Below are 144179 nucleotides of genomic sequence, written 5' to 3'. Positions count from 1 at the left end.
AAAAAAATCTTCTTCAGATCCCCTCTCAACCTCTTACCCCTAACCCTAAACCGGTCCCCTCTAGTTTTAGACACCTCCGTCAGGTAGAAAAGTTTCCAGCTGTCTGTCCTTTCAATACTCAGGAGGCTAAATTAATTCAACATGTCTCCTTTGACCCTCACCAATATTTTTCGATACATCATAGAAAGCATCCTATCCGAATGCACTATGGCTTGGTACGGCAACTGCTCTGCCTGTGACTGCAAGAAACTGCACTGCACTTTCTCTGTAACTGTAACACTTTATTCTGCATTCCAATCCCAGACGTTCTCTCTTCTGCCCCTTCTCATTGAGAAGAAGATACAAAAGCCTGAAAGAACGTACCACCAGGCTCAAGGACAGCTTCTATCCTGCTGTTATAAGACTATTGAACGGTTCCCTAGTACAATAAGATGGTCCCTTGACCTAACAATCTACCTCATTATGGCCTTGCACCTTATTGTCTGCCTGCACTGCACTTTCTCTGTAACTTTATTCTGCATTCTGTTATTGTTTTACCTTGTACTACCTCAATGCACTGATGTGATGAAATGATCTGATTGGATGGCATGCAAAACAAAGTTTTTCACTGTACCTCAGTACGTGTGACAATAATAAACCAATTCACCAATTTACTAAATGTTGTTATTGTACCTGCCTCAACCACTTGCTCTGGGAGCTTGTTCCATATACTCACCACACTATGTGTTGCCCCTCAAGTTCCTATTGAATCTCTTGCCTCTCACCTTCAACCTATGCCCTCTTGTTCTTGATTCCCCACCCCTGAGAAAAAGTCTGAGTGCATTCACCCTATCTATGCCCCTCATGATTTTATACACCTCAATAAGATCACCCTTCAGTCTCCTATGCTCCAGGGAAAAAAGCCCAAGCCTGTCCAACCTCATCCTGTAACTCAGGCCCTCGAGTCCTGCCAACATCGTTGTAGATCTTTTCTGGACTCTTTCCAGTTTAATAACATCTTTCCTATGGCAGGGTGGCCAAAACTGAACACAATGCCCCAAGTGCAGCCTCACCAGTGTCTTGTACAATTGCAACATATCCTTCCAACCTCTTCACTCAACCCCCTGACTGATGAAGGCCAACGTGCCAAAAGCCTTCTTCACCACCCTGTCTACCTGTGATCCGCTTTCAGTGAACCATGTACCTGAACTCGATGGCCCCTCTGTTTTACAGCACTCCCCAGGGCCCTAGTGTTCACTGTGTAAGTCCTAATATGATTTGACTTTCCATAATGCAACACCTCGCACTTCTCTGAATTAAACTCCATTTGCCATTCCTCAGCCCACTTTCCCTGCTGATCAAGGTCCCACTGTAATTCTTGATAACCTTGTTCACTCTCTACACTACCACCTATTTTAGTGTCCTCTGCAGCGGGACTGCATTTTTTGTAAAACCAACAAAAGCCCTGACTTGGAAATTAATTGGCTTTCCTTCATCAAAGTCAAGGTCGAGTTTATTGTCATGTGCACAAGTCCATGTGTGCACAGGTGCACTGAAAAACTTACTTGCAGCAGCATCACAGGAACATAGCATCAGATAAGCAGCATTCACAAGGAAAACATAAATTAAACATAAATTATGCACAATATTTACAAGAAAACACAATAAGAACAAAAATAGTCTATTTTAGTGCAAAGTGGTCAGCGTTGCTGTACTGAGGTAGGGGTGCGCCGGTTGGTTCAAGAACTGAATGGTTGAAAGGAAGTAGCTGTTCCTGAACCTGGTGGTGTGGGAGTTCAGGCTTCTGTACCCGCTGCCCGATGGGAGCTGTGAGACGATGGCATGGCCCGGATGGTGGGGGTCTTTGACAATAGATGAGGCAACATCATCGCTGGGTCTAAGTCCTGGAAATCTCACTGCAGGAGCCCCTTCACCAGAAGGACTGCAGCAGTTCGAGGTGGTAGCTCCCCCCCACCCCCCAGCTTCTCAATGGGAAATTTGATACGAGCAACATTAAAGCAAAGTGAGTGTTAAATCTTGGGAAGTAAAGCAATTAAACAGTTAAAACCCTCTTTTCCTCACTGCTCCTGTACAATAATTTCATCTTAGTCCAATTCACCGAGTGATAACGTTAATGGAGTTTGACCCACATCTGCGGTTTATATCTATTCATAATTTGACCCATGTCCAGAACATCTCGATGCAGAATTATCTTATATTAAAACTGTCAAACCAAAGGAGACCAGGCTTGTGAATCATGTGAAAGAAATCCTTGCCCAATGACAATGAGGAGCTGTCATCATAACAGAGCTTTTTTGGTTCGGTTGCCCAAGTTGCAACTGAATACAAATCCTTCAGGTTTGCTCGTCGACAAGTCATTTGCTCTTGAAACTTGGCTAGGCCAGGGACCAACGGGAAGTGTTCTCAATCAGCGGCTTTCAAGGACTTCCTGAACTTTTGAAGGCTGAGGTTGGTTTTCCTGATTGTAAGGACAGGTTAGTGTTTGAACTGTCAGCGCTGACTGACATAAAGTTGTTCAGGAACAATGGAAAAAATGCTGCAAATACTCAGAGCAGGCAGAATTCTGTGGAAGGAGAAACGTTGACCCTGTCACGACTGTGGTGACACAGGACGGTGAAGAAGGCATTTGGAACGCTTGCCTTCATCGGTCAGGGCATTGAGTACAAGAGTTAGGATGTCATGCTACAGTTGTATAAGGCAATAGTAAGAGCACACTTAGTGTGCAGTTCTGGTTGCCCAGCTATAGGAGGTCAGGAAGCTGGAAATGGTGCAAAAAAGATCTACAAGGATGGTGTATCTGTATAGAAGGCGTAAGGTGTGCTGGCCTTCATTAGAACATAGAAAATAGAACATTACAGCACAGTACAGGCCCATCAGCCCACCATGTTGTGCTGACATTTTATCCTGCTCTAAGATCTATCTAACCCTTCCCTCCCACATAGCCCTCCATTTCTCTATCATTCATGTGGCTTTCTAAGAGTCTCTTAAATGTCCCTAATGTAACTGCCCCCACAATCTCTGCCAGCAGTGCGTTCCACACACCCACCACTCTCTGTGTAAAAAACTTCCCTCTGACTTCCCCCTTATACCTTCCTCCAATCACCTTAAAATGATGTCCCCTCGTGTTAGCCATTGTCGCCCTGGGAAAAAGTCTCTGACTGTCCACTCGATCTATGCCTCTTATCATCTTGTACACCTCTATCAAGTCACTTCTCATCCTCCTCCTCTCCAAAGAGAAAAGCCCCAGCTCACTCAACCTATCCTCACAAGACATGCTCTCCAATCCAGGCAACATCCTGGTAAATCTCCTCTGCTCCCTCTCTAAAGCGTCCACATCCTTCCTATAATGAGGTGACCAGAACTGAACACAATACTCCAAGTGTGGTCTAACCAGAGTTCTATAGAGCTGCAACATTACCTCGTGGCTCTTGAACTCAATACCCTGACTAATGAAGGCCAACACACCATATGCCTTCTTAACAACCTCATCGACCTGCGTGTTAACCTTGGGGGATCTATGGACGTGGACCCCAAGATCTCTCTGTTCCTCCACACTGCTAAGAATCCTGTTATTAACCTTGTATTCTGCCTTCAAATTCAATCTTCCAAAGTGTATCACTTCAAACTTTTCTGGGTTGAACTCCATCTGTCGCTTCTCAGCCCAGCTCCGCGTCCTATCAATGTCCTGTTGTAATCTACAGCAAACTTCTACACTGTCCACAACACCACCAACCTTTGTATCATCAGCAAACTTACCAACCCACCCTTCCACATCCTCATCCAAGTCATTTCAGTTCAGGAGGATTCAGTTCAAGAACCGCGAGGTGAAGTTGTAGCACCATAAATGTTAGACCATACTTTGAGTACTGTGTTCAGTTCTGGTCGCCTCGCTATAGGAAGGATGTGGAAGCTGTAGAGAGGGTTCAGAGGAGATTTACCAGGATGCTGCCTGGATTAGAGAACATGTCCTATGAGGATAGGTTGAACGAGCTAGGGCTTTTCTCTTTAGAGCTACGCAGGATGAGAGGTGACTTGATAGAGGTGTGTAAGATTATGAGAGGCATAGATAGAGTGGACAGCCAGCACCTCTTTCCCAGGGCGGCAATGGCCAATATCAGAGGATATCGATTTAGGGTGAGTGGAGGAACATTTAGGGGGGATGTCAGAGGTAGGTTTTTTACATAGAGAGTGGTGGGTGCCTGGAACGCACTGCCGGGGGTGGTGGTGAGGATGATACAACAGGGACATTTAAAAGACTCTTAGATAGGCACATGGATGTAAGAAAAATGAAGGGTTATGGGCTGTGTAGGAGGGAAGGGTTAGATTGATCATGGAGTATATTTGTATAGGTTAACAAAACATTGTGGGCCGAGGGGCCTGTACTGAGCTGTACTGTTCTATGTTCTACGTTCTATGATGATTCTCAGACTGGAGGTCTTGAGCTATAAGGAGAGATTGGACAGGGCGAGGCTGAAGGGTGGCCTTATAGAGATTTATAAAATCATGAGGGGCATAGATAAGGTGGAGAGTCACAGTGGTTTTTCCAGGGTAGGGGAGTTTGAAACGAGAGGACATATGTTTAAGGTGAGAGGGGAAAGATTTAAAGGGGATCTGAGAGGCAAGTTTTTCACACAGAGGGTCGTGGGTATATGGAACGAGCTGCCAGAGGTGGGTACAATTACAGAGTTTAAAAGATACTTGGACACGTTCATAGATAGGAAAGGTTGAGAGGGATATGGGCCCAGCAGGGAAATGGGACTAGCTCAGGAAGGCACCTTGGTCAGCACAGACATGGAGGGCAGAAGGGCCTGTTTCTGTGCTGTGCATGTTCCTATGTTCTATGTTCGAATGGCTCATCCTCAAGGGGTGCCTCAGGGTTTTTTTTACATCTGCTTTGAAAGAGCAAAGAGAGTTTCAGTTGAAAGACGGCTGACCCGACACTGCAGCACTCCCTCATTACAGCCTGGATCTGGGTCCCTGGAGTGGGATTTGAAGCCATAGATTTTGCCTGAGGTTACAACCCTTTGTGCCCAGGATGAACCCATTCTGCAGCCTGCTTGATTGGCACCCAATCCAATAACCCAAATAACAAAAAGACAAAAACCACTGGAAACACTCAATAGGTCATGCAGCGTCCACAGAGAAATGGAGTTACTAAATCACATCCTTCCTGTAGTGTGGTGACCTGAACTGCTCACAGTGTGATCCAACCAGTGCTTTATAAAGTTGCAACATAACCTCCCAATTCCCAAATCCCACATAGACGCCATGACCAAGAAAGCTTCCCAGTACCTCTACTTCCTCAAGAGGCTAAAGAAATTCAGCATGTTACCTTGGAGACCCTCATCAACTTTTATCGATGCACCACAGAAAGCATCCTATCTGGATCCTTCACGGCTTGGAACGGCAACTACTCTGCCCGGGACCGCAAGAAGCTGCAGAGAGTTGTGGACACAGCTCAGCACGTCACGGAAACCAGCCTCCCCTCCATGGACTCTGTCTACACCTCTCAGTGCCTCGGGAAAGCAGCCAGCATAATCAAAGACCCAGACATTCTCTCTTTATCCCCCCCCCCCCATTCAAGAAGTAGATACAAAAGCCTGAAAGCACGTACCACCAGGCTCAAGGACAACTTCTATCCCACTGTTATAAGACTATTGAATGGTCCCCTAGTACGATAAGATGGACTCCTGACCTCACAATCTACCACGTTACGACCTTGTTCCTTATTGTCTGCCTGCACTGCACTTTCTCTGTAACTGTAACACTTTATTCTGCATTCTATTATTGTTTTCCCTTGTACTACCTCAATGTACTGATGTGATGAAATGATCTGCATGGATGACATGCAAAACAAGGATTTTCACTGTACCTCGGTACATGTGACAATAATAAACTAATTCACCAATTTACGTTCTATGACCAACCTATGAAAAGCTTGCCATGTACCTCCTTCACCACCCTGTTGCCACTTTCAGGGAACTATGTCCGTGAACTCCCAAGGTCTCTCAGTTCATTCTTTACTGCCCTTCCATTTACAAAATGCATCACCTCTCACGTGTTGGGATTAAAATTGCTCTGATGTTCATCCCCAGTGGTGGTGTGTGGACACCTTTACTGGAAGGACTGCAGTGATTTACGAAGGCAGCTCATTGCCATCCTCTCAAGGAGCAGTTAGGGATGGGCAATAAATTCTAGCCTTGCTGGCGATGTCTTTGGCCATCACCAATACCCCGTCCTGGTCTAACCATGTAGACGCCACAGCCAAGAAAGCTCACCAGCGCCTTTACTTCCTCAGGAGGCTAAAGAAATTCGGCATGTTCCCTTTGACACTCACCGACTTTTATCGATGCACCTATCTGGATGCATCACGGCTTGGTACGGCAACTGCTCTGCCCAGGGCCGCAAGAAACTGCAGAGAGTTGTGGACACAGCTCAGCACATCACAGAAACCAGCCTCCCCCCCTTGGACTCTGTCTATACCTCTGCTGCCTTGGTGAAGCAGCCAGCATAATCAAAGACCCCACCCACCCGGGTCATCCTCTCTTCTCTCCTCTCCCATCAGGCAGAAGATACAGGAGCCTGAGGGCATGTACCACCAGGCTCAAGGACAGCTTCTACCCCACGGTGATAAGACTATTGAACGGTTCCCTTATACGATGAAATGGACTCTTGACCTCACAATCTACCTTGTTGTGACCTTGCACCTTATTGTCTACCTGTACTGCGCTTCCCTGTAGCTGTGACACTTTACTCTGTACTCTGTTATTGTTTTTTTTTACCTGTACTACCTCAATGCACTCTGTACTAACTCAATGTAACTGCACTGTGTAATGAATTGACCTGTACGATTGGTATGCAAGGCACATTTTTCACTGTACCTCGGTACAAGTGTCAATAATAAACCAATACCAATGTGTGAAGCCTAACCTGTAAACAGGAAGGGAGACAACACTTGGAGTTGAACAGTTTATATTCAAGTAAGTAATGAGGCGGCACAGTAGTGTAGCGGTTAGTGCGTGGGTTTCCTCCGGGTGCTCTGGTTTCCTCCCACATTCCGAAGACGTACGGGTAGGTTAACTTGGGTTTAAAAAATGGGCGGCGTGGACTCATTGGGCTGGAAGGGCCTGTTACAACGCTGTAAATAAAACTTAAAAATTTTTAAAAATTAAAAAAAAATTAATTAAAAAATTTAAACACGGAAGGGAAAGGCAGTGTGCGTAATCATAACAAAGGAACTCCTGTATTGGTATTTTAAAACAAGCCCTCGGGTCTACTATCACCCTTCAGGGGATGACTTCTACTGTTCTCACTCAGTCTGGCCTGAATGTGACTCCAGACCTAACAGCATTGGTGCAGAAACTTACCCCGTTCGGGGGCAATTAGGGATGGGGAATAAATGCTGGCCTACCCACCGAGGAGCGTGTCCTGTGAGGATATAATCTTTCTACTCTCAGTCCTGATCCAGGGTCTTGACCCGAGACGTCGACAATTCCTTTCCCCCCACAGATGCTGCTCGACCTGCTGAGTTCCTCCAGCAGGTTGTGTGTTGCTCCAGATTCTGCTGTCTCTTGTGATGAGTAAAACCCATGTGCTGGCGTAAGGATAACCGAGGCCACATTGTAGAGAGTTAATCAGCCACAGGTCTCTTCGAAGCAACCCAGAGTCAGAATCAGAATCAGAATTATTATCACTGACTTGGATGACGTGAAATTTGTTGTCTTACGGCAGCAGTACAGTGCAAGGACATAAAATTACTATGAATTATAAAACAAATAAATAGTGCAAAAGAGGAATAACAAGGTAGGGTTCAGGGGTTCATGGACCGTTCAGAAATCTGATGGCGGAGGGGAAGAAGCTGTTCCTGAATCATTGAGTGTGGGTCTTCAGGCTCCTGTACCTCCTCCCCGATGGTAGTAGCGAGAAGCGGGCACGTCCCAGATGGTGAGGGTCCTTAATGATGGATGCCGGTTTTTTGAGGCACCACCTCTTGAAGATGTCCTCGATGGTGGGGAGGGTTGTGCCCGTGATGGAGCTGGCTGAGTCTGCAACCCTCTGCAGCCTCTTGCAATCCTGTGCATTGGAGCCTACATATGATGCAACCAGTCAGAATGCTCTCCACCGTACGTCTGTAGAAATTTGGAAGAGTCTTTGGTGACGGACCGAATCTCCTCAAACTCCTAATGACAGAACCCAGGCAGAAAGTGTAGGGAACTAAACTAAAATATGTGGTATCATAGACAGTGAAGAAGGTTAGCAAAAATTAGAGATTGATCTTGATCAGCCGGGTAAGTGGGCCGAGGAATGGCAAATGCAGTTGAATTCAGATAAGTGCGAGGTGTTGCATTTTGGTAGGTCAAACGGGTTGGAGTTATACAGTGAATAGTTGGTCCTGGAGAGTGTCCTTGAACAGAGGGACCTAGGAGTACGAGTACATAGTGGTGTCTAAAGTGATGTCACAGGTAGACAGGGTGGTGAAGAAGGCATTTGGCACGCTGCCCTTCATCAGTCAGGGCACTGAGTGTAGAAGTTCTACAAGACGTTGGTGAGTCCGCACTTGGAATATTGTGTACAGCTTTGGTCACCCTGTTATAGGAAAGGCATCATTAAGCTGGAAAGAGTGCAGAGGAGATTTATGAGGATGCTGCCAGGACTCGAGGGCCTGAGTTATAGGGAGAGGTTGGGCAGAGGACTTTACTCCTTGGAACATAGGAGATTGAGGGGTGACCTTGTAGAGGTGTATAAAATCATGAGGGGCATATATAGGGTGAACAGGATGGATGATACAGGGCACAGAGTCTTTTCCCCAGGCAGGGGGAACTAATAACTAGGGGGCATAGGTTTAAGGTGAGAGGGAAAAATTTAAAAGGGACCTGAGGGGCAACTTCTTCACATAGAGGGTGGTGGGTGTGTGGAATGAGCTGCCAGAGGAAGTGGTTGAGGCGGGTACAATAACATTTAAAAGGTACTTGGATAAGTACATGGATAGGAAAGGGTTAGAGCCAAACGTGGGCAAATAGGATAGCTTGGGATTAGAACCATGGTCAACATGGGCGGGTTGGGCCAAAGGGCCTGTTTCTGTGCTGTATGAATCTATAACTGGGCATCGTACCCTCCTGAGCAATGTACAATCAAAGCAATGCTGCTGTCTTAGACAATATGAAGCCAACTTGTTCAGAGCAAGTGCAGGCACATGGCAACAGTTTATCAGTATTACAGTTACTGTTCTATTGCTGCAAACACAGATGAAACACTTCCAGTTGAACAGTCTAACATGTGCGTCTGTTCGTGAAGCCAGTTAATTTTGTGCTGTGATCCTTCACTCGAGGGGTTGCTAACAATACAATCACAATGTCCCGCTGAGGAACCTTGTCTCTTAAAGGGACTGTCACTACCAGATGACCTGTCAGATGATCTGGGCCAAGGGAGAGTCAACTAATCGCTGACTTCAGAAAGGGGAAGCCGGGAGACCATGCGCCAGTTCTCGTTGGTGGGTCAGAGGTGGAGAGAGTCAGCAGCTTCAAATTCCTGGATGTTAACATATCAGATGACCTGTCCTGGACCCAGCACATAGATGCAATCACGAGGAAGGTGTGCCAGCGGCTTTAATTTCTTAGAAGCTTAAGGATGTTCGGCATGTTACCGAACATTGCAACAAACTTCTACAGATGCACTGTTGAAAGTATCCTGACCGGTTGCATCACGGCCTGGTACAGCAATTCCAATGCACAAGAACACAGGAGGCTGCAGAGAGTAGAGGACACAGACCGGTCCATCACAGGCACAGCCCTCCCCACCACTGACAGCATCTACAGGAGGCGCTGCCTCAAGAAGGCTGCATCTATCGTCAAGGATCCCCACCATCCGCGTCATGTCCTCTTCTCGCTGCTACCGTCAGGCAGGAGGTACAGAAGCCTGAAGTCCCACACCACCACGTTCAGGAACAGCAAGCAGACAAAAGATTTTCACTGTATCTCAGTACGTGTGACAATAATAAACCAATTACCAATTACCTGTGGTGATCTTTCACCTCCTTGCTTATTAAGAATCTGTCTACCTCTGCCTTAAGCTTATCCAAAGACTCTTTGAGGAAGAGCTCCGAGAGAAATAACTTCACCTCATCTCATTCTTCAATGGGCAACCTCTTATTTTTAAACAGCAAGTCTTAATTCTAGAATTTTACAGAGTTGTAGAGCTACACAGCACAGGAACAGGACCTTCACACCAACGTGACCATGCTGACCAAGTTGCCTACCTGAGCTAGTCCCACTTGCCTGCGTTTCGTCCATAACCCTTTCCTATCCATAAATTTCCTCTCCATATCCTTTCCACACTCATCCTGTCAAGACTCCTCAGGATCTTATATGATTCATATTCGTGGATTCATACAGCACAGAAACAGGCCCTTCAGCCCACCTTGTCGATTGCCAACCATCCTTACACTAATCCCAGTTTATTCTCCCCACCTGAAGTCCCACACCTCCAGGTTCAGGAACAGCTACTTCCCTTCAACCATTCGGTTCTTGAACCAACCGGCACAACCCTAATCACTACAGATTAGCAACGCTGTGACCACTTTCATCACTTTGCACTAAAGATCTCTTAAAATGGACTTCTTTTGTTCTATTTGTGTTCCTTCTTGTAAAAATTGTGTATAATTTATGTTTAATTTATGTTTTTATCTGGAATATTACTTATATTATGCCTGCAGTGCTGCTGTAAGTAGGTTTTTCACTGCACCTGTGCACACATGTGACAATAAACTCAACCTTGACTTTGAATTTCCCGTCAACCCCCAGATTCTACCCCTCACCCACACACTGGGGGCAACTTTCAGCAGCCAATTAACATACTGATCTGCACGTCGTTGGGATGTGGGAGGAAACGGGAGCACCAGGGGGAAACCCACGCGGTCACAGGGAGGACGTGCAAAGCCCACACAGAGTTTGAAACTCTCCTTCAGGGATCAAAACAAAACAGGCAGGAACTTGTTAAACCTGACCACAGCCATCCCCATCCCTGAAGGTGGTGTTTATATATAGGGAACGATAAAAACAAGCTGCTGAGCACTCACAGGTGCAATCTCTCTGTCAAAGCACAGAGAGCCAGGAGAGTGGCCTAAATTCTGTGGCATAAATTCTTCAACAGAAGTCACATAAACACATTGCCTGGTGGCTGTGGGATCTTTCTGTGTGGGCTGTCGGCACCATTTCCCACATTACAATAATCAGAAAGACGACATTTCATCAGCTGTAAGCCCCTTTGGGGAAAACAAAATCTTAGAAATTCAAATCAGTCAGACGTTGCTCCTATCTCCTTTCTAGCTCGACACACTGACTGTTCAGTCAGTGCCTCAGCTGTGTCCCTGATTTCACAGAGAACCCTCCAGTCTAACGAGATAACAGATGCTAATAGCATTAAAATAGCAGTGCAATCAATGGGACATTCAGTCAATACCACTGCAAATTGGCCACTTGTTGGGTCAGATCCATTTGCTGCCTCATTATCCCTGTAACTGCTCAAACTGGCAGCCAGTGCCTTGTTAACTCGGAAAGGAAATCGGGCCGCTGTTCATCTGGAAGAACGGCAGGAAGAGCAGAAGGTTTGTGCTCAATGCGAAGGGCCTTGTCTGAGTAATCCTGGGGAACTGAGAGTCCTGGATCACACGAGAAGGAGAGTTGTGTCGTATCAGGTGGAACAGATGAGGAAGAACCAAGGTTTAGCACCATTGTAAATGCACAAAGAGTGATGAATGAAGCTGGGCCCCACAAGGCTGCGTCCTCAGCCCTCTACTCTACTCCCTTATACACTCACGACTGCATGGCCAGATTCTGCTCTAACTCCATCTACAAGTTTGCAGATGACACCACCGTAGTGGGCCGTATCTCAAATAACGATGAGTCGGAGTACAGGAAGGAGAGAGAGAGCCTAGTGACATGGTGTCATGACAACAACCTTTCCCCCAATGTCAGAAAAACGAAAGAGCTGGTCATTGACTTCAGGAAGGGAGGAGATGTACATGCACCTGTCTACATCAATGGTGCTGAGGTCGAGAGAGTTGAGAGCTTCAAGTTCCTAGGAGTGAACATCCTGTCCTGTTCCAGCCATGTAGATGCCACTGCCAAGAAATCTCACCAGCGCCTCTACTTCCTCAGGAGGCTAAAGAAATTTGGCATGACCCCTTTGACCCTCACCAATTTCTGTCAAGGGACCATAGAAAGCATCCTCTCCAGATGAATCACAGCTTGGTACTGCAACTGCTCTGCTCAGGACCACAAGAAACTGCAGGGAGTTGTGGACACAGCTCAGCACATCATGGAAACCAGCCTCCCCTCCATGGACTCTGTCTACACTTCTCACTGCCTCAGTAACGTAGACAACATAATCAAGGACCCCACCCACCTAGAACATTCTCTCTTCTGCCCCCTCCCATCGGGCAGAAGATACAAAAGTCTGAAAGCACGTACCACCAGGCTCAAGGACAGCTTCTATCCCACTGTTATAAGACTATTGAATGGTTCCCTAGCACAATAAGATGGACTCTTGACCTCATAATCTACCTTATTATCTTATACCTTATTGTCTGCCTGCACTGCACTTTCTCTGTAACTGTAACACTTTATTCTGCATTCTGTTATTGTTTTTACCCTGTACTACCTCAATGCACCGTGTAATGCATTGATCTGTACGAATGGTGTACAAGACAAGTATTTCACTGTACATGTGATAATAACAAACCAATTTCAATTCCAATTCCAATTTTTATAATGTGTCTAAGTGCTTTGGATGTTGGAAATGGTAATACAGGGGCTCCCTGGGTTATGGATGAACTGAATTAAAATGAATTTTCAGAATCAGAATTATTATCACCGACATATGACATGAAATGTGTTGTTTTGCGGCAGCAGTACAGTGCAGGGCATAAAGTTACAGAAAATTACAAAATAAATAGTGCAAAAAAAAGGAATAACGAGGTGGTATTCATGGGTTCATGGACCATTCAGAAATCTGATGGCGGAGGGGAAGAAGCTGTTCCTGAATCGTTGAGTGTGGGTCTTCAGGCTCCTGTACCTCCTCCCTGATGGTAGTAATGAGAAGAGGGCATGTCCTGGGTGGTGAGGCTCCTCAGTGATGGATGCCGCCTCCTTGAGGTACTGCCTCTTGAAGATGTCCTCGATGGTGGGGAGCATCGTGTCCATGATGGAGCTGGCTGAGTCTACAACCCTCTGCAGCCTCTTGCAATCCTGTACATTGGAGCCTCCATACCAGGCGGTGATGCAACCAGTCAGAATGCTCTCCATCGTACATCTATAGAAATCTGCAAGTGTCTTTGGTGACATACCAAATCTCCTCAAACTGCTAATGTAGTAGAGCTAGTCATATTTAAAGCATTTTTCAAGATAGTAATATTAAGAATAAAATATTTATTTGTATTCATTAATGACTGGATAGAGTACACATTCCACTAGTTTAGTTATGAGTAGTGATAGGGTGAAGATTCGATGAAATGAAAGAACTATATCGTGTATGTGGAGCGATACAACAAGAGTTACTATAGAAAATGGTCATTTCTGACATGGAGAAATCAGCTTACGGACAGTTCTCAGGAATGGAACCCAAGGACTACCTGTGTGTCAAGGATTTCCACTGACAGCGAACAGTGAGGGTGACACCATTCAACTGCAGTGTGACACAGATGGGCAGACAATTGGCAGATGGAGTTTAATACAGAGAGGTGTGAGCTAATGTGCTTTGGCAGAAGGAAAGGGGAGGGAGGATATAGACTTCATGGGACAGATATGTATGCAGGAACCGTGTATATAAGCTGAGGGGGGGAAAGTTCAGAGGAGATGTGTGGGGCAGGTTTTTTTACAGAGAGTGGTGGGTGCCTGGAATGCGCTGCCAGGGGTGGTGGTGGAGGCAGATACGATAGAGGCATTTAAGAGGCTCTTAAGTAGGCAGATGAATGTGCAGAGAATGGAGGGACGTGGGCACTGTGTAGGCAGAAGGGATTAGTTTAGTTGGGCATTTGATTACTAGTTTAATTTGTTCAGCACAACCTTGTGGGCCGAAGGGTCTGTTCCTGTGCCTATGTTCTATGTAACAGAGGGACCGTGGGCATGGATCTTTGAAGGTGACATGACTTTTTGAGAGAGTAGTTGGGAAAGTACGTAGGATCTTGAAGCTTAGTAAAGAGAGGTATTGAGTACTAAAGCACAAGACACTGCAGATCTGGAATCTGGAGCAACACACAAACTGCTGGAGGAACTCAGCGGGTCAGGCAGCATCTGTGGGGGTAAACTGACAGTCAACATTTCGGGTTGACACCTTGCAGTCCAGATGAAAGATCTCAACCCAAAACATCGACTGTCCATTTCCTTCCACAGATGCTCCACCTGATGAGTCCCTCCAGCAGTTAGTTCGTTCCTAAAGCAGGCACTTGTGCTGAATACTTAGGACACTTGGGTCGGGCCACAGCTGGGAAGGATGTGAAGGTGCTGGAGAGGGCATTGAGGAGATTCACCAGGACAGTTCCAGGGATGGGTCATTTCTGCACCAGGGTTGGACTGGAGAATCTGGGGTTGTTCTCCTTGGAGCAGAGGGGAGGTGTGGTGGAGGTGGGCAAAATGACGACTGGTTGAGAGATGGTGGACAGAGAACAGCTGTTCCCACAGCTGGCTGTACGAGGGTCAGGATCACATACAGTCCTAAGGTTTAAGACAAACCATGCCGGGATGAAGCGTGCTTTTACACGGCAAGTGGTGGTGACTTGGAACTCACTGCCTGTGGGGGTGGTGGAGGGGTATACTTCCAATGACTTTGGTATTGGTATTGGTATTGGTTTATTATTGTCACTTGTACCGAGGTACAGTGAAAAACTTCTCTTGCAAACCGATCGTACAGATCAATTCATTACACAGTGCAGTTACATTGAGTTAGTACAGAGTGCATGTAGTACAGGTAAAAACAATAACAGTACAGAGTAAAGTGTCAGAGCTACAGAGAAAATGCAGTGCAATAAGGTGCAAGGTCACAACAAGGTAGATCGTGAGGTCAGAGTCCATCTCATTGTATAAGGGAACCGTTCAATAGTCTTATCACAGTGGGGTAGAAGCTGTCCTTGAGCCTGGTGGTACGTGCCCTCAGGCTCCTGTATCTTCTACAGGAGTTTGGATAGGCCACTTCAGGGAGGTAATTCCAGGGGTAGAGAAGCGACAAGCTGGATTGCTGTACCAAGACCCTGCATGGACTCAAGCAAAAAATAAACTGCTCGAAGAACTTAGCAGGTCAAGAGGCGTCTGCCGCCTGACCCGCTGTTTCTTGTTCCATCATCTGCAGTTGCTTGTGTCTCCAGTATAGGCTTGATGGGTCAAATAGTCTACTTCTATGGAGTAATGATCTAAGGCTCCATGAATTATTCAAGTTGTGGGCACCCTGGACAAGGTCACAGGAATAGGGGCTGAGTAGGTTAAGTGCAACTGTGGGTGACGAGATCCAGTGTGGGGTGGACCTGGGGACTCTGCAGGCAGGCGGAGAGGTGAGTGAGGTGATGTGGGAGAATTGGGCCTCAGTACCAATTGTGGCCCTGCATGTCCAGGCCAGCTGCAAGATGCTGGAGATGGCAGGTTAACCCTTCAACTGCGATGGCTGCAGCTGGTACCAGAATTGGTTTATTTTTGTCACATGTACCGAGATACAGTGAAAAGCTGCTGTACATGTGCCATCCAGACAGATCATTCTATACATAAATTCAACAAGGTAGTAAAAAGTAAAACAGAATGCAGAATAAAGTGTTACAGTTACAGAGAAAGTGCAGTGCAGGCAGACAATAAGGTGCAAGAGCCACGTCGAGGTAGATTGTGAGATCAAGAGTTCATTTAACCTCTTAGCCTATGAGAGGTCTGTTCAAGAGTCTGACAACAGCGGGATAGAAGCTGCCCTTGTGCATGGTGGTACGTACTTTCAAGCTTTTGTATCTTCTGCCTGATGGGAGAGGAGAAAAGAGAGAATGTCCGGGGTGGGTGGGGTCTTTGATTATGTTGGCTGCTTTCCCGAGGCAGCGAGAAGTGTAGACAGAGTCCATGGAGGGGAGGCTGGTGTCCGTGATGTGCTGAGCTGTGTCCACAACTCTCTGCAGTTTCTTGCGGTCCTGGGCAGAGCAGTTGCCGTACCAAGCCGTGATGTATCTGGATAGGATGCCTTCAATGATGAATCTGTAAAGATTGGTGTGGGTTATCAGAGATATTCAGTGTCGTTTTGATCTTTGAGTATTTTTATTTATTGGTTATTGAAACATTGGAGAGACAAAGTGAAAAGTCAAGGCTCATCCCAAGAGTTCCGAATGACGATTACAGCTGGGCAAGAGTGGGTCTGACCACGGGGTGGGTGGTTTTTGGAGAGGGGACACTGTGCGAATTAACCTCCCGGGATTTATGTCACCGGACTTCGGAAGTCAAGACTGGCGGCTCACTGATGGAGTGCAGTGGGTCTGTCGGGAGTGGCTGACACCTGAGTGTTGGAGCCAGAGCAGGGTCTGGGACAAGGAAGTTGACCAGGACAAAGACAAGAGGGTGTTGAAGTGTGAGCGCCGTGTTTGCATGGGACAAGGTGTAGAAGTACTATGTTTACGAGGCATTGAGACAGACACTTAACTAAACAGGGCATAGAAGGATACGGTCCTAATGCAGGCAAATGAGATTGGTGTAAATGGACAAAAAGGCCGGTATGGGCATGCTGGGCCGAAGGGTCTGTTTCTGTGCTGTGTGACTCTATGACTCCATGTATGGAATACACCCACATACGGGCACAATTGTAACACTCTCTGTTAAAACCGCAACACTCACTGGAGTCCCGTAAGAACTGACACACTGACGCACTCAGAGCATTGTGGGCACAGCTCAGCACATCACGGAAACCAGCCTCCCCTCCATGGACTCTGTCTACACTTCTTGCTGCCTTGGGAAAGCAGCCAACATAATCAACGACCCCTCCCACCCTGGACATTCTCTCTTCTCCCCCCTCCCATCAGGCAGAAGATACAAAAGCCTGAAAGCACGTACCACCAGGCTCAAGGACAGCTTCTATCTCGCTGTTATAAGACTATTCAGCCATTCCCTAGTACGATAAGGTGGACTCTTGACATCACAATCTACCTCATTGTGACCTTGCACCTTATTGTCTGCCTGCGCTGCACTTTCTCTGTAACTGTGACACTTTATTCTGCATTCTGTTATTGTTTTCCCTTGTACTACCTCAATGCACTGTGTAATGAATTGACCTGCACGATCGGTATGCAAGACAAGTTGTTCACTGTACCTTGGTACATGTGACAATAGTAAACCAATTCTAATTCCAATCTCCTTGCAAATGCTGCCACACTGCCAGCATGCCCAGTGAATAGTGTAACCCTCACAGGACTCTCAGTGAACACTGACACACTTACCACACTACAGGGAAACACAGATGAAGTTTCAGCACTCTAAGTACTATCACACCTGCCACACTTAATGCACAGGAACATAAGAAGCTGCAGAGAGCAGTGGACTCAGCCCAATACATCACGGGCACATCCCTCCCCACCATCGGGAGTATCTACAGGAGGCGCTGCCTCAAGGCGGCAACATCCATCATCAAAGATCCCCACCATCCGGGCCATGCCATCTTCTCGCAGCTACCAGCGGGCAGGAGGTACAGAAGCCTGAAGTCCCACACCACCAGGTTCAGGAACAGCTACTTCCCTTCAACCATTTGGTTCTTGAACCAACTGACACAACCCTAATCACTACCTCAGTACAGCAACACTGGGACCACTTTGACCACTTTGCACTAAGATGGACTTTTTTATGTTCTAGTTGTGTTCTTTCTTGTAAAAATTGTGTATAATTTATGTTTAGTTGATGTTTTTCTTGTGAATGCTGCTTATCTGATGCCATGTGCCTGTGATGCTGCTGCAAGTAAGTTTTTAATTGCATCTGTGCACACATGAACTTGTGCAGACGACAATAAACTCAACTTTGACTTTCTTTAAATAGTGACACATCCCCTGTAAATAATGGCACACCTACACACTCCCTGGGAGCACTAACGGCCTCACACTGTCCCTGCAAAGACTGACACAGCCAACACTACAGGAAAGTTGTGGTGGCACTGGTGAGGGTGCAGAGGAGGTTCACCGGGGTGTTGCCTGGGATGGAGCGCTTCAGTTCTGAGGAGAGATTGGACAGGCTGGGCTCGTTTTCCTGGAGCGAAGGAGGCTGAGGGGTGAAGGTACAGTATATAAGGTTACGAGAGGGAAAGATTGGGTGGAGAGCCAAAATCTTTCTCACAGGTATCAAAAACAAGAGGGCATAGGTTTGTGAGAGGAAGGGGTTTTAAAGGGGATGGGAGGGGTAAGTTTTCACACAGAGAGTAGTTGACATCTAGAATGTGCCTCCAGAGAAGGTGGTGAAATTAGATACAATCACTACGTATTATGAGGCATTGAGACAGACACTTAAATCCACAGGGCATAGAAGGATATGGACCTAATGTGGGCAAATGGGATTGGTGTAGATGGGCAGAAAGGTCAGTACGGATGTGATGGGCTGAAGCCCAACCTTTCCAATGTCTCCCCATGACTGAAGCCCCTCCAGTCCAGGCAACATGCTGGAGAATTTCCCCTGCATTTTCTCCAGCACAATGTTCCAACCCTGAACTCGTCTCCTGCCCAACCCCATACCAACCCCTACCCCTCTCACCCCAAACCCCCCTCCCCCTCTCACCCCAAACCAACCCCTTCCCCTCTTACCCCAAACTCCCCCTCCCCCACCCCACTCTCCCTCCCCCTCCCACCACAAACCAACCCTTCCCCCATCCCAAACTCCCCCTTCCCCTCCTACCCCAAACCAAGCCCTCCCCCACCCCAAACACCCCCTCTCACCCCAACCAACCTCTCCCCCTCTCACCCCAAACTCCCCCTCCCCCTCTCACCCTGCTCTCTCTCCCCCTCCCGTCACGAACCAACCCCTCCCCCACAAACTCCCCCACCCCCACCCCGAACTCCCCCTCCCCTTCTCACCCTACTCTCCCCCTCCCACCCCAAACCAACCCCTCCCCCCAACCCCGAACTCCCCCTCCCCCTCTCACCCCAAACTCCACCCCCACTAACCCTGAGCACCCCCTCCCCTCCCTCCCCCTCCCACTCCATTTCCCCTCCCCCTCCCACCCTCATCTCCACCCTCCCTCCCTCACCCTGAACTCTGCCCTCTAATCCCGAACCTCAGCCCCTCCCTTTATAGCCCCAAACTCCACTTCTCCTCCAGGACTCTACCCCTCTCCCACTCCCCATTGCTTCAAGCCCTTCCCTCCCCATCAACCCCCATGTCAACCCCTCTCTCTGTAGCCCCCGGGATTAACCCCACTGTGGGTCCCTGCGAGGTGACTTGGTGAAGCAGATTACTTACCTGTTGCGCCGACCTGTCACACATTCACTCCCTTCCAATCCACTCCACTGAGTCAGTATCCAGTGCAGACAGTTCCCGATGGAATCCCTGGGGCTGCTTCCTGTCACTTCCAGCCGAGTAGTGAACCACCGCCAATATGTCACTTTCAAAGAGATTTCTTGCCGTCACAACTGCAGTCGCTGTGGGCTAGGCAGGCAGCAGAGACATGGGCGAGATTTATTCCCACCACGCACTTCAAAGCCGACACGTCTTCTACCAGAATGAATATTAAACTCAAACCCAGCTTCAACAGGAACAGATTGCATTGCAATTGCTGTGTTGGGTTTAGATTACAAATTACCCTTATATTCAATTAGACGTCATAAAGAATGGAAGAAAGATTTTAAGTGGCAGTAGATAATTACCAGATTAAATATATAGCTGCATATTATTACATTAAGCATGCACTTAATGCAATCCATTACAAAACTCTTATATAAACCTTCATAAGCAATCAAAACGAAAGTGTGCCAGTGTCTTTACTTTCCTTGGAGGTTAAGGAGGTTTGGCTTGTCACCGACCACTCTAACATAAGATATCTTTATTAGTCACATGTATATTGAAACACACAGTGAAATGCATCTTTTTGTGTCAAGAGCTCCAGGGGCAGTCCGCAAGTGTCACCATGTTTCCAGTGCCGACATAGCATGTCCACAACTCCCTAACCCATATGTCTTTTGGAATGTGGGAGGAAACCGGAGCACCTGGAGGAAACCCACGCAGACACGGGGAGAACGTACAAACTCCTTACGGACAGTGGCCGGAACTGAACCTGGGTCGCTGGCACTGTAATAGCGTAACGCTAACCGCTGCACTACCGTGCCATGAAGTAACAAACTTCTACAGACATACTGTTGAAAGTATCCTGACTGGTTGCATCATGGTCTGGGATGGCAATTCGAATGCGCAGGAATGTAAGAAGCTGCAGAGAGTAGTGGACTCAGCCCAATACATCACGGGCACATCCCTCCCCACCATCGGGAGTATCTACAGGAGGCGCTGCCTCAAGAAGGCAACATCCATCATCAAAGATCCCCACCATCCGGGCCGTGCCATTTTCTCACAGCTCCCATCGGGCAGGAGGTACAGAAGCCTGAAGTCCCACACCACCAGGTTCAGGAACAGCTTCTTCCCTTCAACCATTCGGTTCTTGAACCAACCGACACAACCCTAATCACTACCTCAGTACAGCAACACTATGACCACTCTGATCACTTTGCACTAAAATGGACTTTTTTATGTTCTAGTTGTGTTTTTTCTTGTAAAAATTGTGTGTAATTTCTGTTTAATTTATGTTTTTCTTGTGAATGCTGCTTATCTGATGCTCTGTGCCTGTGATGCTGCAGGTAAGTTTTTCATTGCACCTGTGCACACATGGACTTATGTGTCTGACAATAAACTCGACTTTGACCTTAAACCTATTCCTTTGGAAAATTTCATTAAATTAGTCATGGAGTCATACAGCATGGAGACAGGCCCTTCGGCCCAACTCATCCATGCCAACCAAGATGCCCATCTAAGCTAGTCCTATTTCCCCATATTTGGCCAATATCCCTCTAAACCTCCCCTCTCCATGAGAGAGTCACAGAGCCATAGAGTGGGACAGTGGAAACAGGCCCTTCAGCCTACCATGTCCACGCACCCACCTGTTTTGATCCCATTTACCAGCACTTGATCTGTAGCCTTCTGGGCCTTGGTGATTCAAGTGCTTGTCTAGATGCTTCACAGATGTTGTGAGAGTCTCTGCCTCCATCACCCCCTCGGGCAGTGCGTTCCAGGTTCCAACCCCCCTCTGAGGAAAGAATTCCTCCTTAGATTCCTTCTGAACCTCTGACCTCTCACCTTATACCTCTGCTCTTTAGTCCTGGACATCCTCACTGTGGGAAAAAGATTCTTACTATCTCCCCTACCTATTCACAGTTTTGCATGCTGTACCTCCATGAGGTCTTCCTTTATCCTCCTTTGCTCCCGGGAAAATGAGCCCAGCCTATTCAGCCTCTCCCCATAAATAAAGTCCTCCAATCCAGGCAACGTCCTCTGCACTCTCTCCAGCACAACCACAGCCTTCTTACAGTGTGGTGACCAGAACTGCACACAATACTCACAGTATGGCCTAACCAATCTTTTAAGCTGTAACGTGATGCCCCAGTCTGATGAAAGCAAGCAACTCAGATGCCATTGCTGCAATGCTTGCTTGTGTCTCCATGAGATATGAGGGGAGTTTCAGTGTAGGGGTCACACCAATGCTCCTTGCCATGTTACTGAGCAAACCCAGCACGTTGTGGGTCTCTGGGATAAACCTGTTATAGGCAGCCATGCAGGGTGACGAGTAACTCATTTGATCATGGCCCTGATTGTGCGCGCAGATAGGGCCAGTCCCTCTCACCTCCCAAAAACTAGTGAGATCTTCCCCTTGAGGTCTCCATTGGAAGTGGTGAATGAGAATTCCACAAATCCAGTAATCCATGGGTTCCCACCAGGAGAATGACCATGAAAGTCGAGTTTTTAGCAATAGAAACATCTCCCTCCCTAAATACCTCATCAGAGAAGGAACAATGCCTTTCTCATAATAGAACATAGAACAGTACAGCACAGAACAGGCCCTTCGGCCCACAATGTTGTGCCGACATAGCTAATCCCTCCTACCTACATACCCATATCCCTCCATCTTCCCCTCATTCATGTGCCCATCCGAGACCCTCTTAAAAGCCACCAATGAATTTGCTTCCACCACACTATCAGGCAACACATTCCAGGCATCCACCACTTTCTCAGTAAAAAACGTGCCCCTGACATCTGCTCTGATCCTACCCCCCTCACAAGTGCATGCTCTCTGGTATTGGATTGCTCAATAATGGGAAAAAGATATTGCTTGTCCTCCCTATCTATGCCCCTCATAATTTTATACACCTCCAACAGATCACCCCTCAGCCTCCACCGCTCCAGAGAAAAGACCCCAAGTTTGTCCAGCCTCTCCTGACAGCACGTGCCCTCTAATCCAGGCAGCATCCTAGTAAACCTCCTCTGCACCCTCTCTAAAGCCTCGACATCCTTCCTGTAGTGAGGTGACCAGAATTGCACGCAATACTCTAATTGTACAATAATGCTTCATTCTGTTGTGGGGTGTACACATCGCTGATGAGCCCAGTGTTTGTGGTGCATTCCTGACTGCCCTCCAACATTTGGAAGTCAAACCAGGGTAGGATGGGATCCAGGGAGAGCTGGCTAACTGGGAACACAATTGGCTTGATGGTAGGATGCCGAGGGTGATGGTGGAAGGTTGTTGTTCGGACTGGAGGCCCGTGACTAGTGGTGATCCCCAGGGGTTGGTGCTAGACCCATTGCTATTTTTCATCTATATCAATTATTTGGCTGAGAATGTACAAGGCACGGTTAGTAGGTTTGCAGATGACAGTAAAATAGGTGGTGTCATTGACAGTGAAGCTGGTTCTCAGGATTTACAGAGGGATCTTGATCAGCTGGGTAAGTGGGCCAAGGAATGGCAAATGGAGTTTAATTCTGATAAGTATGAGGTATTGCATTTTGGGAAGACAAATATCACAAGATCACAAGACAAGGGAGCAGAAGCAGGCCATTCGGCCCATCGAGTCTGCTCCAAGGAAAAGGGAAAAAGAAATGGGGTGGGGAAAAAAAACTATTCTAATCCCATTTTCCAGACTTATCCCCATATCCCTCGATACCCTGACTATTTAGATATCTGTCTATCTCCTCCTTGAACACCCCCACTGATCTGGCCTCCACTGCTGTGCGTGGCAAGGAGTTCCACAATTTCACCACCCTCTGGGTAAAGAAATTTCTCCTCATCTCTGTTTTAAACCTGTACCCTCTAATTCTAAGATTGTGCCCTCTGGTCCTGGACTCACCCACCAAGGGAAACAGCTTGACCACATCTACTCTGTCCTTTCCTGTCAACATTTTAAATGTCGCTATGAGGTCCCCTCTCATTCTTCTGTACTCCACTGAGTACAGTCCAAGAGCCGACAAACGCTCATCATACTTAAGCCCTTTCATTCCCGGAATCATTCTCGTAAATCTCCTCTGACCCCTCTCCAACGTCAGCACATCCTTCCTAAGATGTGGGGCCCAAAACTGCGCACGGTATTCCAAATGAGGCCTCACTAGTGCCCCGTAGAGCCTCATCAACACTTCCTTACTTTTATACACTATACCTCTCGAGATGAATGCCAACATAGCATTCGCTTTCTTTACCACCGATCCAACCTGGTGGTTAACTTTTAAGGTATCTTGTACGAGTACCCCCAAGTCCCTTTGTACTACCGTACTTTCAATCTTCTCTCCTTCTAGATAATAATCTGCCCGTTTATTTCTGCTTCCAAAGTGTACAACTGCACATTTCTCAACATTGAATCTCATCTGCCATTTCCTTGCCCATTCTCCCAAACTGTCTAGGTCCCTCTGCATCCTTTCTATTTCCTCTATGCTCCCTACTCCTCCACTTATCTTGGTGTCATCCGCAAACTTAGCCACACAACCATTTATTCCATCATCCAAATCATTGATGTACAAGGTAAAAAGGAGCGGCCCCAACACCGACCCCTGCGGCACACCACTAGTAACCGGTAACCAACCAGAACGAGATCCTTTTATTTCCACCCTTTGCTTCCTGCCAACCAGCCAATGCTCCACCCATTCTGCTATCTTACCCGTAATTCCATGACCTCTCATCTTATTAATCAGTCTCTTGTGAGTCACCTTATCAAAGGCCTTTTGAAAGTCTAAATACACAATGTCTACCGCCTCTCCCTTATCCACCCTACCTGTGATTTCTTCAAAAAACTCCAATAGGTTGGTCAGACAGGACCTCCCCTTCACAAAACCATGTTGACTAGGTCCTATCTTGCCTTGCGCCTCTAGGTATTTGGTAACCTCCTCCTTGAGGATAGACTCCAATAATTTTCCCACCACTGACGTCAGACTAATAGGTCTGTAATTTCCTTTGTGCTGCCTCCCTCCTTTCTTATACAACGGAACTACATTCGCTACCCTCCAGTCCTCCGGAACCATGCCGGAATCTATCGATTCCTGGAAAATAATCGCCAATGCCTCCGCTATCTCTACAGCCACCTCCTTCAGAGCCCGGGGATGCACCTCATCCGGTCCAGGAGACTTATCAGTCTTAAGCCCCTTTAGTTTTCCTAGCACCTTCTCCCTAGTAATCTCAACTGAACTCAGTTCCAATTCGTGAGACTCCTGACTAACCGGCACATTGCTGATGTCCTCCACGGTGAAGACCGATGCAAAATATTCATTCAATTCCCTTGCCATCTCACTATCATCCATTATAATACCTCCTGCACCGTTATCAATTGGTCCTATGTCAACCCGTGTCTCTCTTTTATTCCTTATGTATTTAAAAAAGCTCTTAGAATCCTTCCGAATATTGTCCGCCAGCTTCCTTTCATAACTCATCTTTGCTTTCCTAATGACCTTCTTAGTTTCTCTCTGCAGATTTTTAAAAACTTTCCAATCTTCTGTTTTCCCACTAATTTTTGCTACTTTGTATGCTGCCCCTTTTGCTTTTATTTTATCCTTCACCTCCCTCGTTATCCACATCTGTGCCTTTTTTCCATTCAAAACCTTTTTTCTTGGAATATATCTGTCCTGCATTTTCCTTATTTCCTGTAGAAATTTCTTCCATTTCTCCTCCGCCGTCCCTCCAGCTAACTTACTCCTCCAATCAATTTGGGCCAACTCTTCTCTCATACCTTTGTAATTTCCCTTATTCCACTGAAATATCGATACACCAGTTATCAGCTTCTCCTTCTCAAACTTGAAACTAAACTCAATCATATTGTGATCACTTGTTCCCAGTGGTTCCTTTACCTTTAGTTCCCTAATCACCTCGGGTTCACTACACAGCACCCAATCCAAAACAGCCGATCCCCTGGTGGGCTCTTCAACAAGTTGCTCCAGAAAAACATCCCTTAGACATTCCACAAACTCACTCTCCTGAGTTCTACCGCCTTGCTGGATTTCCCAGTCCACCTTCATGTTAAAATCCCCCATAATTATCTTCACATTGTCACTCTGGCATGCTTTTTCTATCTCAATCTGCAACTTATGGTCCACTTGCTGACTGCTGTTAGGGGGCCTGTATATAACTGCTACTATTGTCCTTTTACCCTTGCTATTTCTTAGCTCCACCCATAAGGATTCCACCTCCTCTGACCCAATGTCCTTCCTTTCTATTGATTTTATATCGCTACTAACCATCATGGCCACACCTCCCCCTCTGCCTACCCGCCTATCCTTCCTATACACTGTGTACCCCTGGACATTCAGTTCCCAATCACATCCATCATAAAGCCACGACTCAGTGATTGCAACGATGTCAATATAGTGAATGGTAGGGCTCTGGGGCGTGTTGTAGAACAGAGGGACTAAGGAGTACAAGTACATAAGATAAGACAAGATTTCTTTATCAGTCACATGCACATCGAAACGCACAGTGAAATGCGTCTTTTGTGTAGAGTGTTCTGGGGGCAGCCCGCAAGTGTCGCCACGCTTCCGGCGCCAACATAGCACGCCCACAACTTCCTGACCCGTACGTCTTTGGAATGTGGGAGGAAACCGGAGCACCCGGAGGAAACCCACGCAGACGAGGGGAGGACGTACAAACTCCTTACAGACAGCGACCGGAATTGAACCTGGGTCACTGGCGCTGTAATAGCGTCACGCTAACCGCTACACTACTGTGCTTCCCAGTCTACACTCATCCTGTCAAGACCCCTCAGGACCTTATTCCTGAAAGTGGCATCACGGGTAGACAGGGTGGTGAAGAAGGCATTTGTCATGCTGGCCTTCATCGGTCAGGGCACTGAGTATAGATGTTGGGATGTTATGTTGTGGTAGTACAACACACTGGTGAGGCTGCACCTGGAGTATTGTGTACAGTTTCGGTCACCCTGCTAAAGGAACCATGTTATTAAGCTGGAAAGAGTGTAAAGAAAATTTACAACAATATTGCCAGAGCTCGAGGGACTGAGTCACAGGGAGAGGTTGGACAGGCTGGGACTTTATTCCTTGGAGCATAGGAGACTGAGGGGTGATCTTATTGAGGTGTATAAAACCATGAGGGGTATAGATAGGGTGAATGTACACGGTCTTTTTCCCAGGGAAAGGGAACCAAGAACTAGAGGGCATAGATTGAAGGTGAGAGGGTAGAGATTTAAAGGGAACCCGAGGGGCAACTTCTTCACGCAGAGGGTGGTGCATATATGGAATCAGCTGCCAGAGGAAGTGGTTGAGGCAGGTACAATAACAACATTTAAAAGACATATGGACAGGTACATGGATAGGAAAGGTTTAGAGGGATACGGGCCAAACGTGGGCAAATGGGACCAGCTTAGGTGGGCACCTTGGTTGGCACGGACCAGTTGGGCCGAAGGGCCTGTTTTCGTGTTGTATGACTCTGTGACTCTATCTGAGTGGCTCGTTGGGAAAGCAAGAGTGAAGCACATTGCCGTGGGTCCAGGGTCACCGATAGGCCACTGTGGCTGAAAATGGGAGTGTTACCCTGTCTGTCAGGGTCTGTGACCCTGGACCCTGCCCAACGGGCCATTCAGATAGAGTCATACAACATGACAGCTTCTACCCAGCTGTTATAAGGCTATTGAATGGTCCCCTACTACGATAAGATGGACTCTTGACCTCACAATCTACCTCGTCATGGCCTTGCACCTTATTGTCTGCCTGCACTGCACTTTCTCTGTAACTGTAACACTTTATTCTACATTCTGTTATTGTTTTCCCTTGCACTGTGTAATGAATTGATCTGTATGAATGGTATGCAAGACAAGTTTTTCGCTGTACCTCGGTACAATAATAAGCCAATTTACCAATTTAGTTACTTCTTTGAAAGTCACTTGTGGGTTTTATGACCATCCGCAGTATGAGTAATGGTTTTCATTTTGTTCACTAACTTTGCATATTAGATTTGATTAGGTTACAATTATATCCCAGCTGTCGTAGTGAGATTCACGCTGATGTCAATGACATATCATTCCTGTCTTTTGTCAACTTTTGTCTACTCCTTCTTTTGTCCTTCAAACCCACTCTCCCCGCGATCTTAGCAGGCCATAGAACATAGAACATGGAAGATAGAACAGTACAGCACAGAACTGGTACACACTTTGGCCCATCGAGTCCATGCCAACCATTGACACCAATCCTACCCTAACCCATTTTATTCTCTCCACTTTCCCATATACTCCCCCAAGATTCTACCCCTCACCTGCACACTAGCGACAATTTACAGCGGCCAGTTAACCCACTAAACTGCACGCCTTCAGGAAGTGGGAGGAAACCGGAGCACCCAGGGGAAACCCACGTGGTCACAGGGAGAACATGCAAACCCCACACAGACAGGGCCCGAGGTCAGGATCGAACCCAGGTCACTGGAGCTGTGAGACAGCGGCTCTACCCGCTGTGCCAGCTTGCCAGCCGAGATTGAGAATCATTGATGAAAGAGGGGAGTTGAGGAGAACGGTCTTCGCACCATGAGTTGTTGTGGGAAGGTCTCAACCTGAGTGCCGTGCAATCAGATTTCAAAAGGCAATGGGATGAGTAGCTGAAGAGGGCTAATTGACAGGGTTACGGGTTAAAAACTTGGGTGGCACTTTCAAAGTGCTGATGCAGGAACGACGTACCCTTGGTCAGAGTTAGTGAAAAGGTAGGGGGTGCACCTTCACTAAACATTGATGATCATACAGCACAGAAACAGGCCCTTTGGCCCATCTGGTCCATGCTGACCAAAGTGCCCATCCAAACTAATCTGATTAGACAGCGTTTGGCCCGTAACCCAAACCTTTCCAATCCATGTACCATTCCAAGTGTCTTCTAAATGTCGTTATCATACCTGCCTCAACCACTTCCTCTGGCAGCTGATCCCACATACATACCACCCTTTGTGTAAAAAAGTTGCCCCTCAATCTCCTATTAAATCTTTCCCCTCTCATCTTAAACCTGTGCCCTCTAGTTCTCCATTCCCAAACCCTGGGAAAAAGACACCCCTCATGATTTTATACACCTCTGTAAGATCACCTCTCAGTCTCCTACACTCCAAGGAAAAATGTCCTATCCTGTCCAACCTCTCTCAATAACTCAGTCCTTCAAGTCCTGGCAACATGCTTGTAAATTGATAACACCCTCCGGCTTTGAAGTGTCAGCCCAGCACACCCTGTATTCTGTTTGGGTTTGCTGGTTAATTTGGCATTGCTAAAGGGGACCCAGGTGATCCTTGAAATGTCCCCATTCCTTGGAATCTACAGTAGTGCAGTTGATATCAATGTAATATTAAAACTGCAGAACAATAATTATACTCCTCTCAAACTTCCCCATAACCCTGAGCATCTTTCACATTAACCATTATCCAAATTCCTGTCAAAGGTCATTATTGAGTCTGTTCCCAGCACAATAGATGGAACGTATTCTGCCTGGAGGTCGGTGACCAGTGGTGTTCCGCAGAACCCCTGCTCTTTGTGATTTTTATAAATGACTTGGATGAGGATGTGGAAGGGTGGGTTAGTAAGTTTGCTGATGACGTGAAGGTTGGTGGTGTTGTGGATAGTGTAGAAGTTTGTCAAGGGTTACAATGGGACATTGATAGGATGCAGAGCTGGGCTGAGAAGTGGCAGATGGAGTTCAACCCAGAAAAGTGTGAAGTGATACACTTTGGAAGATCGAATTCGAAGGCAGAATACAAGGTTAATGGCAGGACTCCTAGCAGTGTGGAGGAACAGAGGGAGCTTGGGGTCCACATCCATAGATCCCTCAAGGTTGCTATGCAGGTTTATAGGGTTGTTAAGAAAATGTATGGAGTGTTGACCTTCATTAGTTGGGGTATTGAGTTCAGGAGTCACAAGGTAATGTTGCAGCTCTTTCAAACTCTGGTTAGACCATACCTGATCGCCTCATTATAGGAAGGGTGTGGAGGCTTTAGAGAGGGTGCAGATGAAATTTACTAGGACGCTGCCTGGATTGGAGAGCATGTCTTATGAGGATAGGTTGAGTGAGCTGGGGCTTTTCTCTTTGGAGAGAAGGAGGAAGAGAGGGGACTTGATAGAGGTGTACAAGATGATAAGAGGCAGAGATCGAGTGGACGGTCAGAGACTTGTTCCCCAGGCAAAAATGGCTAACACGAGGGGGCATAATTTTAAGGTGATTGGAGGAAGGTATAAGGGGGGTGTCAGAGGTAAGTTTTTTACACGGAGAGTGGTGGGTGCGTGGAACGCACTGCCGGCAGAGGTGGTGAAGGCAGATACGTTAAGGACTTTTAAGAGACTCTTAGATAGACACATGAATGATAGAGAAATGGGGGGCTATGTGGGAGGGAAGGGTTAGATAGATCTTAGAGCAGGATAAAATGTCAGCACAACATTGTGGGCCAAAGGGCCTGTTCTATGCTGTAATGTTCTATGTCTATATAGTGTATTATAGATCATGATGCAGAGAAACAGATTGTAATACCTTGACTTCTTTGGACAATCACCTTTAATTTGACTCCCCCTTATTTATCAGCACCCTTCAGGATTTGAAACACTGCCATTAAATCTCTATCTTCTTTGTTCCAGGGAGGACAACTCCAGCTTCTCTCTCCGAACTGATGTCCCTCATCCCTGGGACCACTTGTGTAACTCTCTAGTAGGCTCTGAAGCTTTGAGTCCAAGTCTGGACCCAATACTAGACCCAGTAATCCTGTGCCAAATGTTTGAGGCATTGTTATTTTTGGACAAGCGCCTAATCTCAGACCTTCCTTTGGGTTTGACTTGAGGAGACACCCCAAGTTCTGCTGCATCGTTTGCATCAGCTGCAGATCCTTTCTGCCTCAGGAACCCTACCGCTCTTGACAGGAACATCCGCCAACATTCCCACCCCTGATCTCTGCCCAGTTGCTCCTCCTGAAAGGTCAGTGTCTGGTGGTGGTGTGGTAGTGAAGTTACTGGACGAGTAATCCTGAGATCTGAGTTCAAATCCACCAAGGCAGCTGAAAAATTTAAACTCAATTAATTATCTGGAATTTGTGCTACAATTAATCTTAGTCACAATGACCATAAAACTACCAGATTGTAAAAACCTGCCTGGTTCACTAATCCTTCTGCAGGATGAGATCTGCATCTTTATCCAACTATGAGGCATTGAGTATAAGAGTCAGGAAGTCATGTTGCAGCTGCATAAAACTGTGGTTAAGCCGCACTTGGGGTGTTGTGTGCAGTTCTGGTGGAGAAGGATGTGGAGATTTTGGAGAGGGTGCAGAAGAGGTTCACCAGGATGCTGCCTGGATTAGAAGGTACGAAGGGAGGTTGGACAAACTTGGGTTGTTTTCTCTGGAGCGTCGGAGGCTGAGGGGAAACCTGATAGAAGCTTTTAAAATTATGAGAGGCATAGATAGGGTCAACAGTCGGAATCTTTTTCCCAGGGTGGAAATGTCAAATATTAGAGGACATGCATTCAAGGTGAGGGAGGGAATGGTTGAGGTGTGGGGCAAGTTTTTTATATTGAGAACAGTGGGTGCCTGGAACCATAGAACCATAGAACCATACAGCACAAAACAGGCCCTTTGGCCCACCATGTTGTGCTGTCCATCAAACCACCCTCACAGGCTGCCAACGGGCTGCCAGGGGTGGCGGTGGAAGCAGATACAATAGAGGCTTGTAGACAGACACATGAATGTGCAGGGATTGGAGGGATATGGATCATGTGCAGGCAGAAGGGATTCAGTTTAATTTGGCAACATGGTTGGCACAGACCGAAGGGCCTGTTCCTGTGCTGTACTGTTCAATGTTCTATGTGTTACTTCAACCTACCCCACAAAGTTCTCTCTGAAGTGGTCCAACAAGCTGCCAAGACTATTATGTTCAAACAGAGCTGGGTGGTTTAGGAAGGTCGATCATCACCACCTTCCCAGGGCTCAATTAGGGATGAGCAATATATACTGACCTTGCCCAAGCCTTAAAAGTAAATTTAGAAAGCTCTTGTGGGTGATTAAAATTTAGGAGGTTTAATTAAAAACTTATAGGGAAATCTTAGTCAGCTGGGGAAGTGGGCCAGGGAATGGCAAATGAAGTTCAATCAAAGTAAGTGTGAAGTGTTGCATTTTGGAAAGTCAAATCAAGGCAGGACCTTCACAGTGAACGTTAGCACCCTGGGAAGTGTTATAGAACAGAGGGACCTGGGAGTTCAGGTACATAGTTCCCTGAAAGTGGTGTCACAGGCAGACAGGGTGGTGAAGAAGGCATTTGGCACGCTGCCCTTCATCAGTCAGCGTATTGAGTATAGAAGCTGGGATGTTATGTTGTAGTGGTACAAGATGTTGGTGAGGCCACACTTGGAGTATTGTGCTTAGTTCTGGTTGCCTTGTTATAGGAAGGCTGTTATTAAACTGGAACGAGAACAGAAAAGATTTACAAGGATGTTGCCAGGACTCGAGGGACTGTGTTACAGGAAAAGGTTGGACAGGTTCGGACTTTTTTCCTTGGAGCGTAGGAGACTGAGAGGTGATCTTATAGAGGTGTATGAAATCATGAGGGGCATAGATAGGGTGAATGCACTCAGACTTTTTCCCAGGGTTGGGAAATCAAGAACTAGATTCACACAGAGGGTGGTGGGTATATGGAACGGGCTGCCAGAGGAAGTGGCTGAGGCAGGTACATTAACAATGTTTAAAAGGCACTTGGACAGGTGCATGGATAGGGGAGGCTTAGGGGGATAAGGGCCAAACATGGGCATAAGAGACTTACTTGCTTGAATGGGCATCATTGTCCAGTTGGGCCGAAGGGCCTGTTTCTGTACTATGACTCTGTGATTGGCGTGGGCAGGGTTGGGTTCTAGGTTTCCCATGGAGAAGGGATGTTGCCCTCTGCAGACAAGGACTCCCTTGAACTTTGGAGGGAGGCAGGCAGGATCTCTGAAGGGACTGACATTCCCCCACTCACTGAAGCTGTTGTTGGTTTGAAGAACAAAATTTCGCTGCTGTTACTTTTGATCATGCTCCAACATCCTCCCTGAGGGCTTCGACTTCAAAGCCATCTCAAGTCAAGCATGATGTGAACTGATTGCTCCTAGCTAGCTTTTTCAACTTCAGTTCCACATTACACAGAGCGGAGACCCTTCCGTGCTCCCTGGCAGATTGGGAGAAGAGCCAGCAATGGATGGAGATACTCTCGGACATAAAATTGGACTCATGTCAATCACACAGGCTCACATCTGTCAACAAGGGAAGTCAATGATGACCAGCTGGGTCTTTTGTTTCTTCAGCACCTGTCATATTTCCTTGGTATATCCCAAAGGACTTTACTGGCGATGGGGTTCTGTCACAGACAGTGATTATTGGGAGGCTGGAAACACATAGAACAGAGAACAGTTAAGTACAGGGACAAAGCCTGTGCCGAACGTGATGCCAAATTAAACTGCACATCTGCCTGCACATGGTCCACATCCCTCCATCCCCTGCCTGTTCATTTGTCTGTCTAAATGCCTTATAAACATTGCTATTGTATCTGCCTCCACCACCAATCCTGGCAGCACATTACAGGCACCCACCGCTCTCTGTGCAAAAAACTTGCCCCGCACATCTCCCTTAAACTTTCTCCCTCTCACCATAAGCCATGCTGTCTTATATACAACATTTTTGAGATAAGATATCTTTATTATTCACATGTACATCGAAACACACAGTGAAATGCATCTTTGCGTAGAGTGTTCTGGGGGGCAGCCCGCAAGTGTCACCACGCTTCCAGCACCAACATAGCATGCCCACAACTTCCTAACCCGTACGTCTTTGGAATGTGGGAGGAAACCAGAGCACTCGGAGGAAACCCATGCAGTCACGGAGGGAACGTACAAACCCCTTACAGACAGTGGCTGGAATTAAACCCAGGTCGCTGGCACTGTAATAGCGTTACGCCACTGTGCCTGCCCCTACACTACCGTTACGCTAACTGCTAACCGCTACACTACCGTGCCTGCCCACATTTTTACCCTGCGAAAAAGATTCTGGCTGTCTGCCTTATCTCTGCTCTTATAATTTTATAAACCTCTATCAGGTCTCCCCACAGCCTCCGCCGCTCCAGAGGAAACAACCCAAGTTTGTCCAACCTCCCCTTATAGCTCATACCCTCTAATCAAGGCAACATCCTGATAAACCTCCTCTGTACCCTCTCCAAATCCTCCACATCCTTCCTGTACTGGGGCAACCAGAACTGCACACAGTACTCCAAGTATGGGCCCAACCAAAGTTTTATACAGCTGCCACACAGGCATCAATTTCTACATAGTAAGATCCCATGAAGATTAATGTGATGAGGACCAGTAGTCAGAAGAACTTAAGAAATAGGAGCAAAACTGAATTGTTCCAAAATGTATTCAATATTTGATTCTAATCGGGCTTGACATGGTAGATACAAATGATGCCTCCCCCAGCTGGGGTGTCTGGAGCCAGTCTCAGATAAAGGGTTGGACATTCAACACTGAGACCGGAAGACATTTCTACATCCAGAGGGTGGTGAACCTTTGGAATTCTCAACCCCAGAGGCTGATGGCTGGACTCGAGGGCCTGAGTTATAGGGAGAGTTTGGGAAGGCTAGGACTTTGCATTGACCCAGTGGTCTTTAATGCCCAACTAATCCCATGTCCTCTGATTCCATTAATATCTAAAAAGATGGTCTCTGTCTTGACCTACTCCCAGCAACTCAACGTCCATCGAGTCATAGAGTCATACAGAACTGAAACAGGCCCTTCGGCCCAACTGGTCCATGCCGACCAAGGTGCCCACTTAAGCTGGTGCCATTTGCCTGCATTTGGCCCATATCCCTCTAAACCTTTCCTATCCATAGAACCATAGAACACTACAGCACAGAAAACAGGCCATTCAGCCCTTCTAGTCTGTGCTGAGACAGTATTCCACTAGTCCCATTTACCTGCACCCAGTCCATAACCCTCCAGGCCTCTCCCATCCATGTATCTATCCAATTTATTCTTAAAACTCAAGAGTGAGCCCACTTTTACTACATCAGATGGCAGCCCGTTCCACACTCCCACCACTCTCTGAGTGAAGAAGTTCCCCCTAAACCTTTTCTATCCATGTATCTGTCCAAACGTCTTTTAAATGTTGTTATTGTACCTGCCTCAACCACTTCCTCTGGCAGCTCGTTCCATGTACTGACCACCCTCTGGGTGAAGAAGTTGCCCCTTGGGTCCCTTTTAAATCTCTCCCCTCCCACCTTAAACCTATGTCCTTTTGTTTTGGATACATGGGAGAAAGATTTGACTATCCACTCTATCTCTGCCTCACTTAATCTGTATGGATGGTATGCAAGACCTCGGTACATGTGACAATATTAAACCAATTCCAATTTCAATTCCATCCATACAGATCATTTCACCACATCAGTGTATTGAGGTAGTACAAGGGAAAACAATAACAGAATGCAGAATAAGGTGTTACAGTTACAGAGAAAGTGCAGTGCAGGCAGACAATAAGGTGCAAGGTCATAACAAGGTAGATTGTGAGGTCAAGAGTTCATCTTTTTCATACAAGGGGTCCGCTCAAGAGTCTTATAACAGTGGGATAGAAGCCGTCCTTGAGCCTGGTGAAAGTCTGTTAGAACGTGCAACCTCCACACACAGGCAGCACCGGAGGTTGGGATTGAACCCGGGTCTCTGGAGCTGTGAGGCAGTGGTTCCACCCACTGTACCAGCCACAGGGTGCCATCTGGGAGTAACCTAGATCGCTCTTTAATGGCTGGCATGGCCATGAAGGGATGAATGGCCTTCTCTTGGCCATATGTTCCTTTGTATGTCTGAGAGCAGCAGGAGTCTGCAGTCAGTCAGGTGTTCATCTTTATCATACAAGAGGTCCGCTCAAGGTCCTGGGGAGGTTGTTTCCAGTATGGTGGTTGGAATGGGCTGTGTGTTTTTTTCCCTGAGATTTTCAGAACAATCCCATTGCTTTCTGCCTGGCTGCCTGGGTTTAACCTCCCTCTCGCGAACAAACAGATCCTCCATACAACTAGTGAGTAATCTTTCCCCACGTTGCAAGATCCGGCAGTCTGTCCAATTACACAGTTTAAAGGTTAATCCATTGATGTTGCAGCTTCTCTAGGTAAACATACAACATAGAACATAGAACAGTACAGCACACGAACAGGACCTTCAGACCACAATATCTGCACCGACCATGGTGCCACTAATCCCATCTGCCTGCACGTGATCCATATCCCTCTATTCCCTGCCTGTTCATGTGTCTGTCTAAATGCCTCTTAAACACCACTGTCGTATCTGCCTCCACTGTCACGCTTGGCAGCATATTCCAGGCACCCATCACTCGGTAAATAAACTTTCCCCCTCTCACTTTTAAAGCTATGCCCTCTACATTTCCACCCTGGGGAAAAGACTCCTGCTGTCTACCCTGTCTCTGCCTCTCATAAGTTTCTATCAGGTCTCTCCTCAGCCTCCGATGTTCCAGGGTAACAGTCAAAGGGTAGTAAATCTTTGGAACTCTCCGCTCCCGAGGGCGTTGGAGGCTGGATCATTGGATATATTTAAGTTGGAGATAGATAGATATTTGAAAGATCGAGGAATTGAGGGTTTTGGGGAACTGTCACAGAAGAGGAGTTGAGAGCAGCAAAGATCAGCTATGATCATATAGAATGGTGGGGTAGACTTGAGGGGCCGAGTGGCCCACTCTTGCCCCAGGCAGGCACGGCAGTGCAGTAGTTAGCGTCACACTATTACAGCGCCAGCGACCCGGGTTCAATTCCGGCCACTGTCTGTAAGGAGTTTGTACGTTCTCCCCATGTCTGCGTGGGTTTCCTCCGGGTGCTCCCGTTTCCTCCCACATTCCAAAGACGTACGGGTTAGGAACTGTGTACATGCTCTGTTGGCATGGGAAGAGTGGCAACATTTGCAGGCTGCCCCCAGCACATTCTCAGTAACATAAAAAGATGCATTTCACTGTGTGTTTCAATGTACATGTAACTAATAAATAAATATCTTATCTTAAATGCGGCCTCAGCAGCATCTTGTACAACTGTGAACAAAGGTGAACTCTTGGCCTCTCAATCTACCTCATTGTGGCCCTTACACTTTATTATCTGCCTGCATTGCACTTTCTTTGTAACTGTTACACTATATTCTGCATTCTGTTTTCCTTTCGTACTACCTCAATGTACTTATGTACGGAATGATCTGGCTGGATGGCAGGCAAACAGAAGCTTTTCACTTTATCTCGGTACATGTGACAATAGTAAACCAATTCCAATTAGGGGGATATGGGCCAAATGCAGGCAAATGGGACTAGCTCAGGTAGACAACTTGGTCGGCTTGGATGAGCTGGGCCAGAGGGCTTGTTTCTGTGCTGTAAAACTCTATGAAGGGCGGTTTGGAAGGTTAATTGCCCCAGTGTGTAGGTGAGTGTCTAAAACCACAAAGGGGAGGTAATGGACATGTGTGAGGGAGAATACGTTGTGGAGGTACAGGGGGATAGAGAGAGGGGGGAGCGAGACTGATGAGACTGTTCCCCTGTCCAACGAGTCCTGTCAACCCTCTTTTTCTCTGGGAACCAACATTGACCTGATGGACCAAACATTCAGAAGAATGAGAGAGGATCTTATAGAAACAAATAAAATTATGAAAGGGATAGGTAAGGTAGAGGCAGGAAGGTTGTTTCCACTGGTAGGTGAGACTAGAACGGGGAGACATAGCCTCGAGATTCGAGGGAGTAGATTTAGGACGGAGATGAGGAGGAACTGCTTTTTCCAGAGAGTAGTGAATCTGTGGAATTCTCTGCCCAGGGAAGCAGTAGAGGCGACCTCATCAAATATATTTAAGATACAGTTAGAGTTTTGCACAGTAGGGGAATTACGGATTATGGGGAAAAGGCAGGTAGGTGGAGTTGAGTCCACGGCCAGTCAGCCATGATTTTACTGAATGGTGGAGCAGGCTCTAGGGGCCAGATGGCCGACTCCTGCTCCTGTTTCTGATGTTCTTATAACATCCTCCTCCTGTGTCCTTGTAAAACCGACAAGGTCCAAAGCCACGTGACCCGAAGACCCCACCCCTCCTCCAGAGCTGTGGTAACTTGCTCCCTTGTAAACAGTATGGTTGACTGAGCAAGTTCCTCGGCAGATCTGATTAAGATGAGGATCACTGGCTGGGTTGACAGATGAGATGTGCCTGGTTACCTGTGAGAATTAAGCAAGCATGTTTCTGCTTTGGTCATCCACATAATTGTTTTATCAGAATTAGCAAGATGTTTGAGCACAGCTCTCTGGTGAGAGGACTGGGCTTCAATTTTTAATTAAACCAACTCCATCGTGGGGAATTCATCTGGAAGGGCTCCGGCTTACAGCAACAGTGAAAGGGGCATTCTCCCTTGCTCTCTATGTGGCTGGCAGTAATGTTCTGAATTGGGAAATCTGCCCCTTGCCAGGGAGATAGGTGTACAGTGAGAGAGACATTGGGTTCAAGTCCTTCTCTGTAACCCACACAGAAAAACCTGGCAGTAGGTACCTGACTCAATGCACCGGCGATTAAAAGTGACCTGGTGAGTTCCCCACAGCCCGTAGTGGGGAACTCGCCCCACTTAACGTGCAACCATTCTACACAGTTCTACCGTGAAGACACCAACCTGGCTAAATAAACTCCACACGCTTATGTGAGTAATCTTTACTTTGCTGAATATCAAATAATGTTGTGAATTGCACAGTTTAAACTTGGCCCTGACAGAATATCATAGAGTCATAGATTCAGACAGCACGGAAACAGGCCCTTCGGTCCAACTCGTCCATGCCGACTGTGTTGCCCAGCGAGCTAGTCCCAGCTGCCCACGTTTGGCCCATAGCCCTCTAAACCTCTCCTATCCATGTACTTATCTCGATGTTAAACGTTGCTAATGTGCCCGCCTCAACCACTGTTTCTGGCATCTCATTCCAAATATACAGGAGAGGTTGGGTAAACTTGGGTTGTTTTCTCTGGAGCATTGGAGGCTGAGGGGAGACCTGATAGATGTTTATAAAATTATGAGAGGCATAGATAGGGATAGGTATAGATAGGGATAGAGAGGCATAGTCAGCCTTTTTCTCAGGGTGGAAATGTCTAGAGGGCATGTATTTAAGGTGAGAGGGGGAGATATTAAAGGATAAACTAAGATATCTTTATTAGTCACAGGTACCGAAACACACAGTGAAACGCATCTTTTGTGTAGAGCGTTCTGGGGGCAGCCCACAAGTGTCGCCACGCTTCCGGCGCCAACATAGCATGTCCACAACTTCCTAACCCGTACGTCTTTGGAACGTGGGAGGAAACCGGAGCACCCGGAGGAAACCCACGCAGACACAGGGGGAGAACGTACAAACTCCTTACAGGCAGTGGCTGGATTTGAACCCGGGTCGCTGGTGCTGTAAAGTGTTACGCTAACCGCTACACTACCGTGCCTGCCCATGAGATGGATGGGGCAAGTTTTTTTACACACAGAGCGGTGGGTGCCTGGAACGGGCTGCTGGGGGAGGGGGTGGAAGCTTTAACATGTTTAAGAGGTATTTAGACAAACACGTGAACAGGCAGGGACTGGATGGACACAGACCACATGTAGGCAGATGTGCGGTTTAAGTTGGCTTCATGGTCAGCACAGACATGGTGGGCCGAAGGGCCTGATCCTGTGCTGTACTGTTCAATGTTCCAAAGGAATGTAAATGCTGTGAAATGCAGGGCTGCGGGATGTGCCCAATGGGTCAGGCTGTGCTGAAGGAGAGAGAGAAAAGCTGAGCTCGAGCACAGGTCTTTGTTGAAGGAAAAAGCAAGTTGAAGCTGTAAATCCTGTAAAGGCTGCAGCGTTGCCAGAGGGAAGACAATGTGTTGGTCCTCAAGCTGACTTTGGGCATTGTGGCAGCAGTGCAGGAGATCACAGACAGACAGGTCAGAGTGGGGGTGGGGTAGAGAATTAAAGTGGCCGGGGGCTGGATAAACATTTGGAAAACTGCAGGGGGTAGAACTGAATAAAAACATAAATGGTTTCAGACACTCAGCAACCAGGCAGCATCTGTGGAGAGAGAAACAAGTCAATGAGCTGAATGATTGGTATTCGGATGAAAGGTCATTAGCTTGAAGTGTTAACTCTGACCTGCTGTATATTTCCAGTGCCTTGTGTTTAACTCTATGTTGTTAAATATCGAATAACTCTTACTCTGCTGAATGAAAAAAAATATTTGAATTACGAAGTCCTTTACCCTTGCATTGTTGAATAAACATAGAACAGCACAGCACAATACAGGCCCTTTGCCCCACAATGTTGTGCCGACCTTTAAACCTCGCCTAAGACTATCTAACCCCTTCCTCCCACATATCCCTCTATTTTAAGGGAATCTCTTATCTAGTAATCTCTTGAATTTGACCAATGTACCTGCCTCCACCACTGCCCCAGGCAGTGCATTCCATGCCCCAACCACTCTCTGGGTGAAAAACCTCCCTCTGATATCTCCCTTGAACTTCCCACCCATTACTTCAGAGCCATGCCCCCTTGTATTGAGCATTGGTGCCCTGGGAAAGAGGCGCTGGCTGTCCACTCTATCTATTCTTCTTAATATTTTGTGCACCTCTATCACGTCTCCTCTCATCCTATGAGCAAGTATATCAGCAGTAATTCTATATATGAAAGAAACAAACCATTGGAGGAACTCAGCGGGTCGGCAGCATCTGTGGAGGGAAACGGACAGTCAACTTTTTGGGTCGAGACCCTTCATCTGGGCTGAAAGACAGAGGGGAGATAGACAGTATAAAGAGGTGAGGGGAAGTGGTGGGGCAAGACTGGCAAGCGATAGGTGCATCCAGCAGTTGAGATGAGTCCAGATGAAGGGTCTCGACCTGAAACGTTGACTGTCCATTTCCCTCCACAGATGCTGCCGACCCGCTAAGTTCCTCCAGCAGTTTGATTTTTGCTCCAGATTTCAGCCTCTGCAGTCTCTTGTGTCTCCGTAATTCTATACAGTTGCCCTTTCCCTAGAACTTGGTGCCACCTTCTCTCTCTCCACCACCAAGAAGAACTTCTCCCTTCACACCTTCTATAACACTCACCTTCTCTCTCTCCTTCAGCACAGCCTGAGCTACGGGCATGTCCTGCAGCCCTGCATTTCACAACATTTATGTTCTTTTGTTCTGGTGTGAAGTCATCAGCCTGAAGCACTGACTGCGTTCCTCTCTCCACAGATACTGCTGGACTTGCTGAGTATTTTCAGCAGAATCCGCTTTTATTCCCTAAAATCTACCACTTTGCCCTGAGCTCTTGACGACGTGTTCTTATTCAGTGAAGGGGTCTTGTTTGATGACGCTCGTGTGGGACATCTCGATGTGACCAAAATCGCACCAGTACTGAATGCTTCTGATGGCTAAACTTGATTAGTTAAACTCCTGTGAAGAAGGAGCGCCCACAATGGGGTGAGTAAACTGGAGAGAACTGCTGATAAAAATAGAGAAAACTGCAGATGCTGGAAACCTGAAACGAAAATAGAAAAGGCTGGAAACACTCAGCAGATCAGGCAGTGGAGAGAGAAACAGTTAATGTTTCAGGTTGAAGAGACTTCATCAGAACTAGTAAGAAGGGAAAGCAAGTTAGTTTTCAGGAGCAGAGAAGGTGGGGGAGGGACGAATAGGTAGAACAAAGGGGATATCTTTGATGTGGTGAGACCAAGTGACTTGATGTGGCATTTAAAATCAGATTAAGTTTCTTTGTCTGTTAATGTGTTGCCAATAGTCATAGAGTTACACAGCTCAACCCATCCATACTGACCAAGGTGTCTATGAGCTAGTTCCATTTCCCCATGCTTAGCCTATCTCTCTCTAAACCTTTCCTACCCGTGTACCTGTCCAAATGTCTTTTAAATGTTGTAATTGTACCCGCCTCTACCACTTCCTCTGGCAACTTCCCCTCAGGTCCCCCTTAAATCTTTCCCCATCACCTTAAACCTATGCCCTGCCCTACCCTGGGGAAAAGACTGTGACCCTTCACATTATCTATGTCCTGACTATTCCCTCATGATTTATTAACCTCGATGAGGTCCCCCCTCAGCTGCCTACGCTCCAGGGAAAACAGTCCCAGCCTATCCCGTCTCTCCTTATAACTCAAGCCCTCTAGTCCTGGTAACATCTGCATACATCTTTCCAGTTTAATGACATCCTCCCTATAGCAGGGTGACCAGAACTGTACGCAGTGCTCCAAATGTGGCCTTACCAATGTCTTGTACAGCTGCTTTTCTCTGTCCTTCCTCTCCCTGTCCCATGTTCGATTCTTTCACTCTCTTCCATTCCATGTCCTTCCCCAATCCCCATCCCGACCTATTCTGTTCCCATTCTCCCTCTCCTTCCCCTGAAGAACCAACGGGGCCATTATTAACCAGGCCACTTTGTCCTCGAGACGTTGGTCGTGGGAGGAATGAATAGGGCGGAGTGGACTGGTGCTAAACCCTGCTGCCCTCTCCCACAGGCTCTTGATGTCACTGCCCGACACTCCTGACCAACCTGCCGCTGTTACTGAATGGGAGAGGGAGTAAGAGGCACGGGGAGTGGACGATAGAGGCAGGAAGGGAGAGACAGCAGGAGGTCTGAGAGGGAGATGTCAGGAGCAGGAGAGAGGGAGTGCACAAGGCAAAAGGGGGGTAGAGAGGGAAGAGGGAGATAGAGAACAGTTGTAATGAGAGATTGGGGAGGAGGGGGATGGGGAGAGAGGGAGTGAGGGGAGGAGAGTGTTGGAGGGTGGGGTGGGACAGAGTTGGTGAGGGGGAGGGAGGGGGAGGTAAGCAGTAGGGAAGAGTGAGGAGATGGTGTTGGAGTGTGAGGTGGGAAAGACAGTGAGGGGATGCTCCATGTTCCTGCAGACTCTTCTGCCTCCATTTTATTTCCCTTTTGAAGGTTCCTGCTTCCACCTCCGTTGCAAGGAGTGCATTCAAGATCTCCTAGATTCAAGATCAAGGAGTGCACTCCAAGAAATGAATTCTCCTCATCCCCCTCTGGTTCTTTCGCTAATTCACCTTCACCCTTCCTCTCTCCAGCTCCACTCAGCACCTGACTTTGGAGAAACCTGCGTTGAAGATGGTCGTCACTGTGGCCGACGGAGGCAACCCATTGGACCAAGAGATGGAGCGCAGGGAGGAGACCATTCTGGCCATTTTGGGCATTGTTGGCACAATCCTTAACCTTATAGTTGTAATTTATGTGTACATTTACACAGCAGTGTAGTGAGGGCCATCCACAACATCTAATGGTGCCCCTCCCAGTGGGATATCTCTGTCTATGAAGGATGTCCATTCAAAGTGACTGAATTCTACAATTATTTTTGAAGACATTAAATGGACTCATCTCTTCCATCGAGAATACCAGCCACAGGTTAGAGCTGGGCTAGGGACCTTTCTCAAGTCAAGTCAAGTTTACTGTCATGTGCACAAGTACGGGGAGGTACAGGTACAATGCAGCAGCATCACAGGCCCGTAGGTACAGACAACACACACAACATAAATTAGACATAAACTGTGCAAGACAGTGTAGGTAAAGACGGTGCAAAACAAGACATTAGTGCAAAAAAAGACACAATCGGAGATAAGTCCATGGTGGTGCAAGAGGTGGTCCCTAGTGTCCCGTTGCTGAGGCAGGGTTAGGGGTGTGCAAGTCAGTTCATGAACCTGATGGTTGAAGGGAAGCAGCTGTTCCTGAACCTGGTGGTGTGGGACTTCAGGCTTCTGTACCTCCTGCCTGATGGTAGCATCGAAAAGAGGGCATGACCTGGATGGTGGGGATCCTTGATGATAGATGCCACCCTCTTGGGGCAGCGCCTCCTGTAGATGCTGTCAGTGGTGGGGAGGGTTGTGCCTGTGATGGACCAGGCTGTGTCCACTACTCTCTGCAGCCTCTTGTGTTCCTGTGCATTGGAACTGCTGTACCAGATCAGTGTGTTCTCATAAGTACAATCCTGGATAAAGGATAACCAGGTTTTGGTGGTATCAGGGTTGGAATGAGGGAGAATGGACACCCAGTGACTCTAAAACTGCCACAGGACACCCTGTTGCTGAGTCCCTGCACGAGGTGTGACAGGACAGACCAAGCAGCGAGGTCAGGTTTGCTCTTTTTTTTATATAAACGTTTATTAACTAAAAGCTCTATAGAAAGGACAACCAGTGTCAATACACTACATCTAGTACAGAAGAGAAGAAACAACTAAGCAACTACATAACTACAGTATAATAATGCGAACTAATACCCGTGAAATACACACGCAACACTACACCCGCTGACTTCAGGGTAAGAATCGCATTTGTACCGTCCACGACACATGTGATCCCCTGAAGGGCCCACCGAGCGCGGAACTCAACCAGGGTCCCTGCGGAGACCGCGTGCTCCCTCTCCAAGGGCACCCGTGCGTGTCAGGTTTGCTCTTCATCCACCGCACTTCACGAGCGAAATTGGAAAATAAAAATCTGCAGATGCGGGAAATCTGAAATAAATACAGAGAATGCTGGAAATGCTCAGTGAGTCAGGAAGTGTGTGTGGAAAGAGAAAAAGAGGTAATGTTTTGGATCGATGACCTTTTTCCTGGATGTTTCATTGCTACTCGGGTCATTTGATCATCAGAGTAGGATCTGTGTGGCCCAAAATTCCCTGTTGTATCCTGCAAGCTCCCCATAAATGTGTCGGTGACTCGGGCAAGGGGAGGGACTGAGGGCATGGAGGGGCTGGGTACAAGACAGTGTTGTGTGGATTTATTACAGGGTATGGGCACCACACTGAGGGACCACAGAGGGTTGGCACCTCCAGCAGCCTGGCACATTCGCTCCCCAAGTCACTGATTGAGGAGAGGTTAGTTGGCCTCAGTGCCAAGCCCTGAGTTCGCTGGCACTGGCTCGGTGGGACAGGTCTGATCTGGGCTGGCTCCTCATTCAGCATGTCTCCGATGACCCTCAACAATTTTTACAGATGTACCATAGAAAGCATCCTATCCGGATGATTCATGGCTTAGTACAGCAACTGCTCTGCCAGGGATCACAAGAAACTACAGAGAGTTGTGGACACAGCTCAGCACATCACGGAAACCAGCTTCCCCTCCATGGACTCTGTCCACACTTCCCCTTGCCTCAGTAAAGCAGCCAACATAATCAAAGACCCCACCCACCCTGGTCATTCTCTCTTCTCCCCTCTCGCACTGGGCAGAAGGTACAAAAACCTGAAAGCACGTACCACCAGGCTCAAGGACAGCTTCTATCCTGCTGTTATAAGACTCTTGAATGGATCTCTTGTACGATAAAGGTGAACTCTTGACCTCAAAACCTACCTCATCGTGGCCGTTGCAACTGGGCCAACACAGGCCCAGCACCAGGCAGCTGGATACCAAGCTTCACTTGCTCGTAGAAAGGTGTAGTTCCTGTCTTGGTCATGTGACAGAGCCAGGTCATGTGACAAAGCCTACCATGTGTGGACCTCCAGTCCCCAAACCAAATCAGGTCACATGACCAACAATGGCTGGGCCCTGTAGTCATGTGAGCTCTTTGCCCTAGTACCTACCACATGACTAAACACATGACCCATCTAATTGGTAAATTGGAAATTGGTTTATTATTGTCACATGTACCAAGATACAGTGAAAAATCTTGTTTTGCGTGCCATCCGTACAGATCATTCCATACATCATTATATCGAGGTAGTACAAAAGGAAAAACAATCACAGAATGTGGAATATAGAACTACAATTACATAGAAAGTACAATGCAAGTAGATAAATCAGGTGCAAGGCCCACAACGAGGTAGATTGAGAGATCAAGAGTCCATCTTCATCATACAAGAGGTCTGTTCAAGAGTCTTATAACAGTGGGATAGAAGCTGTCCCTGAGCCTGGTGGTCCGTGTTCTCGTGCTTTTGTATCTGGTCATGTGACTTGTATCCCACTTGAGGCAAGATGGAATGAAGCACATTTTATACCAACATTTCCACTTTTCCAGCCTTTGTTTATAGAATCCTACATTTACAAATGAGAGGATTTTGTAAAAACACAAGAAAGAGACATTTAGTTTTACTTGAGGCCTACTAGATTGATGAACCAATCCTCTGCTCGACATCTTCAGAGACATTTCAGCCTGTTCAAGGTGAGTGACTGTGCCTCTTTCTTCACTTCTAATCCAATGCTCGGCTCTCTCCTCTCTGTCTGAGAAGGCAGATGCTGGCCACGTGATCTAAACTCAGCGATAACCTTGTGGGATTCCATTCCTGGTGACTCCCTCGCTGTCTGACTCGTCAAGGTTCTTCCCAGAGGATCCTTGGATAAGCAAGAAAGTGTAGGAGATGACTGAAGTCCTGGTCAATGAAGCGTTGAGGATGTGAAGGGAGTGAGACAACAGGAGGTGTTCAGATTTATTAACTTAATAGAGATTACATTAGTTGTAACAGAACATTCAAATCCTCACAGAGTCAGACAGCACAGAAACAGGCCCTTTGGACTAACTGGTCCATGCTGACCAAGATTCCCATCTAAACTAATCCCATTTGCCCGCGTTTGGCCCATATCCCTCTAAACTTTCCTATCCATGTACCTGTTCAAGTGTCTTTTAAATGTTGTTACTGTACCTGCCTCAACCACTTCCTCTGGCAGCTCGTTCCATGTACTGACCATCCTCCGGGTGAAAAAGTTGCCCATCAGGTTCCTATTAAATCTCTCCCTTGTCAGCTTAAATCTATGCCCTCTAGTTCTTGATTCCCCAACCCTGGGAAAAAAGACTGTGTGCATTCACCCTATCTATGCCCTTCATGATTTTATGAGATCACTCCTCAGCCTTCTACGGTCCAATGAATAGCCTGCCCAACCTCTCCTTATAACTCAGTCCCCAGAGTCCCAGCCACATCCTCGTAAATCTCCTCTGCACTCTTTCCAGCTTGATGGCAGCCTTTCTTGAGCAGGGTGACCAAAACTGAACACAATATTCCAAGTCTAGCCCAACCAAAGTCTTGTACAATTGCAACATCATGTCCCAACTTCTATACTCAGTGCCCTGATTAATGAAGGCCAGCGTGCCAAGTGCCTTCTTAACCACTCTGTCTACCTGTGAAACCAGTTTCAGGGAAGTCTGAAACTGAGCTTCTGCTATTTTATACAGGCCAGAGTGTTCGGCTAGAGCTTTGTTGTCAGACTTCATCTGTAAAACAGAACCTCTGACAGTGCACACACCCTCAACAATAGATCCCATTGTGCCTTTGACACAGGAAAACATTGCACACCAGTTTACAGATGTTCCGATAGGTTTACAAAAGGTTAATTAAAGAGGTAGGTTTTAAGGAATACCTTAAAGACAGAGAAAGTTAGAAATGTTTCGGGAGGGAATTCCAGAGCTAAGGACCCTGACAGCGGAAGGTATGGCTGCTAATCGTGGGGTTCTGGGACAGAGGTGTGTGTATGGAGCGAGCTGCCGATGAAAGTTGTTGAGGCAGGTACAATAACAACAACGGCCTTGCACCTTATTGTCTGCCTGCACTGCACTTTCTCTGTAACTGTAACACTTTATTCTGCATTCTGTTGTTGTTTTCCCTTGTACTACCTCGATGTACTGATGTGATGAAATGATCTGTATGGATGACATGCAAAACAAAGTTTCTCACTATACCTCGGTACGTGTGACAATAATAAACTAACTTACCAACATTTAAAAGATACTTGGACAGGTACAAGGATAGGAAAAATTTAGTGGGATATAGGCCAAATGGGGGCAAATGGGACGAGCTTAGATGGGCATCTTGGTCGGCAGGGATGAATTGGGCTGAAGGGCCTGTTTCTGTGCTGTATAACTCTATGACTCTCAAGGAAGCTTCATGTGTGTTATTAACATAGAACATAGAACAGTACAGCACAATACAGGCCCTTCAGCCCATAATGTTGTGCCAACCTTTAAACCTCGCCTAAGACTATCTAACCCCTTCCTCCCACATATCCTTCTATTTTAAATTCCTCCATATGCTTATCTAGTAATCTCTTGAATTTGACCAACGTACCTGCCTCTACCACCGCCCCAGGCAGCGCATTCCATGCCCCAACCTCTCGCTGGGCAAAAAACCTTCCTCTGATATCTCCCTTGAACTTCCCACCCATTACTTTAAAGCCATGCCCTCTTGTACTGAGTATTGGTGCCCTGGGAAAGAGGTGCTGGTTGTCCACTCTATCTATTCCTCTCAATATTGTGTGCTTGTGTTCTGTTTATACCACTAAGAATTTACCACTACTGTTATTTAATTCACACACACACACACACACACACACACACACACACACACACACACACACACACACACACACACACACACACACACACACACACACACACACACACACACACACACCCCAGTTAAACTGCATGCTAAAAATTACACTGCAAACGAGTCGTTTTACATCCAATATGAGCATCACTAACACTGACAGGTGAACTGATTAAGGAACATTCCCTTTGGAAAATGATATGTCACCAGAAGAAATGAAATCTGTGCAGCAAAGACTTGGAGCACCTGAGATTTTACAGATTTTACATTCTGCACAAGAGAAAAATGAAAATAAAAGTTTGATGAAACGTGGCTTTGATTGGGTCCATGTTTCTCCACTCTTTCATAGAACACAGAACAGACAGCATAGAAACAGGCCCTTCGGCCCACTGTGCCTGTGCCGAACACAATGCTAAATTAAACTAAATCCCTTCTGCCTGCACGTGATCCATATCCCTCCATCCCCGCATATTTATGTGTCTAACAGGCTCTTGAACTCCACTATCGTATCTGCTTCCACCACCTCCCCTGGCAGCGCACTCCAGGCACCCACCACTCTCTGTGTAAAAAAAAAGTTGCCCTGCACATCTCCTTTAAACTTTCCACCTCTCACCTTAAATGTATGTACTCTAGTATTTGACATTTCTTCCCTGGGAAAAAGATTCTGAGTGTCTACCCTATCTATGCCTCTTATAATTTCACAAACTTCGCTCAGCCTCCGGTGCTCCAGAGGAAACATCCCAAGTGTGTCCAACCTCTCATAGCTCATACCCTCTAATCCAGGCAACATCCTCATAGACCTCCTCTGCACCCTCTCCAAAGCCTCCACACCCTTCCTGTAATGGGGGCAACCGGAATTGCACACAATACTCCAAGTGTGGCCTAACCAAAGATTTATACAGTTGTTATCTAGTTGCAACATCCTCCACTATTGACCTGCAGAAGACCCAGAATGGTATCCTGAATCCCAAGATATTGCCTAAGAAGAAAAAGGTTGTTTATCAACACAAATTCAGGGAGATGAAGTTAAAACTCCCAGCTGATCCTACTCAAAGGATAGTGTAGACAGGCAAAAAGGCTGCCATGGAAGTGGTAGGATGTACCACTACTCACTATGTAAAAAATTTGCCCCACACATCTCCTTTGAATTTACCCCTCCTCGCCTTAAATGCATGCCCTCTAGTATTAGACATTGCGACCCTGAGAAAAAGATACTGGCTGTCTACTCTATCTGTGCCTCTCATAATCTTATAAACTTCTATCAGGTCTTCCCTCAGCCTCCGCCGCTCCAGAGAAAACAACCCAAGTTTGTCCAACCTCTCCTCGAGGATGGGGTTACGGAATACCTAGAGGCGCAAGGCAAGATAGGTCCTAGCCAACATGGTTTTGTGAAGGGAAGATTCTGCCTGACCAACCTATTGGAGTTTTTTGAAGAAATCACAGGTAGGGTGGATAAGGGAGAGGCAGTAGATGTTGTGTATTTAGACTTTCAAAAGGCCTTCGATAAGGTGCCTCACAAGAGACTGATTAATAAGATGAGAGGTCATGGAATTACGGGTAGGATAACAGAATGGGTGGAGCATTGGCTGGTTGGCAGGAAGCAAAGAGTGGAAATAAAAGGATCTCGTTCTGGTTGGTTACCAGTTACTAGTGGTGTGCCGCAGGGGTCAGTGTTGGGACTGCTCCTTTTTACCTTGTACATCAACCATTTGGATAATGGAATAAATGGTTTTGTGGCTAAGTTTGCGGATGACACCAAGATAGGTGGAGGAGTAGGGAGTATTGAGGAGATAGGAAGGTTGCAGAGGGACCTAGACAGTTTGGGAGAATGGGCAAGGAAATGGCAGATGAGATTCAATGTTGAGAAATGTGCAGTTGTACACTTTGGAAGCAGAAATAAGCAGGCAGATTATTATCTAGAAGGAGAGAAAATTCAAAGTATGGAAGTACAAAGGGACTTGGGGGTACTCATGCAGGATACCTTAAAGGTTAACCACCAGGTCGGATCAGTGGTAAAGAAAGCGAATGCTATGTTGGCATTCATTTCGAGAGGTATAGTGTATAAAAGTAAGGAAGTGTTGATGAGGCTCTACGGGGCACTAGTGAGGCCTCATTTGGAATATTGTGTGCAGTTTTGGGCCCCACATCTTAGGAAGGATGTGCTGACGTTGGACACGGTTCAGAGGAGATTTACGAGGATGATTCCCAGAATGAAAGGGCTTACGTATGATGAGCGTTTGTCAGCTCTTGGACTGTACTCACTGGAGTACAGAAGAATGAGAGGGGACCTCATAGCGACATTTAAAATGTTGATAGGAAAGGACAGAGTAGATGTGGCTAGGCTGTTTCCCTTGGTGGGCGAGTCCAGGACCAGAGGGCACAATCTTAGAGGGTACAGTTTCAAAACAGAGATGAGGAGAAATTTCTTTAGCCAGAGGGTGGTGAATTTGTGGAACTCCTTAACACGTACAGCAGTGGAGGCCAGATCAGTGGGGGCATTCAAGGAAGAGATAGATAGATATCTAAATAGTCAGGGTATCGAGGGATATGGGGATAAGGCCGGAAATTGGGATTAGAATAGGGTTTTTTTTCTCTTTTCTCCCCATTCCCCATTTCTTTTTCCCTTTTCCTTGGAGCAGACTCGATGGGCCGAATGGCCTGCTTCTGCTCCCTTGTCTTGTGATCTTGTGATCAAAGCACATGCCCTCTAATCCAGGCACTATCCTGGTAAACTTCTTCTGCCATGAGGAGTTATGTTAGCACTTTCTCCACAGCAAGGACCTTGAGGGGCATCTTTTCTGCTTCTACCAAGAAGGGTTTGAATGGGTTTGACAATGAAGTAAGCATCACAGGTTCACAAGAGGCAGCCACCAAAGTGCAGGACTGACAAGATGGACACACACTTTAATGTCAGGAAATTTGGCATAACTTTACCCAAGGTCACTTGTGTTTGGGATTACAAAGGCAGGGTGATGTGCCAAGATGGACACACACTTTAATGTCAGGAAATTTGGCATAACTTTACCCAAGGTCACTTGTGTTTGGGATTACAAAGGCAGGGTGATGTGCCAAGATTCTTAATGACCTTAAGACAGAATGGAGCCAGTGAAACATGTCCCACCCAATGGTAAACAATTCTGAAAAACAAAGGAAATGGAATAAGTGTGTTAAACTTTGTTGATTAGTTCTCAACATGTCTCTTGAGCTGAATGACAACTTTGGAACTGATTCGTGAAGCTGAAATGGTCATGTGAAATGGATCACAAGATCACAAGATCACAAGATAAGGGAGCAGAAGCAGGCCATTCGGCCCATCGAGTCTGCTCCAAGGAAAAGGGAAAAAGAAATGGGGTGGGAAAAAAAGAGAGAGAAAAAAAAACTATTCTAATCCCATTTGCCAGCCTTATCCCCATATCCCTTGATACCCTGACTATTTAGATATCTGTCTATCTCCTCCTTGAACACCCCCACTGATCTGGCCTCCACTGCTGTGCGTGGCAAGGAGTTCCACAATTTCACCACCCTCTGGGTAAAGAAACTTCTCCTCATCTCTGTCTTGAAACTGTACCCTCTAATTCTAAGATTGTGCCCTCTGGTCCTGGACACGCCCACCAAGGGAAACAGCCTAGCCACATCTACTCTATCCTTACCTGTCAACATTTTAAATGTCGCTACGAGGTCCCCTCTCATCCTTCTGTACTCCAGCGAGTACAGTCCAAGAGCCGACAAACGCTCATCATACTTAAGCCCTTTCATTCCTGGAATCATTCTCGTAAATCTCCTCTGAACCCTCTCCAACGTCAGCACATCCTTCCTAAGATGCGGGGCCCAAAACTGCGCACAGTATTCCAAATGAGGCCTCACTAGCGCCCCGTAGAGCCTCATCAACACTTCCTTACTTTTATACACTATACCTCTCGAGATGAATGCCAACATAGCATTCGCTTTCTTAACCACCGATCCAACCTGGTGGTTAACTTTTAAGGTATCTTGTATAAGTACCCCCAAGTCCCTTTGTACTACCGCACTATCAATCTTCTCTCCTTCTAGATAATAATCTACCCGCTTATTTCTACTTCCAAAGTGTACAACTGCACATTTCTCAACATTGAATCTCATCTGCCATTTTCTTGCCCATTCTCCTAAACTGTCTAGGTCCCTCTGCATTCTTTCTATTTCCTCTATGCTCCCTACTCCTCCACTTATCTTGGTGTCATCCGCAAACTTAGCCACACAACCATTTATTCCATCATCCAAATCATTGATGTACAAGGTAAAAAGGAGAGGCCCCAACACCGACCCTTGCGGCACACCACTAGTAACCGGTAACCAACCAGAACGAGATCCTTTTATTTCCACCCTTTGCTTCCTGCCAACCAGCCAATTCTCCACCCATTTTGCTACCCTGCCCATAATTCCATGACCTCTCATCTTATTAATCAGTCTCTTGTGAGGCACCTTATCAAAGGCCTTTTGAAAGTCTAAATACACAACATCTACCGCCTCTCCCTTATCCACCCTACCTGTGATTTCTTCAAAAAACTCCAATAGGTTGGTCAGACAGGACTTCCCCTTCACAAAACCATGTTGACTAGGTCCTATCTTGCCTTGCGCCTCTAGGTATTCGGTAACCTCCTCCTTGAGGATAGACTCCAATAATTTTCCCACCACTGACGTCAGACTAATAGGTCTGTAATTGCCTTTGTGCTGCCTCCCACCTTTCTTATATAACGGAACTACATTCGCTACCCTCCAGTCCTCCGGAACCATGCCAGAATCTATCGATTCCTGAAAAATAATCGCCAACGCCTCCGCTATCTCCACAGCCACCTCCTTCAGAACCCGGGGATGCACCTCATCCGGTCCGGGAGACTTATCAGCCTTAAGCCCCTTTAGTTTTCCAAGCACCTTCTCCCTATTAATCTCAATTGAACTCAGCTCCAATTCGTGAGACTCCTGACTAATGGGCACATTGCTTATGTCCTCCACGGTGAAGACCGATGCAAAATATTCATTCAATTCCCTTGCCATCTCACTATCATCCATTATAATACCTCCTGCACCGTTATCAATTGGTCCTATGTCAACCCGTGTCTCTCTTTTATTCCTTATGTATTTAAAAAAACTCTTAGAATCCTTCCGAATGTTGTCCGCCAGCTTCCTTTCGTAACTCATCTTTGCTTTCCTAATGACCTTCTTAGTTTCTCTCTGCAGATTTTTAAAATCGTTCCAATCTTCTGTTTTCCCACTAATTTTTGCTACTTTGTACGCCGCCCCTTTTGCTTTTATTTTATCCTTCACCTCCCTCGTTATCCACATCTGTGCCTTTTTTCCATTCAAAACCTTCTTTTTTCTTGGAATATATCTGTCCTGCATTGTCCTTATTTCCTGTAGAAATTTCTTCCATTTTTCCTCTGCCGTCCCTCCAGCTAACTTACTCCTCCAATCAATTTGGGCCAACTCATCTCTCATACCTTTGTAATTTCCCTTATTCCACTGAAATATCGATACACCAGTTATCAGCTTCTCCTTCTCAAACTTGAAACTAAACTCAATCATATTGTGATCACTTGTTCCCAGTGGTTCCTTTACCTTTAGTTCCCTAATCACCTCGGGTTCACTACACAGCACCCAATCCAAAACAGCCGATCCCCTGGTGGGCTCCTCAATAAGTTGCTCCAGAAAAACATCCCTTAGACATTCCACAAACTCACTCTCCTGAGTACTACCGCCTTGCTGCATTTCCCAGTCCACCTTCATGTTAAAATCCCCCATAATTATCTTCACATTGTCACTCTGACATGCTTTTTCTATCTCAATCTGCAACTTATGGTCCACTTCCTGACTGCTGTTCGGGGGCCTATATATGACTGCTATTATTGTTCTTTTACCCTTGCTATTTCTCAGCTCCACCCATAAGGATTCCACCTCCTCTGACCCAATGTCCTTCCTTTCTATTGATTTTATATCGCTACTAACCATCATGGCCACACCTCCCCCTCTGCCTACCCTCCTATCCTTCCTATATACTGTATACCCCTTGACATTCAGTTCCCAATCACATCCATCATGAAGCCACGACTCAGTGATTGCAACGATGTCATATTTATTAACCTGTAGTTGTGCCACTAGGTCATCTACTTTATTCCTGATGCTACGTGCATTTAAATATAGTATGTTTAGACTGGTATCTGCTATTGATTTTATTGTACCTCTATTGATCAGCAGATTATCCTGACTTTCTACCTGTCCATCCTTCTTACTATCTTCGCTACCTACTATCTTAGACATGTTCGTGTAGACCTCATCCCCTATCCTAACATTCTGTATCCTAACATCCGGATTTGTTGTACTTCTATTATTCAGTAAATTATCCTGACTTATCACCTGCCTGTCATTCTTGCCATCCTCAATGGATTCGTTTCTATACACTTTCTCCCTCACCTTAGCATCTTGTAACCTAGCATCCTGGTTACCATCCCCTTGCCAGATCAGTTTAAACCCTCCCCTACAACTAAATTAAACATTCCCGCCAGGATATTGGACCCTTTGGAGTTTAGATGCAACCCATCCTTAGCAAATAGGTCTTGCCTCCCCCAAAAAAGGTCCCAGGTATCCAAGAATCTGAAGCCCTGCCCCTTGCACCAGTCACTCAGCCACGCATTTAACTGCCAGAGCTTTCTATTCTTCCTGTCATTGATACGCGACACGGGTAGTAGTCCTGAGATTACTACCCTTGAGGTCCTACTTTTCAACCTTCTCCCTAATGCCTTGTATTCCTCCTTCAGGACCTCTTCTCTTTTCCTACCTACATCATTGGTACCTACATGTACCAAGATTTCTGGAGATTATTCTGTGAACACTTGTGTTGCTTAACCTGGGGATGGAAGGGTGACAGGAAGGTTTGTGAAGTTAAGGAGAGTCCCATTGTGAGTGAGAAGATTGTGGGGCCAGAATCGTGGATATTCGAACATAGAACAGTACAGCAGAGGAACAGGCCCTTCGGCCCACAACGCTGTGCCAAACCAATTACATTAGTAATAAAATGCCTGACTAAACTAATCCATTCTGCCTGCACAATGTCCATATCCTACCATCTTCCTCACATTCACGTGCCTATCTAAGAGCTTCTTGAATGCTCCTATTGTATCTGTCTCCACCACCATTCCAGGCAGCACATTCCAGGCACCCACCGCTCTCTGTGTAAAAAACTTTCCCCCTCTCACCTTAAATGCATGCCCTCTAGTATTAGACATTTCAACCCTGGGGAAAAGATCCTGGCTGTCTACTCTATCTATGCCTCTCATAATCTTATAAACCTCGATCAGGTCTCCCCTCGCCCTCCACAGCTCCGCACCCTCTCCAAACCCTCGACATCCTTCCTATAATGCGGGCAACCAGAACTGAATTCAATACTCCAGATGCGGCCTAACTAAAGTTTTATAAAACTGCAGCATAACTTCCTGACTCTTGAACTCAGTGCCTCGACTAATGAAAGCAAGCATACCATATGCCTTCTTTACCACCCTATCAACCTGTGTAGCCACTTTCAAGGAGCTATGAACTTGGACCCCAAGATCCCGCTGCTCATCAACACTGTTAAGGGCCTATCCATTAACAGTGTACTGTCTCTTTACATTTGATCCCCCAAGGTGCAACACTTCACATTTGGCCGGGTTGAACTCCATCTGCCATTTCTCCACCCGTATCTGCAACTGATCTGTAACCTGCTGTATCCTTTGTCAGTTTTCTAAGCTATCCACTACACCACCAATCTTTGTATCATCTGCAAATTTAATAACCCACCCATGTACATTTTCCGAATGCTCATAAATCCTATCCCTAAGAATCCTCTCCAGTAACTTCCCTACCACTGGCGTGAGACTCAACAGTCTATATTGGTATTGGCATTCGTTTATTATTGTCAATTGTACTGAGGTACAGTGAAAAGCTTGTCTTACAAACCGATCGTACAGGTCAATTCATTACACGGTGCAGTTACATTGAGTTAGTACAGAGTGCATTGATGTAGTACAGGTAAGAACAATAACACTACAGAGTAAAGTGTCACAGCTACAGAGAAAGTGCAGTGCAATAAGGTGCAAGGTCACAACAAGGTAGATCGTGAGGTCATAGTCCATCTTTTTGCATGAGAGAACTGTTCAATAGTCATATCACAGTGGGGTAGAAGCTGTCCTTAAGTCTGGTGGTACATGCCCTCAGGCTCCTGTATCTTCTACCCGATGGAAGAGAAGAGAGAATGTCCGGGTGGGTGGGGTCTTTGATTATGCTGGCTGCTTCACCAAGACAGTGAGAGGTAAAGACAGAGTCCAAGGAGGGGAGGCTGGTGTCCGTGATGCGCTGGGCTGTGTCCACAACTCTCTGCAGTTTCTTGCGGTCCTGAGCAGAGCTGTTGCCGTACCAGCCGTGATACATCCAGATAGGATGCTTTCTATGGTGCATCTGTAAAAGTTGGTGAGAGTCAAAGGGGACAAACCAAATTTCTTTAGCCTCTTGAAGAAGTAGAGGTGCTGGTGAACTTTCTTGGCCGTGGCTTCTACGCGATTAGACCAGGACAGGCTCTGGTCCCAGGACCAGGACTTGAAGCTCTCAACACTCTCGACCTCAGCACCATTGACGTAGACAGGTGCATGTACACCGCCCCTTTTCCCGAAGTCAATGACCAGCTCTTTTGTTTTGTTGACATTGAGGGAAAGGTTGTTGTCATGACACCATTCCACTAAGCTCTCTATCTCCTTCCTGTACTCCGACTCATCGCTGTTTGAGATACGGCCTACAACGGTGGTATCATCTGCAAACTTGTAGATGGAGCTACAGCAGAATCTGACCACACAGTCATGAGCGTATCGGGAGTAGAGTAGAGGGCTGAGGACGCAGCCTTGTGGGGCACCAGTGTTGAGAATAATCGTGCCGGAGGTATTGCTGCCTATCCTCACTGATTGCGGTCTGCTTGTTAGAAAGTCAAGGATCCAGTTACAGAGGGAGGTGTTGAGTCCTAGGTCTCGGAGTTTGGTGACAAGCTTACTTGGGATTATTGTATTGAAGGCATAGTTGTAGTCAATGAACAATAGTCTAATGTAACAATTGTCTATAGTTACCAAGATGATCCCAGTTTCCCTTCTTGAATAATGGAACAACATTAGCTACTCGCCAGTCCTCTGGGACCTCGCCTGTGGCTGGAGAGGACACAAAGATATTGGTCAGGGCCCCAGCAATCTCACCTCTTGCCTCTCTCAATAACCTGGGGTATATGCCATCAGGCCTGGGGACTTACCCACCTTAATGCTCTTTAAGAGACCCAACACTACCTCCTCCTTTATCTTGAAATGGCCTAGCATATTAGCATCCTCCACATCCTTCTCCTTGGTAAATACTGATACAAAGTACTCATTAAGGACCTCACCCACATCCTCTGCTTCCAAGCACATGTTCCCTCCTTTATCCTTGAGTGGCCCTACCCTCTCCCTAGTTATCCTCTTGCTCTTGATGTATATATAGAATACCTTGGGATTCTTTTTAATCCTACTTGCCAAAGACTTTTCATGGCTTTCCTAATTCCCTTCTTGAGTTCCTTTCCGGCTTCTTTATAATCCTCAGGTGCTCTGTTTGATCCGAGCTTCCTAAACTTTACATACTTTTCCTTTTTCTTCTTGACTAAATTCACCACCTCTCTCGACATCCAAGGTTCCCTCACCCTGCCATCCTTGTCCTTCCTCCTTACTGGAACATACCTGTCCTGTACTCTGTGCAGTTGGTCTTTAAACACCCTCCACATGTCAGATGTGGACTTGCCCAAAAACAGCTGTTGCCAATTAATTCTCCCTCGTTCCTGCCTAATGCTCCCATAATTTGCCCTCTTCCAATTTACTATTCTCCCACAAGGTCCATACTTACCCTTATCTGTAGCTATCTTAAAACTTGAGTTGTAGTCACTGTTCCCTAACTGTTCTCCCACTGAAAGTTTGGTCACCTGGCCAGGCTCGTTACCCAACACCAGGTCCAGTACGGCCCCTCCTCTCGTTGGACTATCAACATTCCCTTATACAATGAGATGGACTATGACATCACGATCTACCTTATTGTGACCTTGCACCTTATTGCACTGCACTTTCTCTGTAGCTGTGACACTTTACTCTGTACTGTTATTATTTTTTACCTGTACTACACCAATGCACTTTGTATTAACTCAATGTAACTGCACTGTGTAATGAATTGACCTGTACGATTGGTTTGTAAGACATGTTTTTCACTGTACCTCAGTACAAGTGACAATAATAAACCAATACCAATACCAATACCAACACCAATGTTGATTTAAGAAACCCTCTTGGATGCACCTAACAAATTCTGCCCCGTCTAAACCTCTTACACTAAGGAGGTCCCAGTTTATATCAGGGAAGTTGAAATCTCCCACGACAAAACCCTATTGGTTTTACACCTTTCCCTAATGTGCCTGCATATCAGTTCCTCAATGTCCCGGTGGCTATCAGGGGGTCTGCAGTATAATCCCATCAGAGTGATTGCACCTTTCTTATTTTTGAGTTCTACCCTATAGACTCAGTGGACAAGCCCTCCATTATGTCCCCTCTGAGTGCAGCTGTGATATTGTCCCTGATGAGGAGTGCAACTCCCCCCCCACCACCCCGCTTTTTACCTCCCTCTCTGTCTTTTCTAAAACATGGAAACCCTGGAACATTAAGCACCCATTCCTGTTCCTCTCTCAACCAAGTCTCTGTCATGGCCACAACATCATAGTTCTATGTACTGATCCATGCTCTAAGTTCATCACCCTTCCCCATAACACTCCCAGCATTCAAATACACACACCTCAAACTGTCCGCCCCATCGTGTCTGCTCCTGCCTGTGTTTACTGGACCTGACCTCTACCTTCCTCTCAATCCCTCCACTTTCTGACCCGGTTCTCTGGTCCCCATCCCCCTGCCAAACTAGTTTAAACCCTCCCGTGTAGCACTAACAAACCTCCCTGCCAGGATATTGGTTCCCCTCCAGTCGAGGTGCAACCCGTCCTCCTTGTACAGCTCACGCCTGCCCCAGAAGAGGTTCTAGTAATCCAAGAACCTGAAACCCTGCCCCCTGCACCAGTACCTCAGCCACTCATTTCAACTATTCTATCCTCCTATCTTGCCCTGACTAGCCTGTGGCACTGGGAGTAATCCAGAGATTACTACCTTGGAGGTCCTGCTCTTCAGCCTCTTTCCTAACTCCCTATACTCACTGAGCAGGACCTCTTCCCCCTTTTACCTGTGTCATTGGTGCCAACATGCACCACGACCTCTGGCTGCTCCCCTTCCCCCTTGAGAATATTCTGCTGTTGCTCTGAGACATCCTTGACCCTAGCACCTGGGAGGCAACACACCATTTCCTGGCCACAGGATCTCCTGTCTGTTCCCCAACTATTGAGTCTCCTATCACCATTGCTCTGCCTGACTTTACCCTTCCCTGCTGAGCTGCAGAGCCGGCCACAGTGCCACTGACCTGGCTGCTGCTGTGCCCTGATAGGTCATCCCCTCCAGCAGTATGCAAAGGGGTATACCTGTTGCTGAGGGGATGGCCACAGGGGAACCCTGCACTGACTGCTTACTCCCCTTACTTCTCCTGGTGGTCATCCAACTATCTGAGACCTGTACCCTGGGTGTGACCACCAAGGTGAAAATCTCATCTATGAGGTTTTCAACTTCCTGGATAGTCCGGAGTACATCCAACTCCAGCTTCAGTTCCATGACCTGGTCAGTCAGGAGCTGCAGCTGGGTGCACTTGCTGCAGATGTAGTCATCAGGGAGACTGTGAGGTTCCCTGACATCCCACATCTTATAGGAGAAGCTTTCCATTGCCCTAGCTGCCATCCTGCCTACACTGAATCAAGGACTAAGGATTTACAGACAACAAAATAAAGACCTTACCTGTTCTTACCTGTGCCTTCTTTACTGAAACCTTTTTTAAAGAGCTGCTCGCACTCCCCCACCTAGGTCACTTACTCAGCCTCTTCTCACCCAAGCCTCAGTCCCCCACTCTAACACTGAACCACTCCAAAAGCTTGAAGCAGTCGTGTGTTATTCCAGGCAATTGCGACTTGTCAGTGGCCGGGGATATATAGGTATTGATCGTTATCCATGATGCCTCTGTGGGATTAATATATGAAGCCCCTCATAGTGGGGTAGACAGAATAGGCTGACCCCATAGTACTCTGCTTGTCTCACAGATCTGGTTACAGAAGGATCTTGGGGTGCAAGTCCATAGCTCCCTGAAAGTGGCAACACAAGTAGATATGGTGGTAAAGAAGGCGTATGCCATACTTTCTTTCATTAGCCAAGGCATTATAAAAGTCGGGAAGTCATGTTGCAGTTGTATAAAACTGGTTAAGCTGTACTTGGAGTACTGTGTGCAATTCTGGTTGCCTCATTACAGGAAGGATGTGGAGGCCTTGGTAAGGGTGCAGAAGAGGTTCACCAGGATGCTGCCTGGATTAGAGGGTATGAGCTATAAGGAGATGTTGGTATTGGTTTATTATTGTCACTTGCACCAAGGTACAGTGAAAAACTTGTCTTGCATACTGATCGTACAGGTCAATTCATTACACAGTGCAGTTACATTGAGTTAGTACAGAGTGCATTGATGTAGTACAGGTAAAAACAATAACAGTACAGAGTAAAGTGTCACAGCTACAGAGAAAGTGCAGTGCAATAAGGTGCAAGGTCACAACGAGGTAGATCGTGAGGTCAGAGTCCATTACAAACCTGGGTTGGTTTCTCTGGTGCATCAGAGACTGAGGGGATACCTTATAGAAGTTTACCAAATTATGAGAGGCATAGATAGGGTGGACAGCCAGAATCTTTATCCCAGGCTTGAAATGTCAAGTACTAGAGGACATGTATTTAAGGTGAGAGGGGGAAAGTTTAAAGGGAATGTGCAGGGCAAATTTTTTTACACAGAGAGTGTTGGGTGCCTGGAACAGGCTGCCAGGGGTGGTGGTGGAAGCAGATATGTTAGCGGCATTTAAGAAGCTGTTAGATTGACACAGAATATGCAGGGAATGGGGGGATACGGATTACGTGCAGGCAGAAGAGATTTAGTTTAACTTGGCATTGTGTTAGGTGTAGACTTTGTGTGTTGAAGGGCCTATTCCTCTGCTGTATGCTCTACGTTCTATGACCCAAATTCTTGGACAAGAGGGAAAGAGTTTCGGTGGAACAGTGGTGTTTGTGAACCAATACACCCTTCTTTTTTACTTTATTTTTTCTGTTGCATGTTAAATCAGCCAGGGCCTTACCGATTGGTAGACTAGGCTTGAGGGGCCAAATGGCCTGATGTTGCTCCAACATTTCCTACACGTCCACAGTGACCACACTGTTGCTGGCTGGGTGTTTGGTGGAGTTTACCCCGAGTGGTGTGCAGGATATCAAGTGCACCCAATAAACGGCAACGGAAAATCTCACTTGCCTTAACTGAGAGTTCATCTGACCATTTCCAACAAGTTCTCCTGTGTTATCGAGTCACACAGCACGGAAACAGGCCTTTCAGCCCAACTGGTCCATGCCAACCAAGGTGCTAGTTCCATTTGCCTATGTTTGGCCCACATTTCTCTACACCGTTCCTCTCCATGTACCTGTCTAACTGTTTCTTAAATGTTGTAATTGTACCTGCTCCTGCCACTTCCTCGTTCTCTGTACTCACCACCCTGTGTGTGAAAAGCTTGCTCCTCAGGTCGCCTTTAAACCTTTCCCCTCTCACCTTAAACCTACACCCTCTAGTTGTATATCCCCCTACCCTGGGAAAAAGACTGTAACTATCTCCCCTATCTATACCCCTCATGATTTTATTAACTTCTATAAGACCCTCAGCCTCCTCCAGGGAAAAGTGCCAGCTTATCCAGTCTCTCTTTATAACACAAGCCCTCCAGTCCTTGCAACACCTTTGTGAATGCCTTCTGCACCCTCTCTAGTTTAATCACATCCTTGATATATAGATTAATGTACAACTGGGAGTGAAACATAGGCTGTGATCTAATTAAGTGGATCAGGGATTTATGTAAGGAGTAACATATGCCCAAGTGCAAGTTATAGGCTGGATCCCAACCCAGGGGTTTGAGGGTTTACATATTGAATAACAGATACTCAGAAGTGAGCTACAGGCTGGAACTGAATTAGATTCTAGTCTGTAACTTAATCCCAGTTTTCTATATATGTAAACTCCTGAATCCCTTGATTAAGGGATATATAGAAAACTGGGAGTAAGTTACAGACTAGAATCTAATTGTGTGCTTCATGGGGTTTCTACGTAGAATAATAGAGAAATGGGAGTGAGTTATAGTCTGGAATCTAATTGAGATGCTTGGTGCTTCTGTATAGAATTGTACAAATGCAGGAGTGAGTTACAGGCAGTAATCTAGTTGAGGCATTCAAGGATTTGTGTAGACAGTAACATGTCAGTAGACAGTAGACAGTAGACAGTAACAGGAGATAGTCACAGATGGGAATCATGGAGGATTGTTGGTGGGGGGGAGGGGAAGGCAGAGATAGTATTTATATAGAGAGAATAATAAAGGCCCAGGGGTGAGTCAGAGCTGGAATCTAATTGAGGTGTTCAGGAGTTATTTAGAGAGATTAACAAATACCTAGGAGCAGGGCAGGGGCTGGAGTATTCTGCTTCTTATCCAGAAAACCACTCCAATGTATTTCACCCTTCCCTTGGGGTAATGGGCATTAAATGCCAACCAAGTCAGTGACGTGGTTAAGGGAACATGGGGACCTAGGGGTACAAGTACATAGATGTACATAGATCGCTGAAAGCGGCACCACAGGTAGACAGGGCAGTGAAGAAAGCTTTTGGCTGCCTGGCCTTCATTGGTCAGGGTACTTAAAGTAATTGGGATGTTATGTTGCAGTTGTACAAGATATTGGTGAGGCTGCACTTGGAGCATTGTGTTCAGTTTTGGTCACACTCTTATAGGAAGTACATCACTAAATGGGAGAGAGTGCAGGGAGGATTTATGAGGATGCTGCCAAGACTCGAGGGCCTGAGTTATAGGGAGAGGTTGGGCAGACTAGGACTTTATTCCTTGGAATGCAGGAGATTGAGGGGTGACCTTACAGAGGTGTATAAAATTATGAAGGGTATAGATAGGGTGAACGCACACAGTCTTTTTCCCAGGGAAGTGGAACTAAAAACTAGAGGGCATTGGTTTCAGGTGAGAGGCGAAAAATTTAAAAGGGACCTGAGGGGCAACTTCTTCATGCAGAGGGGGTGCGTATATGGAACGAGCTGCCAGAGGAAGTAGTTGAGGCAGGTACAATAACAACATTTAAAAGACATTTGGACAGGTACATGGATAGGAGGGGTTTAGAGGGAAAGAGGCCAAACACAGGCAAATGGAACTAGCTTGGGACTAGCACTGTGGTCGGCATGGATGAGTTGGGCTGAAGGGTCTGCTTCCGTGCTGTATTGCTCTACGACTCCCACGGACCGAGGATAAACGTAAAGAATCAGTGCAGTCTGCAGCACCCCGAGGAACCTGCCATAACCTTAGATTTAAAGAAAGTGTTAAAATATCACTGAGGCAGTGTTGTTTGGGACAGTTCAAGGATAGGAAATAAAGAGTCCTAATGAATGTCAAGTATGAGCCTTATTATCCACAGATATTTGCTGTTGAAAAGAAGTTTAACAGAGCCTTTAATGGAGTGTGTGTGAATTGAAAATCAATATGGAGAGTATGTTATTTTTTATGCCATAGCTGTGGTAATTTGAAATATTGAATGTTTTGAAGGGAATAGATAATTAGGATTCCAGCTGGAGGGGAAGGAAGCGGCAATAATCAATGCAGTTTCTCTGGCTACGGGATAAAGTGGTGCTGAGCTGGGCAGAATGAGACATCAGAACAAGAACGATGGACTTGTGTCTCTTTTACACTCGAGACTGATAGATTTTTTATATGAGATTGGTAAATTGGTTTATTATTGTCACATGTACCAAGGTACACTGAAAAACTTTGTCATCCATACAGAACATCTCAGTGCACGGAATATACTACTGTGAAGCAAAAACACACAATGCTGGAGAAACTCAGTGGGTCAGGCAGCATCTGTGGAGGGAAATGGACAGTTGATGTTTCAGATCTCTTGTGTCTCCAATATACTAATGTGTCCTAAGATATATACAGTAAATAGTAGGGTGCTTAGGAATGTTGATGAGGGACCTTGGGGTCCAAGTCTGTTGTTCCCTGAAAGTGGCAACACAGGTAGATTGGGTGGTGAAGAAGGCATGTGGCATGCTTGCCTGCATAGATTTGGGCAGAGAATAAATTATATTGCAACTTTACAAACCACTGCTTAGACCACAAGGAATATTGCTCGCAGTTTTGGTTGCCACACTGTGGGAAGGATGTGGTTGTGCTGGAGAGAGTGCAGAGGAGATTCACCAGGATTTTCACTGGATTGGAGGATTTTAGTTATGGGGAGAGATTGGATACATTGGGTTTGTTTTCCCTGGAGTGAAGGAGGCTGAGGGCTGACCTGATAGAGGTGTATAAGATTATGAGAGGCATTGATAGAGTAGATAGTTAAAATCTTTTTCCCATGACAGGGGTATGAAAAGCAAGAGGTCATGGGTTTAAGGTGAGAGGAAGGAGGTTTAAAGGGGATCTGAGGGGTCATTTTTTTTTAAACAGAGTTGATATCTGGAATGCGCTGCCAGAGGAGGGGGTGGAATCAGATACAATCACTACTTTTCCCAAGGTAGGGACAATGTTAGGTTAGATATACATGCAGTGCTCAGGTACGACAGGGTCCCACTCCTAAGAATTATTGGTAATGGTAACCCGTTCGTAAGTCAGAAGTGACTAATGACTGTGTGGGAGAGATCACAGGAACAGCAGTAACGGGAGACTGAGCAGGCATGGTTAGAGTGGCCGCCAGCCGGCCTCACTGATCCCACGATTGAGTCTGTTCAGTGCTCCCAGCTCCCAGTTGTTGTGGGTCGGTGGGGAGCAGGGAGGAGAGAAGGCATGCGGAAATGCCCCCATTCCCACCCAGCAGGAGATGCCTGCAGCCCATGCAGCAGCCGGCAAATCCATCCCGCCGGTCTCCCAAACACTCGGCTGTATGTACGGGATGTCCATAAGTCGGGTGTTTGTAACTTGAGAAGGACCTGTAGAGTGATTTACTTTATATAATCCCACAAAATTCCCAAGTGATCATTGGTGTTAATAATTGCATGATTCCAATTTCTCAAGCTGTCATTTGCCAATTTACCTCCCACTCTCAACATCTGGACTCAGAGCGTCTCAGTGTATCAGAGATGATTAAGAAAGGGACATTCTTAGGCAGAATGGTCAAGGGGAAGAGGAGAGATTTATTATAAAGGACATTGCTGTTTCAACAGCAGTGAAGAACAGGATGAATTATGACCTTGATAGTCAGGTGTGTTTGCCTCCAGCACACACTGCTGTGTATTCACCTGAAGAGTAATCAACTGTTCTTCATTACCCCTCCTCCAAACACCAGAAGGGCTCCTGTCTAAGCCATTCAGTTAGTAAGTGAAAATCAAATTAAGCTGCAGATCTAAAATAAAAACAGAAAATGCTGGGAATGAAGACTTAATGTATGAGGAGTGTTTAATGTCTCTGGGCCTGTACTCGATGGAGTTCAGAAGGATGAGGGGGGTCTCACTGAAACCTACCAGATACTGAAAGGCCTGGATAGAGTGGACATGGAGAGGATGTTTCCATCGGTAGGAGAGTGTAGGATCTGAGGGCACAGCCTCAGAATAAAGGGACATCCGTTTAGAACTGAGATGAGGAGGAATTTCTTCAGCCAGAGAGTGGTGAATTGGTGGAATTCATTGCCACAGACAGCTGTGGAGGCCAAATCATTGTGTGTATTTAAGGATGAGATTGGTAGGTTTTTGACTGGTAAGAGGGTTAAGGGTTACGGGAAGAAAGCAGGAGAATGGGTTTGGGGGAAAAAAAATCAGTGATGATTGAATGGCAAAGCAAACTCGATGGGACGAACAGCCTAATTCTGCTCCTATATGTTACGAAATACTCAGCAGGTCAGGCTGCATCTGTGGGACGAGAAACAGAGTTTTTATTTAAATCATTGAGACGTTCTGTCAGATGATTGGAGACTACTCCATCTCACAAGGGAGACAGCAACAAGGAATCATCTATTGAGAATGAGGAGGTGGCTTAGAGTGGATGCCTTTACCTGGAGCATTGGTAGAAGTTGGAATGTGTGTCTACAGAGTGTCCGAGTGGACACCAGAGACTGCATCATTGAAGAGAAAGCTGAAAGAGGTAAGATTCTGGAGCACAAAGAGGACAGCACATTGTCCCAAATGGACCCAACACATTGATGCAATCACGAAGAAGGCACACCAGCAGCTTTGCATGGTTAGGAGTTTGAAGAGATTCGGTATGTCACCAAGGACTTTTGCAAATTTCTACAGATGTACAGTGGAGAGCATTCTGACTGGTTGCATCACAGCCTGGTATGGAGGCTCCAATGCACAGGATCGCAAGGGGCTGCAGAGGGTTGTAGACTCAGCCAGCACCATCGTGGGCACAACCCTCCCCACAATCGAGGACATCTTCAAGAGATGGTGCCTCAAGAAGGCAGCATCCATCACTAAGGACCCTCACAATCTGGGACATGCCCTCTTTTCCTTACTACCATCGGGGAGGAGGTACAGGAGCCTGAAGGCCCACACTCAACAGTTCAGAAACATCTTCTTCCCCTCTGCCATCAGATTTCTAAATGGTCCATAAACCCATGAACACTACCTCATTATTCCTTCTTATTTGCACTATTTATTTATTTGTCAAATTTATAATAATTTCATATCCTTGCACTGTACTGGTGCCGCAAACAACAAATTTCATATCATATAAGTCAGTGATAATAAATCTGATTCTGATTCAATACTAATTTCTGTTGGGTCTTGTTGGGGCTGAATGGTGTCTGTGTTGCAACACTCCTCAGTTTTTAACCTTGAATTCTAGATCACACGTAACCTTGCAAAAGGGTGCCTGCAATCTCTCACCCTTCTTAATATGCTTCTTAATCAATAACTCATGGTGCTCGGACGTGACAGTCCTGGCGAGCTCCTGCTCACCCAGCCTGGAATATCTAATGGTGAAGTGTCGACCATACCACCTGCCACGGGAGTTCACTTCAGTTGTCCTGATGGCAGTCTACATTCCATCCGAGACAGACATGAAGCCTGCACTCAATGCACTATACTCTGTTGTCAACGGCCTTGAAACAGGATACCTTAAGGTCCTCTTCATTATTGTAGGTGACTTCAACCAGGCCAACCTCAAGAGTGTGTTACCAAAGTACTACCAGCACATCTCCTGCTCCACCAGGGGCCGTAACACCCTTGACCATTGCTATACAACCATCAAAGATGCCTTCCGACCCACCCCTCGCCTTCACTTGGAGAAATCAGACCACCAGGCTGTGCTCCTTCTCCTTGCATACAAACTGAAGCTGAAATGGGAGGATCCAGTACAGAAAGTCGTGCAGTGCTGGTCTGAGGAAATGGATGAGCATCTTCGCGACTGCTTTGAGTCAATGGACTGGTCCATGTTCGAAGACTCAGCTGCCAGCCTAGATGAGTATGTCACCACCATCACAGACTTTACCAGCAAGTGTATTGAGGACTGTGTACCAAAGAGGACAATACGGGTGTTCCCAAACCACACACCATGGATAAACCAGGAGATCCACTCCCCACTGAAGTTGAGGACTGCTGCATTCAGTTGGCAAGTGGACCCCTGTGTCGTACAATCCTTCACTCCTCCAGGAGAGAACAGGTTAAGGTCTCATCCAAACGACAGAGCTGCTGAACCTCACTGTGAGGGTCAGATCGAAGGCTGTGCTCAAGTCTCTGGAATGGGACTTGAACTCTCAATCTTCTGATTCTGAGATGGGAAAGCAACCCACAGAGCAACAAGTGACACAAGCCATTTTTTCAGCACTTTTCAGAGAGGGAAACATGCCATCCTTACTCAGTTTGTGTTTCTATGTGGCTCCCGTTGCTATGCTGTTGTTTGTGATTCTGTCTGCCTTCAAGTGCCCTAGTTAAAGCAAAGACTGCCTTGTAGATAAAATAAATCCTTTAATGTCTTCGTAATGGTAAGCACAAAACTACTGGGTCATCGTAAAAATCCATTTAGTTCAGCAATGTCTTTCAGATAAAATAAGATTTCTTTATTAGTCGCATGTACATCAAAACACACAGTGAAATACATCTTTTGCGTAGAGTGTTCTGGGGGCAGCCCGCAAGTGTCACCACGCTTCCGGCGCCAACATAGCACGCCCACAACTTCCTAACCCGTATGTCTTTGGAATGTGGGAGGAAACTGGAGCACCCGGAGGAAACCCACGCAGTCACGGGGAGAACGTACAAGCTCCTTACAGACAGTGGCCGGAAATGAACCCGGGTCGCTGGTGCTGTAATAGCGTTACGCTAACCGCTACACTACCGTGCCTGCCCTCATGGAATGTAAGTGAAGCCATCCACTTTGGTGCACAATGCAGAGTATTTTTTTAAATGATGTTAGATTGGGAAATGGTAAAGTTCAAACAGACCTGGAAGTCCTCGTACATAAGTCACTGAAATCTAACTAGCTGGTGGTGTTAGGCAGGGAAATACTATGCTGGCCTCTGTTAAGAGAGAATCTGCAATGTTTTATTGCAATTATAAAGGGCTTAGTGAGGCCACGCCTTGTGTACAGTCTTGCTGCTCTTATCTTAAGAAGATATACAGATCATTCCCGGGTTATGAATGCCCACGAGCGAGCCTTTGGGAGACCCACGGGATGGATTTGCCAGCTGCTGTGGGACTGCAGGCATCTTCTGCCGTAGGGGGACAGGGCACCTCCATGTGCCTTCTCTCCCCACACTCCCCAAACCACAACAATCTGGGTGGAGCCGAGCAGAGCTGGGAGCTCTTGAGCGGACTCTCTTGCTCATCCACGGAGTCAGTTGGCCGCTCTTCTAGTGCCTGTTCTCTCCCTTCACCACAGTTTCTGTGATCCTCTCCTGCACACTGTTTCGGTTCATTTCTGACAAACGAACAGTTCGGGTTACAAACAGTTCTTAGGAACGGAACCCTGTCATAACCTGGGGATTGCCTGTACAATAAAACTCCAATAATCCAACACACTCGGGACTTCGGTCTTGCTAGACTAGTAGATTTTTCGAACTTTATTTTAGATGTTACCCAGTGAAAAACCTGGTAAATTTCAAGGGAGCACGGGAAACTTGAACCAGGTGAGTTTCAATGGAAAGCAGGAACCAAGGACCTGGTGAATTAGAGCACTGGAACTGGGCCCCAGTGTGTGTGTGTGTGTAAAGGAGTGTAGGAACCGAGGCCCCAGTATGTTAAATGCAGTGCAGGAACTGGGGCCCAGATGTGTTAAAGGGAATGCAAGAACCAGGGCCCCAGTTTGTTAGAGGGAGCATGGGAATCAGCAGCCGGTGTCTGTGGGGGAACCATCATAATTTCCAAATAATCAGAGAGCGGATTATTGGAGTTTTACTGTAGTTGTCACAGAGTAGTGCAATGAAGTTTCACCACACTGGTTCCAGGGATGGCCGTTTTAATGCTTAAGGAGAGATTGGGTAGACTGGTCTTGTCTGGAGTTCAGAATAATGAGATGTAATCTCATTGAAATGTATTTTTTTTTACAGGGCTTGGCAGACTGATGCAGGGAGGAGGTTTTCTCTGGCTGTGGAGTCTAAGAGCAGGGGGCAGAGTCTCAGAATAAGGGGTCTGCATTTGCAACAAAGAGGAGGAGAATTTTCCTCAGGTTGGTGAACCTTTGTAATTCTCAATCCTGGAGGGCTGTGAAGGCTCAATCATTGGGGTCATTCACACTAGAGAAGGGAATCAAGGGATATGGGGATAGAGTAGAAATATGGAGCGGAGGTAGAAGATCAGCCATGATCTTGATGACTGCTTGGAGTAGGCTTGAGGGACCGAATGCTCCTAATTCTTGTTCTTCTGTTCAAGGACCGTGTGTGTACACAGCCCCGCGCATTACGGACACCAGCCTCCCCTCCTTGGACTCTGTCTTTACCTCTCGTTGTCTTGGTGAAGCAGCCAGCATAATCAAAGACACCACCCACCCGGGACATTCTCTCTTCTCTCCTCTTCCATCAGGTAGAAGATACAGGAGCCTGAAGGCACGTACCACCAGACTTAAGGACAGCTTCTACCCCACTGTGATAAGACTATTGAACAGTTCCCTGATACGATGAGATGGACTATGACCTCATGATCTACCTTGTTGTGACCTTGCACCTTATTGCACTGCACTTTCCCTGTAGCCGTGACACTTTACTCTGTATTGTTATTGTTTTTACCTGTACTACATCAATGCACTCTGTACTAACTCAATGTAACTGCACTGTGTAATGAATTGACCTGTATGATCGGTTTTGTAAGACAAGTTTTTCACTGTACCTCGGTACAAGTGACAGTAATAAACCAATACCAATAAACACATCCAGGAAGGGAAACTAGCATCGGTATCCACTCTGGCCTCAATGTTAGCCCAGACCCATGGGGGTTGAAGCTTAATGGCCACCTCATTTCAGAGGTAATCAGGGATAGGCAACAAACGCAAGTGTGATCATAAATAATGACTCTCTTCAGCGGGAGCCTGGTGCCAAGCTCAGCTCTTCCATCTGATGCAGGTTTCGACTCAAAACGTCGACAATTCCCTTCCCCTGTTTAGATACTAGTTTTCTTAATGTGTTGATGATAAATGTGGACTCAGCCCAATACATCTTGGGCACATCTCCCCCCACCATTAAAAGTATCTACATGAGGCACTGCCTCAAGAAGGCAGTATCTATCATCCACGATCCCCACTCACAGCTACCATGGGGCAGGAGGTACAGAAGCCTGAAATCCCACACCACCAGGTTCAGGAACAGTTACTTCCCTTCAACCACTTGGTTCTTGAACCAACCGGCACAATCCTAATCATTACCTCACTTTGCACTACAAGCAACTTTGTTTTTGTTCTAATTGTGTTTTTTCTTGTATAATTTATGTCTAAGAACAGTACAGCACAGGAACAGGCCCTTCAGCTCACAATGCTGTGCCGAACTAATTAAACTAGTAATTAAACACCTAACTAAACTCATCCCTTCTGTCTACTCAATGTCCATATTCCTCCATTCTCTGCCTATCTAAGAGCCTCTCAAATACCTCTATCATATCTGCCTCCACCACCACCTCTGACAGCACATTCCAGGCATAAACCTGCCCCGCGTATCTCATTTGAACTTACCCCCTCTCACCCTAAATGCACGCCCTCTAGTATTAGACATTTTGACCCTGGGAAAAAGATGTCTACTGTCTACTTCTCTCATAAACATCTGTCAAGTCTCCCCTCAGCTTCTGACCCTCCAGAAAAAACAACCCAAGTTTGTCCAACCTCTCCTTAGAGTTCATACCCTCTAATCCAGGCAGATCCTGGTAAACGATCTTGTTGTGACCTTGCACCTTATTGCACTGCACTTTCTCTGTAGCTGTGACACTTTGCTCTGTACCGTTATTGGTTTTACCTGTACTACCTCAATGCACTCTGTACTAGTCCAACGTAATTGCACTGTGTAATGAATTGACCTGTACGATCAGTTTGCAAGACAAGGTTTTCACTGTACATCTGTACAGGTGGCAATAATAAATCAATACCAATACCAATACCAACCTCTTCTGCACCCCCTCCAAAGCCTCCACACCCTTCCTGAAGTGGGGCGACCAGAATTTAGTTTATGTTTTCCTTGGCAGGCACGGTAGTGTAGCAGTTAGCGTAACGCTTTACAGCGCCAGCGACCTGGGTTCAATTCCGGCCGCTGTCTGTAAGGAGCTTGTACGTTCTCCCTGTGTCTGCGTGGGTTTCCTCCGGGTGCTCCGGTTTCCTCCCACGTTCCAAAGACGTACAGGTTAGGAAGTTGTGGGCATGATATGTTGGCGCCAGAAGCGTGGCGACACTTGTGGGCTGCCCCCAGCACACTCTACGCAAAAAGATGCATTTCACTGTGTGTTTTGATGTACATGTGACTAATAAAGATGTCTTCTCTCTTATCTTTAATGCAGGCTGCTGCTGCAAGGCTTTCATTGCACTTGTGCATACAGGTGCATACGACAACAAAGTCGACCTGACTCTTCCCCCCCCCCCCCAGCCCAGGCTGGAATACAGGTGGAGGGGACCATTCAGCCCATCGTGTCTGTGCTGGGCTCCCAAGTCCACGTGGCAGCCCAGTTTAAATGCGGGGAGGGGGTTGCAGCCGGCGCCAGGGAGACATTCCACGACCCCCATCCCACCAAAGCATCACCTGAAGAGGAGATAAAGCACTCACCTGCACCGCAGGCGGCGGGCTGGTGTCCGGGCCCGGCGTTGCTAAGGGAGCGTTGCCCTGGCAACCGAGGGGGGGGGGAGCCGGGGCACGTCATAGCGTCGGCTGTGGGCTGGAGCGCCTGAGTGTGTCTCTCCCCTTCCCCGCTGCCAGGAGGGGCGGCGCCGGGCGCGCGGGCGCGGGCACGGGCGGGGGCGCGCGCGGAGCCGGGAGCGCGCGCCGGCTGCTGCTGCTGGAGGGTTGACGCCGTCCGCCGGAGGAGCGCGCCGACCGTCGCCGCCGCCGCCGCCAACTTTCGCGGGCGGGTGGTCGGGGGCAGCGGCTCTCGGCAGGCCGGCCGGCCGGCAACATGGACCTCTCCTTCATGGCCGCGCAGGTAGGTGGGCAGCGCCGGGGAGTGAGGGGATGGAGGGAAGGAATGAGGGGGAGGGAGGGAGGGAGAGGGAATGGATGGATACAGGGAATGAGAGAGGGGAGGGATGGAGAGAGTGAGGGGATGGAATGAGAGGGGATGGATGGATAGAGGGTGAGAGTGAGGGATGGAAGAGAGAAAGGGGAGGGAGGGAGAAGAAGGAGGGAGAAGAGGGAGAAGAGGGAGGGAGGGAGAAGAGGGAGGGAGGGAGAAGAGGGAGGGAGGGAGAGAGAAGAGGGAGGGAGAAGAGGGAGGGAGAAGAGGGAGGGAGGGAGAGAGAAGAGGGAGGGAGAAGAGGGAGGGAGGGAGAAGAGGGAGGGAGAAGAGGGAGGGAGGGAGAAGGGGGAGGGAGGGAGGGAGAAGAGGGAGGGAGGGAGAAGAGGGAGGGAGAATAGGGAGGGAGGGAGGGAGTAGAGGGAGGGAGGGAGACGAGGGAGGGAGGGCGGGAGAAGAGGGAGGGAGGGAGGGAGTAGAGGGAGGGCGGGGGGAGAAGAGGGAGGGAGGGAGAAGAGGGAGGGAGGGAGAAGAGGGAGGGAGAAGAGGGAGGGAGGGAGGGAGAAGAGGGAGGGAGGGAGAAGAGGGAGAGGAGGGAGGGAGGGAGGGAGACTAGGGAGGGAGAAGTGGGAGGGAGGGAGAAGAGGTAGGTAGAAGAGGGAGGGAGGGAGAAGAGGGAGGGAGAAGAGGGAGGGAGAGGAGGGAGGGAGGGAGAGGAGGGAGGGAGAAGAGGGAGAGGAGGGAGGGAGAAGAGGGAGAGGAGGGAGGGAGAAGAGGGAGGGAGAAGAGGGAGGGAGGGAGAAGAGGGAGGGAGAGGAGGGAGGGAGGGGGAGGGAGGGAGAAGAGGGAGGGAGGGGGAGGGAGGGAGAAGAGGGAGGGAGAGGAGGGAGGGAGGGAGGGAGAAGAGGGAGGGAGGGGGGGGTAGAGTGAGGGAGACGAAGGAGTGAGGGAGAAGAGGGAGGGAGGGAGAAGAGTGAGGGAGGGAGAAGAGGGAGGGAGAGGGGAGAAGAGGGAGGGAGGGAGAAGGGGGAGGGAGGGAGGGAGAGGGGAGAAGAGGGTGGGAGGGAGAAGGGGGAGGGAGGGAGAGGGGAGAAGAGGGAGGGAGGGAGAAGGGAGAGGGAGGGAGAAGAGGGAGGGAGGGAGAAGAGGGAGGGAGGGAGAAGGGGGAGGGAGGGAGAGGAGAGAAAGGGGAGGGAGAGGGGAGGGGGGAGAGAAGAGGGAGGGAGGGAGAAAGGTGATGAAGGGAGGGAGGGAATGAGAGGAAGGGAGTGAGGAGGGAGGGAGTGCGAGGGGGAAGGAGGGGAGAGAGGGAGGGAGAGGAGGGATGGAGGGAGTGAGGGGGGGAGGATGGATGGAGGGACCAAGGGATGGGATGGAATGGAAGGACTGAGAGATGGGAGGGAATGAGAGAGAGAGGGAGGGAATGAGAAAGGGTCTGGAAGGATGGTATGAGAGGAGGATGGAGGGAATGAACAGGATGAGGGGGTGGAGGGAGCAAGAGAGAGAGAAGGATGGGAGGGAAGGAGGGATTGAAGGTGTGCATAGGAGCCAAGGATGGAAGGAACGAAGGAGGGATTGAATGGAAGGTTGGGGTGGGAGGGGAGGACAAATTGGTGGGTGAGGGAAAGGAGGAGGATGAGTGAAGTGAGAGGTGGGTGAGAGGGTGAGGAGGAAGCACGAGAGGAGAGAGAACTCAAGGGGGGAAATAATTTCAAGACAGTGAAAAAGAATTCCGAACAATGGGAATTTTCAGGAGGATTCTTTCAGTGAATTATGTTTGTTTTCTCGCCCTGATCGGCAAGGTGGAGGTTAAAGACAGAATGAGCCAACTTGCAGTTTAGACTGCTGAGATCCCAGTCTCTAACCCTGGGCTGTCGATGGGAATAATGGGTACATACACGTTTATGGACAGCCCCTGAATTTTCCATTTTTCCCACCCCAATTTCTGTCTGGGCTCAGTCATGCATTTGTGTGCTGTCCTCATCCAGTCCCGAATGCCTCGCCATCAGACTGTCTGCTGATGGCAAAGCTGGGGTCGTTCCTCTAATCCCCTCTTTCTTGGAGGGTGTCAGCTGTACAGATTGGCTGGGGCTCCTGGGGGAAGAGAGGATAGTGTGAGGGTGGGTATGATTCATTCCATGTGGAATAGCTGGGACTTATCTGGGAAGGAGAATGGGTGGTGCTCCACCCATCCTGTGTTTGGCACAGGGTAACACGCCCAGCACACCAATTGCTCAAGTAGACCTCACACACACTTGAACATCCAAGTGACTAAAGCACTGCCCCAAATGGAGCCAGTGAGCAAGATTGCCCGCCTCTATGGGGAAGCCATTGAAGGTGATGGCAGTGCTGATCTTAATGCCGTAGAAATTTATGACCTAGAAGGAGGCCATTCAGCCCATCGTGAGAAGAATCCCACTGAGACGATCCTATTCCACAGTGCTTGATCTGTGCCCTGCTGAGCACAGCTCTTCAAGAGCACATCCAGGTGCGATGAGGGTTTCTCCCTTCACCTCCCTTTCAGGCTGTGAGTTCTACAATGTACCTCCCTCCTCCCACCTCCCTCTCTCCATCCCTACATTGAGGGGAACCTCCCTCTGATTCTCCAGCAGTTATTCTATATCTACACCCCCTGGTTCGTGTCCTCGCTGGTAAGGACATCTGGCTTCATCCTCTTCACCCTGTCTCAGTTTCCCATAATTTTACACATCTCGATTATATCTTCCCTCAGTCTCCTTCGCTCCAAAATAAGCAACCCGGCTTCCAACGGTCGAACTTCATAGCTATGATCTGCCGTCTCCACACTCCACGTAAATCACCTCCATACCATCACAGGCATCCACGTCTTCCTGTGATGGTGGCAAGTCTCTCCTCACACCCAGCTGAGGCACTCAGGCACCAGAAGAGGAGGGGTTGGGGTTAGGTCTGGTGCTCCTTTCTTGGGGCAGCACTGGGAGGATAAGCCCAGCAACAGCCGATACTTTGAGGGATGGAAAGCGGGAGTGAAGGAGGGTTTGGACTGTGCTCTGTGGGTCTGGTATTGTCTCCAGGGACGAGCATCAATCAGGCAAAGCCTGGTTTCCGTCTCACTGCATAAGGCAGGGCAATAAAGTTAAATCTGTGTTGTGATTTGCTGCTTCCCTGCAGGGGAAAAATTAAACTCAGGACCTGGGTGACCTCTGAATTGAGTGATTAGACTTCAGCAGGCCAGTTGCCATGGAGACAATGAATGTATGCCAGAGAGTTAGGGTCACCGGGTCCCCATGGAAGCTGGGAACAGAATCATCTAACTGCCCTCTGCTGCATCTGAATTCGGTAAAGGTTGTGGATCCCCGTCAGGAATGTGCCTGGAGGAGTGTGGGAAGTTATAGGGGAGTAGGGTAGGGTGGTGTGGGAGAGTGGAGCTGGGACTGGGAGCTTGGGAGTGGGGCTGAGAAATTGGAAGGGGGTGAGTGTTGGTTGGAATATTGGGTGTAGAGATGAGAGCATTGAAGATTAATGGGAGAATGGGGGGTAAGGGAGAGTAGGGTGTGGGTAGTGGAGTGTGGGCTGGGTGGAAAATCAGGGCCAGAGAATAGGGATGAGGGAGGGAATTTGGATGAAAGCATGGCGTGGGGTTTGGGCAGTGGGTAATGGGGTTTGGTGGTTTGGCTGCAACACTGGGAGTGATCTTTGAGTTTTGATGGAGAGGTTTGGGGTGAGTTTTGGCTGAGAGTATATGGGTGGTACTTGCCAATATTCCACACCCCACGATAAAGCTGGCAGTCTTACCCGTCTGCACTAATCCTATTTGCCCTCATTCGGTCTGTATTCTTCTCTGATTTGCCTATTCGAGTGACTGTGTAAATGTCTTTTATCCTGTAGTGATTGTATCTGATTCCACCACCACTTCTGGCAGTGTGACCTAGATATCAACCACTCTGTGCAAAAAGAAAACTTCCCCCTCAAACCTCCTTTAAAACTCCTTCCCCCTCACAGACTTGTGCCCTCTTGTTTTTGATACCCTTACCGTGGGGAAAAAAGATTCTACCTACCCTCATCGATTCCTCTTAAAATGTTATATACCTCTATCAGATTACCTATCATCCTCCTCTGTGCTATTGGTATTGGTTTATTATTGTCGCTTGTACTGAGGTACAGTGAAAAACTTGTCTTGCCTACTGATCATACAGGTCAATTCATTACACAGTGCAGTTACACTGAGTTAGTAGAAAGTGCATTGATGTAGTACAGGTAAAAACTGTAACAGTACAGAGTGAAGTGTCACAGCCACAGAGGAAGTGCAGTGCAGTAAGGTGCAAGGTCACAACAAGGTAGATCATGAGGTCATAGTCCATCTCATCGTATCAGGGAACCGTTCAATAGTCTTATCACAGTGGGGTAGAAGCTGTCCTTAAGTCTGGTGGTACGTGCCTTCAGGCTCCTGTATCTTCTACCTGATGGAAGAGGAGAGAAGAGAGAATGTCCCGGGTGGGTGGTGTCTTTGATTATGCTGGCTGCTTCACCAAGACAACGAGAAGTAAAGACAGAGTCCAAGGAGGGGACGCTGGTGTCCGTGATGTACTGGGCTGTGTCCACAACTCTCTGCAGTTCTAGGGAAACACAAGCCCAGCATATCCAAATTCTCTCCATAACAAAGTCCTCCAATCCAGGCAATAACCTAACGAATCTCCCCTGCATTCTCTTCAACGTAACCACATCCATTCTCTAGTGTGGTGACCAGAACTGCAAACAATATTCCAATTGGGGTCTAACCAGCATGGGGTGGCATCGTGTGACGGAGGGTTTGGGTGGGAGAATGAGGGCTGGATGGTAGAGTGGAGGCTTAGGGGCGGGGTCAGGGCTGGAAGTACTGAGGACTGGGATAGGATGAAGGAGATAATTTAGGGGGCTAGGGCTTGGGACGGGAACAGGGACGAGGTGATACGGTGGGAATGGGATGTGTTAGTGGAAAAGTTTGGTGAGTGCGGTGAGGATAGGGAGCTGGGGATTGAGGTGGAAGTGTGGGATGGGATTTGGGAGGACGAGGCTGCTAAGGTTAAGAGTAGGGTGTGGTGATCAGAGTTGTCAAGTTGGTGAGGGGTGGGGATTGAGTTGGAAGGTGGGATTTGCATTTGGTTAGGGGGTTGTGAGGGCTGGGTGGGAGAGTGGGTGTTGGAGGTGGGGTTGATGGGAGCATAATTGGGGGTTGGAGTGGGGGCAGGCCAGTAAGGGTGAGCAGGATGTGGGATTGGGTGTAGGTATTGAGTTTTGGGTGAGAGGTTTGGGGTGGGTTTTGGCTGAGTGTGTGTGAGTGGTACTCACCGACATCTCACCCAACACCTGGAGTCCTAGGGATGTTGTAATTTGGACTTGGAAGCGCAAAGAGTGTTGTAATGAATAGGCAACAAATTCCACTAAATCTGTTCCTGATATTCGTGGCATCGAACGCAATGGAAACAAACTGAATGAGGTTGGTGCATGTTTGCAAAGGGTATTTCCAGTGTTGTTTGGCCAGAGGTGTAGTGTTAGAAGATGGGAAGGTGTGAAGGGGTACCATTGTTTCAGGAAGGAGAAGGTAATAGACTGAGAACTGTAGGGTAGTTAGCCTGACATTGGGAGTGAGCAAGTTGTTGGAAAGATTTTGGTGGATTGGGTAAATTAATATTTGGTGAAGCACAGGTTAGTCAAAGGTATTCAGGATGGATTTGTTAAGGGAAGGTTGTCTGATTGTGGAGTTATTGGGGGGAGGGGGCGTGGGTGTGATGAGGGCTGCATATTTGACGCAATCTGTGTGGATTTTACCATGGCATTTGACAAAGCCCCACAGGACAGATGAAGAAAATAAAAGGCCTTGAGTTCCAGTAAGTATTGTAGGATTAAAAGTTCTCTCATTGGGAGAAAGCAAAAAGAGTTTGCCCTTTAATTGGCTGTAGAGTGGGGTTCCGTGCGGCTCAGTACTTGGCACTATGTTTTTTTTTATGATAAATATGGATTTAATTAATCAGATAAATCTGGATTTGACTCTGGGGACTGCAATTAAGTTTGTTGAGGATACCGATATTGAAATTGTGGTTGGCAATGAGAAAAGAACTTCCAGGCTGTGGTGGGATTCCACAGACTGGTTAGGGGGTTACAAAGGTGGCAAAATGGAGGTAACGTATCTGGGGGAAACAAACAAGTTCGGGAGATGTGCAGTAATTGGTAGGGTGCTCAGAAATGTAGAGTGACAGAGGGATTTAGGAATGCAGAGATCTCTGAAGAAAGCAGGATTGGTAGATCCAGTGGTGAAGAGTGCATCTGAGATACGTAGCTGTTGAGGCACAGAATACAAAAGCAGGGAGGTCATGCTGAAACTATATGACTCATTAAGATAAGATCAGATATCTTATGCATTTTGTGGAGAGTGTTCTAGGGGCAGCCCGCAAGTGTCGCTACGCTTCCGGCACCAACATATCATGCCCACAACTTCCTAACCGGTACGTCTTTGGAATGTGGGAGGAAACTGGAGCACCCGGAGGAAACCCACGCAGTCATGGGGAGAATGTACAAGGTCCTTACAAACAGCGGCCAGAATTGAACCCGGGTCACTGGCACTATAATAGCGTTACGCTAACTGGTACAGCTAGAGTACAGAGCTTTACAATCACCGTGCTGCAGGCAGGAGGTGATGGTATTGGAGAAAAGGAGATTTATGCAGATGTCACCAGGGCTAGACAATTTATAGTTATCTGTCATGACTGGGCTTTCTTTCTTTAGAATAAAGCTGAGAGAAGGTTTGATCATAGCATTGAAAATTGAGGCTCAGACAGGGTTAACAAGAAGGACTCATTTTCCTTAGGACAATAGCAGAAGGATCTGGGGGTCCATATCCATAGATCCCTGAAAGTTGCCTCACAGGTGGATAGGGTATTTAAGAAAGCTTATGGGATGTTAGCTTTCATAAGTCAGGGGATCGAGTTTACGAGCCACGAGGTAATGATGCAGCTCTACAAAATTCTTGTTAGACCACACTTAGAGTACTATGCACAGTTCTGGTTGCCTCATTATAGGAAGGATGTGGAAGCGTTGGAAAGGGTACAGAGGAGATTTACCAGGATGCTGCCTGGTTTGGAGAGTATGGATTATGAGGAGAGACTAAGGGAGCTAGGGTTTTACTCTTTGGGGAGAAGGACAATGAGAGGAGACATGATAGAGGTGTACAAAATATTAAGAGGAATAGACAGAGTGGACAGCCAGCGCCTCTTTCCCAGGGCACCAATGCTCAATACAAGAGGGCATGGCTTTAAAGTAATGGGTGGGAAGTTCAAGGGAGATACCAGAGGAAGGTTTTTTACCCAGAGAGTGGTTGGGGCATGGAATGTGCTGCCTGGGGCAGTGGTGGAGGCAGATACACTGGTCAAATTCAAGAGATTGTTAGATAAGCATATGGAGGAATTTAAAATAGATAGACAATAGACAATAGGAGCAGAAGTAGACCATTCGGCCCTTCGAGTCTGCACCGCCATTTTGAGATCATGGCTGATCCTCAACAATCAATATCCTGTTCCTGCCTTGTCCCCATATCCTTTGATTCCCCTATCTATAAGAAACCTATCTAGCTCCTTCTTGAAAGTGCCCAGAGAATTGGCCTCCACTGCCCTCTGAGGCAGTGCATTCCACAAATTCACAACCCTCTGGGAGAAGAAGTTTTTCCTCACGTCTGTCCTAAATGGCCTAGCCCTTATCCTTAAATCATGCCCCCGGTCCTGGACTTCCCCAACATCTGGAACATATTTCCTGTCTCTATCTTGTCCAATCCCTTAATAATCCTGTATGTTTCAATCGGATCCCCTCTCAATCTTCTCGATTCCAGCGTGTGGGAGGAAGGGATTAGATAGTCTTAGGCAAGGTTTAAAGGTTGGCACAACATTGTGGGCTGAAGGGCCTGTATTGTGCTGTACTGTTCTATGTTCTATGCTCTAATAATGAAATTACAGTAATGATCAAAGGATTGGAGGGGATTTGAGGAAACTTTTTTTTGCCCAAAATGTGGTAGAGTTATGAAACTGCTGAAAGGGTGGTAGGAACAGAAAGTCCCATGACACTTCACAAAATAAAACCCTTGTTGAACTTGTGATGAGCCATAAGCTACAAGGCTACAGTCCACAAGCTGGGAAGTGCGATTACTCTAAAATCCATTGTTGGCTGGTATGGACACAATGGGCTGATTGTGGCCTCTTGTGCTGTAAATTTCTATGACTTTATGATTCCGTGATTGGCCACAGATTAATCGTCTGCTGGCAATTTAACAATAATAGAATTCTCCTCTTCCAACTCCCCACAGCAACTTGCATTAACTGTGACAGCTGTTAGCCAAATTCCTGAAGATTTCATTGCAAGTTCGCCATCCACCCTCCTATTCTGCGAGTCATTGGTCCCCTGACTTGTTCATCATTGTGGTGCTCCACACCCTCATAAACATTGGAAACCTCAGAACATCTTCGTTAGGTGATTGAATAGAGGTTAAAGTACCTCCCTCACCTCTTCGTCCCCTGTGAGATTCATTCCAGCTATTGGTCCTATCAACGTCTGGGTGATTAATCTCTGATTCCTGGAATCCCAGGGTGGTGGGTGACCCCTTCCACACATGCAGTTGACAGCAGAGATTCACCTGTAGTCATTGGTAGTGATGGTTCTCACTAACCCTGGAGCTTGTAGGCCAATTATAGAACCCCTCTCCTTCAGCACTCACTCCACTATCCACTCAACTAATGAACTCATTCCTCAGCCACAGGGAGTGGGCCTGACGCGATGTGTGGGACTGAAGTATGGGAGGTCTAATTGCCAGCATGGGCAATAAGTTCCTGTGTCTGGTGTCTCACTGGGAAATGTAGCATAGATGTGGGCCACAGTGGGGACTGAGGAAGTAGGTCCTGGTGGGATGACGTCTTTGGCTGGATTTCTGCCTCGAGCGCCTGTTCTGCCTCGAGTGATGCAGGCAGGAACAAAGCACCAGGAATGGTCTGAGACCCCAGAACCCAGCTGTGAACAGAACCCACCTTGCAGTAATCGGTGATGGAGAGGGCAGGGAGTTTCAGCCTTGGATCATCTTGCCCATTCTGGGTAACGGTTGACGTCTGTGTTGAGCATAGCGGCAGAAGGAAGTTCCCTCTCAACCTTTTCACTCCTGGTCCCTCAGAATTTACTCCCTCTCACTATTCTTCACCTGCAGCAGGTGGTCACTTCTCCAGAAGTTGCACAGAATATACAGCACAGAATCAGGCCATTTGGCCCCTCTGTACTACGCTGGGGTTTCTGCTACATGCCAGCCTCCTCCCACCCCATTGCCATATCTGCCCATTCCTCCCTCACGAATTTGTGCAGCTTCCCCTTAAACTAGTCTCTAATGTTCACCTTGATCGCTCTCCCCGAGATTGAGTTCCATATTCTCACTGTTCTCTGAGGCAAGGAATTTTGAAATGGATTTACCAGTGCCTAGTTTTTATCTCTGGCACCTCATCTTTGTTCTCCCCTCCAAGTGATCACTATTCTTTACCTTAGAGAGGTGTAATGATCTTTATAGAGGTGTATAAAATCATAAGGGGCATAGACAAGGTGAATGAGCACAGTCCTCTTCCCAGGGTTGGGGAGTCGAACTAGGTTAAAGGTGAGAGGGGAAATATTTAATAGGAAGTTGAGGGGCAATTTTTACACCCAGAGGGTGATCAGTATACGGAATGAGCTGCCAGACGAAGTGTTTGAGGCAGTACATTACATTTAAAAGGCACTTGGACATGCACATGGGTAGGAAAAGTTTAGAGGGATATGGGCCAAACGCGGGCAAATGGGATTAGCTTGGATGGGGATCTTGGTCAGCATGGACCGATTGGGATGAAGGGCCTCTTTCTGTGCTCTATGACTATGACCCTGTTCCAACCCTAGTGAAATCTCCATCAGGTTGCCTTCTTTCCTATGAAACCAGCCTCACCCTGTTCAGTTTTTGCTAGAGATGGAAACCTCTCACTATTGGTATAATCTGTGTAAATGTTTCTCTTCTCTGGTGCTGCTGCTGTGTTTTATCAGGAGACCAGGAGGCCTCCAAGTATTCAAGGTTGGATACAGGTTACATAATTCTGTTTTTTCTCTCTCTCTGTGAAATGGCAATCAGAGCTTAATTTGCTCTTTATTCCACAACCTTTTTAATCTGTTGCACCTTTGGTGATTTGTGTATCTGTGCCTCCAGTTTCTCTGCCTAGCTTGTATTCTCTTTTATTTGTGGGTGTAACTTTATTTATTCATTCCTTGGGACTGGGCGTTGCTGGGAAATCCAGCATTTATTGCCCTTGAAAAGCCACCTGTTAGAATCGCTGCAGTCGTCCTAATGAAGTGCTCCCAAGATTGTTGGGGACTGAGTTCCTGGATTTAGTTGAAGACCTGGCAGTGTATTTTCAAATGAGGATGATGCGTGACTTGAAGGAGAACTTGCCAGGGTGAGTAACAGTAGTGCCTTCTACAGCTGGCATGCACTGCAGACATGATGGTGGAGGAAATGAATGTTTAAACTGGTTGATGAGGTGCCATTCAAGAGGCTTTGTTTCTTCCAAATGGTGTTGAGCTACTTTAGTGTTCCAGGTGTCATCCAGGCAATGGGGGAATATTCCATTGCACTCCATTCAATTGTTCCAAGCTCCTCAGGGTCTCATAGAATCACTTCAGCCTCCTGTTACCCCTTCCTCAGATTTCCTATTCACTCTGAACTCCCTGCACAAAGCTAACTTCAGTGGTGTGAACCATCTCCTCTCCTCCACTGGAGGGATCTGAGAAGCTGCCAAACCCCAACTGTTGGCTACCAGTCATATTTATCCATGCAGCAGGGACTAACGTAAACTGGTTCAAAATTCCCATCAAAACAAAACAATCTTTCCTCCCCCAACCCAGTGTTAAAATTTGAATAATAATTCTGAATAATAGGAAGTCATTCATTAAGACAGAAATTGAGCAACAATTTGCTTCTGAGGGTGGTGAGTCTTTGGAATTCTTCCACTAAAAGTTGGTGGAAGCAGGGTCTCTGATTCTTTTTAAGGCAGATGTGCTTAGGAAGAGGTGAAATATCACTGGGAAGGAGTTACAAACAGTTCAGCCGTGACCTTATTAAATGGCAGAGCATATGCCTTTTGTGTATAACACCTTTTAGTAATGTGTGGTGGGTGACTGGGACAGTGTGAGAGGCAACAAAGTCTTGCCTGAGCTGCTCTTTGGAAGAGGAAGTTTGGGCAGGGACTGTAGATGCTGGAGGTAACAAGGGCACGGATGAAGGGTTCAGCAGCCAGGAGCCAGCACAGGAGGATCACCTTGGGATGACTGGCTTGAGGAAAAGATGCTATTTATTTTGTTCTCATCTTGGGCACTGCTTCAAAGACTAATATTGCAGGAATAAATCCACTCAAACATAAGTGATCGATCCTTCACTGGGGCATTGACCCGCCAAATGGAACCCTTTAAAATGCAATTGATTATTAATGTAATAAAGTGTTATTTCTGCTTGATCTTCTTGCCAGCTGCTCCATTATAAATTCCTGCATTCGTCTTTAAAATTGGATCTGCCTGTGTAAACTTTATAAGCTTTTACGGATTTGTGGTACATCCTGTTTAAGTCAACTCAGTGGTCTCTGGAGAACTACACTGCTCTCCTTTGTGGAGGTACTGTTTGTGTCTGTTGAGAGGTGGCACCTCGGTCCATTAAACAGACCCTGGAGTAGACTTTGAAGCCATAATCTTTGACAGATGCAGGAGTGTGACACACTGAATCAATACTGATCACAATTGCCATCTTAGATGTAGGATAACATTAATTTGTGAGCTGTTGTCTGGAATTCAGATTGAGCTGGAACTTTCAATAGGGAATTGGAGACGTGCTTGAAAAGAAGAGGGAAATAAATTGGAGGGTTATGGGGAAAGGTTGATTGAACTCGGCCTTTTCTCATTGGAGCAATGGAGGACGAGGGGTGACCTGATAGAGGTGTATAATATGATGAGAGGCATTGATCGTTTGGATAGTCAGAGGCTTTTTCCTAGGGCTGAAATGGTTGCCACAGGAGGACACAGGTTTAAGCTGCTGGGGAGTAGATATAGAGGAGACGTCAGGGGTAAGTTTTTTACTCAGAGAGTGGTGAGTGCGTGGAATGGGCTGCCGGCAACGGTGGTGGAGGCAGATGCGATAGGGTCTTTTACGAGACTTTTGGATAGGTATGTGAAGCTTAGGAAAATAGAGGGCTATGGGTAAGAGGGCTAGTAATTTCTGAGGTAGGGACATGTTCAGCACTACTTTGTGGGCCAAAGGGCCTGAATTGTGTTCTAGGTTTTCTATGTTCTATGTTTCTACGAAAGGGAATGGATAAATTGGATTATTCATTCAGAGAGTGGTACAGACATCATGGACCAGATAGTATACTGTGAGCCCAGTCAGCACAATTCCACTTCCATTTATTAATGTTAATTGTTCAGGGATGTCAGGAGAAAGTTGCATCTGCTGGGTGCCAGTGGAACCCCAACACCTTTAAACAGTTTCCATTCTGCTGGTACTTATCTCGACTCTCTCATTTCTGTCACTGAATGACGATCCTTAAACGGTATCAGTGTGAATCTTTTGGTCAATGTAGGAATTGGCCCTTACCCCACGGCCAAAGATTTGTCACTAACGTATGTGGCCCAGCCTGAGGCAGCCCCTGATCGTTGACCAGTGCTGCTGCGATCAATGAATCGTGCATGGTGATGGGCCAAGAGTCAGATTATTTGTAGATATCAAAACTTCCGCCAAGATTAAAGCAGAGAAGTACAATATCGTGGAAACCGATTCAAGGCATTATGATGAATGGGCCATAGAACCATAGAACCATACAGCACAAAACAGGCCCTTCGGCCCACCGTGTCGTGCCGTCCATCAGACCACCCTCACACCACCTAACCCCTTCCTCCCGCATATCCCTCTATCTCACGTTCCTCCATATGCCTATCCAACAAGCTCTTGAACCTGTTCAATGTATCTGCCTCCACCACCACCCCAGGCAGTGCATTCCATGCACCAACCACTCTCTGGGTGAAAAACCTCCCTCTGACATCTCCCCTGAACCTCCCACCATAACCTTAAAGCCATGACCTCTCGTCTTGAGCATTGGTGCCCTGGGAAGGAGGCGCTGACTGTCTACTCTATCTATTCCTCTCAATATTTTATATACCTCTATCATGTCTCCTCTCATCCTCCTCCTTTCCAGTGAATAAAGCCCTAGCACCTTAAGCCTCTCCTCATTCAATACCCTCCAATCCAGGTAGCATCCTGGTAAATTTCCTCTGCACCCTCTCCAATGCCTCCACATCCTTCCTATAATGAGGCGACCAGAACTGAACACAGTACTCTAAATGTGGCCTAACTAGAGTTTTGTAAAGCTGCATCATAACCTCGTGGCTCTTAAACTCAACCCCGCGACTTATGAAAGCCAGCATCCCATTGGCCTTCTTAACTGCTCTTTCCACCTGTAAGGCAACTTTCAACGAACTGTGAATATGAACCCCCAGATCCCTCTGCTCCTCCACACTGCCAAGTACCTTGCTGTTTACCCTGTACTCTGCCCTGGAGTTTGTCCTTCCAAAGTGTACCACCTCACACTTCTCCGGATTGAACTCCATCTGCCACTTGTCAGCCCAGCTCTGCATCCTATCAATATCCCTCTGTAAGCTCCGACAGCCCTCCACACTATCCACAACACCGCCTATCTTAGTGTCGTCCGCAAACTTACTAACCCAGCCCTCCACCCCCTCATCTAAGTCATCTATAAATATCACAAAAAGTAGAGGTCCAGAACCGATCCCTGCGGGACACCACTAGTCACTGCCTTCCAATCTGAGGGCACTCCTTCCACCACAACCCTCTGCTTTCTACATGCAAGCCAATTCCTAATCCACACAGCCAAGCTTCCTTGGATCCCTCGGCCTCTGACCTTCTGAAGAAGCTACCATGATGAACCTTATCAAACGCATACTAAAATCCATGTAAACCGCATACACCGCACTGCCCTCATCAATCTTCCTGGTCACCTCCTCAAAGAACTCTATCAGGCTTGTGAGGCAAGATCTTCCCTTCACAAAGCCATGCTGGCTGTCCCTAATCAGTCCATGATTCTCTAGGTGTCATAAATCCTATCCCTTAGAATCCTTTCTAACAGCTTACCCACCACAGACGTGAGACTCACCGGTCTATAATTCCCTGGCCTATCCCTATTACCTTTTTTGAACAAGGGGAACCACATTCGCAATCCTCCAATCCTCCGGCACCCACCCCCGTAGACAACGAGTGACTCAAAGATCCTTACCAGCGGTTCAGCAATCTCCTCCCTAGCCTCTCGAAGCAGCCTGGGGAAATTCCCGTCAGGCCCCGGAGATTTATCTGTCTTAATATTATTTAACAACTTCAACACATCCTCTCTCTTGATATCAACAACCTCGAGAACATTACCCCTACCAGCACTCCCTTCCGCATCATCAAGACCCCTCTCCCTGGTGAATACCGAAGAGAAGTACTCATTCAGAACTTCTCCACTTCCACCGCCTCCAGGAAATTCTCCCACCTTTGTCCTTAATCGGACCTACCTTCACCCTAACCAATCCTCCTACCCTTCACGTACTTGAAAAAGGCCGTGGGATTTTCCTTAACCCTACTAGCCAAAGCCTTTTCATATCCCCTTCTAGCTCTCCTCAGCCCTTTCTTAAGTTCCTTCCTTGCTACCTTATATTCCTCACGGGCCTTGTCTGAACCTTGCTGCTTATGCCTCACATATGTTACCTTCTTCTCCCTAACAAGTCGTTCCACCTCTCTCGTTACCCACGGTTCCTTCACCACGCCATTCCTTCTCTGCCTCACCGGGACATATTTATCCCTAACATCCTGCATAAGATCCCTGAATATCGACCACATCCCCATGGTACATTTTCCTTCAAAAAGGACATCCCAATTTACACTCCCAAGTTCTCTCCTTATAGCCTCGTAGTTAGCCCTTCCCCAATTGAAAAACCTCTTGTCCCCTCTGCACCTGTCCCTGTCCATGACAATTTTAAAGGTTATGGAGCAATGGTTATGGAATGGGAAATTGCCTTTAGCCCAGATACGTAGAGCAAGCCATGCAGGATACTCTTCTGGTTTACAGTGAACAGGAGTGAAAGAGGTTAAGAGAGAAAAGGGCCCAGGTGTAAGTGTGTATTCTTGACTGAAGGTTGATGATCAATGTAGAGAAACTATAGACAAAGGAAACAGAATTGGTTGTACAGGGTGAAACTCTAGTCTGGCATACTTGGGACTGGACCACAGAAATTGCCCCCGATTATCTTCCTGTTCTTTTTAAGTATAGACTTACTGGGTCACATAAGGGTTCTGAGAAATGTCCATAATCTGAAGTTTCTGTTAGTCAGAAACACTGTTGGCTCAGATCACAAAAATTGCACGAGTAGGTTAATTCGGTGTAAATTAGTACAGATCTTAGTTAATTATAGATCTTGGTTAGGATCAGTTAATTAGTATAGATCTGTACTGCAGATTCAAAACATGCTGGACCACAGAATGCCAGACTAGAGAGTTCAAAGCTGTTCTATCAGAAGCTTCCAATGCAAATTAACAGCCACTTTTCAGGTTAGACCATCAGTTTACTGCAAAGATCTTATGCCATCTCGCATGATGTAAGGACCTTGGAATGCATTTGGAGGAGAGCTATAAGGGTGATTGTCATCAAAACATGGGTACTCTCAAGGTTGGGGTACTTTGGAGCAGGGTAGACTTGGAGTTGATTGGCGAGGGATACATGAAGTATTGAAAGGGTCAGGCTGTGAACTTTATAATAGCTTATTTGTGTTTGACAGAGTGGGAAAGCTCAGAGATGGAATTTAAACCATTGGGTTAGAGTGGGGACAGACTAGATGTTGGAGCAGTGTTTCCACTCCCCAAGGAGAGGGAGCCTTTCAATGTATGCCTCCAGTGTGGGTTGCTTATTCCCAACCATTGGGAGAAGTTGCAGTGGTTTCTTGACAGTGGCAAAGATTACAGGGAAGCTCATGGATTTGGTTAATGTTGCCCTGAACCATGAGATCTCCTGAACTAATTCCTTCCCCTCAAAAGGTTTTTTTCTTGTCCTAGCCCTGGATGTTTTCTTGTTTTTCCATCACCCAGGACATCACGGGACTGTAGGGCTTAGGGCAGGATGAATGATCTTACCAGAGGCCCCTTGATAACTTCAGCCACATAACCAACTGTCCCATTGCTTGAGATATGGCCCTCAAAATTAATTTTCATCTCAGCTATGCAGAGACCAATTGACAAAATTATATTAGAAACGGTGTGTTTTTTGTGTGAATCACAGCTCATCTCACGGAGGAACAGTAGACAAATTCCACCCACACCTCTTGGGACTGTTGTAAATAGAACATATCTTAAGGAGCTGTGCATCTCCTAGCTGCAGCCTGCAGCGGTGGAAGCTGTACTCCATATATCAGTATTTCCTTCAGACTTGGGAGGCTGTTTGGTCCATCCAGTCTATGCTTGCTCTTGGAGCATTCCCATTCCCCCAGCAATTTTCCCTGAAAACTGTTCTTCCCACATCTGTATCAACTGCCCTGAATTCTACCATTCACCTACACTCTAGGGGCAATTCACAGTGGCCAATTACTCAACTAACCTGCACAGCTTTGGAATGTGGAAAGAATCCTACAATGTACTCCGCACAACAGCACCCACAGTCAAGATCAGACCTGGGTCGCCAGCATCACTCCTACAGAGAGCAGCTGAGAAGAATAGTAAAGATGGATTGAAGGGGAAGCTAGATAAATATCCAAGGGATAGAGGAAAATAGGGTGATACTTGTAAGAGGCTAAAATGGAACAAGCACTTTGGCATGTAAAGGCTGCACCCTGCTTCACTGCTGTATTCTGTACAATTCTACATTAATGTCTGGAGTAGGACCCTCAGAGTTGAGAGGCAACAGGCCACCCACCTCTTTTTATGTGGCAACCAGGGTGCCCACAGAAATCTGTGAAGTTGAAGCAAATGCATAACAAGTCTAACATCATTTCAAAATTCTGTCCCTCTAGAAATAAACCCAAGATTTGCATTTGTTAATGTCTTGCAGCCTGACCTCATTTCTCCTCTACCTCACTTAGATTCTCTATTTCCATGTAATAAAAAGTCTCCTTATTTTCCTTAGTAAAATGTAATTACAATTTAGCCTTCATAGTGGAAGACACTAAAAACACATCAATAATAATAGATAATTAAGGGACCGCGGGGGGCGGGTGGGGGGGAAGAACATAAGATAATCTCTATCACTAGAAAAAGTCTGAAGCAAAGTTAGTAGGTCTAGGGGTTAACAAGCTACCTGGACCTGATAGCCTGCACTTTAGGGTCTTACTCAGTCTTTCTGGTCACCTCACTACAGGAAAGATGTGGAAGCCATAGAGGGTGCAGAGGAGATTTACAAGTATGCTGCCTGGGATGCGGAGCATGCCTTATGAAAGCAGGTTGAGGGAACTCGGCCTTTTCTCCTTGGAGAGACGGAGGATGAGGGGGTGTATAAGATGATGGGAGGTATTGATAGGGTAGATAGTCAGAGGCTTTTCCCCAGGGCTGAATTGGTGGCCACAAGAGGACATAGGTTTAAGGTGCTGGGGAGTAGATATAGAGGAGATGTCAGGGGTAAGTTTTTTTACTCAGAGAGTGGTGAGTGCGTGGAATGGGCTGCCGGAAATGGTGGTGGAGGCTGATACGATAGGGTCTTTCAAGAGACTGTTAGATTGGTACATGGAGCTGAGTAAAATAGAGGGCTATGGGTAAGCCTAGTAATTTCTAGTGTAGGGACATGTTCGGCACAGCTTTGTGGGCCGAAGGGCCTGAATTGTGCTGTAATTGTCCTATGTTCTAAAGGAAGTGGCTGCAGAAGTTATGCATGCATTGGTTGTAATCTACCAAAATTCCCCAGATTCTGGAGAGGCTTGGAAAAACTACAACTCCACTATTCAAGAAAGGGGAAAGACAGAAATCAGGAATCTATAAGCCTGTTAGTCTAATGTCTATCATTGGAAAAATGTTGGAATCTATTATTACTCAGGAGGCAATAGTGGACCATGTTAAAAAAAAACATAGGACAGTTGAACAGAGTCATAATGGCTTTATGAAGGAGAAATCGTGTTTGACAAATTTACTAGAGTTCTTTGAAGTTGTAACAACCAATGTAAAGGAAATCTGTAGATTAGTGCAGTCGTTGTTCCCAAATGCATTCGATAAGGTTCCAATGAAAAGGTTACAGCACAAGATAAGAGTGAGTAGACTTGGGATAACACGCTGGCGTGGATTAGGGAATTGCTAAGGAACAGAAAACAGAGAATCACGATAAATGTATCATTATTGGATAGGCAATCAGTAACTAGTGAGATTCCACAAGGATCAGTGCTGCAGCCTCAACCACCTACAATCTATATTAATGAGTTGTGTGAAGGGACCGAGTGTACTGTAGCTGAATTTACTAATGAAATAAAGGTTAGCAGGTTGTAAAGAGGACACATAGAGCCTGCAATGGGATATGGGTAGGCTAAGTGTGTAGGCAAGACATTGGCAGATGGAATATAATGTGGAAAAATACGAGGTAATCCACTTTGGACGGTAGAATGGAAAAGGAAATTGTTAATTAAACAGAGTAAGACTACAAAATATTGCAGTACAAAGGGATCTAGTACATGAAATACAAAATGTTACCATGCAGGTACAAGTAATTAGGGAGACAAATGTCTTTTATTGCAAAGCGTTTGGAGTATAAAACTGGGGATATTTTGATGCAGCTTTCTAGGGCACTGATGAGACCATACCTGGAGTACTGTGTAGTTTTGATCTCCACGTTTCAGGAATACTTGCATTGGAAATGGTGCCAAGAAGGTTCACTTGGTTGATTCCTGGGATGAAGGGGTAGATGAATAAGGAAAGATTGAGCAGGTTGGGCCTTTAGTTATTGGACCTTAGGATGAGAGGTGATCTTCTTGAAACACAAGTTTCTAAGGGAATTGACAGAGTGTATGCTAGGAGGATGTTTCCCCTAGTGACATTATCTAGATCTAGGGGATATAGTTTCAGAATAAGAGTCACCCATATAAGATGGAGATGAGGAGGAATTTCTTCCCTCCGAAGGTCATATATCTTTAGAATTCTCCAACCCTGAGAGGTGTGGAGGCAGAGTTGTTGAATTTATTCAAGGTGGAGATCAACAAACATTTGAACTGCAGGGAAGTCAAAGTGTACGGGGAGAGAGTGGGAAAGAGGTGTTGAAGACAAGATCAGATGAGCTTGAAGGGCAGAGCAGGGTTGAGGGGCCATTTGACCTACTCCAATCATACTGGTAAATTTGTTTATTATTGTCACATGCACTGAGGTACAGTGAAAAACTTTGTTTTGCATGTCATCCATACAGATCACAACATCAGTAGATTGAGGTAGTACAAGGGAAAAGCAATACCAGAATGCAGAATAAAGTGTTAAAATTACAGAGAAAGTGCAGTACAAGCAGACAATAAGGTGCAAGGCCATAATGAGGTAGATTGTCAGGTCTTATAATAGGGGACTGTTCAGTAGTCTTACAACAGTAGGATAGAACCTTGAGCCTGGTGGTACGTGCTTTCAGGCTTTTGTGTCTTCTGCCTGATGGGAGGGGGGTGAAGAGAGAATGTCTGCGGTGGGTGGGGTCTTTGATTATAGTGATCACGTGCAATCATATGTCTATTGTTCACATTTTTAACTGTTTTGTAAGTTGTTACACCCCTCCTCAGCATGGAATGTTGTCAAATTTAGAAATTGTTTTTAATTTCCAAAGTTTAAATTGTTAAGATAAGTTGTGAGCCACAGTGGTGCCAGCATTGATTCTTATGGGACCCATTTCTCCTATGACCACTCCGAGCAGCAGCCTCCTACTCCTGATCTGCTTGCCGTCTACCTGTCACACTGCTGTCCATTCCCAGACTTTGCTTGCCCTGATCTCATTTACTGATTTGTTCGAGCACAAAGTTAATGCTGACACTCAGTGAAGCATCATTGGAAGACTGCATCAACACAGCCTTCTCTATCAGAGGAGGCTAGATGATTTTTTTTTTACTTTTTTCTCTGTTGTTGCTGTGGTAATAAATTAACAATCTAGTCCTCTAGAGGTCCATCATTGGGATGACTCAAATCACCATGGAGTATTATACACGAGACAGTAAACTGTGACCCTTTCTGCACTCAAAGGTGGATGTCAAAGATCCTATGGCCTTTTTGGAAGAAGGGCAGGGGAGTTCTCGCGTGGATTATCTGGGCATTATCACATTGCAGCTTGTGGGAGCTGAATGTCAAAGTCGAGTTTATTGCCATATGCACAAGTCCATGTGTGCACAGGTGCAATGAAAAATTTACTTGCAGCAGCATCACAGGCACATAGCATCATAAAGCAGCATTCATAAGAAAAGCATAAAAACTTAATTTTAAAAAAACTTATACTGTATAAAACTTTACTTATGGCACGGTAACAGGCCCTTCCAGCCCACCGAGTCCCTGCCACCCATTTAAACCCATGTTAACCTACCCGTATGTCTTTGGAATGTGAGAGAAAACCGGAGCACCCGGAGGAAGCCCACAGGGAAAAAGTACAAATTCCTTACAGCGGCAATTGAACCCCGATTGCTGACGCTGTAATAGTATCACACTAACCACTACACCACTGTGCCACCCTATAAATTATACACAATTTCCATAAGAAAGAACACAATTAGAATAAAACAAAAGCAAAGTCCATTTTAGTGCAGACTGATCAAAGTGGTCACAGTGTTGCTAAACTGTAGTGATTAGGGTTGTGCCGGTTGGTTCAAGAACCAAATGGTTGAAGGGAAGTAGCTGTTCCTGAACCTGGTGGTGTAGGACTTCAGGCTTCTGTACTCCCTGCCCGATGGGAGCTGCGAGAAGATGGTGTGGCCCGGATGGTGGGGATCTTTGATGGATCTTGCCTTCTTGAGGCAGCACCTTCTGTAGATACTGCCGATGGTGGGGAGGGATGTCCACCACTCTCTGCAATTACAATGTGTGTAATTTCACTTCTGGGTTCCTTTGTTGCAACAACGAGTGCACTGTCTGTGAGGCAGCTGGGACATCCCGGAGGAGTGGAAGGTGTAGGATAAGCGTCCTTTATTTCCCTTTGAGCTTCACTTCCAAAAGCATGTTATTTGACAAGAGTCTGAGAAGGGAGACAAGCAGTTAATCTGTGGGTGGGAGGCTGTGGGCTGAACAGTCCCCCTGCTGATTATTACCTTGTTTTAAGTGCTCTGGATGGGGGCAGGAAGCAGCAAAGGAACTGAATTTGCTGCCTGCAAATACAATCTGTTTGCATCACAGTGTGGTTTTAAATTAAAGAATGTAGACCTGAGACACAGCCTTCTCGCTCAGATGAGGCTAGATGACTTTTTTTTATACTCTTTGCTATGATGTTGCTATGGTAATCTGTTAACGATCCAGCCCTCTATATTAGATTTCCAATCAGCCATCAGCTTCTCATCTGACAGCGCACTCCAAACTGCGCAAGCATCTACTTCAACAAGAGGCTTCATCAACGGCTGGGTACTGATCACCATGGAAATAGACGTCTCAAGCCTGAAGAATTGCCTTCAGTAAAGTCTATAAATCATTTTAACTTTTTCAAAGGAAAGCAAGTTAAAATGATACCGTTCGACCCTTGCACTGTGTGTGAGTTGAGTGATTTGTGTAGCCTTTAAAAGTTAACTGCATTGCTTTGGGTGACCGCTCACAGAATAGTCCAAAATGGGTAGGAACGAGAGGTGGTAAGGCAAAGATGCTAAAATAAAAGTTGAAGCTGCTAGACATATTCAGCAAGTCAGGCAGCATCTGTGGAGAGAAACAGAGTAAACACTTCAGGTTGGTAACCTTGTGTGAACTGAAATTCCACAATGGCCATGATGGAATTGGATTTGGTTTATTATTGTCACATGTATCAAGATGCAGTATAAAATCCTTATGTTTTGAAATGATCTGTTTGGCGTGCAAAACTAAGTGCATTGAGGTAGTACAAGGGAAAAGCAATAACAATGCAGAATATAGTGCTGCAGTTAGAGAGAGAGTGCAGTGCAGACAGACCATAATGTGCAAGGGCCATGAGGAGGTAGATTGTGAGGTCGAGTTCATCATTAACGTACAAGAGATCCATTCAAAAGTCTTATCTCAGCTCAGCTGTGGAGCCTGGAGGGAGAAGAGAGAATGTCTGATGAGAGAAGTCCTTTATTATGTTGGCTGCTTTTCCGAGGCAGAAGTGTAAACTGAGTCCATGGAGGGGAGGCTGGTTTTTGTGATGGACTGGGCTGTGTCTACAAATCTCTGCAGTTTCTCGTGGTCTTGGGATACCAAGCCATGATGCATTTGGATAGGATGCTTTCAGTGGTGCATCTATAAAAATTGGTGAGGGTCAACGGGGAATGCTGAGTTTCCTTAGCCTTCTGAGGAAGTAGCATCTTGGCCATAGCATCTACATGGTTGGACCAGGACAAGTTATTGGTGACATTTACACCTAGGAACTTGAAGCTGTCAACCATCTCCACTTCAGCACTCAGCACAGGACTAAATGCTGTCCAACTGCTCCTCTCGGACATTATAAACCTGCATTCAGTGTGACATGCAGTGCGTGTTTTATGCCTGGACACCAAGGTTACAAACTGCCTGTTACCACAACATTCTGCTTTAAGCCAGTTTATTTCCTGTGCTGATGATACCCCTTTTAATTCCTTGGACCTCAGTTTTGCTATGACAGATGTCGTCAATCCCAGACGACACTCGTTAATCTTTGGATTGGATCCCGGACGAGCCCCAATTTTGTCACGAACCAGCAACAAAAGAAACACACTGAGCATGATTCAGTGTTAAAAACTATTTTATTAATCACTACTTATGATAATACGTAAAATAAAAGTAAAAATGTTAGTATGTTAGACTTCAAAAATGTTAAACCTCGAACGTTAACCCCAAAAACTAAACTCTTCGTGTGTGTGTGTGTGGCAAAGTCCCAAACTCCAAGTTCAGGAATGGTTCTTAAAGTTCAGTTCCGCAAGCCATAAGGTGAAACATGAGCAAGGGCTTCTTCAACAACCACCGTTGTCTGAAGATAAGGCGTAGACGTAGAGAAACATAGAGAGAGTAAATACGAAATCCAAATGTTCCACGATGGAACCCCAGCGACACTTCAGTGTTTACTCGGTAGTGACTTCCTCACCCCGAAAAGCATCCGAATCGTGGTCGTCCACACACATATACCTGTTTCCTTCTACAGGTCAGCAACAAAGTGAACTCCACCGGATTATTTCCAACTTCCATACATGGATTTCAGTGGCAGACACAGTTATTGTTTCTCATCCATCGATAGAGAAAACTAGCAGGCCGGTGTCTCTCTCCCTTCTCTCTCTCTCTCTCTCTCTCTCTCTCTCTCTCTCTCCTTCTTCAACAACGTCATTACGTCCTTTATCTTCTATTGATGTAAGCACGCGCCACACACACACACACACACACACACACACACACACACACACACACACACACACTCTCTCTCTATCTTAAAGGGACTTTTACTGAGTCCGTAACACCTCCCACCTAAAAAAAATTTTTCCCAAGAAAAATTTAACTGCGCATACAGTTAGTAATGTTAATAATTATCATGCTACACAACTACAGACTATCAGATTAGTACAGATACATGTTTCCCATTTAACATCGGGAAAGACAATCAGCAATCACATTATCTTTGCCTTTAATGTAAGTTATCATGAGATCAAACTCTTGCAAAATTAAACTCCAGTTTAACAGCCTTCTGTTCTTGTTTTTGACTCGGCTCAGAAACACCAATGTATACACAGTCAACGGTTTCTGAGCGGTGCAAACATATACACTGAAATGTTGCAAGGCTAAAACAAGCGACAGTAATTCTTTCTCTATGGTGGAATAATTCTTTTGATGCTCATTAAATTTCTTTGAAGAGTAAGCTACAGGATGGTCAATATCATCAAGGTCACCCTTCTGCAACAACACTGCTCCTGCAGCTTCATCACTGGCATCTACTGCTAATGAAAATGGCTTTTCAAAGTCAGGTGTTTTGAGCACAGGATGGTAGCTTAAAATGGCTTTCAGCTTCTCAAATGCTTCTTGACAAGAATCTGTCCAAACAAACTTTACTCCCTTCTTCAGAAGATTAGTTAGGGGAAGAGCAATATCGGCAAAATTTTTACAAAATTTTCGATAATATCCAACCATTCCCAAAAATCTTCTAACAGTCCTCGTACCTGTGGGAATAGGGAACTCAGATATTGCTTGAACTTTTGCCTGAACAGGAGCTTGCTTGCCTTGACCTACAACATAACCAAGATACGTCACAGTGGCATGGCCAAATTCACTTTTAGCCAAGTTAACTGTAAGGTTAGCCTTGGAAAGTCTTTCAAACAACCTTTTTAACGCAGAGATGTGATCCTCCCATGTATCATTCCCAGTCACTAAGTTGTCAATGTAGGCATCTGTATGTTTTAACCCATGAATCACCAAATTAATCATTCTTTGAAATGTTGCCAGAGCATTTTTCATTCTAAATGGCAAAACATTGTATTCATACAATCCAGAAGGGGTTACAAAGGCTGAAATTTCCCTTCCTCTATCTGTTAATGGAACACACCGGTACCCTTTTAATAGGTCAATCTTTGTAAGAAATTTTGCCTTTCCCACTCTATCTATGCAATCATCCACCCTAGGCATAGGGTAAGCATCTGACTTTGTTACAGCATTCACTTTCCTGTAATCTGTGCAAAATCTAACAGTTCCATCAGGTTTAGGTACAATAACACAGGGTGAACTCCAATTTGAAGTAGAATGTCTAATAATATCATTTTCCAACATGTATTTTATTTCCTGATCAACAAGTTTACTTTTTTCCACATTCATTCGATATGGGTGTTGTTTGATTGGTTTTGCATCCCCAACATCAACATCATGGGTAATTATCGATGTTCTGTTTGGAACATCTGGGAACAGATTTTTAAATTTTAAAATTAATTCTCTCATCTGTTTTTGTGAAACTTGTAAATGGTCCAACTTCGTTTCAAGGTTCTCCATGATATTTTGGTTTTTTAGTTTCGATGGAACAATATTTGGTCTAAATTGGCCTTCCTCAACATCAACATCAACATCAGGCATTCTAGAAACAACCTTTACATCATCCACCAAGGCCACAACTGAATCCTTCTCATAATAAGGTTTTAGCATGTTTACATGACAGAGTTGTGTTTTCTTGCGTCTATCTGGTGTTTTGATTATATATGTTAAATCAGTCACTCGAGATTCAATAAAATAGGGTCCAGAAAAATGAGATTGCAAGGGATTATTTTGGCTAGGGAAAAATACCAACACCTTTTGCCCCACTGCAAATGTCCTAGGCCGAGCACGTCTATCAAAATATGTCTTCATTCTTATCTGGCTAGTTTTCAAATTCTCTCTCACTAGCTGGCAGACTCTTTCCAACCGAGTTTTAAATTTTTGGACATAGTCCAACAGACTCAAGTGCACTTCTTCATTAACCCATTGCTCTCTCAACAACTCCAAAGGTCCTCTCACCCTATGTCCAAATACAAGCTCAAACGGACTAAATCCTATTGACTCCTGGATTGATTCTCTAACGGCAAACAAAAGTAAATGAACGCCTTCATCCCAATCCTTTGTGTTTTCAAAGCAATAAGTCTTCAGCATATTTTTGAGAGTAGAATGAAATCTCTCCAGAGCTCCTTGAGATTCTGGGTGATATGCAGATGATACAATCTGCTTTGCTCCCAGCTCATAGACTATTTGTTGAAAAAAATTTGACATAAAATTACTACCTTGATCAGATTGGATTTCTTTTGGCAAACCAGACAAGGTAAAAAATTTTTAAAAGAGCCTTTGACACCGTCTTGGCCTTAATATTTCTAAGGGATATTGCCTCTGGAAATCTAGAAGTGGCACACATGATGGTTAACAAATACTGATTTCCAGTCTTAGACTTTGGTAATGGGCCAACACAGTCCACAATCACCTTCGAAAAGGGTTCACCAAAAGCAGGAATTGGTTTCAAAGGAGCCACAGGGGGTTTTTGATTTGGTTTACCTACCATCTGACATGTGTGACAGGTTTGACAAAACATCACCACATCTTTTCTCAAAACAGGCCAATAGAATTGTTTCAAGATCTTCCCTACAGTTTTATTCACACCAAAATGACCACCCAAAGGCATACTATGGGCCAGGTTTAAAATCTCATTCCTATAAACTTTTGGAACAACAACCTGATGAATAACTTCCCATTCCTCATTAACAGGAACATGAGGAGGTCTCCATTTCCTCATTAACACTCCATTTTTGACCTAATATCCCATTGGCACTTTTTCAATCTCCTCACATGAGAGTGCTTTTTCTTTCAATTCTGTCAACTCAGGGTCCTTTGTCTGTTCCACCATAAAATCCTTCCTCGACAAAGACAATTCTTTAAATTCAGGCTCACTATAAGGATGTTGATCCTCCAGTGAAGACAGAAAAGTCTCAGATAAGGCATCATAATTTTCTTCCTGTTTAGGACTGTCACAAGGAACCACATCAGACTGCACAGGACTGTCTGTCTTGGCTAATTCTCTAGCTCTAGCTTGAGTCACCGCACATGATGGTTAAACATCTGGATCATTCTCAGACTCATCAATCCTTGGTTTGGTTGTTAACCGTACCACAAGAACAATTTCTCCATCTGCAAGGTCATTTCCCAATAACAAAGAAACTCCTTCCACTGGTAACCTGGGTCTTATCCCTATCTCGACTGGTCCTTCTACGAACTTTGACTTTAAAATCACCCTGTGTAAAGGGACAGATATGGTGTCATCTGTAACGCCTCTCACTAGATTTACCTCACCAGTGTCACTTTCTTCACCAAAATTTAAAACACTGTCCAGCAAGAGAGATTGACAGGCCCCAGTATCTCTAAGAATTTTCACTGGCACCTAGGGTGACTCATCATTCAGTGAAACAAAACCCTCTGACACATAAGAACGGAATTCCTTTCTCACCTCCTCCAACTTTTCCGCTTTTACCTCTTGCAAGGACTGATCTTTAACAGCATCTCCTAAACCTTTTTGATTTTTAATTGCCTGAAAGCAAGCATTAGGCACAGCTTCCTTTTTTTCAAAAGGGCACAATTAGATATCACATGGCCAGGTTTCTTACAGTAATAACAAGTACGCTCAACAGGTTTCTCCAGCACGGGCTTCTTTTCATCCTTTCCTTTTTGATTACCTCCCAATTTAATCTCCGGTTTACCTGGATTGTCCTTGTAACTCTTTTGAAAGGTTTTAGGTTGTCCCCATTTGGATTTATGGGTTAAAGCATAATCATCTGCCAACCTAGCAGTTTCTTGTAAAGTTTCCACTGCCTTTTCATTTAAATATGTTGTTAATTCAGCTGGAACACATCTTTTAAAGTCTTCAACTAGTATCAATTCTTTCAATTTATCAAAATCCCCATCTACATTTTTAGCCATGTACCATCGTTCAAAACATATTCTCTTTCCATTGGCAAATTCCATATAAGTCTGATCTGCAGATTTCCTCAAGTCTCTAAATTTTTGTCTATAAGCTTCAGGTACCAATTCATAGGCCTTCAATATAGCTTGTTTTACCTTGGTATAACCAGCTGCATCCTCAGCAGACAAAGCAGAATAAGCTTTTTGAGCTTTACCTTTAATCACACTCTGTACCATAAGAGCCCATCCTTTCTTCGGCCAGTTTGAACTCACAGCAACCTTCTCAAAATGTTGGAAATACTGATCAACCTGATCTTCCTCAAAAGGAGGGACTAATCGAACCTCCCTGCTGGCTGAAAAACCATCATCAGAATCAGATTCCAAACTCTTTCGCTTCATTTTTAACTCATGTTGCCTCTGTTTTTCCTTCTCCTCTGCCTCAAACTTTAACCGAATTAGTTCCCGTTCAGCCTCTAACTTCATCCGAGTTAGCTCTCATTCCCGTTCAGCCTCTAACTTCATCTGAGTTATCTTTTGTTCTCGTTCAGCCTCTAATTTCTTTTGTTTGGCCTCTATCTTTAACTGGGTTTGCTCTCGTTCAGCCTCTAATCTCCTTTGCTCCAACTCGACCTTCAGTCGTGTTTGTTCTAACTTCATCTTTGCTACCTGCACCTGTCTAACAGGTCTCTCTGACTCACCCCCAGAAAACTCTTCTAACTGTTCTAATTCTTCCTCCTCCAGATCCTCCAACTCCACTGGTTGAAAAGTCACATCAGAAATCACTGGTTTACTCTCAGGAAACTCAACTACCTCACTCAACTCAAACACTTCCTTCTCCAAATAATAGTCAACTATCATTCTATGAATAACTGCTTTTCTCATAGACTGCTTTACTTCTGTAAGGTTTAGCTTTGTAGCAATCTTTATCAAATCATCCTTTTTTGCCACTTCCAATCCCTGTAGGGTTGGTGACTCCAAAAATGCCTTAATATCCATTGCTGCTGGTTTCCACACACACAAGCCAATTAAAAAGAATTTATCAGACCTCCCTCAAAAATCTTTGGATTGAATCCCGAACGAATCTCGTCAATCTGGGGAACAATCCCAGACGACACTCGTTAATCTTTGGATTGGATCCCGGACGAGCCCCAATTTTGTCACGAACCAGCAACAAAAGAAACACACTGAGCATGATTCAGTGTTAAAAACTATTTTATTAATCACTACTTATGATAATACGTAAAATAAAAGTAAAAATGTTAGTATGTTAGACTTCAAAAATGTTAAACCTTGAACGTTAACCCCAAAAACTAAACTCTTCGTGTGTGTGTGTGGCAAAGTCCCAAACTCCAAGTTCAGGAATGGTTCTTAAAGTTCAGTTCCGCAAGCCATAAGGTGAAACATGAGCAAGGACTTCTTCAACAACCACCGTTGTCTGAAGATAAGGCGTAGACGTAGAGAAACGTAGAGAGAGTAAATACGAAATCCAAATGTTCCACGATGGAACCCCAGCGACACTTCAGTGTTTACTCGGTAGTGACTTCCTCATCCCGAAAAGCATCCGAATAGTGGTCGTCCACACACATATACCTGTTTCCTTCTACAGGTCAGCAACAAAGTGAACTCCACCGGATTACTTCCAACTTCCATACATGGATTTCAGTGGCAGACACAGTTATTGTTTCTCATCCATCGATAGAGAAAACTAGCAGGCTGGTGTCTCTCTCCCTTCTCTCTCTCTCTCTCTCTCTCTCTCTCTCTCTCTCTCTCTCCCCTTCTTCAACAATGTCATTACATCCTTTATCTTCTATTGACATATGCATGCCACACACACACACACTCTAAAAGGGACTTTCACTGAGTCTGTAACACATCCTATTCATCATTCTGATCAAAAATGATGCATTTTTGGACAGGAAGAATCAAAAATAAACAACATTTTCAGGAGAGTGAGGGGCGGAGGAATCTGGTGTGCGCCAACATTCCTAAAAGAAATGGAAGTAATTACTGTTTTGAAAAAAAGCCTTTATTTTATTTAATTTGTTTACAGATGCCTGTGTGCTTGGCATTTATAAATCACTGGTTAGGTCTTACCTGGGGCATTGTTTTGGGACTATTTGGATAGTTGTTATTTTCCTCTCGGCTGGGCTGTCCAGAACTGGCGGGTTGGTCTCAATTTCAAAGTAACAAAGATTTCCTTCTCCAAAGGACATGAGAGAACCAGATGGGCTTTACAACAATTTCTGGTTGCCATTATTGGCACTGTCTTTTTTTAAAATCTTGATTACTTAACTGACTGTAAATCTGATGTAGCTGCTGGGCTGGGATTTGAATTTTTGATTTTGGGTTAGTAATCTAGGCCACAAGAGCACAGATCCACTAACATAACTACTGTGGCTAAAAATGAAGCTGCAATGCAGGACTACGTGTTTGTAAACAACAAAATAAAAGCATGCTATAAACAGCTAAGTGATATCACTATCAACCCATCAGATTGAAGCTTTGCGGTCCTACCACATCTGGTTGGGGATGGGTGGACCAGGTGGTAATTAAACAGCTATTGGGAGGAGGAGGCTCCAAAAACACCTCCACAGACAGTGAGGACTGGCGTGCGGGTGCTAAAGAAAAAGCTGAAGCAATTGCAATCATGTTCTGCAAGACGTGCTGAATCCATCTCAGCTTTCTCCTGAGATCCCCACCATCACAAAAATCCATCTCCAAACAATTTGATTCACTCTACGTGCTATGCAGAAGCTTGGAGCACTGGATACAGCAAAGACCTTGGGAGCAGTCAATGTCCCAGCTGCAATACTGAAGACTTGTGCTCCAGAGCCAGTTGCGATTCTAGCAAAGCTGTTGTGGTACAATTACAACCCTGGCATCCACCCAGCAATGTGGAAATTTGCCCAGATATGTCCTGTGCACTAAAAGGACAAATCCAGTCTGGGTAATTACTGCCTGATTAGTCTGCTCACAGTCATCAATAAGGAGAAGGAAGCCATTGTCACCAATACTATCAAGCAGCACCTACTAATATTCTGCTCACCAATGTCCAGTTTGGGTTTCAGCAGGGCCATTTGGTTTAGAATCTCATTACAATCTTGGTCCAAATGTGGACCCAAGAGCTTAATTTCTTAGGCGAGGTGAGAGTGACTACCCATGACATCAAAGCAGCATTTGACCAAACATCATTTGGCATCAAAACACCCTGGGGAAAATTGAAGTGAATGGGTATCAAGGGGAAATTACTGGAATGGTTGGATTCTTACCTTGTATAAAGGAAAATAATTGTGTTGGAGGTCAGTCATCCCAGCCCTTGGACATCATTGCAGGAACTCTGCAGGGCAGTGTCCTCTGCATAACCATCTTCAATGATCTCATCAATGACCATCCTTCTATGGAGACACGAGACTACAGATGCTGGAATCTGTAGCAGCAAACAATCTGTTGGAGGAACTCAGTGGGTCGAGCAGCATCTGTGGGAGGAAAGGAATTGTCGACGTTTCAGGTCGAAACTCTGCATTAGGACTAATGACAATTCCTTCCCCCCCCCACCCCCCTCCCCACAGATGTTGCTCGACCCACTGAGGTCGTCCAGCAGATCATTTGTTGCTGCAACTTTCCTTCTATGATAAGGTCAGAAGTGGGAATGTTTTCTGACAATTGCATGATTTTCAATTCCATTTGCAACTCCTTGTGTTCAATGCAGACATTGTGGGGTGAAGGGCTTGTTCCTGTGTTGTACTGTTTGATGTCTTACTCCAGTTATTCCCCCAGTCTAGTCTGACAGCACCTCCCGAACCCATGATCTCTGGCATCAAGAAGGGCAGGGGCAGTGGAGGCATGTGAATGCCACTATCTGCAGGTTCCCCTCCAAGTTGTGCACACTCCTGATTTGGAAATGTATTACCTCATCAAAGAAACTCCCTCCCCAACAACACTTTGGGAGCACATCTGCCAGAAGGCTGCAGCGGTTCAAAAAGGTGGCTCACCACCGTCTTTTCAAGGGCAGTTAAGGGTGGACAATAAATGTCAGCCTTACCAGTAATGCCAAGATCCTGAAAATGGATTTATAAAAGTGCAAAAAAATAACCACACAAAGATTACAGCAGAGAGGGGTGGCACGGTAGCGCAGCGGTTAGTGTAATGCAGCACCAGTGACTGAGGTTCAGTTTCCACTGCTGTCTGTAAGGAGTTTGTATGTTCTCCCCGTGACTGCGTGGGTTTCCTCCGGGTGCTCCGGTTTCATCCCACATTCCAAAGATGTACGGGTTAGTAGGTTAACATGGGTGTAATCGGGCGGTGCGGGCCTGTTGGGCCGGAAGGGCCTGTTACCATGTTGTAGAAATAAAAAGTTTAAAAGGGAGGGCAGTTGAATAAGTTATTTTTGGAAGTAAGACTTTCATTGACCCAGAACCTTTCACCACCATGGGACCTCTCAAAATGGCTCACAGAAACAGTGCGGTTACTGTTCCCATGTAGGAATCCAGCAGATCATGTACCCCAAGATCTCTTTGTTCTTGTATTCCTTTTAGAATTTTGCCCTCTGGTTTGCATTGCCTTTCCTTGCTCTTCCTACTGAAGTATTGCACTTCACATGTTCCATCTGATGTATCTGCCCGTTCACATTTCATATGTTGTATCTGCCCATTTCCACACACTGTCTATATCCTCTGCCAGTATAATCAGAGGAAACCCCCTTACAGATACTGTCTTACTGCAGGGAGTAGCAGCAGCCATCCTGTGCACAGCAAGATCTTGCAAAAAAGGCACTGAGGTAAATGAGCAGATTATCTGTCTTGGTGATCAAACTTTAGGTCAGAGCAGCAGTGAGAATTCCCTGCCATGGCTTTCGTTGCAGCCAGTTGGGAACAGATGGAGCTTTGGTTTAATATCTCTGGCAGTGCAGCACTCCCTCAGGAGAGGAGGTCTAAATTTTATGTGCGTACAATCTACTAATGTTTTTCACTTTTTTTTAATCATCATGTGCCCAGGTCACGTGGTGTTGTTGATAAAAGTATTTATATATTGTATAGGATGTGAGGGAGGAGTCTTTGAAATAGTTCCATGGATATGAGCGGGCAGAAGGGGTACCCTACTGTAAAGACTGGCAGCATGATTCTCCCTCAATACAACCACGTATGTGAACTATTTATTGAACAGCAGAACAGTGCAGCTCACTGAATCCCAGTGAATATTATGTAGTGAAAAATTAAATTGGCAACACAGTTAGACAAGGTGGTGAAGAAGGTGTATGGTGCACTTCCCTTCAGATGGTATTGGTATTGGTTTATTATTGTCACTTGTACCGAGGTACAGTGAAAAACTTGTCTTGCAAACCGATCGTACAGGTCAATTCATTACACAGTGCAGTTACATTGGGTTAGTATAGAGTGCATTGATGTAGTACAGGTAAAAACAATAACAGTACAGAGTAAAGTGTCACAGCTACAGAGAAAGTGCAGTGCAATAAGGTGCAAGGTCACAACAAGGTAGATGGTGAGGTCATAGTCCATCTCATTGTATAAGGGAACCGTTCAATAGTCTTATCACAGTGGGGTAGAAGCTGTCCTTAAGTCTGGTGGTACGTGCCCTCAGGCTCCTGTATCTTCTACCCGATGGAAGAGGACAGAATGTCCCAGGTGGGTGGGGTCTTTGATTATGCTGGCTGCTTCACCAAGACAACGAGAGGTAAAGACAGAGTCCAATGAGGGGAGGCTGGTGTCCGTGATGCGCTGGGCTGTGTCCACAACTCTATTGGGAGGTCATGTTACAGCTGTATATGTTGGTAAGACCACATCTGGAATATTGTATGCAGTTCTTTCGCCGTACTATAGGAAGGATGTGAGTAAGCTGGAGAGGGTGCAGAAAAAATTCACAAGGATGTTGCTGAGGCTGAAGGGCTTGAGTTATAAGGAGAGACTGGACAGCTGGGACTGTTTTCCCTGGAGTGAAGGAGGCTGAGGGGTGACCTTATAGACGTTTATGAAATCATGAGCAGCATGTAAGAGGTGGATAATCAGTCTTTTTCCCAGGGGAGTCTAAAACTAAGAGGGCATAGGTTTAAGGAGAGAGGGGAAAAATTTAAGGGGCACCTGAGGGGCAAATTTTTCACACAGGGTGATGTGTATATGGAATGAGCTGCCAGAGGAAGTGGTAGAGGTGGGTGCATCTACAACGTTTAAAAGATATTTGGACAGCTTTATGGTTAGGAAAGGCTTCAAGGGATATGGGCCAAGTGCAGGCAAACGGGACTAGCTCAGGAAGGCACCTTGGTCATTATGGACTCAAAAAACAAAACTGCAGATGCTAAAAATTTGAAATATAAATTGAATATTCTGGAAAAACTCAGCAGGTCAGACAGCATCTGTGAAAAGAGAATCAGTTAACATTTGGTTTGGGACCCTTCATTGTAACGGAGAAAGAAACAAAACGTGTTAGTCTAGACAGCAGGGAAGTTAAGGGAGGGCGATAGGTGCAACTAAAGGAATTTCTCTGATATAGTGAAATGATCATGCATTTAAGGTTAAGCTGTGTCTGTGTAATGCGTTGCTAATGTGATAATCTGTGTAATGTAGAGTTTGACTAAACAAAAAATGGAAACAAGAAAAAGAATGGCAGGCAAAAATGGCCAGCTCTCATGTGAAGGAATCTCAGATCGAGAAGCCAATATTTATCACCTTCACTCACATCCCAAATACAGATTATTTGGACATCATTATAATGTTGCTTGGTGGTGAAGCACTTTGAGAAGTTATCGCAGGGATGCAAAACGTGTTATAGAAATGTAGCCCTGTTTCTTTGCAGTACAGGGGAAGCTCTTTTGGCCCATTGAGACTGCAGATGCTGGGATCTGGAGCAACAAACAACCTGCTGGAGGAACTCAGTGGGTCGAGCAGCATCTATGGGAGGAAAGGAACTGTAGACATTTTGTGTCCTGATGCAGGGTTTTGACCCGAAATGTCGACCATTCCTTTTCTCCCACAGATGCTGCTCAACTGCTGAGTTCCTCCAGCAGATTGTTTGTCCCAAGTTTCCTTTGATATTTTTGTTGGCAGTGACAGAGTTAATGGTAGTTGAATCATTCCTTCTGTTGTTTAGAGCTTGTACTTGGCACAAATGCTTTGTTTAAATGGCTGTTCATCAGACTTGATCATTCTTAATGGAAGAACTGGAGAAATGCCACATCACAACAGCCTGGCGGTTTGAAAAGTATAACCTCTGCCATCCCAACTATTGATAGCAGCCTTCACATCTCATAACATCATTGTGACATGCACACAGTAATGATGGGTTGGCTTTCCATCCAAATTAATTCCCTGCCAAGATGGGTACAACATTGTGTCATCTGTCCATTAAGTAGCGAGAAGAAGGCATTGGCTCAGGCTCCTCAAGGTCGCTTGTTAGAAAAAAAGTGTTGAAAAGTTTGTTTCCTGATCTTGTCTCTGTCCTTCAGTTCATCCTGTCCTTCGTGACCACATTTTTCACTCACTATCTCCCGTGGACAGCAGATATAAAAGCAGTTTTAATATTTATAGAACTAAATGCTTTTAGATCTGACTTCACAGTTCCGATTACACAATTCAGATTTTGCAACCCGGGTTTTAAGTGTTTCACCCTTCATGAATCATTTCAGTGCTCCTGATTTACTACTGTGTATCACTTGGAAATTAAAAATGAAAGCCATTACAAGGGAAAAATAAATAGGAACAGGAACATAGTGTTTAGAAAGATCTGGCCTTATATACTCAACCAACATGATTATCTCATTGCTATTTGTAGTGGCTTCTGTCCACAAATAAAGTTTGTTTTTTCATTACCACGGTAATTATGCTTCAGAATATACTTCTTAGTCATAAGATGTTTGTAAGACACAGAGCTGATAAAAGGCACTGTAGAGACTCAAGTCCTTCGCATCAACCCCAAGATAAAACCCTCCGTAAGGCCTGAAGCAAATTTTAATTACTTCAGGCGGCATCTGTCTCTCTGTATGGCCAAATTTATCAGCCCTCTTCAGATTCAACAAAAATGGAAAAAATTGTCATAAGATTTTAAATCAAATATTTATTACAGAAAAATGAATCTCTCAGATTGATAAAAGATGCAATGTTCAAGAAAGCACCAACATGTGTTAATAATTTTATCATACCATCTGCACCACACTATTACTACTGCAGTGGTTGGTGTGTGAACGTGCTAATAAGTGCGTAGATTCGCAGCGAAGAATACAAAAGTAGGGAAGTCTCGTTGGACCTATATAAAACAATAGTTAAGCTGCAGCTAGGGTACTGTGTACAGTCCTGGTTATCATGTTACAACACAGATATAATGGTACTAGAGAGGATGCAAGGGAAATCTATGAAGATATTAGCTATGAGGAGAGGTTGGACAAACTTGGGTTGTTTACTCTGGAGTGACAGAGGCTGAGGGGAGACCTGATAGAGGTTTATGAAATTATGAGAGGCATAGACAGAGTAGATAGAGTCATTTTTTCCCAGGGTGAAAATGTCAAATACTAGAGGGCATAGTTTTAAGTTGAGAGTGGGAAGGTTTTCTTTCCACACACAGTGGTAGGTGTCTGGAACGTGCTACCAGGGGAGGTAGTGGAAGCAGATACAATGGTGGTGTGTGGGTGGGTGTCTGAGTCTATGTGTGTGTGAGGGTGTATGTGTGAGTGGGTGAGTGCGTGTGTGTGGGTGTGAGTGGGGGGTGAGTGTGTGTGTGTGTATGTGTGAGTGAGTTTGTGTGTGGGTCTGTGTGTGTGTGAGAGTGGGTCTGTGTGTGTGGGGTTGACTGTGAGTGTGTGTGTGCGTTTGTGTGGATGTGTGTAAGCGTTTGAGTGTGTGTGCGCAAGTGTGTGTGGGGGGAGTGGGTGTGTGTGTGACTGTGTAGGTGAGTGTGCCTGTAAGTATGTGTTGTGGGTGTGAGTGAGTGTGTGTGTGTCTGTGGGAGTGTGTGTGAGTGAATGTGTGTGGGGGGGGGGTGAGTGTGTGTGTGTGTTAGTGTGTGCATGTGAGTGTGTGTTTGTGTGCGAGTGATTGTGTTTGTGGTGGGTGAATGTGTGTGTATGAGTGTGTGTGTGTGTGTGTGTGTGTGTGTGTGTGTGTGTGTGTGTGTGTGTGTGTGTGTGTGTGTGTGTGTTAGAAGGGCCTTTCCCTTGGATGGGATGTAAAACCAGGTTCTCTGTCAGGTGATTATGACTTCACAGCCATTATTTTGAAGAGCAGTGCGATGCCTCTTGTGCCTTCATCCATTTTTGTCCCTCAATAACTTTTGCCACAATAAATTGGTTTATTATTGTCACATGTACCGAGATACAGTGAAAAGCTTTGTTTTGCATGCCATCCATACAGGTCATTTCATCACATCAGTGCATTGAGGTAGTACAAGGGAAAACAATAACAGAATGCAGAATATAGTGTTACAGTTACAGAGAAAGTGCAGTGCAGGCAGACAATAAGGTGCAAGGTCATAACGAGGTAGGTTGTGAGGTCAAGAGTCCATCTTATTGTAGAGGGGACAGTTCCATAGTGTTATAACAGCTGGGCAGGTAATCGGGTCATAAGAAATAGCAGCAAGGGAAGGCGATTCAGCCTGCTCTGCATTTTAACGACAGTGGCTTCCTCGCCCAGTCCCTGCATCCTATCGATCTCACAGCAGAGAGATAGGAGAATTCCATAGATCTGCAGCCCTCTATGATTTAACTTCTCAATCTCAGCCCAAAGTGGCAGATCCCTCATCCTGAGATGGTGCCCCATGGTTCTATACGTTCTTGCCTGAGGAAGCAGCCTCTCAGCATTTCCCCTGTCGATCACTCTCAGAATCTTTGGGGTTTAGAAGAATGGGAGAGTAATATTATTGAAACATATATGGCCCTAAGTGGGCATGACAGGGCTGGTGTTGAGATGCTTTCAATGGTGGGAGAGTCCTGAATGAAGGAACATAGTTTTAGGATTACTTAAGTCCAATGCAGAGAAATTTCTTGCATAGGGAAGTGAATCAGAGGAGATTCACTTCACTCAGTGGAGAATCAGAGGGATCTTAGGGTCCGAATCCATAGGACGCTCAATGCAGCTGCACAGGTTAAGAAGGCATATGGTGTATTGTCCTTCATCAATTGGGGAATTGAATTTAGGAGCCGAGAGGTATTGTTGCAGCTATATAGGACCCTGGTCAGACCCCACTTGGAGTACTGTGCTCAGTTCTGGTCACCTCACTGCAGGAAGGATGTGGAAGCCATAGAAAGGGTGCAGAGGAGATTTACAAGGATGCTGCCTGGAATGCGGAGCATGCCTTATGAAAGCAGGTTGAAGGAACTCCACCTTTTCTCCTTGGAGAGACGGAGGATGAGGGGGGACCTGATAGAGGTGTATAAGATGATGAGAGGCATTGATCACGTGGATAGTCAGAGGCTTTTCCCCAGGGCTGAAATGGTGGCCACAAGAGGACACAGGTTTAAGGTGCTGGGGAGTAGGTACAGAGGAGATGTCGGGTAAGTTTTTTACTCAGAGAGTGGTGAGTGCGTGGAATGGGCTGCCGGCAACGGTGGTGGAGGCTGATACGATAGGGTCTTTTAAGAGACTGTTGGATGGGTACGTGGAGCTGAGAAAAATAGAGGGCTATGGGTAAGCCTAGTAATTTCTAGTGTAGGGACATATTCGGCACAGCTTTGTGGGCCGAAGGGCCTGAATTGTGCTGTAGGTTTTCTATGTTTCTGTGAATCTCTGGAATTCTCTGCCCCAGAGTTGTGGAGGCTGGATCAGGAGAAGTATTTAAAGTGGAGGTAGATAATTTTTTGAAAGTTTGGGGAATTGAGGGCAATGGGAAACTGGCAAAGATGGTGAGTGAGGCCTGGGATCGATCAGCCATGATCCTTTTGAATAGTGACACAGGTTTGAGGGGCCTTGGGTCCTATTGGTACAATTTTCTTGCGTTCATTGGAATGAAGTGACCTTGTATAGTGAATGGATTTATTATTGTCACATGTACCAAGGTACAGTGAAAAACTTGTCTTGCATACTGTTCATACAGATCAATTCATTACAACAGTGCATTGAGGTAGTACAAGGGAAAACAATAACAGAATTGTTACAGTTACAGAGAAAGTGCAGTGCAGGCAGACAATAAGGTGCAAGATCATAACAAGATAGATTGTGAGGTCAAGAGTCCATTCAGAAGTTACAGTATAATGATCATTTTCAGTCTCAGGGTGAGTCTGGATGAGTCAATCACAACAGAAGGGCCACTTAGAAGGGTTTGAATATCTTCCAAACCCAAGTTAGCCAGTCAAGAGTTGAGCTGGTGAAATGGAGCTATATCACAATACTTGTGACCTGTGATTACAATAGGAGGCAGGTGACTGCACCACTTATTAGTCTGCCACTGCTCGAGGACGGCCCTGCATGGTTTGGGATCTCACTGAGGCCAGCTCATGAGGCTTGCTTACTACCAATCAATGGATGGAAGAAGATTTCTATTCTGGTAGGACCCTAGGGATTGTTATGGAACAGAGGGACCTAGGAGTGCAAGTGCATAGTTCATTGAAAACGGTTTCAGAAGTAGATAAAGTAGTGAAGAAATCGTTTGGCACGTTGGCCTTCATCAGTCAGCGCATTGAGTAACAGAGTTGGGAAGTTATGATGCTGTTACGTAAGTCATTGGTGAGGCCTCACTTGGAGCACTGTGTACAGTTTTGGTCACCCTTTTATAGGAAAGATGTTATTAAACTAGAAAGAGTGCAGAAAAGATTTACCAGGATGTTGCCCGGACTTGGGGGCCTGAGTTACAAGGAGGGGTTGCGTAGATTACGACTTTATTCCCTGGAACGTAAGAGATTGAGGGGCATAGACAGGGTGAAAGCACATAGTCTTTTTCCCAGGGAGGGGATGCTAAAACCAAGAGGGCATAGGTTTAAGATCAGAGGTGAGAGGTTGAAAAGGGACATCAGGGGCAGCTTCTTCATGCAAAGGGTGCTGCGTATTTGGAATGAGCTGCCAGAAATAGTGGTTGAGGTGAGCACATTAGCAACATAAGTCCATGGATAGGAAAGGTTCAGAGGGCTGTGGGCAGATGGGACTAGCTCACTGGGCAACACAGTCAGCATGGGCAAGTTGGGCTGAAGGGCCTGTTTCCGTGCTGTATGTCTCTATGACCCCTTTGCAACTTTTAAAATCACTTCAGATCTCTTCCAGGGCAGAGATGGGGAGACCTGCTGGAGCTACTCAGGAGAGTTTAAATTAGTTTGGTAGAGAGGTAGGTCCCAAAGCAGTAGTGTAACAGCTGAGAAAGTTGAAGCAAATCTAGAAATTAGTGAGCACTTAAGTAAGGAGCCCAGGCAGTGGCAGGGCAGGGAGAGAGGGAGGTCTGACAGGCTAAACTGCATTTATTTTGTACACCTTGTATGCTGTAGTTCAATATTTTCCTTGATTTAATATTTTCCTTGACCTTCTTTCTTAACACAGATGGTTCATCTTTCTTATTGAGTCCCTCTATCTGATTGGGATAAATTTCCATTGATCATTATGAAATAACTGATTAAATATTTGCCACAGCTCATTTGTTGAATTTCTCTTAAGCTCATTTTCCTAATCTACTCTAGACAACTGGATCTTAATATCTTTCTATTTCAGTAGTTTCTGAATCTGTTTGTACTTCTAGCTACTGTTTATCCAGCTGTTATATCAGTCTGGAAATGTGTTTGATACTTTCCAGAGATTGTATTAAATTTTACAGTGCAGAAACTGTTCATTTGGCAAAAACTGGTGTTTAATGCTGCACACAGACTCCTATATATGGTAGTGAGTGATGGAGATAGGTCAGCGTTCTTTCGGCTGCACAGCTCCGGTTGACAAATCACGGCATTACGATTTCTTTCAATCCCTTTAATAGATGCTCCATTTGTCAGTACACTTTTGACGTGATGGAAAGAAGGTCATTGCTGAAGTAGCTAAAGATGATTGGGGTCGAGGACACTGCCCTGAGGAACTCCTGCAGTAGTGACCTGGGGCAAGGATGATTGACTTCCAATAAGCACAACCATCATTGACTCTGGTCACAAGATTATTTTCCCAATGATGTATATTCCCTTCAGTCAAGGTAGTAGACAAAATGGGACGGATAGGTCGAACTGTGTTTATTTTAATGCTAGGAGTATTAAGGGTAAGGGTGATGGAGCATGGATCAGTAAATGGAACTATGATACTGTGGCCATTACAGAGACGGTTGAGACAGGGACAGGACTGGATGCTTAATGTTCCAGGGTTTCCATGTTTTAGAAAAGTTAGAGAAGTAAGTAAAAGGGGGCGGGGGGGGGGGGGGGGGGGGGAGAGCTGCACGGTCAATTAGGGACAATATCACAGCTGCACTCAGAGGGGACATAATGGAAGGCTTGTCCACTATATTGGGTAGAATTCAAAAGTAAGAAAGGTGCAATCACTCTGATGGGATTATACTACAGACCCCCAGTAGCCACCCGGATATTGAGGAACAGATATGCAAGCAGATTAGGGAAAGGAGAAAAAAACCAACAGGGTTGTTGTTGTGGGTGACCTCAACTTCCCTGATATAGACTGGAATCTCCTTAGCACAAGAGCATCCAGGAGGGTTTCTTAATCAGTAGGGTAGGTAGTCTAACTGGAGGAAGGGCCATACTGCCTCGATGTCAAGGGCTGTCACTTTCATCTCATTTCTGGAACTTGGTTCTTTGCCCCATACTTAGACTATGGCTGTGATGTGGTCCGGAGCTGAGTGGTCCTGATGAAACTTAAAATGAGAATGTTATTGCTAGCTAAGTTCCATATGATGGCATGTTCAGTACTGAGATGGTCCACATTTGTACCAATATTGTGCATAGAGAAAGAGATGAGGCCCTGCAGACAGATTCTAGGAAGAAGATTGAGGATCTCAAAGGTACTCAAGTCTCTGGATTCTGCCCAGAGCCATACACTAGGGAGTGCAGAAGTAGGAGGATTAAGCAGATGAATGTGTGACTGAGGAGATGGTGCAGGAGGGAGGACTAGATTCTTGGGACAACAAGATAGGCTCTGAAAACCTGTACAAGCCAGACAGTTTTCACTTAAGCAGGGAGCATGGCCAGGACCAATATCTTCCTGGATGACTTGGATCGTGCAACTGGAATTTACACCTAACGTGGTGGGAGGAATGGGAAGGCCAGCAAAGACCTTGAGATGTCTGCTACAAATAGCCCAGATCTCAGAAACACATCAGAGGGCGGTGATCACTGCTGCCTGGAGGACTATGCGTTATAGAACATAGAACAGTACAGCACAATACAGGCCCGCAATGCTGTGCCGACCTTTAAACCTCGCCTAAGACTATCTAACCCCTTCCTCCCACATATCCCTCTATTTTAAATACCTCCATATGCTTATCTAGTTAATCTCTTGAATTTGACCAATGTACCTGCCTCCACCACCGCCCCAGTCAGCACATTCCATGCCCCCAACCACTGTCTGGGTAAAAACCTTCCTCTGATATCTCCCTTGAACTTCCCACCATTACTTTAAAAGCCATGCCCTCTTGTATTGAGCATTGGTGCCCTGGGAAAGAGGCGCTGGCTGTCCACTCTGTCTATTCCTCTTAATATTTTGTACACCTCTATCATGTCTCCTCTCATCCTCCTTCTCTCCAAAGAGTAAAGCCCTAGCTCCCTTAGTCTCTCCTGATAATGCATAAACCAGGCAGCATCCTGTTAAATCTCCTCTGCACCCTTTCCAATGCTTCCACATCCTTTCTATAATGAGGTGACCAGAACTGGACACAGTGCTCTAAGTGTGGTCTAACCAGAGTTTTGTAAAGGTGCATCATTACCTTGCGGCTCTTAAACTTGATCCCCCGACTTATGAAAGCTAACACCCCATAAGCTTTCTTAACTACCCTATCCACTTGGGAGGCAACTTTCAGGGATCTGTGGATGTGCCAGGTCTTCAAATCCCTTCCCCTTAGTTGACCAAAGGATGTGCTGGGACATTGAAGGCAATGGTGAACTTCATCATTGAAGCCTGCCTGCACTGAGGGATGTCTCCCAAGGTATAAGAAGTGGTTGCTGTTTTCAAAGGTCTTACCATGGTCCTTCAATGTTAGAGGGCAGTGTTGTGCAGATTGGTAGAGGACCTTTGTCTTGCAAATGTTAAGTCTAAGAGCTTTCTTCCCATATGCTTCAATGAGTTGATGCTGGCTTGGAGCTCAAGTAGACGCCACGGCCAAGAAAGCTCACCAACGCCTCTACTTCCTCAGGAGGCTAAGAAATTTGGCATGTCCCCTTTCACACTCACCAACTTTTATTGATGCTCCATAGAAAGCATCCGATCTGGATGCGTCACGGCTTGGTACGGCAACTGCTCCGGCTGAGACTTCAAAAAACCACAGAGAGTTGCGGACGTAGCTCAGCACGTCACGGAAACCAGCCTCCACTCTATGGACGTGTCTATACTTCTCGCTGTCTCGGTATAAAGCAGCCAGCATAATCAAAGACTCCATCCACCCCCGGACATTCTCTCTTCTCCCCTCTCCCATCAGGCAGAAGGTACAAAAGCCTGAAAGCACGTACCACCAGGCTCAAGGACAGCTTCTATCCTGCTGTTATAAGACTATTGAACAGTTCCCTAGTACAATAAGATGGATTCTTGACCTCACTATCTACCTCTTTATGACCTTGCACCTTATTGTCTACCTGCACTGCACTTTCTCTGAAGCTGTGATACTCTGCATTCTGTTATTGTTTTCCCTTGCACTACCTCAATGATCTGTACGACTGGTATGCAAGACAAGTTTTTCACTGTATCTCGGTACAAGTGACAATAATAAACCAATTCCAATATTTACATATACAATACTGCTTTCCCATTTTCTTCCAAAAAGTAATAAATTTACATAAACTATCAACTAATTACTTGCATAAGATAATGCAGTCAGTACTGGATTTCTTTGCCCCTTTGTTCACTGAACTTATCACTGCAAGCTGTACTTGACATCTCTGAAATACTGGTACTGATAATTCCAGGAATCACTCCCCCACATAACCTCAATACACAGCTGGCCTCACATCCTGTTCTGCATTTGTTGATTCAGCATTCTTTTCTCTGTGAATACACTGTATTACATATTGCTGATCACTATATTCCTAGTGTTATCTGCATTCATCAAACTCTTCATACAAAATGTATTACAGTTAGTGTAGGTGAGCAGAGAGGTGCCTCAAGAAGGCGGCATCCAGCACTAAAGACCCTCACCATCCGGGTCATGCCCTCTTCTCGTTACTACCATCGGCGAGGAGGTACAGGAGCCTGAAGACCCACACTCAACGATTCAGGAACAGCTTCTTCCCCTCCACCATCAGATTTCTGAATGGTCCATGATTCCATGAACACCACCTCGTTATTTTCTTTTGCGCTATTTATTTTTGTAATTTATAGATTTTTATGCCTTGCACTGTACTGCTGCCGCAAAACAACACATTTTACGTCTTACGTCAGTAATCATAAACCTGTTTCTGACGTGGCTGTGTTGAGCCAAAGGGCCTGTTTTTGTACTGTACAACCCTATGACTCTAAACATTTTATTTGGTTGTTTACTGTATGCCATAAACACAGTCCTAACACTGTTATTTTGTTTGCTTTATGAGGCCCTACATTCTTGTGCCTCAAGTTTCAGATCATCTTGCACCTTGTCTGTAACCAAGTCCTTGTAGAGAACAAATCTTTCCTCTTTCCTGCTGTCCCTTACGAAGTTACAACGTCATCTCCCTGACTCACTTTCTGGATTATCTTTGTTGTAAGTGGACTCACCAACATCACGAACATCTTCTGCTTCCACCTGCAGTATTGCTTTCCTCTTCTCACAGAGCATCATTTTGTGTCCCATCCCAGGATCTTCACAATATTGTTTGCACTTGGGAACATTTCTGCTTGCTCAGTATCGAGTGAGTGGCTGAGTCTGCTCGTATCTCTCGAGCTTTGACTTTTCATCCACTGCCTGCCATTGTCACTACTCCAGCTAGGGAACCTTGTTCTCTGTTACCTTACACCATGACTGTCATGCTGTTTCCTCAAACGTCAAGTTCAAGTTTATTGTCACGGGCATGCATACCCAGGGTATAACATACAAAAACATAGAACGGTACAACACAGTACGAGCCCTATATAAACCTACTCCATGATCAACCTAACCTACACAGCCCATAACCCTCCATTTTTCTTACATCCATGTGCCTATCTAAGGGTCTCTTAAATGTCCTTGTTGTATCAGCCTCTACCACCACCCCCGGCAGTGCGTTCCAGGCACCCACCACTCTGTGTGTTTAAAAACCTACCTCTGACATCTCCCCTAAACTTTCCTCCTCTGACTTTAAACTGGTGTGCTCTGGTATTGGCCATTGCCGCCCTGGGGAAAAGGTCCACTCTATCTATGCCTCTCATAATCTTATACACCTCTATCAAGTCACCTCATCCTCCATTGATCCAAAGAGAAAAGTTCCAGCTTGCTCAATCTTTCCTCATAAGACATGTTCTCTAATCCAGGCAGCATCCAGGTAAATCTCTGCACCCTCTCCAAAGCTTCCACATCCTTCCTGTAATGAGGCGACCAGAACTGAACACAATACTCTTAAGTGTGCTTTAACCAGAGTTTTATAGAGCTGCAACATTACCTCATGGCTCTTGAACTCAGTCTCCCGAGTAATGAATGCCAGCACACCATATGCCTTCGTAACCACCCTATCAACTTGCGTGGCAACTTTGAGGGACCTATGGACTTGGACCCCAAGATCCCTCTGTTCCTCCACACTGCTAAGAATCCTGCCATTAACCTTGTACTCTGCCTTCAAGTTTGTTCTTCCAAAGTGTATCACTTCACACTTTTCCAGATTGAACTCCATCTGTCACTTCTCTTCCTAACTCTGCATCCTGTCTATATCCTGTTATAACCTACGACAACCTTCTACACTATTCACAAAACCACCAATCTTCGTGTCATCTGCAAACTTACTAACCCATCCTTCCACATCCTCATCCAAGTTATTTATAAAAATCACAAAGAGCAGGGGTCCCAGAACAGATCCCTGTGGAACACCACTAGTCACTGACCTCCAGGCAGAATACTTTCCATCTAATACCACCCTCTGCCTTCTGTGGGCAAGCCAATTCTGAATCCACGCAGCCAAGTCTCCATGGATCCTATGCCTTCTGATTTTCTGGATGAGCCTACCATGGAGAACCTACTGAAGTCCATATACACCACATCCACCACTCTACCCTCATCAATTTGTTTTGTCACCTCCTCAAAAACTCATTTAAGGTCTTGAGGCACAAAGTCGTGCTGACTGTCCCTAATAAGACTTGCTTCTCCAAATGCTTGTAAATCGTAAGGCGTCAGGGGGTCTGTTCATGCTGACTGTCTGCCACTCTCTGGGGACTTATCGATCCTAATGTTTTTCAGAAGCTCCAACACTACATCTTTCTTCACCTCAACATGCTCCAGCACGTTAGCCTGTTCTACACTGACCTCACATTCGTCAAAATTCCTTTCCCTAGTGAACACTGAAGCAAAGTATTCATTAAGGACCTCCCCTACCTCCTACGCCTCCAGGCACGTTTCCCCCTTTATCCATGAGTGGTCCTACCCTCACTCTAGTCATCCTCTTGTTCTTCACGTACGTGTTGAACGCCTTGGGGTTTTCCTTAATTTTACTCGCTAAGGCCTTCTCATGTCCCTTTCTAGCTCTTCTAAGTCCCTTTTTAAGCTCCTTTCTGTCTACCTTAAAATTCTCAAGAGCCCTGTCTGATTTTTACTTCCTTAACCTTAAGTATGCTTCCTTCTTCCTCTTGACTAAATGTTCCTCCTCTCTTGTCAACCATGGTTCCTGTACCCTACCATCCTTTCCCTGTCTCAGGGGGACAAACTTATCCAGAACCCCATGCAAGTGTTCCCTAAACAGCCTCCACATTTCTGCTGTGCATTTCCCTGAGAGCATCAGTTCCCAATTTACACTCCCAAGTTCCTGAGTAATACCAGCGTAATTAGCTCTCCCCCAATTAAAAACTTTCCCATATCGTCTGCTCCTATCCTTATTTACAGCGTGGTAACAGGCCCTTCCGGCCCACCCATTTTAAACCCATATTAACCTACCTGTACGTCTTTGGAATGTGGGAGGAAACCAGAGCACCCGGAGGAAACCCACGCAGACACGGGAGAACGTACAAACTCCTCACAGACAGTGACAGGAATCGAACCCCGATTGCTGGCGCTGTAATAGCAGTACGCTAACCACTATGCTACTGTGCTGTGTATGTTGAAGCTGCAGTTGCTTAGTTTAGATGTGTAATATTTAGTGAGAATTCAAAGAATGTGCCATTTTACCATCTGATTACATGAAACAATAATTTTTAAATGTTACCTTCCAATTTGCCTTGCAGTGTAAATAGCTGGACTGTGTAAAATTAAATATACCATCACTGAAGAATTTCCATACTTCCTTATGACATGGAACAAAGCCATTTCGGCTAATCATGTCTACACAGAGTAATCCCATTCCACACTAATTTTCCCAGTAAAGCAATGTTCCCCATATTCCCATCAACTCACTCCAGATTCTGGGAGCAAAATTGGGTCAACCCACCCTTATTTTGTGTAGGTCAGGTAAGCCAGTGAAGGAAGGGGCAGGCACGGTAGCGTAGCGGTTAGCGCGACGCTATTACAGCGCCAGCGATCGGGGTTCGATTCCCGTCGCTGTCTGTAAGGAGTTTGTACGTTCTCCCTGTGTCTGCGTGGGTTTCCTCTGGGTGCTCCGGTTTCCTCCCACATTCCAAAGACGTATGGGTAGGTTAATTTGGGTTTAAAATGGGCGGCGCGGACTCGTTGGGCCGGAAGGGCCTGTTACCACGCTGTAAATAAAATTTTAAATTTTTAGATTTTATCCTTGTCTATGCCACGAACATTAGCTGTGTGCCGCAGCACAGTACAGTACAAACATGGAGTCATAGAGACATACGGCATGGAAACAGGCCCTTTGGCCCAAATACAGTACAAACATGGAGTCATAGAGACATACGGCATGGAAACAGGCCCTTCGGCCCAACTGGTCCATACCTCCTCTGGCAGCTCATTCCACATATGTACTATCCTCTGTGTTAAAAAAAAAGTTGCCCCTCAAGTTCCTATTAAATCTTTACCCTCTCTCGTTAAACCTATGCTCTCTAGTTCTTGATTCCCCAACCCTGGGAAAAAAACTGAGTATGTTCACCCTATCGACGCCCTTTGTGATTTTATACACCTCTATAAGATCAGAGACAAACATAAATTAACATAAATTATATATAATTTATATTAATTTACACAACAAATAACCATAACAACATTAGTGCAAGTTGAGACAGAGAAACATCCAAACTTAATACCAGTATCTCCAGAGTATTTTGCGTTGCTGTTTGCTCATGCAAATGGCAGAGGTGGTTCAATCAGCAGAGCATCCTTTATTAAAGGTAGTAAATTCTCAACTGACTATCGTGTTGGATACAACGACCAAGCAAAGACATACCGCTGGGTGCAAACTAGTTCTAAAGTCGTTCGTATGAACTACAAGAGTAGATGCCCCCAAATCTTCAAAAGCATTGGGAGGGGCCAGTAAGCTGGTTAAAAAGTACGTGGGATGCTTTCTTTTATTAGCCAAAACCATAGCATGTAAGATCAGAGACGTTATGCTGGAATTAGGGCACACCTTGAAAACTGTGCGCTGTTGTGATCACCACGTCACACGAAAGACGTGATTGCACTGGAGAGGGTGCAGAGGAGAGTTGTGAGAGGTGTCCTGATAAAGAGTCTCGACCCGAAACGTTGACTGTCCATTTCTCTCCATAGATGCTGCCTGACCCGCTGAGTTCCTCCAGCACCTTTGTGTGTTTCTCCTGTTTGAGGAGGTTGCTAGGACTGTAAAATTTGTATTTATGATTAGCTAATCTATGGTTGTATTCTTTGGAATAGAGGAGGCTGAGGAGAGAGTCAACTGAGGTATATAATAGTTATCCGTTGATCTAAGATCAGTGGTAGGAAAAATGCTGGAATCTATAATGAAGAATGTAATAACAGAACACCTTGAAAAGAATAACAGGATTGAGCAGAGCCAACAAGTATCTATGAAAGGAAAATGATGTTTGACTACTCTACTGGAGTTCTTTGAAGATGTGACTGGTAAAATAGATGAGGAAGTCAGTGGATGTGATGTACTGGATTTTCAGAAGGCCTTTGATAAGATCCCACACAGGAGGTTGATCAAGGTTGGAGCAAGTGGAAGTGGGGGTAAGGCACTGACATGGATTGAGAATTAGTTAATGTACAGCAAGCAAAGAGTGGGAATAAAAGCATCATTCTCAGGTTGGCAGGCTGGGACTAGTGGAAACTGCAGGGTCGGTGTTCGGACCCCAGCTATTCACAATCTGCAGCGATGAGGGGTGTCAGTGAGCCAAGTGGTCTGATCTTGTTGCTATTTCTTTTTTTTCTTTTTTTAATTTCTTATGTTCCTGTGTTCAGAAGTATGAGCTCTAGGTAGGTTAAATAGGAAACAGCTCCGACAGGGCTGAAGGGATGGAGTTTGACCCAGGGAGAATGAACATCAATTTATTTCCAAGTGCAAAGTCCTGAACCACGTACAGTGCACTTGGGTCCTCTGACAGTATCTTGTGATCTCCCACTAAGATGAAGTCAGCCCTGACTGTGCTAACCCCTGTTCAGCCAGAATTACTCATCAGCCCCAAGGCCCGAAATCTCTCTCAGGAACCCGCTCCCACACGACATGAGCTGCCTTTCAGAGATACCCACTGTGTCGTTTCATGACACACCGAGGCGGTTCTTGTACAGGCTGCTCCTGCACACTGTACACTTCCTTGCCCTTGTCTGCTGTCCGGACACACTGTGGCGATCCGTTTCGCCATCCAGCAATGAGGGAGGACCCCGTAGAGGTCTCTTTACGCAGGAGTCCTCCCCCTTTACATTGGGGACCTGGGATGGAAAGTGTTGCACAGACCAGTACCGTGTGATAGATTCTTCAGTCGGTTTACGGACTCCCAGCCATTGTTATTTCTACTGCCGGGGGAGACGGTGTATCATGTATACACGGTTGCAGCCCCTATTTGAGTATCTGAAGGGGCTGCTCCTTAAGTTCTGGCCCCACGCTCCTGATCTTTGGAAGGGGTTGGGTCGCTCGGGGGATCTCCTGGTTCATTTGCTCCTGGGCCTAGCCAAGGTGGCCATTCACAGGTCCAGGCGGCAGGCAGTCAAGGGTTCCGCCCGAGACGTTCGCCCTGCCCCTCTTCCAAGGTTTATGTCCATGCCTGTGTGTCCCTGGAGAAGGAGCACTTGGTATCCACAGGTAGAATGGGGGCTTTCCGGGACCGGTGGGCGCCACAGGGGCTCGAGTGCGTTCTGGATATTGATGACTGTGTTATAATTTGAAACTGTAAATAGTGTGTATCATGAAGTACTGTAATATTGTATTAATGTGATTCATGTAATCACTGAATAAATCGCCTTTGTAAAAGGGAAAAAAAGACGAGGTCAGCAGGTGCATGAAAACACTATCACCTGCAGGTTCCCCCCACCACCCCCGTCACAAGCCACCCTGACTTGGAAATATTTCACTGGTTCCTCATCACTGCGGTCAAGTTCAGAAATACTTCTCACCTCTACGAGTCACCTGCACCCCCTGCCCCCACTCACCAACATCCCTATGGGTCACCAAATGGACAGCAGCTGTTCACCACTACACCAAATGCTGGGCTTGCAAATGATCATCACAACTTGCAAATGAATAAAACAGAAGTTGGGAGGTCATGGTGCGGTTGTACAGGATGCTGGTGAGGCCGCACTTGGAGTATTGTGTTCATTTTTGGTCACCCTGCTATAGGAAATATGTTATTAAACTGGAAAGAATACAGAAAAGATTTACAAGAATGTTGTCAGGACTTGAGGGACTAAATTATAAGGAGAGGTTGGACAGGCTAGGAGTGGAGTGTAGGAGACTCAGAGGTAATCTTACAGAGGTGTATAAAATCATGAGGGGCATAGATAGGGTGAATGCACACAGTCTTTTTCCCAGAGTTGGGGAATCAAGAACTAGAGGGCATAGGTCTAAGGTGTGAAGGGAAAGATTTAATAGGAACCTGAGGGGCAACTTTTTTTATTCACTGAGAGTGGTGCGTATATGGAACGAGCTACCAGAGGAAGTAGTTGAGGCAGGTACACTAACAACATTTAAAAGGTTGCACAGCTACACGGATAGGAAAGGGTCAGAGGAATATGGGCCAAATGCGGGTAAATCAGACTAGCTTAGATGGGCATCTTGGTCAGCATGGACCAGTTGGGCCGAAGGGCCTGTTTCCATTGCTGTATGACTCCATGACACAAGGGACTGCAGATGCTGGAATCTGGAGCAACAAACTGCTGGAGGAGCTCATGAGGGGCATAGATAGGGTGAATGCATTCAGTTTTTTCCCCCAAGGCTGGGGAATCAAGGACCAGAGAGCATAGGTTTAAGGTGAGTTGGGAACAATTTGATGGGATCTTGAGGGGCACCTTTTTTACACAAAGGGTGGTATCTGTGTGGAACGAGCTGCCAGAGGAAGTGGTTGAGGCAGATACAATAACAACTTTTAAAAGACAGTTGGTCACGTGCATGGACAGGAAAGGTTTAGAAGGTTATGGGCCAAACACTGGCAAATGGGACTGGCTTGGATGGGTCGGCAAGGATCAGTTGGGCTGAAGGGCCTGTTTGCGTGCTGTATGACTCTATGACTCTAAGAGTACACCCTGGCTATGACGTTCACACACAATGGTTCTTGAAGGTGGAGATTAAAAAGTTCTGGCTGGTGCTGTTCAAAAAGTCTTGGTGAGTTCCCGCAAAGTGTTTGGCTGTGCTGTGGCTACAGTGGAAGGCAGTGGACTGTGAGCCCAGACTAAGGACTGTGATCAAGTAGCCACTACACCCTGGGTGGTGTCGAGATTGAGTGTTGTTGTGGCTTTTCCATCGTGCAGGCAGATTGTATTGCACTCTTGATTTAAATCTAATCCAGCCTTGCTTATCCTCTCATACACAGCATCGATTGCCACTTGCTAAACCTCATACCATGTTATCTGTGGCTCTTTTAGTGCAACCGTCTGTCAGTTCCTTGTTCTATTTTGTATACTGTGAGGATACACCAGGTTCCAGCATTGCCACTTCGCACCTGTCTGCACCCAACTATTTCCTGCTAATATAAAAGCCCAATGTAAATTTGTCTAGACAGAAGACAGCTGGCAATGATTCCACTCTGGAACAGATTAATCAAAGCTCATTCTTTATCACATGGATGAATAAAGCTGTCCATTAGTTATCAGTGCGTGTAGCAAATCCCCAAGCAGAAAGCTGTTGTTAGCTTCACAATCCCATATGGTGAAAGTAGCAAGTAATCTGGAAGCAAACATATTAATCCTTTTGCAAATCAAGAACACGTGGGGAGTTTTCAGAGGGCTGTTACCCTGAGTGCACTTCAGAACTCGGACTGCAAGGGAAGTCGAGGTTCCCAAGGGATATGTTCTCGGCAAAACAGATTCAAGGAGCGTTGTGCAACTTCAGAACTGTTTAGATCCAGGACTGCTGATGGATCACTGCCCTTACAGGAAAGTTTTATTTGTTTGCTGTGGGTTAGGAGCATGGGCAAGCGATTGTCTGATGTGTGTAGTTGGGTTTGAAGAATTACTGCATTATTAATGGCTGCACAATTAATAATGGTAAAGAAGGTGTACGGCGTGCTTGCCTTTATTAGTCGAGGCACTGAGTTCAAGAGTCAGGAAGTCATATTGCAGCTTTATAAAACTCTGGTTAGGCCGCATCTGGAGTATTGTATTCAGTTCTGGTCGCCCCATTATAGGAAGGATATGGAGCCTCCACATCCTTCCTGTAATGGGGTGACCAGAACTGCACTAAAGTTTTATGTAGCTGCAGCGTGACTTCCTTACCCTTATACTCAAAGGATTCCTGAAAGTCTTGTTAAATGATTCCTGAAAGTGCACTGTGACTTTTCCATAGCCATCCTGTTTTCCCATATCCATTGTAAAATCAGTGCTTCTGATTATTTTCTCTTCAACAATATGATTAGAGGAAAGGGGTGGTTGTCCTGATGTCTATCAGACAGTACAGATGATTAGATCACTTCTATTATTCATTCCTGGAATGTGGGCTTTGCAGGCTGAGCCAGAATTTAATTTCCCATCCCTAATTACCCTTGAGAAGGTGGTGGTGAGCTGTCTTCTCAAATCGCTGCAGTCCGTGAGGTGGGGGTACACCCACAGTGCTGCTGGGGAGGGAATTTCAAGATTTTGACCCAGCGATGGTGAAGGAACGGCGATATATTTCCAAGTCGGGATGGTGTGCGGCTTGGAGGGCAACTTCCAGGGGGTGGTGTTTTCCGTGCTTTTGCTGCCCTTGTCCTTCTAGCTGGTAGAGGTGGTGGGTTTGGAAGGTGCTGTCTGAGGAGTCTTGGTGAGTTGCTGCAGTGCCTCCTGTAGAGGGTACAAACTGCTGCTGCTGTGTGTCGGTGGTGGAGTGAGTGAGTGGGTGTGGATGGGGTGTCTCTCAAGCGGGCTGCTATGACCTGTATGGTGTCGAGCTTCTGGAGTGCTGTTGAAGCTGCACTCACCCAGGCAAGTGGAAAGTCTTCCCTCACACTGCTGACTTGAGCCTTGTAGATGGTGGACAGGCTTTGGGGAGTTAGGAGGTGAGATACTGACTACAGGATTCCCAGCCTCTGACCTGCTCTTGTAGCCACATTGTGGATATGGCTACTCCAGTTCAGTTTCTGGTCATGGTGACCCCATATTGATGGTGGGGTTCTGTGATGGGAATGCCATTGAACGTTGGGGATGATAGCTGGATTTTCTCTTGCTGGATATAGTAATTGTCTGGGACTTGTGTGGCGCAAATGTTATTTGCCACCTATTAGCCCAGGCCTGGATATTGTCCAGGTCTCGCTGCATTTGGTTGCGGACTGCTTCGTTATCGGAGGAATCAGGAATGGTGCCAAACATTGTGCAATCTTCAGCGAACATCCCTACTTCAGACCTTATGATTAAAGGATAGTTAGTGACGAAGTAGCTTAAGATGGTTGGGCCTAGAATGCTACCCAGTGGAACTCCTGCAGAGATGTGCTGTGGCTGAGATGTTTGACCTCCAAACCCCACAACCATCTTCCTTTGTGCTAGGTATGATTCCAACCAGTGGAGGGTTTTCCCCCAATTCCCATTGACTCCTGCTTAACCAGAGCTCCTTGATCCATACTCGATCAAGTGCTGCCTTGATCTCAAGGGCAGTTACTCTCACTTCACCCCTGGAGTTGAATTCCTTTGTCCATGTTTGGACCAAGGATGTACCGAAGTCAGGAGCTGAGTGACTTTGACGGAACCCAAAGCGAGCTTCTCTGAGCAAGTTGTTGCTGAGCAAGTCCTGCTTGATAGCACCATCAGTGATCCCTTCCATCACTCTGCTGATGATCGAGAGGAAACTAATGGGGCAGTAATTGGCTGGGTTCTATTTGTCCTACTTCATGTGGACAGGACACACCTGGGCAATTTTCCACATTTTCGGGTAGATGCCAGTGTTGTAGCTTGACTGGAACAGCTTGGGCAAAGATGCAGCAGTTCTGGAGCACAAGACTTCAGTACTACAGTTTACAAGTGTGAGATGTTGCATTTTGGAAGGACAAATCAAGGTAGGACATACACAGTAAATGGCAGGCCACTGAGGAGTGCGGAGGAACAAAGGGATCTGGGAGTTCAGATACATAATTCCCTGAAAGTGGCGTCACAGGTAGACAGGGTTGTAAAGAAGGCTTTTGGCATCCTGGCATTCATAAATCAAAGTATTGAGTATAGGAGTTGGGATGTTATGGTGACATTGGTGAGGCAAAATTTGGAGTATTGTGTGCAGTTCTGGTCACCTAACTATAGGAAGGATATCAGTAAGATTGAGAGAATGCAGAGAAGATTTACTAGAATGTTGCCGGGTCTTCAGGAGTTGAGTTACAGGGAAAGATTGAACAGGTTAGGACTTTATTCCTTGGAGCGCAGAAGAATGAGGGGAGATTTGATAGAGGTTTACAAGATTATGAGGGGTATAGACAGAGTAAATGCAAGTAGGCTCTTTCCACCTAGATTAGGAGAGATAAGTACGAGAGGACATGGCTTTAGGGTGAAAGGGGAAAGGTTTGGGGGAACATTAGGGGGAACTTCTTCACTCAGAGAGTGGTGGGAGTGTGTAAAGGGCTGCCATCTGACGTGGTAAATGCAGGCTCACTCCTTAAGTTTTAAGAATAAATTGGATAGATACATGGACGGGAGAGGTCTGGAGGGTTATGGACTGGGAGCAGGTCAATGGGACTAGCAGAATAAAGTTTTGGCACAGACTAGAAGGGCCGAGTGGCCTGTTTTCTGTGCTGTAGTGTTCTATGGTTCTACTGTTGCCAGAATGGTGTCTGGGCCCATAGCCCTTGCTGTATCCAATGGCTTTAGCTGTTTTTTGATATCACATTGATTGAATCAAATTGGCCGAAAACTGGCATCCATCATGCTGGGGACCACTGGAGGAGGCCGAGATGGATCATCCACTCAGCACTTCTGGCTGAAGGTTCTTGCAAATGCTTCAGCTTTCTCTCTTGCACTAATGTGCTGGGCTCCCTCATCGTCGAGTAAGGAGCCTGCTACAGTACTGAGGTTTATTCTTTCTGTAATATCAAAGAACAATGCATGAGATGATTCAGATTATATTTTGTGTTTTGAAGACTGCTAAGATGGAGTAAAGGGATGCATGCTTACTGTCAGACCAAGAGGTTTGGAAATACTTCTTCACGTTAAGGAACAGTAGAAATATCTCCCACAAAAAAGTTGATGGTAATAATTTTGAATCAGAGATTTAACAATGTTTACTAGATAAGTGATATGGAGCCAAGGTAAGCAATGAAGTTATAATACAGATCACTCTTGATTTCATTGATTGAAAGAATGGAGGCTATATGACTTCCTCCATTTCCTATGTTCCTATGATTGATGTAATGCCTTAAGAATACATTGAGACAAAGCAAACATGTAGAGAGGTAGATATTTCTTTATGAGACAACGCACTATTTACATGTTGAGACTTTAAAATGCAAGTTCCACACTGTCTGTGAAATTGTTATTTGAGAAGTAAGCACACCACATAAACTTGCTGTCCAGTAGGATCACAATATAAACACATACACTTGGAGAAAACAGCATGCTCCATGCCCAAAGATATATCACAGTTGGAGACTTATAATATGCATAGACTAGATTTATAATTGCTAGGTTCATGGGTGAAATAGTTCTGGTTATAAAGTTTAAAAGTGATCTATTATATTTAATAAATTCAGAGCATAGCTAAAATCGTAAAACTGACGATAGACCACCCAAGGGCAAAATCAGGAAACTCTTTTACACAGGAATGGGAATGGAAATCTGGCTCTCTCTCTCCTGAAGGAACATGTCATTGATCAATAGCTTCATATTGGTTGGGGGAATCAAGAGATATAGAGCAAAGTGAAGACACACGAGACTGCAGATGCCGGGATCTGGAGCAACACGCAGCCTGCTGGAAGCACTCAGCAGGTCGAGCAGCATCGGTAGGGGGAGATGGATTCTCAACAATTCCTTCTGCTCCCCCCCCCCCATAGATGCTGTTCGACCCGCTGAGTTCCTCCAGCAGATTTTTTGTTGATATGGAGCAGAAAGGCTTGTAAATGGGGTAGCAGTGGATATCAGCCAAGGTTCTGTTGACTGGCAGATCAGGGTTGAAAGTCAGAGGTCCCTGTAAACCTTGTGAAGTGGCATTGAGTATCTTTGTATTATGCTTACTCTTACAGATCCCTGTTATGACAGGTGCCTTCATGGATTCGCCCATCGACGAATGCAACACCGACTTCTCTCTCTTTAATTCCTCGACCAACGTGAATGACGCACCCTCGGCTCCAAACCAGCTTGAGGAACCTGCCCCACCCTCCAACGATGCCATCTGGTTATGGATTGCGATTATAGCCACCATCGGGAACATTGTGGTGGTTGGCGTTGTATATGCCTTCACTTTTTAGGAGAATCAGGCAACCTGGAGCAACTTTTCTCCCACCAGCCTGCCTCCAGGTTAGAGGAACACAGCTGGCATCTAACCCATCCCTTTTCTTAGTCTGCATGCTCTTATGGTGATCATGGCTATGTGATACACGTGTGCCTGGTCCCAGTCCCTCGACAATCAACAAATCTCAGCCTCTTTAACTTCCCGTCTCCAGGGAGCTGGTGTTATTTATCAGATGACCTGTGGTCTACTATCTTTCAATGAAGAAGCCCTTATGTAAAGAACAACATATTCATCTATTGAAAGGCCTCTCCTGAGGGAGTTCACAGTGCAGTGTTCATCACTCAAGCATTCAGCACATTCAGATTGGCCAAACATTTGGTGACAGTGTCGAGTTTTGCTTAAAGAATTAAGACACTGCGACAGGGTTACTTTTGAAATACAATAGTTTTTTTTTAAATACAGGTCAACTTTACCCAGGGAAAAGAAGTGTGCTGGAAATCTGATTCGAAGTGCCACTTGGTTTTTATTGAGGTCAACTTGGGTCCTGCCTCATGGACAATTCTTGGGTGTCTGTGGACAATGAGATGTAATGGGGTCAAGTTAGAAATGCCAAAAAATGTTTGGGAGTTGGGGGAGAGCTTCTAAGTTTTGGTGAGTTTAGTTTTATGCACCTGAATCTCTTTGTAAACTGAAAGAATGTTTCCACGCTGGTAAGATTGGTCAGTCACTTTGTTTCTGAAGACTGTTTGGCTTTTGTTTGAGGGTTGGGCTTGTGATCAAAGAGACAATAGAGATGCTAAATCAGGCAGTACTGGGGGAACCGTAAAATACATTTCCACCAGGTTTCTCTCGATTCCCCTCTCAGACATCTGCAGAAGGTTGAGAGGATCTCAGTGCCATTAGTTGTTAAATCAAATGGCAAGTAGGAATAAGTATGAAGCTCCAACTAAAGTCTTGTGCAGAATCGCTCTGCCATTGCTGTAAGTACAAATATGCTAATGCGGTTTATTAGTCAATTCAGTAATAATAAAACTCAGCAGGACAAAATGGGGTAGAAATGGATCTTGATCAAGTGTACAGGTTGGACAACTGCAAACCAGCAGCTCGTTTACAATTGGCCATTGAAATTAATGGAAACTAATTTCCTCCTTCTCGGGCAGTCTCTCAGGGTTGTAGACAACTTGTTTCCATTCCAGTTTTATAGGTTTTGAGGCGACCAGAGAGCTGAGAGCTATGCAGAGTCCACAGACTCTGCCACTGATGGAGCAGGAGGTGTTTGATGGGGTGGGCTATTTGGGAGGTTCTGTTTTTTGTTTGGCCTCATTGCACTCCCATTGTAGAGACTCAAGGTTCTCAGTGCCTTCTTGGATGTTCCTTCTCCATTTTGAATGACTTTAGGCCAAGGATTCCCAAAAGTCAATGACAGTATTATACTTTTTTCAAGGAAGCTTTGAGAATATCCTTGAAGCACTTTTTGTTGTTCCCCTGGAAGTATCTTGACAATGTGGAATTCAGGAATGCCTGTTTTGGGAGTCTGGGGTCAGGCAAGTAGTTGACGTGGCATACATGTAGAGGTTGGCTGACCGTAACTGGAGCTTCAACACTGGAAATGTTGGCCTGAGAGAAGGTGATGATATCGGTTCACTTATTTTACCAATGGATATGGAGGATTTTTGCAGAAGCATTGGTGGCACCTCTCCAGCGCTTTGAGCTGCCTGCTGTAGGTAGTCCATGTCTGAAGCGTGCAAGAGGCCAGGGATCAGTGCTGCCTGGTGGACCATGTTTGAGGACTTGTTCATCAAACGCTGAAACCTCTGCCAGCTCGCTGAAAGTGGTAGTGACTTTCATTACTGATGTCTGCATCACTGGCTCCCTAGAAACAGAATCTGATCAGTTTTCCAGAGATTCATTGTGCAAACAATCATTAGATTGGTGGTGAATATGAGGCTGTTTTATTTTGTTGTGCCTGTTTTACAATCCTCCCTCCCCCCCAACTCCAAACAATTATTTCACTTCCATCTGGCAATCCAGTAGTTTAATTATACAAGTGTATTTATTTAATTGCCTGATGTGCTTTGGTGATGGGATTTGAACTCATGGCACTGAATCCAGGATGCAGGAAGCTAATCCATTAATTGTTACAGGACCCTACATTTGGCAAAGATTGGAGACATGAAGTTGGATTGCTAGGATCCCCTTGTATATTAATCCTTCCATCAGGGACTAATTTAGAGTTTGTGGCAGTGTCAGCCTTGGGTCAGTGGGCAATACTCCCAATTTGAGTCAGAAGTCATGAAATCTGTGTGGAAAATCTAAGTCAATGCTCCAGTACAGTACTGAGGGACCACTTAGTTTATTCTCTCAGCCTTTGTCGATAACTTGTTTGGCTGTGAGAGAGCTCGCCCCTGCCCATTTTATTCTCCCTACTGACAAAGAGAAGATTACTGTGATAAAAGGGAGTGTGAGGTAGTGAGCTGGTTACTTGTGTCTGGCACTAACTTGGCTCATTGTGATCTCTTTGGAGAGGATGTGCTGTAAAGCCGAGAGGTTTGTTGTCACTTGCTTTGACCAGTCAATGATTATCATCCACAAAAGGCCTTGGAGTAACACTGGGTAAACATGAGCATTATTATTCCTTTCAAAATAAGTTTGTGATATTTATTATCTAACTGAATATCATGTGTACATACCAATATTTATTTTAACACTGTAAAATATTTAAAATATTAGTTAAAAAGTGTGTTTTCCTTCTTGGTTTGCTGTTTGTGGAATTCTTCAATATGATTGGCTGCTCAGCCAGGTTGCTAGGCATCAGGAATCCTTTGAACTGCAGCCTGACGGGAACCAGAATGTGGCAATGGGAGATCCATACCACAGGAATTACTGGATCACTGGGGGTTGTTTCCTCTGTGGTCAGTGTTGAACTCACTGACCGCAGATTCCAAGCTGGCATGGTTTACTAGTGTACGTTGAGGGATACATATTGGCACAGGGTACTGCTCTTTGAAATACTGCCTTTGCAAACCCCACAGCCCTCCCTCAGCACTGCTCTCCCAACAATGAGACGTTCCCTCACTACTGCCCCATGGGCCTAAGACAATGTGGCATTCCCTCAGTACTGTCCCACTGTTTTGCTCAGGGAGACTTGAGACCCATGGTCATTCTGGAGATATTGTTGTGAAGAGGCTTTTGTTATCCATATCGGAGATGAGGGTGATGCCAGCATTTATTGCCTGTCCCTGTTGACCTTTGAGAAAATGGAGGCGAACCCTCTACTTAAACCTCTGCAGTCCTTCTGGCCAAGCTTCTCCCAGTGGCGTCGGGTTAGGAACTCCAGGATTTTGACGCAGCGACAAAGAAGGAACGTCGTCAGATGTTGGACACCCCGGTAGCTGAAGGCATGGCCTCCCACGGCACAGTGATTCATTTCAGTGGTGTTCAAGGGACAGAGTCAGAGGAGGACAGAGGTGTTGCAGGTCCTTAGGTGCTGGAGCAGGAAGAGGGAGGGATGGGACTGTGGAGAGATTTGAAGGATGAGTGGATCCGCGGGTGAACGGGATTTGGTATGAAGGGCCAGCAGAAATCAGAAGAAGAGCAAGGTCCAATTAATGAGTGTCAAACTGTGCCTGAGGACACAGGGAAAAGATGAGCCCTCATCTCATTGATGAAGTGTCTGGAGCGCTTTAAACAGGTTTCTGAACCAGATGTTGTTCACAGAGGTGATTTTCCCCCTTGGCGGTCCTTTATCAAATGTCACATCCATGAGATGAAGCTTCACTCCTTTGATGATCCCACCAATGCAACATTGCCCCCAGCCAGGTGGGAACGCAGGCCTAGGATACCTGTTGCTGGTCACGCACATCAGAGGTGATCGGCCGTGACGGTACATGATGCCCCAGAGCCAGGCCTTGCTGAGGAATAACATGAAGGCAGTGCAGTTACTCAGTGACAGCTCCACTGGTGTTATTGGTATTGGTATTGGTTTATTATTGTCAATTGTACCGAGGTACAGTGAAAAACTTGTCTTGCATACCGATCGTACAGGTCAATTCATTACATAGTGCAGTTACATTGAGTTAGTAAAGAGTTCATTGATGTAGTACAGGTAAAAACAATAACAGTACAGAGTAAAGTGTCACAGCTACAGAGAAAGTGCAGTGCAATAAGGTGCAAGGTCACAACAAGGTAGATCGTGAGGTTAGAGTCCATCTCATCGTATAAGGAAATCGTTAAATAGTCTTATCACAGTCCAACCCAACCCAAAGAAATGTTTCTTATAGTAGGGCTAATTCAATGTGCTGTTGTAAATACTTGAAGAAATGAGTTAGTGGAACGTAGATGTTACTCCCCTTCCTCTGTCCTAGTTTCCTCTCAGAATCTCACTCTCCTATCTGGTACTTTCCACTCGATATATTTCACTTCATTGGAATTGGTTTATTATTGTCACATGTACCAAGGTATAGTGAAAAACTTGTCTAGCATACCGTTCCTACAGATCAATTCATTACACAGTGCATTGAAGTAGTGCAAGGGAAAACAATAACAGAATGCAGAATAAAGTGTTACAGTTACAGAGAAAGTGCAGTGCAGGCAGACAATAAGGTGCAAGGGCCATAACAAGGTAGATTGTGAGTTCAAGAGTCCATCTTATTGTACGAAAGAACCATTCAATAGTCTTATAACAGCGGGATAGAAGCTGTCCTTGAGCCTGGTGGTATGTGCTTTCAGACCTTTGTATCTTCTGCCAGATGGGAGAGGGGAGAAGAGAGAGTGTCTGGGGTAGGTGGGGTCTTTGATGATGCTGGCTGCTTTACCGAGGAAGCGAGAAGTGTAGGCAGTCCATGGAGGGGAGGCTGGTTTCTGTGATGCGCTGAGCTGTGTCCACAACTCTGCAGTTTCTTGTGGTCCCGAGCAGAGCAGTTGCTGTACCAACCTGTGATGCATCTGGATAGGATGCTTTCTATGGTTAATCCTTCCAGTGGTTCCTCCTGTACTCTTCTAGCCTCCCTCTGCGCCGTGTCTCCCTTCCCTCTGCGCCATGTCCCCCTCCCTGTGCATCTTGCCCCCTCCCTGTGCATCTTGCCCCCTCCCTGTGCATCTTGCCCCCTCCCTGTGCGTTTGCTCTTTCACTGATGCCATTCTGTTGCACTGAAAAGCAGGGCAGTTCTTGCATTTTCCTGGGGCCAGTATTTATCACTCAACAACCAGCAGTAAAACAGTTTATCTGGTCATGATCACATTATGTTTGTGGGATCTTACCTGCAGATTGACTGCCATGTGTACTACATTTTAACAGTGACTGTACTTCAAAAGTTTATGAAGTGCTTTAGGGTGTCCTGAGAGGTGTCATAGTACTGACTGTACCACTATATTAAGTTCCTTCTATATATTCAGTCTGTTCTAATGTTTGCTGCAAATTCAGTCTAATTCCTGTGGTCAGTTGGTACCCTTCACATTGGCCAGGAGCTGAGCAGAACGAGGGCTGATTTGATTGAGGCACAGAAGACCTTGAGAAGGGACTGTGAGGCTGCTTCCTCAGGGTGAAGGGCCTGCAACCAGAGGTCATAGTCTCAGGATAAGGGCTTGGCCATTTTCAGTGGAAATGAGGAGAAATCTCTTCACTCAGACTGTCGAGGATCTATGGAATTCTCTTGCCAGAGAGTCGTGGAGCCCAGTCATGGCTCATCGATGGATTTTGGGCTGTTAGTGAGTGGTGGGGGAAAGCAGTGGCCATGATCTTATTGAACGACAGAACTGAGATGAGGGGCCAAATGGCCTCCTGCTCCTCTTTCTCCCGCCACTTCCCCTCACTGGTCAGGGAGCCGCAGCTGGGTGGCAACACCCAACCTCTCTTAAGTTGCATTAAATTTGGGGGGTCCAAGGTAAGGTGGGGAAGGCCCAGTGACTGAGATGACTCGTCAGGTGACGTGTGTGGGATTGAAGAGCTTTGCTCTGAACAACCCTGATTGGGATTTTTGGCCTGAGAGATCAACTGCCGGTTTCTGGAATGTTCTATTTCTGTGTGCGTTTAGTTTGGTAGGATTGTGGAAGGTGCAGAGTTTGTAAGGGTGGTAGAAGAAGGTGTAAAATACGCCAAATTTCATGGAGATGGGGGGAACATGATTAGAAATTGGGGAGTAGTGAAAAGTCTGTGGTTGCTTTGAGAGAGATTTTATATTGGGTTTGATGATATCAGCCCCCTGTACAAATTATTACAATTTAGTGGCAAAATTCTATTTAAAGGACCAATTACTTTAGACGTAGAGTGGCTCTACAATCACTGTTCTATACTGATGATATCTCCTGGTTTTGATGTATTTGTATAACGTGGCTATTTGATAATTCTCACTGCTCTATTTTCTTCCTGTACGTGTTCAAATGCTGTAGTTTTTTTTACAATAAAGTTTTTGAAATGGGGTGAAAAATCAGGATTGGATCTGGAATGACTTGGGGTACTGAAGAAATCATTCTGTACAGCCAACTGCGCTTCTGGTATTCGTCAGTGCAACCTCTCGCCATGAGAGATTCTGGAAGTTCGGCAAGATGGTGACAATTTTCATTTATTAACTCTGGTGATAAAGGGTTACCAATGATTGCAGACAGATCAATAAACTCACTGCAGCTCACGCTGCTACTCTTGACAACGTTACTACTGGTCATTTAAAAGTGACCTTCTCCCAGATTCAGGCCCCTGGCTGACTATCAGGAGCAAAAAGGCATACTTAGTCCAAGTGCCATATTAGGTAATTGGTTTATTATTGTCACATGTACCGAGGTACAGTGAAAAACTTTGTTTTGCATCCCATCCAGAAAGATCATTCCATACATAAGTGCATTGAGGTAGTAAAAGGAAAACAGAATGCGGAATGTAGTGTTACAGTTACAGAGAAAGTGCAGTGCAGGCAGACAAATAAAGTGCAAGGGTCATGACAAGGTAGATTGAGAGATCAAGAGCTCATCTTTATAGTACAAGATGTCCCTTCAACAGCGGGATAGAAGCTGCCCTTGAGCCTGGTGGTACGTAGTCTCAAGCTATTGTATCTTCTGCCCAATGGGAGAGGGGAGAAGAGAGAATGACCAGGATGAGAGGGGTCTTTGATTATGTTGGCTGCTTTCCTGAGGCAATGGGAAATATAGGTGGAGTCAATGGAGGGAGGCTTGTCGAAGGTTGTGACCATGGTTTTGAGCTCTGAGCCCCAGGCAGACCCCCAGTGATATTGCCCAACTGGGGCATAAACAAAGGTACAAGTGGCAGGAAGAGACAGAGTAGGTGGTGAGAGGATGGGTGGAAGAGTGAGGAACTTGAGATCGTTGGAAAGGAGATGACTCAGACTGCTACATCAGTTAATAAGATCATATTTTATCTGATGTAACCTCAACCCTCCCTTCCCACCCACCCCTTTTAAGCTTTCACAACCCCATCCCTTTGCTTATTAAGAATCTACCTTCCTTAAAAATATTCAAGGACTCAGCTTCCACCAGAAGAGAGTCCCAAAGATTTATGGCCCTCAGAGCAACAAAAGATCTCTGACTTAAAATGGTTCTGCATCCTTTCACAAGAGGAAACATCCTGTCTGCCTCTCTCTATAATGGCCCCTCAGTATCTCATATATTTCAATCGTACCCTTTCATTAAACTCCAGTGGATACAAACATAGCCAGTGCAATCTGTCCTCGTTAGCCAGCCTGCCCATTTCAGGTATTAGTTCAGATGACCTTCCCTGAACTGCTTCCACACATTTATATCCTTCCTTGAATCATGCGCCAAGTCTGTACACAACACACTAGACGAGTCTTCAGGAATGCCCTAGATAACAGAAGGATAACATCCCTATTTTTGTATTCAATTCCATTAGCAATAAACAAAATTCTATTGTTTTACCTGCAAATAGTGCACTAGGCATCCATGTCCTTTTGCACTGTTTAAATATAGGAGGTATAGCATTGGAAACAGGCCCTTCAGCCCACCGTCCATGCTGGACATCAACCACACATTTACACTAATCCTACATTAATCCCACTTTTTCTCTTCTTCCTGCATTCCCATCAACTGCCCCCAGGCTCTACCCCTCACCCACACACTCGGGGCAATTTAGTGGCCAATTAATCCAACAACCCACACATCTTTGGGATGTGGGAGGAAGCCGGAGCACCCGGTGGAGACCCACGCGGTCACAAGGAGAATGTGCAAACTCCACACAGACAACACCCCAGGTCAGGATTGAACCCGGGTCTCTGGTGCTGTGAGGCAGCAGCTCTTCTAGCTGTGCTACTGTGCAACCTTCATCACTGTGCCACCCCATATGCTCCTGTTTTTGCTACACTCCAGTGGGAATAAACCCAGCCTATCCAATCTCTCCTTATAACCACGGCCCTCCGTTCCAGGCAATATCCTGGTGAATCTCTTCTGCACTTTCTCTATTGCTACCACCTCCTTCCTGTAGTGTGGTGACCAGAACTGTACACAATAGTCTTGTGCAGTCTAACTAATGTTTTGCATAACTGTGATATGATGCGCCAACTCTTATACTCAATTCTCCAGCCTATGAAGGCAAGCATACCAGTTATAGTACAAGTTACAGAACATCCCCTAGTTCCCATTTAGCCACAGCACATGTTCTTCAAAGGGCTTTAATCAGTCATGATTTCCCTTTCTCAAAACCATTCCCAGGAATAAATCTGGTTCCCTTCTTTGGGGAGAGAGACCAGACCTATATACATTTTAAGCTGGGAAGAGTGCGGAGGAGATCTACGAGGATGTCACCGGGACTCGAGGGACTGAGTTATGGAGAGAGGTTGAGCAGGTTGGGACTTTATTCATTGGACTGTAGGAGAATGAGGGGTGATCTTATAGAGGTGTATAAGATTATAAGGGGGATAGACAGGGTGAATGCACTCAGTCTTTTTCCCAGGGTTGGGGAATCGAGAACAAGAGAGCATAGGTTTAAGATGAAAGGGGGAAGATTTAATAGAAACCTGAAGGGCAACTTTTTTGGTGGTGAGTATATGGAACGAGCTGCCAGAGGAAGTGGTTGAGGCAGGTACATTAACATTTAAAAGGTACTTGGGCAGGTACATGGATAGGAAAGGTTCAGAGGGATATGGGCCAAACTCAGGTAAATGGGATTAGTTTAGATGGACATCTTGGTCGGCATGGTCCTGGATGAATCTGGAGCTTAAAAAATGAACTGCTGGAGGAACTCAGTGGGTCAGGCAGTATCTGTAGAGGGAAATGGACAGTTAACGTTTTGGGTCGAGACCCTTCATCCAGTCTGAAAGGATGAAGGGGAGATAGCCGGTATAAAGAGGGGAAGGGACAAGAGCTGGCAAGCGATAGGTGGATCCAGTTGAGGAAGGGTGATAGGCAGATGGAGGGGAGGGTGGGAGTAGCGAGAGGCTGGGAGGTGAGAGGTGGATGTGACACAGGGTGCAGATGGTGGGATCTGATAGGAGAGGAAGGTGGGGCAGGGCAGGTGGGAACAGTTGGGGGCAGGGGACCCAGTGGGAAGCGTGTGTGGGTGAAGCTCTCAGCTTCACGGATGCACCACAGTGATTCCAGTCACTGTTCCAGCTCTGAAATGCAGAGTTCAAGCTGTGGTGTGGCAGCTGGAGACGTTACTGTGCAGGTGGTCGCTTGGGACACTGGATGCACCTATGATCTCCCATGCAGTGAAGGAAGTGCATTGCACTCAACAGTACACGGTTCCCTGAAAGTGCTGTCACAGGTAGACAGGGTGGACGCTGCCCTTCATCAGTCAGGGCACTGAGTACAGGAGTTGGGATGTTATATTGCATTAGTGAGACCGCACCTGGAGAATTGTGTACAGTTTTGGTCACCCTGCTATAGGGAAGACGGCACTAAGCTGGAAAGAGTGCAAAGAAGGGTTATGAGAATGTTGCCGGGACTTGAGGGACTGAGTTATAGAGAGAGAGGTTGGGCAGGCTGGAACTTTATTCCTTGGAGTGTACGAGACTGAGGGGTGATCTTATAGAGGTGTATAAAATCATGAGGGGTATAGGTAGGGTGAATGTGCACAGTCTTTTTCCCAGGAAAAGGGAATCAAGAACTAGAGGGCACAGATTTAGTGTGAGAGGGGAGAGATTTAAAAGGGACCTGAGGGGCAACTTCTCCCTAGTGCTGGTGGGTATATGGAACGAGCTGCCAGAGGAAGTGATAGAGGCAGGTACATTAACAACATTTAAAAGACATTTGGACAGGTTCATGGATAGGAAAGGTTTAGAGGGATATGGGCCAAACGCGGGCAAATGGGATTAGTTTAGGTGGGCATCTTGGTCGGCATGGACTAGTTGGGTCGAAAGGCCTGTTTCCGTGCTGTATGACTATGAGTCAGAGCTGCTCTGCATACCATGCCCTCATCAATAATATATAAACTTTAAAAGCATCAGGAAAGAGTCATCACCCACCTATCTGACTTGCACCAATGTCACACTGTTAACACAAAAGCCAGCGTGGATTTCAACAAGCAAGAAGCAGTTTGCGGAGGCTAGGTTTACCTTAAAAGTGTACGAGGCACTGCTCAACACTTTACATGTAGTGCCACTGCGTATTTAAGGAGAGCATAGCAATAATTTAAACAATTATTTTTACAAAATATCTGCCCTTTACATGGAGTGATTACCACAGCTTGACTGATTTCATCCCCACCTACTTACTTCCTTGTCAGTAAATGCCACGGAGGCACTTGGCATGAGTAAGTCATGCAGAAGCACATTAAAATTCTTCTTTATAAGTAGTGTACAATTGAAACGTTAACTCCTCTGTACCCTCTCAGCTTCTGCTAACCTTTCAGAGTCACTTCCCATGGTCGGGAGTTTCCGGTCCCATTGTAATATTGGTGATCACCTCATTTTTAGTGGAGATACAAGAGACTGCAGATGCTGGAAATCTGGAGCAACACACAAAGGAGCTGGAGGAACTCAGCAGGTCAGGCAGCACCGTGGAGGGAAATGGACAGTCGACGTTTAGGATTGGCCTGATGAAGGGTCTCAACCCGAAATATCGACTATTCATGTCTCTCCATGGATGCTGCTTGACCCCCTGAGAACCTCCAGCATTGTGTGTGTTGCCCCTTATTTTTAGTCTGGTCCACTTTGAGTAAAAGTGCAATGAGTTTCCAGACCTGGGCCAGGCCATTCAGCCCAACAATCCATTCTAGGTTTACTCTTCACATGAGGCAACAACCTAGCTGTGATACTGAAGTCGGGAGAACATACACCAGTCCTCATTGAGGGGTCAGCGGTGGAAAGGGTGAGCAGCTTCAAGTTGCTGGGCATCAACATCTCAGAGGATCTATCCTGGGCCCAACACATTGATCCAATCACAAAGAAGGCACGCCTGTGGCTCTACTTCGTTAAGAGTTGGAGGAGATTTGGTATGTCACCAAAGACTCCTGCAAATTTCTACAGATATATGGTGGAGAGCATTCTGACTGGTTGCATCACAGCCTGGTATGGAGGCTCCAATGCCCAGGATCACAAGAGGCTGCAGAGGGTTGTAGACTCAGTCAGCTCCATCACAGGCACAACCCTCCCCACCATCGAGGATATCTTCAAGAGGCGGTGCCTCAAGAAGGCAGCATCCATCACAAGGACCCTCACCATCCAGGACATGCCCTTTTCTCATTACTAGCATCAGAGAGGAGGTACAGGAGCCTGAAGACCCACACTCAATGATTCAGGAACAGCTCCTCCCCTCCGCCATCAGATTTCTGAATTGTCCATGAACCCATGAACTCTACCTTGTTATTCCTCTTTTGCACTATTTTATCTTTGGGTAACTTATAGTAATTTTTATGTCTTGCACTGTACTGCTGCCACAAAACAACAAATTTCACGACATATGTCAGTGATAATAAACCTGATTCTGATACCTCTTACCAAGCTGGTCCTGTACAGTTACAACACTGGACAGTGTGGAAGATTGTCTGGATATGTCTTGTTCACATGGAGCAATGAGCAAGTGAGCATTCCTCTGTTGCTCAGAAGGGTGGGTCAAAGACTAGCTGAGGAATAGTGATAGGGGATTTGCTAGTCAGGGGCGTGGACAGATAGACAGGCATTTCTGCAGCCACAAGCAAGATTCCTGGATGGTGTGTTGCCTCCCTGGTGTCAGGGCCAAGAATCAGAATCAGATTTACTATCACTGACTTAGATGACGTGAAATCTATTGTTTTGCGACACCAGTACAGTGCAGAGACATAAAATTACTATAAATTGCAAGAATAAATAAACAGGGCAAAAAAAGGGAACAACGAGGTAGTGTTCATGGGTTCATGGATGGTTCAGAAATCTGATGGCAGAGAGGAAGAAGCTGTTGCTGAATCGTTGAGTGTGGGTCTTCAGACTCCTGTAGTAAGGAGAAGAGGGCATGTCCCGGATGGTGAGGGTCCTTAGTGATGGACGCTGCCTTCTTGAGACACTGCCTCTTGAAGATGTCCTGTGATGGAGCTGGCTGAGTCTACAATCCTCTGCAGTCTCTTGAAATCCTGTGCATTGGAGCCTCCATACCAGGCGGTGATGCAACCAGTCAGAATGCTCTTCACTGTACATCTATAGGAATTTATAAGAGTCTTTGGTGACATGCCAAATCTCCTCAAACTGCTAATGAAGTAGAGTCGCTGGCATGCCTTCTTCGTGATTGAATCAATGTGTTGGGCCCAGGGTAAGTCTGAACCCTCAGGACATTCTGAAAGGGGAGGGTGAGCAGCCAGAGGTCAAGGTCCACACTGGGACTAATGACACAGGCAGAGAGGGAGATAAGGTCCTGAAAAGGTCATGAATTTAAGGAGTTCGGCAGAAAGTTAAAAAGCAGGATCTCAAGGGTAATAATTTCAGGATTACCTCCTATACCACGTGCTGATAAGACAAGAAATAGGCAGATAATACAGTCAAATGTGGAATTGAAATTGGTTATTATTGGCACATGTACCAAGATAGAGTGAAAAAGATAGTTTTGTGTGCCATCCATGCAGATCATTTCAAAACTTAAATACATTGAGGTAGTCCAGAGGAAAAGCAATAACAGAATTCAGGATAAAGTGTTACAGTTACAGAGAAAGTTCAGTGCAGGCAGATAATAAGGTGCATGGGCCACAAGGAGGTGGATTGTGAGGTCAAGAGTTCATCCTTAACATACAAGACGTATATAACAGCGGGATAGAAGCTGTCCTTGAGCCTGGTGGTATGTGTTTTCAAGCTTTTGTATCTTCTGCCCGATGGGAGGGGGGAGAAGAGAGAATGTCCAGGGTGGATGGGGTCTTTGATTATGTTGGCTGCTTTCCTGAAGCAGCGAGGTGTAGACAGAGTCCATGGAGGGGAGGCCGGTTTCCATGATGTGCTGAGCTGTGTCCACAACTCTCTGCAGTTTCTTGCGGTCCCAGGCAGAACAGTTGCCGTACCAAACTGTGATGCATCTGAATAGGATGCTTTCTATGGTGCATCTGTAAAAAATTGTGAGGATCAGTGGGGACATGCCAAAATTCCTGAGCATTCTGAGGAAGAAGAGGCACCGGTGTGCTTTCTTAGCCATAGCGTCTACATGGTGTCTACGTAGAATGTGTGGCTAAGGAGCTGGTGCAGAAGGAAGGGCTTCAGGTAGATGACTTACTGGGTTCTCTTCCAGGGGCAGATGGGACCTGGACAAGAAGGATTAGTGCATAGGACTATGATGTTGTGGCCTTACAGAGACGTGGTTGAGAGAAGGGCAGGACTGGCAGTTCAATGTTCCAGGGTTTAGATGTTTCTGACACAATAGCTCTCAGGAGAGTCAAATGCAAACAAAATCTGAGACTGCTGAAGTGGCTTCATAGGTTAGTTGGCCGCTGTAAATTGCCACTAGTGTGTGGGTTAGGGTAGAACCTGAGGGGAGTTGTGTTCGATGGTTGGCATGGACGTGGTCTGAAGTGTATGAGGGGCATTGATGGGGTGAATACATTGTCTTTTTTGCAGGGTTGGGGAATCAAGAACTAGAGGGCATAGGGTTAAGGTGAGAGGGGAAGTATCCAATAGGAACTTGAGAGGCAATATTTCTACACAATGAGTTGCCAGAGGAAGTGGTTGAGGCAGGCACAATATCAACTTTTAAAAGACAGTTGGACAGGTCCATGGATTGGAAAGGGTTAGAAGGTTATGGGCCAAACGCTGGCAAATGGGACTAGCTTGGATGGCGCATCTTGGCCGGTGTGGACCAGTTGGGCCAAAGGGCCTGTTTCCGTGCTGTATGACTCTGTGACTCTATAAGTGCCTGTTTCTGTGCTGTGTCTCTCTGTGATATGGGTGGAGAAATGGCAGATGGAGGTTAATCTGGGCAAGTGTGAGGTGTTGCACTTTGGGAAATCAAATGTAAAGGGTAAGTATACAGTTAATGGCAGGACTCTTAACAGCATTGATACACAGAGGGATCTTAGGGTCTCAGTCCATAGCTCACTGAAAATGGCCACAGAAGTAGGGTGCTATGCCACGTTTGCCTTCACTGGTCAGTGCTTTGAGTATAAGAGCCAGGAAGTCATGTTGCAGCTGTATGAAACTTTGGTTGGGCCGCATTTGGATTATTGTCGCCCCATTACAGGAAGGATGTGGAGGCTTTGGAGAGGGTGCAGAAGAGGTTCACCAGGATGCTGCCTGGATTAGAGGGTCTGAGCTATAAGGAGAGGTTGGACAAACTTGGATTGTTTTCTCTGGAGCGGCAGAGGCTGAGGGGAGACCTGATAGAAGTTTATAAAATTGTGAGAGGCAGAGATAGGGTAGACAATCGAATCTTTATCCCAGAGTAGAAATGTTGAATACTAGAGGACATGCATTTGTGAGGGGGGAAAATTTAAGGGAGATGTGCCGGGAAATTTCTT

The 144179-nt window shown here is 46.0% G+C and overlaps 1 protein-coding gene across 1 annotated transcript; it reads left to right on the top strand.

Moving 5' to 3' along the window:
• The first annotated feature begins 72406 nt into the window (after positions 1–72406).
• LOC127579469 (uncharacterized protein C14orf132) lies at positions 72407–135744 on the top strand. The gene is made up of 2 exons (XM_052032339.1): positions 72407–72581; positions 129108–135744. The coding sequence occupies exons 1-2, from the start codon at positions 72555–72557 to the stop codon at positions 129330–129332; spliced, it is 252 nt and encodes an 83-aa protein (XP_051888299.1). The 5' UTR covers positions 72407–72554; the 3' UTR covers positions 129333–135744.
• The last annotated feature ends 8435 nt before the right edge of the window (positions 135745–144179 follow it).

This window comes from Pristis pectinata, chromosome 1, assembly GCF_009764475.1.
Source record: "Pristis pectinata isolate sPriPec2 chromosome 1, sPriPec2.1.pri, whole genome shotgun sequence".
NCBI lineage: Eukaryota > Metazoa > Chordata > Chondrichthyes > Rhinopristiformes > Pristidae > Pristis > Pristis pectinata.
The sequence above is the reverse complement of the archived record's forward strand: the minus strand, read 5'-3'. Positions and strand labels throughout refer to the sequence as shown.

What these genes read in the sequence shown, in the direction of transcription:
- LOC127579469 (XM_052032339.1), top strand. Translation starts at nt 72,555, where the DNA reads ATGGACCTCTCCTTCATGGCCGCGCAG. An exon ending in TCTCCTTCATGGCCGCGCAG is followed by an intron (nt 72,582 to 129,107) that starts GTAGGTGGGCAG and finishes TTACTCTTACAG; the next exon opens with ATCCCTGTTATGACAGGTGC.